Source organism: Lissotriton helveticus, chromosome 1_1 (assembly GCF_964261635.1).
Source record: "Lissotriton helveticus chromosome 1_1, aLisHel1.1, whole genome shotgun sequence".
NCBI lineage: Eukaryota > Metazoa > Chordata > Amphibia > Caudata > Salamandridae > Lissotriton > Lissotriton helveticus.
This window is the reverse complement of record NC_136057.1, coordinates 1,064,145,058-1,064,289,236: the sequence shown is the minus strand read 5'-3', so window position 1 is coordinate 1,064,289,236 and position 144,179 is coordinate 1,064,145,058. Positions and strand designations below refer to the sequence as shown.

At 45.8% G+C, this 144,179-nt stretch overlaps 2 long non-coding RNA genes across 3 annotated transcripts; both read right to left on the bottom strand.

The window, feature by feature from the left end:
* Positions 1–53,586: 53,586 nt before the first annotated feature.
* On the bottom strand, positions 53,587–135,201 carry LOC144772135 (uncharacterized). Of its 2 annotated transcripts, XR_013599669.1 has the most exons (4): positions 134,858–135,201; positions 134,408–134,523; positions 57,390–57,455; positions 53,587–57,292 (listed from the first exon to the last, which is right to left on the bottom strand). It is a non-coding gene; the product is annotated as an uncharacterized LOC144772135 (long non-coding RNA). The 2 variants fall into 2 exon arrangements; XR_013599665.1 differs by lacking the exons at positions 53,587–57,292; positions 57,390–57,455 and adding an exon at positions 112,719–112,993.
* On the bottom strand, positions 105,083–106,183 carry LOC144772125 (uncharacterized). The gene is made up of 4 exons (XR_013599661.1): positions 106,116–106,183; positions 105,966–106,025; positions 105,784–105,879; positions 105,083–105,357 (listed from the first exon to the last, which is right to left on the bottom strand). It is a non-coding gene; the product is annotated as an uncharacterized LOC144772125 (long non-coding RNA).
* Positions 135,202–144,179: the final 8,978 nt, after the last annotated feature.

Below are 144,179 nucleotides of genomic sequence, written 5' to 3'. Positions count from 1 at the left end.
GGGGACTCGATGATCTTTGGAGCCACCACAGGCCCTGCGACGCGCTTCTTCAGTGATGCGACAGCGACCTCTGAGGCGGCGTCCCACTTCTCCGGAGATGTGCTGCACTTCGGCGATGCGATGATGACAGCGGCGGCTCACTTCTTCGGCAATGCGACTACAGCTGCTGCGGCGGCGACACGTTTCTCGTCGTTGCGTCGCGCTTCCTGGTCCCAGCGACACGCAGTCTCTCACAAGGCCCAGCACAACAGCAGGCACTTCAATTCTCAGCAAGGGAATTCAGGGGGGAGCTGGTTGGTGAAGTCTTGTATCCCTGAGGCTTCAGGCAGGAGGCAAGCTCTAGTTCAAGCCCCTGGAGAGTCTTCTTCAAGTTGATAAAAAGCACACTCAGTCCTTTTCTCCTTTCCTTGGCAATGAAGCAACCACTGCAGGCCAACCCCCAAAAACACAGCATAGGGATAGTCTCCTCCTTCAGCTTCATGGTTATTCTCCTCAGCAAAGGTTTGTCTTGTTTCCCAGAAGTGATGTAAAGTTCCTGGGTCTAGGTCCCACTATTTATACTAATTTTACCTTTGTTCTCTGAAGGCAGAGAGGCCTTTGCCTAGTCCAAATCAGTTCTGGTCAGTCCTGGAGCACTTTGTTTACAGGACTCCTTCTCTTCCTTTCACGGTGTAGGCCAGGGACATCAGACACACCACAGGAGGTGGAGTCAGCATTGTGGAGGGAAGGCACAGTCCTATTCGGGTCCCAGGTGCAACTCCTCCCTCCCATCTGCATGCAGATCTCTCTATTCAGCCCTGTGCTGACTCACCCTGTCTCCTGGAATCCCCCAGTCCCTGTCACTCAAACCCCAGACAAGGAATACAGAACCTAGCAGAGGCAACCTTGAATAGTTAGGCAAGAAAATATCTACTTTCTAAGAGTGGTATTTTCAAACACAGAATTTTAAAACCAACTTCACTAAAACATGTATTTTATCATTCTGAGTTCAGGCATACTAAACTCTAATTTCTGTCTAGTTCCCATAGTCAGTTAGGATTATAAGATGTTACAATAAAACTGCCCACTCTGGCCTATGAGGAACAGGTAGCCTTACAATAGTGAAAAACGAAAATGGCTGTAATTCACTATTAGGACATGCCCACAATGCACCCTGCCCTTGGGCCTACCTTAAGGGTGAATAACATGTCTAAAAGGGAAGGTACAGGGACTGGCAAGTGGGTGCACTTGCCCAGTCAACATGGCAGTACCAGACTGCACACAGGCTCTGCAATGGCAGACCTAAGACACACTTTACAAGCTGCTCCGGTGGGGGCACAATCAGTGCTACAAGCCCACCAGCAGCATTTTATTTACAAGCCCTGGGCACACGAAGTGCACTGTACTCGGGTCTGACAAGTAAACCAAATAAGTCAATCATGGTGTCACTAATCCATACATCAATTTACCATAGGGAGCACTTGCAATGTGGCACTACAACCTTAGCAGGTCTACCAAAAATTTCCACGGCACCACTAAAAGCATGTCTCAATTCAGCTGCAAGGCTCATCACCGGATCGAGGAAATTCGATCATATCACGCCACACCTGAAATCATTAAACTGGCTACCATACGAAGCAAGAATCCAACTTAAAATGGCATGTATCACCCACAAAGCGCTTCACTACAAAACACCAAGATACCTGGCTCAAACGATAGAGCTATCTGGAGGAAACAGACCGGCCAGGAGTGCCAAGGAACTGCTGCTGAGACCACCCATCTTCCGGAAAAAGAAAACATACGACAGAGCTTTCTCAGGAGCAGCCCCTAGAATCTGGAACTCACTCCCTCCAAATGTTAGGAAAATTACTAACACGGCAACATTTAAGAGGGAAGCTAAGATTTTCCTAATGAGTAAATTCCTCACTTAGGCAAGAAGGGACATCACCGCCACCGCGACATAGTTGTGCCAAAGCAGAACAACAAATGGAAGTAAATAGAAAATCACTAATTGTACTGGGGATAACGTAGAGGCGCTATGCTTACCCAGAATCTGAATGAAAAATTCACAGATAAAGACAATTTGGATCTAATGTTATTGTACTACATTTTACAGTACAGTAGGCAAATAGAATTACAGGCAGACACTGCCTGAAAATTATATTGGAATATGGATGCACGATGCACATGCCGATGCCAAGCAGTAGCTTAATATACCTCGCCATTGTACATTTTTATGCTATAATGCTTTATAATCGTATACCTAACCTACCTTTTATCAGTATGATACGGTTTACTACATAACTTTATACCTACCTACCTCATTCTCTGAATGGTTATTCTATGCAAGATGTATCCCTACCTATTGTATTTGTATCTGTGGAGCGCTCTGATACCCCAGGGTCACGTTTGCGCTATACAAAACTGTCTAAATAAAATAAAATAAAATAAAATAAAATAAATTGCTAGGAGTGCAGTATGGAAGTGGCTTTTGGAGTGGACGGTGTTTTTGACCTCACCTACTGTTTTGAGGGTAAGCCTTGCCCACCATCCCCTGCACCAGACATGGATCGCACCCAGACAACAAGGTATGATGCCCTGGTGAGCGCCCATACCAAAGGGATCAAGCAGGGTGCTGGGGGTGGGGATGCAACCCACCTAGCTTCCAAGCTTGATAAGTTGCTGACTGTGATCAGTGGCAATGATGATCTCCTGGAGGGCAAGATTGACTCGACTTTTTTTGAGCTTGGTCTTATCCGTGAGGACTCTAAGAAGGTGGTGGGAAGGGTGTCACTCTAGGAAGTGTCAGTTTAAGCTTTGGTACCCAAGGACCAAACCATGGAACATCACCCAACGGAATTGAAAGGACATACAAAGTTACTGGTTGCCCGGTTGGACGATCAAGAAGGGAGTGTCCGCTCCAACAACGTCAGGATCACTGGGCTACCAGAGGAAATGGAGGTTCAACTCAATGTTTGATTTTCTGGAGGATTGGCTGCAGGAGGTTCTACACCATGGACTGGGCGCACAGATTGCTCGCTCTCCCTCCAAAACCGGAGTCCCGACCCCTTCTGGTGGTGACTCGGCCTCTTTCATTTCCATGACAGGGATTTCCTCCTTCAACAGGCCCGCAACTATTGCCCCTTTACAGTGGAGAATGATAAAGTCTCGCTATATCATGAAGTCCACCTCCAGGTGCATTGTCAGAGTTCCTCATTCCTTTCTGTCAAGAAGAGGGTCCGTGAGCTGGGGGGTGCTCTACTCCCTGCTCTTCCTGTCCCACATAAGAGTGCAGATGGAGGATCCTGCATTCTGCTGTGGTGTGGGGCTGGCTGGATAGTTAGGAAAAGGGAATGGTGTGCCCAGATTCAGCAGTGCCTCACCAGCCAGCAAGATAGAGACGTGGAAGATCTCAAAGTGTGGGAGTGAACCACCCACCAAAACAAAAAGTGGCTAAGGAACAGATCAGGGTGATGGAGACAGAAGCTTCCCTGCACTCTGGCAGAAGCTTCCCACAGCCTGAGACACGTTCACACAGGGGGTCCGCCTCGAGCTCGTAGAGCTCCACAGTGTTAGGAATGGAGGACACTCTTCAGAGGGGCTCTCAGGGTATGGCGGACAACCTCATTTGACTTCTATTAGGAAGGTGAGTTTCCCTTTCTCAGTATTGTGGTATGGCAGCTACTTTAGATACTTGTGAGTCTTATGGACTTTATTTACTTGACCCCTTTTCATTGATGGGGGAGCTGGGCAAGTGCAGGGGGCTTAGGGGCTCATATGCTTTCTATCATTGTATCACAAGCTATTTGGCTGGTGGAATGGCTGGACTCTTTCCTCTCTTGAGTGCTCTGACAGGACCGGATTGGCCCTTGTTGTTGGGCCCTGGTTTGTAGGCTACTTGCTTCTATTTGTTTAGCCAGAATGTATGCAAATCTCATTCTAGGAGAGGAGTTGCAGGTGGTTTCAGAGTTTCTTTTGATTGTTTTTGTTGTTGGGTTTACATGTAGTGTGTTAATGGCAGATGTTGGTGTATTTTGTAGTTGGCGATTGAGGCTCTGGTGGTGTGACGGGCCTGGGGGTTGTGAGCCCCTGGGTTGCATAAGTGCTTGCCTGCATGGCTGATAGACTATGTTTGATTACCTGGAATGTACTGGGACTATCCACACATCAATGCTATTTTGTATTGGGTTACTTAAAACTGAGGGGGGTGCAACTTGTGTTCCTTCAAGAGACACACTTGTCAGACACAGAGGACGTGGCACCCCACAGTAAGGGGGGCAACAGTTGTACTTCACTACTTACTCCACTACTTACTCTGCATTTGCAAGGGGGTCCTCCTCAGGATTAGACCATGGGTGCCTTTCCAGTTACATAAGGCAGATATTGATCCAGAAGGTCAATATGTCCTAGTAATGGGATGGTTTTATGGGGAAACATCCTTTACAACGCATCTTTTACCACGCAGTGCCTTTACGACGCACCTTTCACAACGCAAACCTTTACAACGCATTGCGCTGGGGGGCGCTCTAGGATAGGGAATAGATTTAATTTACTATCCAACACCTTCCCTAGTGTCCACGGGGACTGGAGTTGGAATAGTAAATTAAACTATTCACTATCCAGCGCCCCAAAGCACTATGCGTTGTAAAGGTATTCGTTGTAAATACCGCGTTTTAAAGGCATGCGTGGTAAAAGTATGCGTTGTAACGTCATACATCCGTTTTATGCCCCAAATACTGTCAACCATAATTTCTGGATAGCTTTGCGCTTCTATTGCCATCAATGCTGCCTTACACGCAAATAGTGTGTAGAGAATTTAACTGCTTGGCAGACGTCAATATGGACAGATCTTAATCCTCATTACGCTTGGCGCCTGCATCTAAATTAGTGGCGCTTTTGTCGCCTGGGTAAGGCATTGAGGCCTGGAGGATGCAAAACCCTGATGCCAATGTCTACTCATTTGTCAAAAAAGGGGGAGGGGGCACTAGGAGCCTGTTCAGGTCCAGTGTCCGTGCTCCAATACGTGACATATATCAAAAAAGGGGAGCACTGTTCCTAGAGTCAGCTGTAAGTTATCACCTACTCATCAAAGACAAAGAGAAAGGGTGGGCTTATGCTCCTCGTTGGGCCCGCGCTGCAATGCCCGATGGGACACCTAATGAAAGGGTCACTTTTGCAGAGATCTTTTAAGAGAAAAGCCGACAGGTGCGAACTAGAGCCTGGGATGGAGAGAGTGAGATACGTGCTGTGAACATGAGAAAAGAATGATTAAAATACTTAAGGGTATCTACTTGGAGACTTTTAATTGTGTGGTACCTATGGTAGAGTAAAAAATCAATCAGGTTAGTGGGTTACTGTGGGGCTCAATGTGCCCAAGTAACTGTTACAAGGTCGGCATGTTTCACGCCTGGTGTGTCCACTGTAGGATCAATGGCGTTTCTTCAGGACCTGGCGAAAGGTGGGGTGGTGCACGTGTGTGAAAGGTTCCCAGGAAAAGGTAACCAAATGAAAGTGTAAGTACTCTCTTAAGAACCATGTGGCTACAATTAGTGCTCAAATGGTTGGGTCCTAACTCGTAGAAATTCTAGCACAAGGAGAGACCTAGAGAGATGGGATGCCAAAAAGCGGGAGAGTTGGGGGGGAAACAAAGGAAAATATCAGCAACGCCTTCCGGTAGTCGTGAACACGTGACATATTAGTTCAATTACATAGATCATGTATCCACCACACAAGAACAGAGGTTGGACCTGGGCAGACCACAGTAGAATCTTCACGAGCCCTCTGGTGAGCCTGCGTCTCGCTAGCAAACAGGATCCTATAACCAAAGGTCTACTCATATCACTCCAGTTTGCATGATCTGGAAGTTCGGTACGATAAGGTGCTTGGATGTGATGCGACTTGTGAGAGGGTGATGGCTGCTGAATAATTGGCTCAAATATACTCTGATCATTGTCCCCTACTATGCACTATTTGGTGGATCATGCATCCTGACTTGGCAGTTAGATCTGGTTCTGCTTGAGGATCCGATGTTCCAGTCCACACTCAGTGAGCGAATCACTGATTTGTGGCTGGATTACGAGGGCTCAGTATCGTCTGTGGAGGTCAAATTGGAGGCTTTCAAGGTATTTGTACGCAGTTGCTACATCGCTAATAAAATTGGGGTTTGCACCTAATTGCACTCAGACATCCGCCACCAGGAATCGGTCCTCGCTGGGCTTCCTCTGGAGTTGTAGTGACACTGGCGGGCAAAGAGCAAGTGCTTGTGGAATCTGAGACATTGTTCACGATGGTGGAACGCCTGCAGCACTATGATTGTAGGATGTATGTTTCAAAAGGCCCATGTGGAGAGGAACAAATCGGGGAGCTTGCTAGCTTGGCTCCTTCAGGAAGAGTCAAGGGAGCACACCATCCTACAGATTAAAGATTATGTGGACCAAATAGTGTTCACACAGGAAGACATTAATGGGATATTCCTGCACTACTATCATGTACTGTACGCTGCGGGGGCAGAGACTAATGGACAGGAAGTACTGCATTATGGTTCAGATTATTCTCCTCCGATTCTGGACCCAGCCATAGCGAAATGGCAGGGACAGAGTTTACTGTGTATAAAGTTAGGGGAGCTATCAAAGAGATGGCCAGGGGCATGGTCGCCTGGTCAGATGGGTTGCCCATAAAATTCTACTTCACCTTCTCGGCCCCCATCGCCCCTAAGTTAGTGTTATAATAGAGCATGGCAGTGGGGCCTGCTTCCACCCTCTTTGCATAAGGCTTTGATAGTGTCACTCCGCCAAGAAAATGAGGATCCTTCTGCTTGTGGAGCCCTACTGCCCTTTAGCCATACTCAACATGGATTACAAAATTGTGAGTAAGATATTGGCACATCGGATCTTGTCGCATATGAGCAAACTAATACACCTCGACCAGATAGGCTTTATACCTGCCCGTAGCATGCTACCTAACATTTACCAGCTGATCCATATCTTGCCCAGGCAAGGGACCCTCTCGCCAGATGCCCTAACCCTATCTGTTGAAATACAGAAAGCGTTTGATTCCCTGCGATGGGAACTTTTTATAAACCACCCTACTTGGGATGGGATTTGGAGTACCATTTGTTAAATGGACGAAGCTATTGTACACCCTGCCGATGGAAGAATTTGGACTGGGTCAGTGCCTCAATGGTGCGGGTTGAGAATGTGCTGGTTTGTACAGCGCGCTATGTGTGGGCAAGAGCTCTGCAAAGTACAGAGTGGCAGCCCGTGCAGGTGGGTGAGCTCGATGGGACAAGGCGGGTAGAGGCAGGGGTGGTGGGGAAAGTGACAAAACACGGGATAGGGAAAGTAAAATAAATAAAACCACTTACCTTGCGCCCGCCGACTCGGCGATGCGGCCAGCACAAAGTAAGTCGAGTTATTTATTTTTTCTTTACCTATTCCGTTGTTTTCACTTTGAATAGTGGCAGTTTGTTTCCTGACTGCTTTGGAGCTGAGCATGATAGAGTTCCACTGCAGCTTTCCTTGGAGTCATGGTATTGATGCCGCACCCAAATGGATTTAGGCCCAGATCTCTCTACTGGGGTGAATGTATGACATTGTTCTGCATTCTGTCCATCAACTGTTGTTTTTGCATTTGTCACCCCGAGTGGGACGGGTATGCTCAGACGTGAGTCCTGTGCTCTACATGCCACTGGAATCAAGCCATCCTGGCTGATAAGGGCTGAAAGCCCGAAATCAGTCCTAGGATGCTTGTTTCCAGTCCAGGGAGGACCTGGCTTGGCAGTTCAGGCTGGACTGTGACCATGGGCACAGGGTCAAGACTAATTTGCATATGGCTGGGTCCAAACTTGAATGGCATGGTGAGCAAAATAAGATGGATTTAGGCCCAGATCTTTGTACTGGAGTGAATGTATGACATTGTTCTGCATTCTGTTCATCAACTGTTGTTTTTGCATTTGTCACCCCGAGTGGGACGGGTATGATCAGATGTGAGTCCCGTGCTCTCCATGCCACTCGAATCAAGCTATCCTGGCTGATGAGGACTGAAAGCCCGAAACCGGTCCCAGGATGCTTGTTTCTAGTCCAGGGAGGACCTGGCTTGGCAGTTCGGGCTGGGCTGGGCTGTTCTCATGGGGCACAGGGTCAAGACTGATTTACATATGGCTGGGTTCAAACTGGAATGGCATGGTGAGCAAAAAAACGATGGATTTAGGCCCAGATCTGTGTACTGGGGTGAATGTATGACATTGTTCTGCATTCTGTCCATCAACTGTTGTTTTTGCATTTGGCACCCTCGAGCCGGGGCAGCGCCGAGAGCTGCCACACTAATATTTTACTGAATGTTCTGATTCTGAGTTTTTTGTTTGAATAGCTTCTCTATTTTGCTAGTTGACCGTGCCTGGCAAATAAATGGACTTATGTTCTGTGGCCCACACAAGTCTGCCTTTCCTTTGTTTTGTCTCTTCATTTGTTTGTAGTTGTGAACTGTTTTCTTTGAAAATTACAATAAAAATATATCTTTTTTTTTTAAAGGAGAGATAACATTTTAGAGCTATCTGGACCATTAATTCACAGAGGATCTGCGGTATCTGGTTCATGGATTTCCACGGGTCAACATTTAAAAAAATACTCTGAACTGATTAGTCTAGGGCATGTTTACTTCCAAATCAACTTTTGCGAAATAACCTGCAACCACTTCAATATGGCTGCTTCTTTTTCTATGTATACAATATTATTAATTTTGAGTGTACAACAATAACCAATTTTTCCTGGAACTGTACTCTAAAACTGAATCATTTTTATTAGTGAGTATACCATGAAGACATGTTTGTAACTGACACATACAAATGCTTTGTACCTGTTAAGCCAGACAACCTAAGGGTGGTCTTTTTCCCAACTTTTTGCCTACCGCTACACTTTTCTGATCTTGTGTTTGCTGGCTTTAGGACTCTGTGCGCTTTACTACTGCTAACCTGTGGTAAAGTGCTTATACTCTCTCCCCTTAACATGGTAGTATTTGTTCATATCCAACTGGCACATTTAATTTACTTATAGGTCCCTAGGAAAGTGGTACACCATGTACTAGGGGCCTGCAAATTAAATGCTACTAGTGGGCTGCACCACTGATTGTGCCAACCCCTTACGAAGCCCTTTAACTATGTCCCAGACCTGCCACTGCAGAGCTGTGTCTGCAGTTTACACTGCCATGTCGGCCTTGCAAAAACAACTCTTTTGCCAGCCCAAACCTTCCTTTTTAATACATGTGTCTCCCCTAAGGTAAGCCCTATATAACTCACAGGGCAGGGTAAAATATATTTAAAAGGCAGGACATGTACTTTTAACTTTTACATGTAGTGGTAGTGAAAAACTCCCAAAGACCTTTTTCACTATTGTAAGACCTATCTCTTCCATAGGATAACAGTCATACATCGTAGAGGCTTTGCACCACAGAGGACGGGAAACAGCCAGGAGGACAGCCCTGGCACAGAGAATGCCAGATCCATGTAAGACTCCTTATTCTAAGGGTGGGCAGCAGGGGAAAACTCCGCCTTGTCTTGGAGTCGGAGTTTTTCCTGAACTCAGTGTTCCCAGTGGAGTTGACAAAAGTCTGCAAACTCCACTAGTGGAGTGGAGTTCCCCACCCACCTTTATATTTGACAAAAGACTACCAGACAAATAGCCTTGAATAAGCCTGCTCCTCTTTGAGCATGAGGCTCTTTTCTTTTTTCCTGCTTTATTCAAATTGATAAAGTACTTGAAGCTAGCTGAGACCAATTCAATGTAGAATCTAAACTACCAGCAGTAAGGTTTTACAATTGAAGCTGCATTAGAATATCACCACCATCTTAGCACATCCACATTTGGCCTTTGACATGCTAATTCACTTCCTCTACCCATTAAAAGAGACTATTCATCTGAAATCACTTTTTTGATTCAATTTTGACTGGATCGCAGGGACCGAAAAGACCGCTACGAATGAAAGGTAGATGTAATCTGCCCAATTCCAGGTACAGATGGTGTACTTGGTTTAAGAAGCAGGCTATACCACAATGAGACACTAGCAATTCATTTTCGAACCTGTCTCTTGGCTTTATTTTCCTCATGATTCTTACCCCCCTATCCATTCTCTTCCTCATGATTAATATTGAACACACTTACAAAGTATTGTGAAGGTCACTCCGCTATTAAATAAGCATGAATATCTACTACCTCAAGATATGATTAGGACCACATGGACAGGCAAGTGCATATCACTTAAAAAGCCCCATTAAATTCAGGTTAACTGTTGAAGCACATAAATAACATGAGCTTACTTATAAACCTTTTCTAAAAATGTTGAATATTTCAGACTAATGCGGCTTACCTACAATCCATGTGAGACCAGCAACGCTGTTTTTGATGTACAAACCATCTTAGATAAAAGCTTGCTTCTATCTACCATGCTGCCTGTAAACCATTTGAACAACTTCTGAGACCCCCCCCAACCCCCAAATCAGGATGCATGACCCTATCAAACATCTTTTTGACTCACTATCTAGGATCCCCACCTGAACCCCTGCCCTAAACACCCCGTCATTTATAACACAAGCACTAAGACACTGAATATGACAGTTTGCTACCCATTTTTAAAAATAAATCTCAATCAAATACATGGAGTTGCTTGTAAGCACGAACTGTCAGACATTAAACACACATATGCAAATGAATATAGTATTTCTTAATACATATTTATAATTATGTTTGTTTCTTTTTTTGTCTCTCCTTTTTGCTTGTATGTAATTTTCATCTACTTTTATCGTTTGCTTCTACTTGTATTTATTTCTATATGTATATGAATGGAAATCCTGTAACTGGCAGTACTTAAGCAACCTTGAAAAAGCACAGGCCTGGGTGCCTTTTATGGGTGAAACACGTGTTGGCTGGCCTAAGTTCTCTGCTGCCTCTCAATTAAATAGAGGCTTTCATTTGTTTTCAGCTGCACTAAAATAAAAGTATGTGACGATTAGTATGTCATCTCTAAGCAATATTTAACTCAATGAATATCAAACGACGTTTATTATTATTATTGATAATTGCTTACTCTACTTTATTAAATATGTGGGTAACAATAAGCATCTGTAGTATTAGCACCAAGAAACCCAAGGGTGAATGTGCGCTTAACAAATACACATTATGCTATTAACTGGGAAGGCGCAAGTGAGTGCTTACCAGAGTAGTATATTGATACACAGTCAAACTAAGAAAGTCAAGGAGATAACACACACTTTTAGAAACTACACCAAGGACCAGTAGTTCACCTACAATTAAGTACTTGGCCAACTGCTCATAAATGTACAAACGAAAGAAGCAACAGGTTGTTCACTTGATTGGTAGAATCCAAGGGTTTGTCCAAGTATCAGTGATGAATGAACGATTTAGTGTAGAGGGAAAACAGTGTTAACAGCCCATCACCATCAGAAACAGAGCAGACTGTCACAGGAATAAACAAACTTTAACAGCCCTAACAGAATAGACAAGGTTTCAGACATCGTTGGGATGCAGAACAGTTAGGTATTTGCTAAGGTTGAAGCTTGTTCCACACTTGGGTGCCAAGAACTCTAAAAGCCGTCCCGTCAATGCACACTTTTTTATAGCGCGGCACATTAAGTAGAAAGCATGTGCTAGATTTCAAGAGCCATGTCTGTGCACACGGGGTAAAAAGATATGACAGAAACTTTAGGACAGTTCCACATATGACCTCTGGCATGAAGAATAAAATTGTTGTATAAACATGTTGTTTTCATTGGAAGCCAACGCAAGGTGATACACGCATCAGACATGTAGTTGTATTTCCATAGACCAAAAATGAATCCCACTGCTATATGTTGAATACTTCCTCCGTTTTGCAGCCTGTAGGTGGAGATATATATATCTCAGCCGTTACCCAGTAGGGAGAGACCCACGGCGCTCACACTAGCGGAGTGAATTTCCTCAGAGGTAAGAGGTTTTTTTCAGGATAGAAAGAAGAAAACATGATGTTCAAAACATTTGGACCCGATATCAAAATTCATATAAAGGTGAGATTCAAACCCATATATCAGCATATATCAGTGGTTCCTAAGGTGACAGGTCAAACCTTTTTTGACAGATCCCTCACCTGAAGATCATGATTTCAATCATGCTTCCATTTAGCTTGAGAAAGCTGTCAACCATCCAAATCTGAACCACTGCTAACCACCTACTGAACTGCTGCATTGCACTAGTATTTACAACAAGGGGTGGTGAGGGACAGAGTCTCTGAATTAAGCAGAATACTCTCACCCAGTCAAGAGATCAGGGCTAGATCCAACACCGTTTTTTAGCTCATTGCACCATTCCAGTTTCAGAACCTGGCTGTATGCAAATTAGTCTGTCCCTGGCCCAGTGCATCATGGGAACAGGGCAGACCAGACTACAAAAGCCAATTCTTACACTGGGAAGGAAACAAGCTTCCGGGGACCGGTTTCTGGCATTACAGCCGTCTTCGGCCCGGCTTGCTTGAATCCTAATGGTGCAATGAGCAAGGGACTCATGTCTGAGTATACCCTTCCACGCTTAGGGTGGACAAAAATATTTACAACAAGGGGTGGTGAGGGACAGAGTCTCTGAATTAAGCAGAATACTCTCACCCAGTCAAGAGATCAGGGCTAGATCCAACACCGTTTTTTAGCTCATTGCACCATTCCAGTTTCAGAACCTGGCTGTATGCAAATTAGTCTGTCCCTGGCCCAGTGCATCATGGGAACAGGGCAGACCAGACTACAAAAGCCAATTCTTACACTGGGAAGGAAACAAGCTTCCGGGGACCGGTTTCTGGCATTACAGCCGTCTTCGGCCCGGCTTGCTTGAATCCTAATGGTGCAATGAGCAAGGGACTCATGTCTGAGTATACCCTTCCACGCTTAGGGTGGACAAAAATATTTACAACAAGGGGTGGTGAGGGACAGAGTGTCTGAATTAAGCAGAATACTCTCACCCAGTCAAGAGATCAGGGCTAGATCCAACACCGTTTTTTAGCTCATTGCACCATTCCAGTTTCAGAACCTGGCTGTATGCAAATTAGTCTGTCCCTGGCCCAGTGCATCATGGGAACAGGGCAGACCAGACTACAAAAGCCAATTCTTACACTGGGAAAGAAACAAGCTTCCGGGGACCGGTTTCTGGCATTACAGCCGTCTTCGGCCCGGCTTGCTTGAATCCTAATGGTGCAATGAGCAAGGGACTCATGTCTGAGTATACCCTTCCACGCTTAGGGTGGACAAAAATATTTACAACAAGGGGTGGTGAGGGACAGAGTCTCTGAATTAAGCAGAATACTCTCACCCAGTCAAGAGATCAGGGCTAGATCCAACACCGTTTTTTAGCTCATTGCACCATTCCAGTTTCAGAACCTGGCTGTATGCAAATTAGTCTGTCCCTGGCCCAGTGCATCATGGGAACAGGGCAGGCCAGACTACAAAAGCCAATTCTTACACTGGGAAGGAAACAAGCTTCCGGGGACCGGTTTCTGGCATTACAGCTGTCTTCGGCCCGGCTTGCTTGAATCCTAATGGTGCAATGAGCAAGGGACTCATGTCTGAGTATACCCTTCCACGCTTAGGGTGGACAAAAATATTTACAACAAGGGGTGGTGAGGGATAGAGTCTCTGAATTAAGCAGAATACTCTCACCCAGTCAAGAGATCAGAGCTAGATCCAACACCGTTTTTTAGCTCATTGCACCATTCCAGTTTCAGAACCTGGCTGTATGCAAATTAGTCTGTCCCTGGCCCAGTGCATCATGGGAACAGGGCAGACCAGACTACAAAAGCCAATTCTTACACTGGGAAGGAAACAAGCTTCCGGGGACCGGTTTCTGGCATTACAGCCGTCTTCGGCCCGGCTTGCTTGAATCCTAATGGTGCAATGAGCAAGGGACTCATGTCTGAGTATACCCTTCCACGCTTAGGGTGGACAAAAATATTTACAACAAGGGGTGGTGAGGGACAGAGTCTCTGAATTAAGCAGAATACTCTCACCCAGTCAAGAGATCAGGGCTAGATCCAACACCGTTTTTTAGCTCATTGCACCATTCCAGTTTCAGAACCTGGCTGTATGCAAATTAGTCTGTCCCTGGCCCAGTGTATCATGGGAACAGGGCAGACCAGACTACAAAAGCCAATTCTTACACTGGGAAGGAAACAAGCTTCCGGGGACCGGTTTCTGGCATTACAGCCGTCTTCGGCCCGACTTGCTTGAATCCTAATGGTGCAATGAGCAAGGGACTCATGTCTGAGTATACCCTTCCACGCTTAGGGTGGACACAAATATTTACAACAAGGGGTGGTGAGGGACAGAGTCTCTGAATTAAGCAGAATACTCTCACCCAGTCAAGAGATCAGGGCTAGATCCAACACCGTTTTTTAGCTCATTGCACCATTCCAGTTTCAGAACCTGGCTGTATGCAAATTAGTCTGTCCCTGGCCCAGTGCATCATGGGAACAGGGCAGACCAGACTACAAAAGCCAATTCTTACACTGGGAAGGAAACAAGCTTCCGGGGGCCGGTTTCTGGCATTACAGCCGTCTTCAGCCTGGCTTGCTTGAATCCTAATGGTGCAATGAGCAAGGGACTCATGTCTGAGTATACCCTTCCACGCTTAGGGTGGACAAAAATATTTACAACAAGGGGTGGTGAGGGACAGAGTCTCTGAATTAAGCAGAATACTCTCACCCAGTCAAGAGATCAGGGCTAGATCCAACACCGTTTTTTAGCTCATTGCACCATTCCAGTTTCAGAACCTGGCTGTATGCAAATTAGTCTGTCCCTGGCCCAGTGCATCATGGGAACAGGGCAGACCAGACTACAAAAGCCAATTCTTACACTGGGAAGGAAACAAGCTTCCGGGGACCGGTTTCTGGCATTACAGCCGTCTTCGGCCCGGCTTGCTTGAATCCTAATGGTGCAATGAGCAAGGGACTCATGTCTGAGTATACCCTTCCACGCTTAGGGTGGACAAAAATATTTACAACAAGGGGTGGTGAGGGACAGAGTCTCTGAATTAAGCAGAATACTCTCACCCAGTCAAGAGATCAGGGCTAGATCCAACACCGTTTTTTAGCTCATTGCACCATTCCAGTTTCAGAACCTGGCTGTATGCAAATTAGTCTGTCCCTGGCCCAGTGCATCATGGGAACAGGGCAGACCAGACTACAAAAGCCAATTCTTACACTGGGAAGGAAACAAGCTTCCGGGGCCCGGTTTCTGGCATTACAGCCGTCTTCGGCCCGGCTTGCTTGAATCCTAATGGTGCAATGAGCAAGGGACTCATGTCTGAGTATACCCTTCCACGCTTAGGGTGGACAAAAATATTTACAACAAGGGGTGGTGAGGGACAGAGTCTCTGAATTAAACAGAATACTCTCACCCAGTCAAGAGATCAGGGCTAGATCCAACACCGTTTTTTAGCTCATTGCACCATTCCAGTTTCAGAACCTGGCTGTATGCAAATTAGTCTGTCCCTGGCCCAGTGTATCATGGGAACAGGGCAGACCAGACTACAAAAGCCAATTCTTACACTGGGAAGATAACAAGCTTCCGGGGACCGGTTTCTGGCATTACAGCCGTCTTCGGCCCGACTTGCTTGAATCCTAATGGTGCAATGAGCAAGGGACTCATGTCTGAGTATACCCTTCCACGCTTAGGGTGGACAAAAATATTTACAACAAGGGGTGGTGAGGGACAGAGTCTCTGAATTAAGCAGAATACTCTCACCCAGTCAAGAGATCAGGGCTAGATCCAACACCGTTTTTTAGCTCATTGCACCATTCCAGTTTCAGAACCTGGCTGTATGCAAATTAGTCTGTCCCTGACCCAGTGCATCATGGGAACAGGGCAGACCAGACTACAAAAGCCAATTCTTACACTGGGAAGGAAACAAGCTTCCGGGGACCGGTTTCTGGCATTACAGCAGTCTTCGGCCTGGCTTGCTTGAATCCTAATGGTGCAATGAGCAAGGGACTCATGTCTGAGTATACCCTTCCACGCTTAGGGTGGACAAAAATATTTACAACAAGGGGTGGTGAGGGACAGAGTCTCTGAATTAAGCAGAATACTCTCACCCAGTCAAGAGATCAGGGCTAGATCCAACACCGTTTTTTAGCTCATTGCACCATTCCAGTTTCAGAACCTGGCTGTATGCAAATTAGTCTGTCCCTGGCCCAGTGCATCATCGGAACAGGGCAAACCAGACTACAAAAGCCAATTCTTACACTGGGAAGGAAACAAGCTTCCGGGGACCGGTTTCTGGCATTACAGCCGTCTTCGGCCCGGCTTGCTTGAATCCTAATGGTGCAATGAGCAAGGGACTCATGTCTGAGTATACCCTTCCACGCTTAGGGTGGACAAAAATATTTACAACAAGGGGTGGTGAGGGACAGAGTCTCTGAATTAAGCAGAATACTCTCACCCAGTCAAGAGATCAGGGCTAGATCCAACACCGTTTTTTAGCTCATTGCACCATTCCAGTTTCAGAACCTGGCTGTATGCAAATTAGTCTGTCCCTGGCCCAGTGCATCATGGGAACAGGGCAGACCAGACTACAAAAGCCAATTCTTACACTGGGAAGGAAACAAGCTTCCGGGGCCCGGTTTCTGGCATTACAGCCGTCTTCGGCCCGGCTTGCTTGAATCCTAATGGTGCAATGAGCAAGGGACTCATGTCTGAGTATACCCTTCCACGCTTAGGGTGGACAAAAATATTTACAACAAGGGGTGGTGAGGGACAGAGTCTCTGAATTAAGCAGAATACTCTCACCCAGTCAAGAGATCAGGGCTAGATCCAACACCGTTTTTTAGCTCATTGCACCATTCCAGTTTCAGAACCTGGCTGTATGCAAATTAGTCTGTCCCTGGCCCAGTGCATCATGGGAACAGGGCAGACCAGACTACAAAAGCCAATTCTTACACTGGGAAGGAAACAAGCTAGTGGGGGTACCTTAATCACCTGGTCGGTCCGGTCGCTCCTCCTGCCGCGTGGCCACCCCGAGGGTGCCGCTCTCCTCCCGCTGCCGCCGCCGCTGCTGGGTCAGGACTGCCCCTGTCTTGGTTTGGCCCCTGTCCCTGACTGTCCCTGTGCCTGCCTGTTGTAAGTTGTTTTATGTTGCTGCAGTTTTTTTCGTTTTGTAAATTGTATTTTCCTGCTGCCGTTCTCGTTTTCTCGTGTTGCCCTTAAGTTTGTTCCTTGTCCCTCGTTGTTCCTGGCCCCACCTCCGCTCTCTCCAGCATCCCCGCACGCTCCCCCCCACTCGCCACCCTGCTCCCACCTCCCAGCTGCTCCTCCCTCCCACTAACGTACATTAGGAGAGGCTCACGGGGCTAGGAGCTGTGACCTGACCTGACCTGGTCGGTCCGGTCGCTCCTCCTGCCGCGTGGCCACCCCGAGTGTGCCCGCTCTCCTCCCGCTGCCGCTACTGGGTCAAGACTGCCCCTGTCTTGGTTTGGCCCCTGTCCCTGACTGTGCCTGCCTGTTGTAAGTTGTTTTACGTTGCTGCCGTTTTTTTCGTTTTGTAAATTGTATTTTTCTGCTGCCGTTCTCGTTTTCTCGTGTTGCCCTTAAGTTTGTCCCTTGTCCCTCATTGTTCCCGGCCCCACCCCCGCTCCCTCCAGCATCCCCGCACGTTCCCCCCCACTCGCCACCCCGCTCCCGCCTCCCAGATGCTCCTCCCTCCCACTACAGTACATTAGGAGAGGCTCACGGGGCTAGGAGCTGTGACCGACCTGACCTGGTCGGTCCGGTCGCTCCTCCTGCTGCGTGTCCACCCCGAGTGTGCCCGCTCTCCTCCCGCTGCCGCCGCCGCTGCTGGGTCAAGACTGCCCCTGTCTTGGTTTGGCCCCTGTCCCTGACTGTCCCTGTGCCTGCCTGTTGTAAGTTGTTTTACGTTGCTGCCGTTTTTTTCGTTTTGTAAATTGTATTTTTCTGCTGCCGTTCTCGTTTTCTCGTGTTGCCCTTAAGTTTGTCCCTTGTCCCTCATTGTTCCAGGCTCCACCCCCGCTCCCTCCAGCATCCCCGCACGCTCCCCCCACTCGCCACCCCGCTCCCGCCTCCCAGCTGCTCCTCCCTCCCACTACAGTATATTAGGAGAGGCTCACGGGGCTAGGAGCTGTGACCTGACCTGACCTGGTCGGTCCGGTCGCTCCTCCTGCCGCGTGGCCACCCCGAGTGTGCCCGCTATCCTCCCGCTGCCGCCGCCGCTGCTGGGTCAAGACTGCCCCTGTCTTGGTTTGGCCCCTGTCCCTGACTGTCCCTGTGCCTGCCTGTTGTAAGTTGTTTTACGTTGCTGCCATTTTTTTCGTTTTGTAAATTGTATTTTTCTGCTGCCGTTCTCGTTTTCTCGTGTTGCCCTTAAGTTTGTCCTTTGTCCCTCGTTGTTTCCGGCCCCACCCCCACTCCCTCCAGCATCCCCGCACGCTCCCCCCCACTCGCCACCCCGCTCCCGCCTCCCAGCTGCTCCTCCCTCCCACTACAGTACATTAGGAGAGGCTCACGGGGCTAGGAGCTGTGACCTGACCTGACCTGGTCGGTCCGGTCGCTCCTCCTGCCACGTGGCCACCCCGAGTGTGCCCGCTCTCCTCCCGCTGCTGCCGCCGCTGCTGGTTCAAGACTGCCCCTGTCTTGGTTTGGCCCCCTGTCCCTGACTGTCCCTGTGCCTGCCTGTTGTAAGTTGTTTTACGTTGCTGCCGTTTTTTTCGTTTTGTAAATTGTATTTTTCTGCTGCCGTTCTCGTTTTCTCGTGTTGCCCTTAAGTTTGTCCCTTGTCCCTCGTTGTTCCCGGCCCCACCCCCGCTCCCTCCAGCATCCCCGCATGCTCCCCCCCACTCGCCACCCCGCTCCCGCCTCCCAGCTGCTCCACCCTCCCACTACAGTATATTAGGAGTGGCTCACGGGGCTAGGAGCTGTGACCTGACCTGACCTGGTCGGTCCGGTCGCTCCTCCTGCCGCGTGGCCACCCCAAGTGTGTCCGCTCTCCTCCCGCTGCCGCCACCGCTGCTGGGTCAATACTGCCCCTGTCTTGGTTTGGCCCCTGTCCCTGACTGTCCCTGACTGTCCCTGTGCCTGCCTGTTGTAAGTTGTTTTACGTTGCTGCCGTTTTTTTCGTTTTGTAAATTGTATTTTTCTGCTGCCGTTCTCGTTTTCTCGTGTTGCCCTTAAGTTTGTCCCTTGTCCCTCGTTGTTCCCGGCCCCACCCCTGCTCCCTCCAGCATCCCCGCACGCTCCCCCCCACTCGCCACCCCGCTCCCGCCTCCCAGCTGCTCCTCCCTCCCACTACAGTATATTAGGAGAGGCTCACGGGGCTAGGAGCTGTGACCTGACCTGACCTGGTCGGTCCGGTCGCTCCTCCTGCCGCGTGGCCACCCCGAGTGTGTCCGCTCTCCTCCCGCTGCCGCCACCGCTGCTGGGTCAATACTGCCCCTGTCTTGGTTTGGCCCCTGTCCCTGACTGTCCCTGTGCCTGCCTGTTGTAAGTTGTTTTACGTTGCTGACGTTTTTTTCGTTTTGTAAATTGTATTTTTCTGCTGCCGTTCTCGTTTTCTCGTGTTGCCCTTAAGTTTGTCCCTTGTCCCTCGTTGTTCCCGGCCCCACCCCTGCTCCCTCCAGCATCCCCGCACGCTCCCCCCCACTCGCCACCCCGCTCCCGCCTCCCAGCTGCTCCTCCCTCCCACTACAGTATATTAGGAGAGGCTCACGGGGCTAGGAGCTGTGACCTGACCTGACCTGGTCGGTCCGGTCGCTCCTCCTGCCGCGTGGCCACCCCGAGTGTGCCCGCTCTCCTCCCGCTGCCGCCGCCGCTGCTCGGTCAAGACTGCCCCTGTCTTGGTTTGGCCCCTGTCCCTGACTGTGCCTGCCTGTTGTAAGTTGTTTTACGTTGCTGCCGTTTTTTTCGTTTTGTAAATTGTATTTTTCTGCTGCCGTTCTCGTTTTCTCGTGTTGCCCTTAAGTTTGTCCCTTGTCCCTCATTGTTCCCGGCCCCACCCCCGCTCCCTCCAGCATCCCCGCACGTTCCCCCCCACTCGCCACCCCGCTCCCGCCTCCCAGATGCTCCTCCCTCCCACTACAGTACATTAGGAGAGGCTCACGGGGCTAGGAGCTGTGACCGACCTGACCTGGTCGGTCCGGTCGCTCCTCCTGCTGCGTGTCCACCCCGAGTGTGCCCGCTCTCCTCCCGCTGCCGCCGCCGCTGCTGGGTCAAGACTGCCCCTGTCTTGGTTTGGCCCCTGTCCCTGACTGTCCCTGTGCCTGCCTGTTGTAAGTTGTTTTACGTTGCTGCCGTTTTTTTCGTTTTGTAAATTGTATTTTTCTGCTGCCGTTCTCGTTTTCTCGTGTTGCCCTTAAGTTTGTCCCTTGTCCCTCATTGTTCCAGGCTCCACCCCCGCTCCCTCCAGCATCCCCGCACGCTCCCCCCACTCGCCACCCCGCTCCCGCCTCCCAGCTGCTCCTCCCTCCCACTACAGTATATTAGGAGAGGCTCACGGGGCTAGGAGCTGTGACCTGACCTGACCTGGTCGGTCCGGTCGCTCCTCCTGCCGCGTGGCCACCCCGAGTGTGCCCGCTATCCTCCCACTGCCGCCGCCGCTGCTGGGTCAAGACTGCCCCTGTCTTGGTTTGGCCCCTGTCCCTGACTGTCCCTGTGCCTGCCTGTTGTAAGTTGTTTTACGTTGCTGCCATTTTTTTCGTTTTGTAAATTGTATTTTTCTGCTGCCGTTCTCGTTTTCTCGTGTTGCCCTTAAGTTTGTCCTTTGTCCCTCGTTGTTTCCGGCCCCACCCCCACTCCCTCCAGCATCCCCGCACGCTCCCCCCCACTCGCCACCCCGCTCCCGCCTCCCAGCTGCTCCTCCCTCCCACTACAGTACATTAGGAGAGGCTCACGGGGCTAGGAGCTGTGACCTGACCTGACCTGGTCGGTCCGGTCGCTCCTCCTGCCACGTGGCCACCCCGAGTGTGCCCGCTCTCCTCCCGCTGCTGCCGCCGCTGCTGGTTCAAGACTGCCCCTGTCTTGGTTTGGCCCCCTGTCCCTGACTGTCCCTGTGCCTGCCTGTTGTAAGTTGTTTTACGTTGCTGCCGTTTTTTTCGTTTTGTAAATTGTATTTTTCTGCTGCCGTTCTCGTTTTCTCGTGTTGCCCTTAAGTTTGTCCCTTGTCCCTCGTTGTTCCCGGCCCCACCCCCGCTCCCTCCAGCATCCCCGCATGCTCCCCCCCACTCGCCACCCCGCTCCCGCCTCCCAGCTGCTCCACCCTCCCACTACAGTATATTAGGAGTGGCTCACGGGGCTAGGAGCTGTGACCTGACCTGACCTGGTCGGTCCGGTCGCTCCTCCTGCCGCGTGGCCACCCCGAGTGTGTCCGCTCTCCTCCCGCTGCCGCCACCGCTGCTGGGTCAATACTGCCCCTGTCTTGGTTTGGCCCCTGTCCCTGACTGTCCCTGTGCCTGCCTGTTGTAAGTTGTTTTACGTTGCTGCCGTTTTTTTCGTTTTGTAAATTGTATTTTTCTGCTGCCGTTCTCGTTTTCTCGTGTTGCCCTTAAGTTTGTCCCTTGTCCCTCGTTGTTCCCGGCCCCACCCCTGCTCCCTCCAGCATCCCCGCACGCTCCCCCCCACTCGCCACCCCGCTCCCGCCTCCCAGCTGCTCCTCCCTCCCACTACAGTATATTAGGAGAGGCTCACGGGGCTAGGAGCTGTGACCTGACCTGACCTGGTCGGTCCGGTCGCTCCTCCTGCCGCGTGGCCACCCCGAGTGTGCCCGCTCTCCTCCCGCTGCCGCCGCCGCTGCTCGGTCAAGACTGCCCCTGTCTTGGTTTGGCCCCTGTCCCTGACTGTCCCTGTGCCTGCCTGTTGTAAGTTGTTTTACGTTGCTGCAGTTTATTTCGTTTTGTAAATTGTATTTTTCTGCTGCCGTTCTCGTTTTCTCGTGTTGCCCTTAAGTTTGTCCCTTGTCCCTCGTTGTTCCCGGCCCCACCCATGCTCCCTCCAGCATCCCCGCACGCTCCCCCCCACTCGCCACCCCGCTCCCGCCTCCCAGCTGCTCCTCCCTCCCACTACAGTATATTAGGAGAGGCTCACGGGGCTAGGAGCTGTGACCTGACCTGACCTGGTCGGTCCGGTCGCTCCTCCTGCCGCGTGGCCACCCCGAGTGTGCCCGCTCTCCTCCCGCTGCCGCCGCCGCTGCTCGGTCAAGACTGCCCCTGTCTTGGTTTGGCCCCTGTCCCTGACTGTCCCTGTGCCTGCCTGTTGTAAGTTGTTTTACGTTGCTGCCGTTTATTTCGTTTTGTAAATTGTATTTTTCTGCTGCCGTTCTCGTTTTCTCGTGTTGCCCTTAAGTTTGTCCCTTGTCCCTCGTTGTTCCCGGCCCCACCCCCGCTCCCTCCAGCATCCCCGCACGCTCTCCCCCACTCGCCACCCCACTCCCGCCTCCCAGCTGCTCCTCCCTCGCCCCTCCCCCCACTCTCCATTTATGGCAGAGTGCACGCGTACGCGCAGTGTTCCCGCGCAGCGAGTGCGCCGAAGGCGCGCCAAAGGTAAGCCCGTCTGCGCCCGTCCGCGCCTGGACCGCGCCCAGTGCCAGGACCCCTGGTCCCCACTGATGCAAGACGACCCGACAGACCTACGACGCCGCTGCCCTCAACGCACTCAATGCCGGCCGGAACCCCACCTGCTGCCGGGCCGTCCCGAAACGCATCCACGGACCCTTCACCTGCAGAACCTGCAAGTTCACCTGCCTCCGAACCTGCACCGCGCCCGCCAAGCCAAGCTCCAGCAGCAACCTCAAGTGCATCCTGCTCAACGCCCGCTCCGTCCACAGACACGCCGTGGAACTCTAGAACCTGCTCGACACAACATCACCAGACATCGCCTTCCTCATGGAAACATGGATGAACGCCTCCTCAGCCCCCGACATCGCCATCGCCATCCCGGACAGGTACAAGATTATCAGGAGGGACCGCGTCAACCAGACCGGAGGGGGCATCGCCATCGTCCACAAGAACACCATCCGCATCACGACCGACTCCAACGACACCCTTGCCACCGCCGAGCACCTCCACTTCCAGATTCACACCGACCCAAAGACGACCCTCAGAGGCACCATCATCTACAGACCCCTGGGACCACGCACACAATTCAGCGAAGACATCACGGACTTCATCAGCCCACACGCCCTCCCCTCCGCCGACTACATCCTCCTAGGGGACCTCAACTTCCACCTGGAGAACAACAAGGACCGCAACACCGCCGCCCTGCTGGACAACCTCGGACTTAAGCAACTGGTCAACACCCCCACCCACTACGCCGGCCACACGCTTGATCCCGTCTTCTCATCCAGCAAGCACATCACCTTCAGCCACTCCACCGGACTCCACTGGACTGACCACAGCTGCGTCCACTTCAGCTTCAGAAGAACCACAACCCACCACCACCTGCAACAGGTTCCTCACAGGAGCTGGAGCAAGATCACCCCCGACCAGCTCACCACCTCCCTCAGCCAGAACCCACCTGCCAGCACAACGGACTCCAACGAAGCAGCCCGCAACTTCACGCAGTGGCTGACCACCTGCGCCGACGACCTCGCACCACTAAAGAACACTCCCAGCAGACCCAGAAGCAAGAAGGCCCCCTGGTTCACCGACGAACTCAAGGACTCCAAGAAGACCTGCCTCACCCTCGAGAAAGCCTGGCGCCTCGACCAGACCACTGACAACATGACCGCCCTCAAACACGCCACCCGCAAGCACCACCAGCTCATCCGCACCACCAAGAAGAAATCACTGAAGGAACGACTGAACAACAACGCCCACGACAGCAAGGAACTCTTCAGCATCGTCAAGGAGTTCTCCAACCCCAGCACCGGCAACAACAACATCACTCCTTCACAAGACCTCTGCGACGCCCTCGCCTCGTTCTTCCACCGCAAGATAGCCGACATCCACAACAGTTTCAGCGCACCATCCACGCACCCAACCGTCGAACCAACGCACCCCACCGCCACCCTTCGCACCTGGACCACTGTGACCACCGAAGACACAGCCCGCACGATGAACACCATCCACTCCGGATCTCCAACCGACCCCTGCCCCCACCACGTCTTCAACAAGGCCGACTCCACCATCGCACCCCAACTCCGAGACGTCATCAACACCTCCTTCAACACCGCCACCTTCCCGGAGAGCTGGAAGCATGCCGAGCTCAGCGCCCTACTGAAGAAACCAACAGCGGACCCCACTGACCTCAAGAACTTCCGCCCCATCTCGCTCCTCCCTTTTCCTGCCAAAGTCATCGAGAAGATCGTCAACAGACAGCTTGCCGCCTTCCTTGAGACGAACGGATCCCTCGACCCCTCGCAGTCCGGTTTCAGAGCCAACCACAGCACCGAGACCGCCCTCATCGCAGCCACCGACGACATCCGAGCCCTGCTCGACAACGGGGAAACAGCGGCACTCATCCTTCTGGACCTCTCTGCAGCATTCGACACTTTCTGCCACCGCACCCTAGTCCAACGCCTCAGCAACACCGGCATCCAAGAGAAGGCACTGGAGTGGATCATCTCGTTCCTCGCCGGAAGAACACAGAGAGTCCGCCTCCCCCCGTTTCGATCCGAGGCCACCGAAGTCATCTGCGGCGTCCCACAAGGATCATCACTCAGCCCCACCCTCTTCAACGTCTACATGAGACCTCTTGCTGCCATCGCACGCCAACACAACCTCAACATCATCTCCTACGCCGACGACACCCAGATGATCCTCTCCCTCACCAGAGACCCCGACACCGCCAGAACCAGCCTACACGAAGGGATGAAAGACGTCGCAGAGTGGATGAAGAACAGCCGCCTGAAACTGAACTCAGACAAGACGGAAGTCCTCATCCTGGGACCATCACCCTCCGCCTGGGATGACTCCTGGTGGCCCCCAGCCCTGGGCACCGCTCCCAAGCCAACAGACCACGCACGCAACCTGGGCTTCATCCACCATCCTCACCCTTCGCATGCTTCGCAAGATCTTCCGATGGATCCCGACTGAAACCAGGAAGACGGTCACCCAGGCCCTCGTCACCAGCCGACTGGACTACGGAAACATCCTCTATGCCGGAACCACAGCCAAGCTACAGAAAAGACTCCAACGCATCCAGAACGCCTCCGCCCGACTCATCCTGGACATCCCCCGACGCAGCCACATCTCCGGCCACCTGAGGGACCTGCACTGGCTCCCCGTTAACAAGAGGATCACGTTCAGGCTCCTCACCTACGCACACAAGTCTCTCCACGACCTGGGCCCCAAGTACCTCAACGACCGCCTGACCTTCTACACGCCCACCCGCCAGCTACGGTCTACTAGCCTCGCCCTCGCCGCCGTACCACGCATCCGAAGAGCCACCGCCGGAGGCAGATCCTTCTCCTACCTGGCGGCCAAGACATGGAACTCCCTCCCCACCCACCTTCGGCTGACCCAGGACCACCTCACCTTCAGGAGACAACTCAAGACCTGGCTATTCGAGCAGTCGCGGATCCCTTCCCCCAAGCACCTTGAGACCCTTCCGGGTGAGTAGTGCGCTATACAAGTGTTATGATTGATTGATTGATTGATTTTTCAGGAGCTAGTCACTGTTGTTGGCAAATGAGAAAATCTTAGACCCAGTGCTGTGGAGAAGTTTACCTAGAGGTTTTACTTAAATGTTAAACTGAATAGGTGAGATGACGAAGCTCTGTGGTACTCCTCTAGTCATGGTGATTTCTGCCAATCAAAATGGAGGTAGCAAAGTGCCCTGGGGACAGCTGCACTGAAAATACTTGGTCCAGTGCAGGGAAGCAGTGGCCATACAGATATTTTTTAAGCAGTATGGTATGTTCTTTCAACATAGGTGGTATGGTCAGCCGTAACAAAGGTTGCACAGATCCAACAGAACTAGACCTGCCGGCCACCCCAGCAAAAGAAAGGCTTATAGCAGATGGCCACAAGGGCTGTCTCAGTACTATAAGTTGGTCTGAAATCAGCCTGCAACAGTCTAGCGTACCTAAGACATCCAGAGTGGCTGATATGTCAGACACCACTGATGATTTTAGCGAGAGCAGAGAAATCGGTCTATAACTTTTTTAATCCTCAGGGTTCAAATCAGGATTTCCAGAAGAGGAGCAACATTCTTGCATGCATTTGGTACTCTCCCTTCAAAATATGAGGCATTAATGAATTTGCACAAAGTGGGAACAAAGTTGGTGGCCAGGAAATGCAACATGGCTATAAGAGGAAAAATTGTTAGGGAAGCCAGGTTTTAATTTCATTAAAGCCATACACATTTCTGCATCTGCCATCCTTGACAGAGAGCAAATCCACTGGGATCCAGCTTGTTTGGTAGTCTGTGGGGAACATTTAGCATGAATAGCAAGCTAGGAGGGTATGATGTCCTTATATTTGGCATTGTCCTGATCGATGAAGAATGAGCCTAGGTAATCAAAAAGAGCTTAAGCAGATGTAGTGCTTTTGTGTCCAGATTTCCAAAGGGAGGTTTCTCTGACATAAATAATGGCTTAGCTTCCTGCAAACAGATATTAAAATACAGCAGTTGTGCTCTAAAGGCCAGTCATGACAAATATGAATAACCCTTTAGCCATTTCCACTTGGCCTTTTTGTTTGCAGTTTAAAAGTTTTGAGTTCTAAGTTGCTTAAGTGATTCACAAATGTCCCAACCATCAATCATGCAGAGTGGGTGAAAATGAGGGTACAAATCTGGCGACTAGATTCTTTCCTTTTTGCTCAAATTAGATAAATAGTTCTGAGGCCTTTACATACACCTTTCTCCTCACCCAGTACCTTTCTTTTTTGTGCTGCAAATCTTTATTGAAAGCAAAATAAAAGAACTATACAGCATTAATATATCCTGGTCACCAATGTGGACAGTAGCTCGTTACTTTGACTGTACACATCAGAGGTCACAAAAACATCAGCACATCAAAATAGTATCAAAAGAGTATCAAACAGTATCAGCGTTCTGGGACCACAGGGTTCAGAACATTGAAACCCTGAACCCCAGGACTCAGTGAAATGCAGAAGTCCACAAGAAGAGGCTATGGCAGACACTGTGACTAGACTTGACCGCATATCAGGAACGTATAAATGGGATGCATAAAAAGGTAGATTTGCACCAGAGCCACAGGCACAGTAACTGCGGGGATAAAAGGAGTGAGGGTAGGAGGAGAGGGAGAGTCCATAGTGTGAGGGGTAAAATGATATGTGCTGCGTGACCTTCACAGGGGGCCGTGGTTTAAAGCCAGGGTTGGACAGGGGTTGTCTCCCTTCGGAGAATATTACTCGGGTGGAAGAGGAGGTGGAGGAAGAGAGAGAGAGAGGGGCAGTCAATGCAAAGGGTGAGGGTAAAGGGAGGAGGAACTTGGGGGGTGGGGGGGCAATTGGGCGATATACTTCGGTCCTGGGATTCGTCCGGTGGTTAGTTACCCGACACCCACTTGGTGGGGTGGGAGGGAGGGTTGTGATTGCAGCCAGGAATAGGGCCCAGACCTGTTTGATGTCTCCCTTCTGTCATGGAACCTATAAATACGGCATTCATAGGTCACGATTTCATACACTTCTGCCAGCCATTTCAAATGGGTCGGCTTTTGGGGCTATCGCCAGTAGTGCAGGAATTAGATCTTTGCAGATGTGAGGGCCATCAACAGTGTATGTATTCAAAGGGAGTGAGAAAGTGATCCGGAGGGATCGATTGGGGCGTAATTACCACTCACATGGAGTGGAACGTCCAGCCTCAGTCCGTGCCCTCAGTCGATATTATTTTCAAGAAAAGTGGACAAGGCTGTTCCTCGAGTAGAAGGAAAGAAGGGGGGGGGGTTGAGATGCACTGGTCAAAGAGGAAAGTGGTGGTTAAGGGGTGTTAGCCTCCCACTGGGTATCCATTGTGTTGGAAATGTTTGCCTCACACACCCTTGCAGGTGTCATGCTTCATCATAGGCGTTGCTCCTCGTCGGGTAGGCGGTGCAATTCCCAACTGGCTCACCTCGGAGAGGGGCTCTTTGGTGGAGATCTTTTGAATCCAACTGCCTATGGGTGAAGTGTGGGTATGGGGTCAGAGGGTTTGTAGACTTAAATGTGAGTTAAAATGTAGCGTAGGGTACCTGAGACTACTTCATTCGGGTGGTCCCTCGTTACAATTAAAAGGTGAAGCTAGACTAGACTGTCTGGAAAGTGATGTTTCCGTGTTCTAGACTAGATTAGGAAGTAAAAAGACGGTCGACATGTTTCTCGCTATGTGCAATGGCTTGCGATTCGTCAGGACCTATGTGGTGTTGTCTACAAAAGAAATAACTTGTGTCAACTAAGGATGCTCATTCATCAAAATTTGGGAAGAATTATTACCTCAATAATGGTGTTCCTTGCCTAAAGGCCAGGAATTATCTGCCCCATCAATACTCGGCGGGTTGTACAGCGTGAAAAGTGCCTCTAGGTTTGAGGCTATTACTTTCCGCGAAGCAGGCTTGTGTCCTACCCCTCATTCCGCCGAGATCGGGCTGGTCAATCAACAGCAAATGTCTGGCGGGGTTGGTCAGGTTGGATAGGTCAGTTGTTCCAGGCAGAAGGTCCAGCTTTTCAGAGAGAGAAATGGGCAGTTAACGTAGTTTGGAAGGTGGACCACAAAGTTCTCAATTCAGGACAGAGATAGAAAATGTGAAGAGTGTCACTCTCTGAGCTGTGGCATCTGCAGCAGTCTGCATGGTCCAGCAGGCCCATGGAGTCCACTACAAGGGCCTGCTGGACCATGCAGACTGCTGCAGATGCCACAGGCATCCAGTGCCAATCTTGTACTGTCAAGAAAAGGGTGAGCCTCATCCATGATTTCTGCACTCCCCTGTCCAGAACCCTGATAAGGTTCTTCCAATCCTCTTCTGTGTAATCTGTGTGAAGATCTTGCCACTTAGCACTTATGTGGGCCAAGAGAGGTTGGAAGTTCAGCTGATGAAATGTCAAAGTATAACACCCATAGACCACACCTTTAAAACGACCCCAGTGGTTTTGGTATTGAAAAATTGAGGAGTCAGGTATGTCTCACAGTGGGCCACCACTAGGCCACGCAGGGCATGTTTGAGCGGTAAGTGCCGCCATTCTTGCATCTGGGGGAGGAGGAACTTGTCACATGGAGACAAAAAGGACCTTCATTGTCCCCATTGAGAGAAGCTGGTCGATTGTCACTACCTGATTTGAACGCCATTGATCCCAGGCAATGGGCCAATCCCTGACTAGAATACTGGCTTTGTACCAAACCGGCGCACCTTTATGGTAGTGGACATTTGTACGGAACAGTGTATGGGAGCGCCACCAGGCCTGGGAAGTGATACTGAGTATCGGATTATGGATTTGAGGACGAGTCAAGCCCTGCCCATAGATCAGCTGGAAACCGAGGCCACAGCGCATCTGCTGGCATTCATAACCAGGAACTTATGGATGAGAGAGGTGATCACCTTTTTAAGGCAGGCGGCCAGAATTCCTGCCAGGATCTTAACATCCACATCATCAGCTTGCCACCCAGAAGGGCGGGTCTTGTATGTAGGTAAAAAGTAAACCAGTGTGACACGCCAAGGGGCACGTAATAGTGTTCAACACAAGGTACAATGAGCCCACCACTGCGTCTGTGAACAGTCAGCTGGGACATTTGCAGCCTCAGTTTAAGGGGTGTGGCTCACCGGTTAGAAGCGGCAGACCCTCAACCAGAGATGCGTCACGTTGTAAAGCCCTGCGCCAGAAGGAGGCGTTCCTGCGCAGGGAGGGGCGTTGCGGCGCAGGAACGCCTTCTAAAAGTGGCTGAGTGAAATCTACAAGATTTCACTCAGTCACTTTGGGGCCCATGCTGCGTCAAAACCCTGCGCCTGCTTGAAGCAGGCGTAAGGATTGACGCAGCATTAACAAGAAAGGGCCCCCCAGAGCATTGCTGGAGCTGCGTCGCGCTTGCGACGAAACTCCAGCAATGCGTCACTTTTACGGCACAGATGCGTCATGCATCTGTGCCGTTTTTGCCCCATGGTGCGACGCATTGTAAATGCGGCGCATCCATGGTGGCGGAGGCATGGCGCACAATAAGTGGCGCATCCCTGCTGATATGCAGGGATGCACCACTTATTGTAAATATGCCCTTATGTATTGTGGCAACATGAACACTAACAAGGCGCCCCCGACTCAATGTGTAGCCCTGGCTAAAATGAGCATTAGTTATCACCTCTGACGTCAGCATATTGGGCAGAACCCTGAATACTTGAACACGTTAATTGAATAATTAGACACACTGTGAGATACTTTATCAATTCCTATATATTTGTAGTAAACGGTCGTTTGATGGCATCACACGAGCATATCAAAGAATCATGCTTCTGGGAATGCTTGTAGAAATATGGGCCTAGGGTACAGTGTATCCGTCTCCCAATTGTCTCCTGGGATGGTATTGTGATATCCGTAAAGGAATTTGAAAAATTCTTATGAATTATAGTTTACTGTTGTGCGAAATGAAGGCGATGGTCACGTGACTTTGCTTTTGTTGTTTCGCTGATAAGACCTCAGTAAGAGATGAAAGATTTTACGGGAACACCACGAGCTTGTAAAAGTTCGACGTCTATGATTGTAGCATAGCTGAGTTGTGAAGTCCACCTTCTCCAGCGCCGGAACCTAAATCAGCACTAGAAAAAAGACTTTTAAGCAGCCCTGCACAGGAAAATACCATGAAAAGAAATTGCCATGTGATGATTCACAACAGGTTCACGGCATCTCACCGAGTCTAAAGCGCCTCCCTATCCCGAACCCTGAGTACCCCTTAACAACATCAGCAGTACAAAGGGGTTTCCGCGTAAAGCCCTTACCTTTTAGCAAAATGTTAAAATGAAAAAAATAGTAACGAAATCCTGTCTGGATAATAATGTTCATATCTCCGCAGCCGTGAAGAGGAAAGAGTCTGTTTTCCCATCTCTTTTCTTAGAATACATTGTCTGTTTTTGTAATGACATATGTTTAGATATGCAAATATGCACTTTCTGTGATTGGTAGGCCTCATTATTCTGATGGTAGACTCCTGGGCAAAGGGCGTATTACCTACTAGATCCACTTCCTCTTAGTACATTGGGTAACTACTGGCTTCAGTGATTGCTTTTCCGTTTTTAATGTATACTCTTACCTACTAACTCCTTCCATCACAGCCGGAAGAGAAGCAATCTTCTGTTGGTGGCCGTTTCTCTGGGAATCTTTGAGCTGAGACTGAGGTCGAGGAGAGATAGAGTTTGTCTCTAAGACATTGCCTTCCGCCTCCTTGTGTTGATTCTCCCTTGTGTTCGTTTTTATATTACATTCAAGTATGCTTGCAGTATTCTGGGCTCAGTGCAGTGTTTCATGTAGTGTCTCTAGGTCCAGTCTGTGGCGCTGTCTTGGAACACCCTCAGATGGAAGGAAGGAGATGAGTAGTTAGCCGACTACACAATACCACCAACACTTATCAGTAATCATTATTACCTCTGAGGTCAACTTTCTCGCCACATTCCTTGTACTCATTACTCTGCCTTGGTCTTGCCTTTCGACCGGAACAGTTGGTGTGCTAAACACAGGAAGTGGAATGGAAATTGTCTCATTGTATTGCCTCTAGCAGGGTTGAGGAAAGATGTTAGTAGGTACAGTTATCCTTGTTGATGGAGCAAGGTTTCATATGTAAAGAGACTTGCTCGGATTCAATCCTCTCGAAATAATATGTAACCTATTAATAAACATGTTTTGTCATACTAATAATTGCACTACACAACATTGCTAGTATCTAGGGGAAGCTTACCTATGTGCTTTTACTAACAGTAACTCGAATGCATTAAAATGGCGGTGAAAACGCGGGAACGTTACTGCGCATGCGTCCACCACATTCATGTGGTGTGACGTCCTTTCTGTTTTGGTAGGAATTCTTTGCAGCTGTGCACTAGTATTAAAGATGGCTGCTTCATGTTTTACATACTAATGCACTGGCTACTGTTTTAACTAAACCGTGTTTGTTTTGCTTAACTATTAATGCTAAAGTTAAAATTAAGTAATGGGAATAGTATAGAGATAAGTAGTATACACAGCATTCATTTAATCTTTGTTCTAAAATTGTTTCTCTTTGACTTTGCTGCTAGCTCGTGTTTGGGCCTGGAGAGTGAATGTAACTCCATATTGAAACCCTCAATACGCATGTGCCGGAAGTTCAAGAGTTCTCAAGCAGTGGCATTGAAACCATGCCAGTGACAGTTGATGGAGCGAGGTGATGAATAAAATTTTGTTCAAACTCGCAAAGTTAAACTTCCATAAAAATGTAACACTATTAACAAGCATGTGGTGAAAATTATTAATCAACTTAGTTTTAAAGTGCATTTATTCAGAAACACGAGGGACTAACTTATGTGCTCCATGTTGCAAGTGCGAAGAAAATAATAAACTAACCTTGTCTATTGTCTTTGTCAGTATTAAATGCGGCTGTTTAACTAATGGCATGCGCTTATTTGTGTGCTTATGTTATGTCTTTTCTGTGACAAAAGCTCGTGGAGAATCCTTGCAGTCTAAAAAGAAGAAGGTAGATATAAATGCTGCTTTGTGTGCTCAGCTAGGTAACATAAATTAACAGGATATTAATAAGCAAAGGGGGTGGGTAACTGTTGGACAGGCCCCACGAAGGGCTCGCTCCCTCCCCGCATGACAGGGCCCAGACATCGGCTCTCCGGGTGCTACCCGCAGAAGCAACCCGCAACCCGTCCCCCTCCGGGACGCCGGCTCCCGGATATCTCTGTGCCACGGGCCCAGGCCCCCGTCAACCCCATTGCCCGGCCCAGCCGCCATCTTGGACACTGCACCACGCGGCCGCGTGGCCTCGGCTCGACCCCAAACCTGGGCCTGGCCGGGCCCAGACATCCCGGCACCACCATCCATCCAGGAGGTGAACGGACCACTTGGCAGGTTAATGGGAGAAAGAAGTGTCGATGGCTCTCCCCCGCCAGGTGCCGATCGCCCCCAGCCTCCCCGGGTGCTGGCTCCACCCCCCTGCTGGGTGTCTGGACTCCCTCATCCCGGACCTCCCGACCTCCCAGTGCGAGGGTCCGGACATCAAAGGGCGCCAGACCTATAACTGAGGCAGCCCCAGAGCAGGAAGGCAGTTGTATCCTGGAGTCGAGAGACACCGAGAAGAACTCATCCTTGACGGACTGCTGGCGCTGCCGCAGCCCTGCCTTGTGAACTATCGTCCTGCCTGCTGGCGCTGCCGCGGCCCTGCCTTGTGAACTATTGTCCTGCCTGCTGGCGCTGCCGCGGCCTTCTGCACCGTTCATCCTCGTGGGACCTGCTGGCGCTGCCGCGGCCCGTTGTAACCGTCATCCTCGTTGGGACCTGCTGGCGCTGCCGCGGCCCGTTGCCACCTACGACCTCTTCGGGACCTGCTGGCGCAGCCGCGGTCTGACCCGTCCGAACGCCGAGCTCGAGGATTGTGAGCTACCACCGTTTCACCTCAGTACCTGTAGGTACCAAGACTGTCCCGCTACCCCCTTCCCCTAATAGAGACTAGAATTGAGAGGATCATCGTGTCCTGATCTCCTTGTATCGTACCACCTTACTCAAAGAATTGCCTATAAAAGGTATTAAGCTGACCTTCGTGTGGTGTCCATCTGTGGGGGGGAAGTTACTTGTCTGTACGATCGCTGGAGACAGCCCTCACCGGAGGCCTCTCCCCTTGTGCTCGGCCGACCCTCCAGGTCCCCGTCTAACATTGGTGGCAGCGGTGGGATCCGAACCAACGCGTACCGTACAGAGAGTAACTCACCCTACGACTAATCCACAATGACGACCATAGAGAGCGGATCTGCAGAGAAATTCCAGATGGAAAAACTGGAAGAGTACAACCACCGAGAGCTAAAACAATTTTGCATAGAACTAGGCATTGCTACCACCGGTCTGAGCACGAAAGAGGACTTCAAACACGCCCTAGAATCCTGGGCAGAGACAAATACCGCCGGACCCCGGGACCTCGAAGCCCCGGAAACAAACACCACCCTGACAGAAGAAAGGAGAACGGATCTCTCCCGGGAAGAGATCCGAGAACGAGAGAAAAATAGACTTCACGAGTTAGAGCTGGCACGGCTCAAATTAGACGGAGAATTGAAACTGGCAGAACAAAAGATGAACTTAGAACACTTACGGCTCCAAGAAGAGCGAGAGGAGAAGCAGAGACAGAGAGAACTCGAAGAAAAAAAACTGACATACGAACACGAGTGCAAGCTAGCGGAGATAGAGATGCGCAAACAGAACAAAGACCTAGGGGTGCCCGAGCAACCGCGCCCCCCAGGTACTACCGAACAGAAGGTCCACATCCCCAAAGATGTGGTCCGGGAATATGTCCGGAACGACGGCATACAGCAGTGGTTCAAGGCCTACGAGATCGCCATGACTGCCCACCGGATCGCTCGAAGTGACTGGGGAGCCGGTCTATGGGGGAGATTCGTCAATGAAGGCCGTGATGCCCTGCTGCAGCTTCCGGACCATCAAATGACGTCCTATGACCACATGAAGGCCGCCCTCCTCAGTCGATATGGGCTGACGTCCGAGATGTACCGCCAGAGGTTCCGCAACTGCACCCGCATCCCGGGTACAACCTGGATAGAATATGTGAACTATTTCAGCCGAGCTTTCGAGGGATGGATCAAGGGTAGCAACGTAACCACCTACGAACAGCTCTTCAACCTCATTGTGTGGGAGCACCTCTCCAACAACTGCTTCGTCGAGCTCAGGCAGCACCTCCCCGACAGTAAATTGACTGACCCACGGCAGCTCGCCGCCGAGGCTGACCGATGGGAGAGCACCCGAGTGGCCCGAAGTGGGCCCAATGAGCAGAACAGACCCAACCAAGGTCATCATCGTCCCCGAGGAGGAGGAGGAGGCCCGGGCCGGGGCAGAGACGCCGTCCCGGCCGCTCCCGCGAACTACACCCCGCCCCCGGCCGGCCGGGGCAACCCCCCGATGCACCCGGGGTTCCGAGCCAACATTACGTGTCATCGATGCCAGCGAGTCGGCCACTATGCCAGTGACCCGACCTGCCCAAAGAACCAGACCCCCGGGCCCCACCAGGTGGCTGCCGCCGCCCTAGGAGAAGAGCAAGTCTCCGAGGAGCCTGAAGATTACGAGCAGGAGCAGCCCAAGTGGTAACCTGCCGCCATGACCCTGGCCTGCCTAGGGGGGAGAGACCTGATCCCGCGGGCTCCCCTACCAGCCAACACCAGGAAGTACAGCCAGTGGGTGAACATAAATGGGCGTAAGGCCGAAGCCCTGCGTGACACAGGGGCCAGTGTGACGGCCGTCCGTTGTCACCTGGTGACCCCAGAACAAATCCTGCCAAATGTTCTTTGCCCCGTCCGATCGGCCGACAATTCGGAGAGCCTGTGTCGGATGGCCTGCGTCCCCTTCGAATGGGGAGGAGTGTCCGGGATGCTAAAAGTGACTGTCCGCGACGATGCCCCTGTGGACTGCCTCCTGGGGAACGATCTCGAGAGCTCCCCGTGGGCAGCCGTTGAAAGAAGAGAGCACCTGGGGATGTTAGGCCTCCCGGGCTGGGTGTGCGTAACAACCCGGTCCATGGCCACCGACACCATCCCTAGATCTGAAGAACCCGCATGGCCAGCACCTCCTCCCCCGATCGCTCCGGAGGAAGACTCCATCCCTACCGACACCCCGGAACAGACCCAAGAAGAGCCCGCTCAGCCCCAAGACCTTCCGGACCTGGCTCAGTGGCGTCAGGAAGGGGGGCCCACCCAAGAACAATTCCGGCAAGAGCAAAAGTCCTGTCCCTCCCTCGAGGGACTGCGACAGCAAGCGCTCGCCCAGAGCGCGGGAGACACCGCAGGGGCCCAATGGATCTATTGGGACAATGACCTGCTGTACAGCGAACAAAGAGTAGCGGAGCTGGGGACCAGTCGAGTGCTGGTGGTGCCCCTCCGCTTCAGAGACTTCCTTTTGAACCTGGCCCATGATGTCCCCCTGGCTGGACACTTGGGGCAAGACAAAACATACAACCGCCTGGTGACTCACTTTTACTGGCCTAGGATGAGAAATGACGTCTCCAACCACTGCCGGTCCTGCCCGACCTGCCAGGCCAGCGGGAAGAGCGGCCACAAACTCAATGCCCCCCTGCAACCATTCCCCGTGGTGACCACCCCGTTCGAAAGGGTGGGAATAGACATTGTGGGGCCCCTGGACCCCCGAACAGCACAAGGGCATCGCTTCATCCTGGTCCTGGTGGACCACGCCACCCGCTATCCTGAGGCGGTTCCCCTTCGAACTGTAACAGCACCAGTGGTAGGGCGAGCCTTAATGGGGATCTTCTCTCGCGTGGGCTTCCCCAGGGAGGTCGTCAGTGACAGGGGCACGAACTTTATTTCAAAATATATGAAATCCCTATGGCAACAGTGCGGAGTCACCTACCGATTCACAACCCCCTATCACCCGCAAGGAAACGGACTGGTCGAGCGATTCAACCGCACTCTCAAGGGGATGATCATGGGGCTGGAAGAACCCCTACGCCGCCAGTGGGACGGGCTACTACCGTGCCTCCTCTTCGCCTACCGAGAAGTCCCCCAGAAGTCCCTCGGCTTCAGCCCCTTCGAACTCCTGTACGGACACCCTGTTCGCGGGCCTCTCAGCCTAGTTAAGGAGGAGTGGGAAATGGCCCCCCTGAAGACCCCTCCAGACGTCTACAAGTACCTCCTGACCCTCCGTAATCAGACCCGGCGATTCAGAGAGCTCGCCAAAGCCAATCTTGAGGCCAGTCAGGAGGACATGAAGAAGTGGTACGATCAACATGCCTCCTCCATCGAATTCGAGCCTGGCCAGCAGGTGTGGGTGATGTCCCCCATCGAACCCTGTGCCTTACAGGACAAGTGGACGGGGCCCTTCAAGGTGATCGAGCGTAAGAGCCCCGTCACCTACCTCATCGACATGGAATCCCCCCGGAACCCCCTCCGGGTCCTCCACGCCAACAGACTCAAACCCCACTTCTTGCGCTCGGAGCTCAGCCTGCTGATGGCCACAGACAGTGGAGCTGAAGAGGACTCCAAACCCCTCCCTGACCTGCTGGGGACCGGGGAAAAAGATGGTTCAGTGGACGGGGTCCAACTCTCCGAGGCCCTGACCCCGGAGCAGCGCCAAGACTGTCGGGCCCTCCTGCTGCAATTTGCACGCCTATTCTCCCTCACACCCGGGGTCACCCCCTGGTGCCTGCACGACGTGGACACCGGCGACAGTCCCCCTATCCGACACCGGCCGTACCGAGTACCAGAGCGGGTGCGCACCTGCATCCAAGAAGAAGTCTCCAAGATGCTCGCCCTCGGAGTCATCGAACCCTCGGACAGCCCCTGGGCCAGCCCGGTTGTACTGGTCCCCAAAGCTGCGGCCCCGGGCACCACACCCGAGCTCCGGTTCTGCGTCGACTATCGGGGTCTGAACGCTGTCACTCGAACCGACGCTCACCCCATCCCCCGAGCCGACGAGTTAGTTGACCGCATGGGGGCGGCCCGCTACCTAAGCATCTTCGACCTGACGGCGGGCTACTGGCAGATCGGCCTCACCCCCAGGGCACAAGAACGATCTGCTTTCTCCACCCCGGATGGACACTACCATTTCAGAGTGATGCCCTTCGGCATGAAAAACGCTCCAGCCACGTTTCAACGACTTGTGAACCAGGTATTGGCGGGCCTCGAGGAGTTCAGCGCCGCCTACCTGGACGACATCGCGGTGTATAGCCGCCACTGGTCAGACCACCTCCGCCACCTCCGAGGGGTCCTGCAGGCCCTCCAACAGGCCGGCCTCACAATCAAGGCCAGCAAGTGCCAAATAGGCCAGGGGTCCGTGACCTACCTCGGACACCAAGTGGGGAGCGGTCTGGTGGCCCCCCTCCAGCTCAAGATCGCTGCCATCCAGTCCTGGCGGCCCCCCGTAACTCAAACCGAGGCCCGAGCCTTCTTGGGGCTCACCGGATACTATCGGCGGTTCGTGAAGGACTATGGCAGCATTGTTCGGCCCCTCACGGAACTCACATCCAAGACCAACCCAAAAACCGTCAACTGGACTCCCGACTGTCAAGCGGCCTTCGAGAGGCTGAAAGCCGCCATGTGCACCGCTCCTGTGCTCCAGGCCCCCGACTACAGCCGTGAGTTCATCGTCCAGACGGATGCCTCAGACCATGGCATCGGGGCCGTCCTCTCCCAACTGAACCCCGAGGGAGTCGACCAACCAGTGGCCTTCCTCAGCAGACGCCTCCTGCCCCGAGAACAGCGCTGGAGCACCATTGAGCGAGAGGCCTTCGCAGTAGTATGGGCCCTCAAGAAGCTCCGGCCTTACCTCTTCGGAACCCACTTCCGGGTACAAACAGATCATCGGCCCCTGCAATGGCTAATGCAAATGCGGGGAGAGAACCCCAAACTATTGCGATGGTCCATCTCCCTGCAGGGGATGGACTTCACTGTGGAGCATCGCCCTGGCCAAGACCACGCCAACGCGGACGGCCTGTCCCGCTTTTTCCGCCTCGACGAGGAGAGTCCCAGGCCCCCGTCAACCCCATTGCCCGGCCCAGCCGCCATCTTGGACACTGCACCACACGGCCGCGTGGCCTCGGCTCGACCCCAACCCTGGGCCTGGCCGGGCCCAGACATCCCGGCACCACCATCCATCCAGGAGGTGAACGGACCACTTGGCAGGTTAATGGGAGAAAGAAGTGTCGATGGCTCTCCCCCGCCAGGTGCCGATCGCCCCCAGCCTCCCCGGGTGCTGGCTCCACCCCCCTGCTGGGTGTCTGGACTCCCTCATCCCGGACCTCCCGACCTCCCAGTGCGAGGGTCTGGACATCAAAGGGCGCCAGACCTATAACTGAGGCAGCCCCAGAGCAGGAAGGCAGTTGTATCCTGGAGTCGAGAGACACCGAGAAGAACTCATCCTTGACGGACTGCTGGCGCTGCCGCAGCCCTGCCTTGTGAACTATCGTCCTGCCTGCTGGCGCTGCCGCGGCCCTGCCTTGTGAACTATTGTCCTGCCTGCTGGCGCTGCCGCGGCCTTCTGCACCGTTCATCCTCGTGGGACCTGCTGGCGCTGCCGCGGCCCGTTGTAACCGTCATCCTCGTTGGGACATGCTGGCGCTGCCGCGGCCCGTTGCCACCTACGACCTCTTCGGGACCTGCTGGCGCAGCCGCGGTCTGACCCGTCCGAACGCCGAGCTCGAGGATTGTGAGCTACCACCGTTTCACCTCAGTACCTGTAGGTACCAAGACTGTCCCGCTACCCCCTTCCCCTAATAGAGACTAGAATTGAGAGGATCATCGTGTCCTGATCTCCTTGTATCGTACCACCTTACTCAAAGAATTGCCTATAAAAGGTATTAAGCTGACCTTCGTGTGGTGTCCATCTGTGGGGGGGAAGTTACTTCACCGGAGGCCTCTCCCCTTGTGCTCGGCCGACCCTCCAGGTCCCCGTCTAACAGTACCAGAATGGGTCTCAATTCTCTAATTAATTAATGTTTTGTGTTTGTTTGAATAATAGTTTCCGAATGAGGCCTAAGGCCTGCAAAGAAATGGCGTTTTGAATCTTGTCCAGAGAGGAGTCTTGCACAGAAGTGGAAACTTTTACCAGGTTGACATCTTTGTCAGAAAAATGCTGTTTAATAAGTTGTGCTAAACGTGCTCTTGGAGAGAAAGGCTCAAGGACAGGAAACGGCAAGTTTGCCAAGGCAAGGAAGTTGTGAACTGTAACTCGAGTGAAAAGTATCACTTTTGAGGAAGCCAAATGATGCGAAAGCAAAGGACAATAGGGCTAAAGAAAAGCCTGATTTTGGTTTGGAAACGGTGATGACCTAACGTGGACTGACATAATACAGCCAATGGGAAACCCGAATTTTTGAGAAAGTATACAAATGAAGAAAAGATTAGCTAGTTATAAAGGTATAAAACCTGACTTCATGGGCAGGAGGGCGCTTCTCGTTTTCCGATTCCTGAATTACGTGACGTGCTGTTGGACTCTTTTGGCGCACGTAAGGATAGCAGACTTTTAAAGATTATTCTTTTTAGGTGGAGCGAGTTTTAGACAGGGAAATAGAATTAGGGAATGGAAACTGTTATTTTGCTTTAAATTCATGCTACTGATTTGCCTTAGAAATGTCAGTCTAATAAGTAATTTCCTTAATAAATGCTGCTTTCATATTGCTATTAAATAAAAGATTTATAATCGAAAATGTTCTTTCTTTGAATAATAAAGTCAATAAAAATTAGATTTGAAAAGACAAGCTGGTCTTGTTTATTCATGGTCTAGTTACCATCAGTTGATTCATTCGCCTTAGCGACTTAATTAAAATGATATATGTTTAAAACCATGGTAAGAAAAGTTATACTGCAGTTGTATATAAATATGTAAATAGTTTTGTGAATAGTTCTGATTAATTAGGTCACATGATTCAGTCGCTCAAAAATTGTCTCGTTGGTTTATGGGCCTTGGTAAGTGATTCATGATTAATGGTGAGTATTGTGGTGATAAGTAGCGTTGGTGAGACAGTTTTTCATTAGGAGCGCTGGATCAATTACTTGGTAGCAGAGTTACGGTTACTATGGTAACGGACATGCTACATGGCAAATTCATAGGATTGATGACTAAAACATGTTAAGTTTGTCTAGTTGTTATATGTAGTCGAAAGGTTTTTTCCAGCAGTGTGAAAATTCCTGGCTTGCCGGCAAACAAAAGTAAAAAGTGTAGTGTAACAGGTGAAGTTGCACAGTGCATTTGTTCTGTTTCAAAATAGTGGTATTGTCATATATCACTAGTGTTGTGGACGTACAGCACAAGTTTAGGGATTTTAGGTGTGTAGGGTAAAATGTATAGTGAGGATTGTCTATGAAATTGTAGCTTTCGAGTATAGGGACCGGTGTCCTGTTTTAAAACTTACTGTGAAAAGAGTAGTAGAATTTATCCAAGCTTGAGTGAAGGGTAAGGAAGCGTCGTCTATCTTACTGGCGAGTGAGGATTTCTATGGTGAGTTAAAGTCCTACCAAGATTGATGTATGCATGGTTAGGGATTTTTCCGTTTGAATGTGGGTAAATGATTTTGTAATATATGATCGAGTGAAACTTTGAATTGTCACTATATGTGCATTCAGAGAGAATCGAGTTCATTATTACTTGTTAGAATGGTAGAGTAGCCTTACTTTATCAACTAATTTAAATATTCTGTGAAAATAGTGTCTTCTATTTCACGCAAAAGAATACCTGAGTGACTGGGAAAGCTATCACTTTATTTTAGCGAAACAGGCAAATGGTTTGTTTTTGTGGAGTTACTAACTGAATTCCATTGAAAAGATCTGTAAAAAATGGCACTGTGCAAATATTTTGTAAAGGAGGTGTCAGTGTCAGAGCGGAGTGAGGACAGAGAAGCTGCAGCGGCAGTATACGTCACTAGTGTCGCGCTGTGATTGGCTAGTATACGTCACAGTATTCGCGCACTGATTGGCTCATGTGACTAGGCAGGCTTGCAGCTGATTGGCTCATCCTGAAAAGCAGTAATTCTATTGGTTGAGCAAAATAGTGACGAAGCTTAACCTGATTGGCTTGTTAGTGAGTTTCGTGCACGGATTGGTTGGTTTTGCGGAACAATAAGGAAATAGTTACGATCTATTCCAAAGTAAGCGAAATCGTTTAAAAACATGCATTATTATTACATGAAAGGGAAAAAGAAGCTTTCATGGTTTCAGAAATTGAAAAATATATTGAAACCTGACAAGAAAATTGAAACGCGAGGTGGAAGATTACTTCATAAGTACAAAACACCTGCAGCTTATATGTTAGGTGAATATGGTTATCATACTTGCCTTTGGATTGAGAATTGGATGGAATATACCAAAAATGATGGTGTATTAGCATGGCCAGAAGATGGATCATTTAACATTAAGGTTTTGAAAAACTTAAGAGAAAAAATTATGACTCTTGTACCAAAGCCTAGACCTACTCAATTTGAGGCTTTAGCTGAATGGGAGGATGACATGTTTGAATTAGAACGAGAAAGTAGAGGTTTAACAAAAGGTAATAGATTAGACATTAATAGGGAAACTCATGAGGATAGGAGACGTGTAGACATGTGTGATGGTTTGTATCCAGCGAGATTTGGTGAGGCAACTGGTCAAAAGGGTGCTCAAAGGAAAAATAATAATGGTGAAGATAGTGAATTAGAAGATGTGGTTTTAAAAGAGATTTATATTTCAAAACCGAAACCACCACCTTACCAACCAGTTTGTTCATGGTCTTCCCCGAGAATTCCACCAAGAATTTCCCCAAGTGCTCCTCCAAGAGAAATCATTGATGAGACTTCACCTAGATTAAATCTGAATAATGGAAAAACACCTGAAAGAGTAGAAACAAGAACTAATTCTAGTATATCAGGAGAAAATAGAAATTATGCTGAAACCCCAGTTCAGAGAAATGAAACCTCAAGAAATTTAATGAGAACAGAGAAATGTGAGGAAATACCAAATACCTCAGAATATTTTCGATCAAAAGATGAATTAATACAGCAGTTAACTAAAAGCATGGAAGCAGTAACAGTATCAGTAACGATTGGACCTTTTCTTCCAGTATTTGATCAAAGGGAAGCTAGACATTCAGCTTTGACTGTTCCATTAAATGCGGAAATTCAGAAACTGGCTGAAAATTTTTATTCAGATTTATCAGAAATTCACCGAGAGAAAACAACGATGCCCGATTTAACTTTTAATCAATGTTTGACAAGTAAAACTCCAACTGGTGAAGAATCTGATTATGGAACTCCAGAAAAGAGCATAAATAAAATAGATTTAACGCACACCCCACAAACCCCAGAATTTAAATTACTTGATGTTGCAAAATTGAAAAAGGATTTGGAGGAATTGATTATTGGCACAATTGGACCTGACAGTTTGAAGCTATATCAGGATGATGAATTATTATTTATTTGTAAAAGCATACAATGGAAAACGAAAACCAAGTATGATCAATTAGAGGAAATGGCTGCTGAATTAGAAGTAGATTTAAGTAGACAGAAAAATTTGCAGAAACATTATAGAGTGGATTTCTCTGAAAAAGACATTGAAAACATGAATACCACAGGAAGAATTATTCATATAAAAAATTTAATTGTGTTTCTAAAAAGATTGGGTGAATTAAGTAAATGGAGAGTAAAATGGACAAAGAAAAGAGAGGAAGACAGAAGAGAAAGAGGAGAAGTAGCAAATGAGTTTCCAATGAGAGAAATACCCGGAGGAGGGTATGTGCATGTTCCATGGACAAGACAGGATATTTTACTGTTTACAAATGATTTTCCTCGGCTGAGAGAAAAACCTGTGGAATGGTATCGTCTGGTGGACAGATTTGTTAAGGTTACAAAAGTTCTGTGGATTGATCTTGATGGATTCATTGACATAGTTGTCCCATCGGATCTTTGGACAGAATGTAAAATTTCTATAGATTGGCCCAAAGAAGAACCTGCTTGAGATAGAATATCAGGTGCTCCTTCATCAGATGTTATGAATCTGTATGATAAGGTAATTGTGTGGTTGAAAAACAATATACCCCAAAAGAAGTAGATTGGGTTAAAATAGATAGAACAAATCAAGAGCCAAAAGAATCAGTACATTCATTTTATGAAAGATTACTGCTGGTATTTAAACAATACAGAGGTTATGAAAAATTGAGCGAAAAGGATATGAGCCACTTCATATACAGATTTGTTTATGGCTTAAGACCTGAAATTGGTGAAATGATAAGATCTGGAATAGTTGGCTGGCAATCGCTCTCAGTAGATGACATTTTGAGAAAAGCAAAATACTGCAGTGATTAAATAGATGCTAAACAAAAGAAGCTGAAAGAAAAAGCTATGTGGGCACAGGTAAAAGTGGCTGAACAACAAATAGCAAATCTAGAAAACAAAAATGTTCATCAGAATCAAGGGAAATTTAAAGGTAATTTTGATAAACCAAAATTGATAGGAAATATTGAAGAGTTAAAGCAGAAACTCCCATGTTTTAATTGCGGCGAAATTGGACACTGGAAGCGCGAATGTAAGAATCCGCTCAGAAATTTTAAAAATGCATCATTAAATCCACAGATGCAGAATGAGATAAATCAGCAGCAACAGCTACAGCGACAGGTAGTAATTCAGCAAAGTCAGATTCCACAACCGCCACTTCCAAACTGTGTAAATGTGCAGAGATACAGTACAGAAACAGGATTCTGCGGAGGTGAACAGGTAAACAGACCGCCAAGAGTGAATGTGTCAAATGTTTCTCAACAATATTGGTTGAAAGATAATGGAGGGAGTGATTCTGGGGATTACTTATGACGGTGCCTGAGAGAGGAGGAAGAGTGTGTGCTTGGAGCCACTCTTGAGGTAGATCAGTCTGGTCCATTTGTAAATGGTAAAGTGAATGATGTAGAAATCACTTTTCTAGTGGACACAGGTGCTACCCGTTCTACTGTTAGATCAGTGGAAATAGAAAACCTACCTCTCTCTGGGGACAAAACCCAAGTAGTTGGTGTAGCTAATCAACAAATTAAAACAGATTTAACAGAACCAGTTAAAGTTGAAATTGGCAAATTTAAGGACAAGAATAGATTTGCAGTTTGTCACAGCAGTCCTGTAAACTTGTTAGGGAGGGACATCCTTTGCAAGATGAACTGTAAAATATATCGCTCACCGGATGGTATTGAGCTTCAAACCCAAGAAGAAGATGGGCTTTACAAGTTAACAATGTTAATGGTTGAAGTAGAAGAAAGTACATTATTTCCTGCATTTGATAAAAATAATCTACCTGAAGAATTAAAAGAGAGAGACAATGCTAAAAATTTGGGATTTGTCTGGAGACGAAATGGGTTTGATGAAAAATGTAGACCCAGTAAAAATATCAGTAAAACAAGGAGCAAATTATCCAAACATTCCTCAGTATAAAATGAAAGCAGAAGTTATTGAAGGTGTCACACCTGCAATTGATAAATTCATAAAACAAGGTGTTCTAAAAGAAATTGAAAGCAGTCCATGTAATTCACCGATTATGGGAATTAAAAAGCCAAATGGAACTTTCAGGATTGTTCAAGACCTGAGAAAGGTTAATCAAATAGTTGTTCCATGTTGCCCAGTCGTGCCAAACCCAGCGGTAATTTTATATCAGATTCTGCATGATGCAGAATGGTATACAGTTATAGACCTTTGTAATGCATTCTTTACTGTTCCATTGCATCCAGAAAGCCAACAAATTTTTGCGTTCAGGTTCAAAGAGCGTATCCTAGCATGGTGTTGTATCCCTCAAGGGTACACAGAGAGTCCATCTATTTTTAATCAGTTGCTAAAGAAATCCTTGGAAAATCTAGATTTACCTAGAAAATCAACATTAGTGCAGTATATTGATCATCTCCTTGTGGCTGCAAAAACACGAGATAAGTGTGTGACAGATACCATTACTCTTTTGAATCATCTGGCAGATGAAGGACATAAAGTGTCTCCTGCAAAATTACAGTTTTGCAAACAAGAAGTAAAATATCTTGGTCACAGGATTGCAAACGGAATCAGGCAAGTGACAATTGAGAGAATAAAAATGATTCAAGCAATGCAACCTCCAAAAACACAGAGAAAGGTCAGAATGTTTCTAGGAATGGTGGGTTATTGTCGTCAATGGATTAGTGGAGTTTCAGTAATTGCGAAACCATTGCAGAGACTGACAAAATAAGACATAAAAGACCCGATTACTCTAACAGAAACTGAGTTAGAAGCTTTTGAACTCACAACAGATAAGTACTACTCTTCAATCTTTTACTTTTGTTTCTTTACTTCTTAATTTAGTCCAATTTACCTATTGTATATTATATTCATATGGTGCCTACACTTTAACAATGTGCTTAATTGTTTTTGACAAACTATGACACCTTTCGGACTGAATTCGCGGTGTAACTCCCTTCCCGCCCCTCCCTCGATCGCTGTGACTCGCTGCGATCCCCCCCCACCCTCCCTCGACTTCCAATCTATGGTTGTCGATTTCTTGCCCCCCTGTTCCCCTTCCCTCGTTGAAGGTTTCCTTCGTATACTGCGCTTCGCGCGCACTCCTGCCCCCTACCTCCTTTGTAGGCTGTGCCTGTCTCGCCCTTTCGGGCCTCCCACGGGATACCGGTTGTACACCTCCCGGTCTCCCGAAGCCCGCCATCGCCTCTTCATCGTTTTTTTGGAACCAGAGGAATGGACCTTAGCGACAGCAATGCAACGCCATGTACCTGCTAGGGTCCATTCCTCCGTTTCAATCATTAAGCTGCTCGAGCGCATCGGTTGCCCTTTCAAGGCTTTACAGACTGCGCTCTTCCCTGAATCAGCTGTTTCCTGCCTTTCGAGCGCAACCTTTGACTCACTATCTTAAAAAACCAAAAAGACATAAATACAAGACTTTGAATAGGTTAGTTTAGGTTCTTAAAAAGACATAAATACAGGACTTTGGTTAGTTTAGGTTAGGTTCTTAAATTAAAAATATTTTAAAAAAGGGTGTTTTATAACTTTACTCTACCCATACATAAATTAATAATTACCATTAACCTCCCTTATTGTAATAATTATATAATTTTACTTACCTGCCATGTCTGATTTAGAATCAGACGACGCTGTGGCAACTTCGCCCAATCATAACAGCGATACCTTCAAGCCTTTCCTTCAAAGGGAAATAAGATCCTGCATGTTAGATACATTGCGTGAGGTTATGTCTAACAAAGGTCCCTTTTACTTGATGACAACACTTCCGATCCAGAAGTTGAACACTCTAAGGCTAATAAAAAGACTAAACATTGCCTAAGCAGTAAGCACTGATGGAGGTCGCGCTACCTCAAATGAGATGGGAGGTTCAAGCACCTCAAAAGGCATGGGAGGCCAAAGTGCCCCAAAAGGTAAGGTTGCCCCTCGCGGCACGCATGGTTTGGGTGTCCCTAGCGGCACAAATTTGGTGGGCGCCCTCAGCGGCGCAACTATTGTCAGTGCTAGTGTCGATCCCAGCTCTGAGGAAGACGAGTTCTTCGATGATCCCGACGACGAATTTGTCCTAGATCTTGATGAGCAAGCCACTGATGACTGGGACCTTAACACTTTCTCAGGGGCGGATTCCTCCCCCTCGTCGAAAGACGTGATCCTCGATCCTCTTGGTGAGGAAATGTTCTCCCCAAAAAGCATCTCCCACCCTCACAGTAAAAAGTGGTATCCACACGATCACGTAGCTAAATTCGTGACCAAGTGGCTGAGGAACTCTCTAGAAAGAGAATCGCGTAACACCACGAGGTCTGAGTGTCCTCGCCCATTCATAGAGGGTAAAGTCTGTCGAACACCTAACTTAGACCCCGACCTGATTAAGTTCTTGTTCAAGTTGGGCAAGGATCCAAGAAAAGGCCTGGAAAGGGCTCTTAAAGCCTGTCAAGATTGTCTTCTTGACCAACTAGGCCCCCTTACTAGGATCCTCGACCTTGCGGAGGAATCGCATATTTCCAACACACCCTTGGATATAAACCTAATAAAAGGTTGGAGCCAGAGAGCCATAGTACTCCTTGGTAATGCTAATTCCTCCCTCAATATTGTAAGGAGGAACTCTGTGCTTATTACAATCAACCTGAAACTCGGGGATCTTGCAGAAAAAGAGCCATTGTGTAAACCAAACGGCCTCCTCTTCGGAGAGGATATGATTAAAACTCTCGGCAAATACGTTGCAACATTTACAGCTTTGGACAAAGCCCAAAACAATATGAAACGTGTTTTTGGTCAGGCTGGTGGAAGAGGCCGTTCTTCCGGCCGAGGGAATTTCCGGCCCTTCACTTACGGAAGAGGACGAGGTTCATCCGGTAGAGGTAGAGGCTTCTACCCCTCCAACACCAGACAGTACTTCCCACAGAGAGGAAGGGGTTCAAGCGGAAGAGGCTTCCCCGCTCGTGGTGCTTCCAACAACACCACCCCAAGTAAATGCTTTTCTTTCTTCTCCCCCTCCAAAGGTCGGGGGCAGGCTCAAACATTTCATTCACGTCTGGGAATATTTGACTCAAGACCCGTGGGTTCTCGAAACAGTTCAGGGTTTCAAAATAGATTTCACAGAGATTCCTTTCCAATCTACCACTCCAAATCCTCTGGGTCTTTCTTCAGAACATCTAGAGATCGTCAAAGAAGAGGTTTCTTCTATGTTAAAGAAGGGCGCAATAATAGAGGTTCCTTGGTCTCAAAAGAATTTTGTAAGCACCCTTTTCCTAGTCGAAAAGAAAGACAAGGGTTGGCGCCCAGTAATAAACCTTCGGGAGGTAAACAAGTACCTCGTCTACCGTCATTTCAAGATGGAAGGCATCCATCTGCTCAGGGACCTTCTACTCAAAGGAGATTGGCTGGTCAAATTGGACTTAAAAGATGCCTATTTTACCATACCCATGGCAATAGAACATCAACCTTTTCTCCAATTTATTTAGGACAATCGCCTTTTTCAATTTCAGGCCCTCCCTTTCGGTCTTTCATCCGCCCCTTGGTGTTTCACCAAGATCATGAGAACGATAGTCTCCGTCCTAAGAGCCAGGGGTATTCGTCTCATCATCTATTTAGACGATATTCTGATAATGTCCCAATCTCACTCACAGATTCTAGAAGATCTGCAAACCTCCATGAACCTCATAGAGAGCCTTGGGTTCATTATAAACAGGGAAAAATCCATCCTTTTACCCTCCAAATCTCTGGAGTTCCTTGGCTTCACTGTGGACACGTCCAGGTGTCTCCTCTTACTCCCCAAAAAGAAGATTGCCAAAATTCGGAAGGAGATCAGATTTGTCCTCAAACATCAGTCTCTCTCCCTCAGAGAGTTGGCCAGACTTCTTGGTCTTCTTCCTTCCTCGATCCAAGCTATCTTCCCTGGTCCCCTGAACTACCGTGCTCTTCAGAGAGTGAAAGCCAAAGCTCTCAGATCCGGACTTTGGTACGGAGACCAGGTTTCTCTGGACGAAGAAGCCAGACTGGAACTTTCTTGGTGGCTGGACAATTTGGACGCCTGGAATGCTAGAGCTATCTTTGGTTCAACCCCAGATTTCCTTCTAGAGTCAGACGCCAGCCTTCATGGTTGGGGTGCTCGTCTCCTCGACCAGGACACTGGTGGTGTATGGACCCCTTCGGAGTCTTCCTACCATATAAATTTCTTAGAAATGACGGCCGGGCTCTATGCATTGATGAGCTTCAGACAATCTCTTCAGGGCAGATCCGTTCTCCCGAAGATGGACAACTTTTCCGTAGTCTCGTATATCAATCGTCTCGGCGGTACGAGATCTGCCGACCTATCAGATCTGGCCAAGAAACTCTGGATGTTCTATCTGGAACACAAGATCTCCCTGAGGGCAGAGTACCTCCCCGGGAAATCCAATCTCTCAGCGGATTGGAACTCGAGATTCCTAATAGATTTCAGCGACTGGAAACTCAATCCGACCGTTTTCAATTCTCTGGCTCACTATTTGGGTCCTTTCGATGTGGACCTTTTTGCAAGCCGTTTGTCTTTCCAACTTCCACAATATTTCAGCTGGATGCCAGACCCGGGTGCTCTCGCTGTCAACGTTTTCCTCCAACCTTGGGCTCCTCTCCGTCCCTACGCCTTTCCCTCCTTTGCTATGATCCAAAGGGTTCTGCAGAAAGTGAGACAGGAACAGTCCTCTCTGGTCCTGATAACACCTTTCTGGCCGTCTCAAGCATGGTTCCCCACAGCTCTGGAACTTTCTTGCGACGTTCCCCTCCTAATTCCGGGTTCTCAAGGACTCCTCCTAAATGCAAACGGAGAAGATCACCACCTGGTTCTTTCAGGGAACCTGAACCTTCTTGCCTGGAAAGTGTCAGGCAATCTAACCAATTGTCTGGACTTTTGTCATCTGCTCTCACACTCCTCGGAGAATCTTGGGCACTTGGAACACAATACAGATATAATAACATCTGGAAAAAATGGTCTAGTTGGTGCTTGGAAAGGGACTTGGATCCCGTGGAGGCTCCTATCGTTAATATAGTCAATTTCCTAGTAGAACTTTTCGACAGTGGTCTCTCCTATAGATCCATTGACTGCTATAGGTCTGCCATTTCCGCAGGACACTCTATTGTCAACGGTAAGACGGTAGGTAAGAATGTTATTATTTGTAGAGTCCTTAGAGTATCAGACTTAAAAGGCCCCCTAGGCCTAAATATCAATCTGTTTGGGATGTTAAACTATTGCTTGACCTTTTTTGCTCCTGGCCTGATAACTCCCTTCTTAACAGAAAATGTCTTTCAATTAAACTTGCCTCTCTCTTATGTCTGGTTTCTTGTCGCAGGGTATCCGACGTTAAGGCCCTAGATATCTCTTATAGGAGTTATGACATGTTTGGTGTTAAATTTGAAATTTATAGAAGAACTAAAACTATGTCTGATTTCATTTTCTACCCTCGTTTTGATCTCTGCAAAAAGCTTTGTGTAGTTGATTGCATGAAGGTATATGACTCAAGAATGAAAGACCTTCGTCCTCCTGGTGCAAATCAACTTCTGGTTTCCTATGTCAAACCCTTTAAACCCATCTCTTCCTGCTCTATTGCTAGGTAGGTTAAGTTGGCTATGAACTTCGCTGGTATTGATCTCTCTAAATTTCAAGCTCATTCTCTAAGAAGTGCTATGGCCAGCGAATCTTTCTGGTCTGGTGGTAAGTTGGATGTTATCCTTACGTGTGCAGATTGGTCTAATGCTTCTACCTTTGCGCATCACTACTGCAAACCAATTGAACATGTCTCTGATGCTGTTATTCATGGCTACCAACATGCATAATGTAGCCTCCTTGTCTTGTAATGAAATTGCGATTCTCCTATTAACATGACCAGAGAATCTGGATTTCATTAAAGACATGGAGGCTAACATTATCCCTCCCGTCCCTCCCTTGGACGGAGTATATATTTTGAGTTATATTCTTGATGTGTACTCATTTATCAATTTTAAGTATGCTTACATCGATTGTTACTGACTTTCTTCTGGTTTTCATCAGACACTTGACATTCTTCATTTTATTTTCAGATAATTTGAATTAACGGATCTCCAGCATTCTTCCTTCACTTCCTTCCATGGATTTCAACCTGGATTTCAACCCCTTCTCCTTCCTTGTACCAAGTTGCTATCCTGACTTCTCATCGTTCCTTCGCATTTAAAAGAGGCAGCTCTACTCCTGCTCATGCCTTATATTGTTGACGTGATGGCATCTAATTCTTTGTTTTACCTTTGTGATGTAAGCAGCTGTTGTGAGTGGCATTAAAGGATTAATGCATAATGTTAGCCTCCGTGTCTTTAATGAAATCCAGATTCTCTGGTCATGTTAATAGGAGAATCGCAATTTTCAGTAATTGCGAAACCATTGCAGAGACTGACAAAAGCAGACATAAAAGACCCGATTACCCTAACAGAAACTGAGTTAGAAGGTTTTGAACAGTTAAAAAGAAGTTTGTGTGAAGCTCCAGCATTAGGAATGCCAGACTATGAAAAGGAATTTGAGCTGTATTGCAGTGAAAGAGAAGGATGTGCATTATCAGTTTTGATTCAAAGACATGGAAGATTGAGAAAGCCAATAGCATATTTCTCAGCTGTTCTTGACCCTGTTGCAAAAGCATTACCAGGCTGCTTAAAAGCAGTAGCTGCAACAAGTGTAAGTTTGGAACAAAGTGAAGGGATAATAATGGGATTCCCTGTAAAAGTATATGTACCCCATTCAGTTGAAATTCTCCTCACTAGAAGCAAAACACAGCATTTGACAAGTAACAGGTTAACAAAATATGAAAAAGTTATTCTGGGATCAGATAACGTATCGATTGCAAGATGTGTGAATTTAAATCCTTCAACATTATTGCCTGAGGGTACTGTAACAGAAATCAGAAATGAAAATGATATTGATCATGAATGCTTGGATGTATTAGAATACTGCACCAAACCTAGGCAGGACATTAAAGATGTCCCATTAACTGAATCAGATTATGTTTTATTTGTTGATGGTTCATGTTTAAGAACAGATGAGGGTGTTCTAAGCGCACCAATCTCTGTGTGCACAGTTGCAGATGTAGTTGAAGCTTCCTGTCTCAAAGGACTTTGTTCAGCTCAAGTAGCAGAATTGATTGCTTTGATTCGTGCATGTGAAAGAGCAAAAGAGTTAAAAGTTACCATAGTGACTGATAGTCAGTATGGATATGACGTAGTCCATGACTATGGCCAGCTCTGGTCTCAAAGAGGTTATTTAACTTCTGCGGGAACTCTTATCAGGAATGCAAAATTGATCAAAAGGTTGATCGATGGTATTCAGCTACCAGAGAAAATTGCTGTTGTAAAGTGCACAGCGCACAAGAAGGGTGATGATTACATGACAAAAGGAAATGCATATGCTGACGAAATTGCAAAATTCGGTGCAAAGAATAATATGTCCATTAATCGGGAAAAAGACAATGAACATGTTTTGAACTCACTTATGCTAACATCTGTAGTTGAGACATGGCAAGGAGTAAAAGATCTACAAGATGAGGCAGATGATGAGGAAAAAGACACATGGTTAAAAGCAGGTTGCAGACAGAGGGAAGAAGATGAGATTTGGGTTTACAAAGATGACAGACCAGTAATGCCAGATAGCATGATTGATCACATGGCTCGAATGTATCATGGTCCAGGACATTTAGGAAGAGATTCAATGATCAAATTGTTTAGGCAGACATGGTACAATCCAAAATTTAGACTAATTGCAGAATCTTTTTGTCAGAGATGCTTGATCTGCCAGCAGATCAATCCAAACAGAAAAACAGTTGTGAGCATGGGAACCATAGGACGGGAGGGTGGTCCTTTTACCAGATTACAGCTTGATTTCATTGACATGCCACCCTATAACAAGTTGAGATACGTCTTGGTGATAATCTGTCTGTTTTCAAGATGGGTGGAAACATTCCCAACACGTCACAATGATTCAGTTACTGTGGCAAAATTGCTTTTGAGAGAAATCATACTGAGGTATGGATTTCCGGTGATGGTCGAGACTGATCGTGGCTCACATTTTGAAAACAGATTGTTACAATTGAGACAGTTTTTCATTAGGAGCGCTGGATCACAGTCTTGCCTGCGATGTGCCTGGGAACCTCACCCCATGAACTCTCCGGAGGAAGAGAATATTATAAAATGTTAATACATTGTATATCTTTTGCTACAATAATGCTGGGTGGAATAAATATGCATGGGAAAATAAAATTATGGGCGGGAACGAAAATTTGAATTATTGAATGAAAATGATTTCATACTGGTATGGCGTAATGACCTCTCCTCGCCTTTTGACCAATCAAATCAAGGGAATACACAAATTTGCAACACTGGGGGGTGGTACATTGCCCTGGAAAATGGTATAACTAAGGTAGGCTTAGCTAGTTAGATTGTCCGACTTGTCCGAATAGCTGACCTGTCAATGACCCAACGCCGTCTATAGGAGATCGAGAGCAGAGGTGCTGGCGGAGCACTCAGTGAGAAGAATCAATAAATTACTGTGGGAGAAGAATTGATAACCCAATCGGGGTCCGACTGTTAGCCGCAGAGAGGAGTGTGACGTTGGCGTTGCACTTAGCAGCGGTTACCTGTCCTGACCTGCATCTTTCCTGTCTTGGTCCTCTTCTGTCCTGATCTGCACCTGTCCTGTCCTGTTGGCACCTGAACTATCGGGAGTCCTGTTTCTTTGTCCCAGCCCGTGGCCAGGGTTGATCTTCACACCATTCTAGGTAAATATAAATCTGTGTGGGTATGTCATTGTACAGTTTCCCTTTTCCACCCTGCCTATGTTTCAATGCCTAAAAGAAGTCTCAAAATATTTCTACATATCATTGCTTTAATCATTATCTTTCTAATTGAAATAGATTTAATTGCTTCTGTATGGACTTTGACATTTAAGAATTTACATAGATAAAGAGTTTAAACTTTCCTGAGTCTCTGGTTATTAATAAAGGTAAATGTTATTATTTACCTTATGCTAACTCCCTTTTCGATCACTTAGGACTTTAAATACAGGTGACAAGGATTGTTAAGTCAATGTGTATAGGTATAAGTCCTAAAATAAAATAAAATCCCGATAGGCAAATGGTAAAAGCCGGATTACCTGTTCAAAGTGTGTATATTTATGGGCCCAGGTGAGTATGGTAATTGAGCAGGTACCTCCGCGCGCCATCAGTATTTCTTTGGTAGCAGAGTAGTGGTTAGGGTTTAGTTAAGATAGGTAGTTAGTTGTGTATTGATTATTGATTTTGCATTGATTTCATGTATTAACCAAAACCCGTTTATATTGTTTTACGTTGTCTGGAAACCCCGGGGGCATAGAATAGCGGGTGGTAAATGGAAGCCACACTGCAGTGAGGTCACTTGCTTAGATGAATAAGTACGTAAAGTTAGGTAGAACTTGAAGCACTAAATAGGGATTTCTGTATAAATGTGTGAATAAATGAAAGTGAAAAGGAGTTCGCTGGTAAAACTTTGGCCTTATATCACCTAGAAAGGGTAAGCCTGAAGGAGTAACAGGTTCTTTGATGCTTGAGTGAAGAGTAAGCGGAAGAGATTTACTTGCAGTGAGTGAAGGGTAAACGGAAGGGATTTACTCGCAGTAAAAGAAAATTGTCTTTCCTTTGAATTTAGTCAATCAAGGACAGTAGCTAATGTTTTTACGTTGTTAATGAATGAAATTTGCATTTAAAAGCGAAGAGAAATTAGTTTTCATAATACCTTGTAAAGGAGAGAGTCAGTCGCGGTGCTGCTCTGATGTCACAGAGAGCCACGCTGGTATTGGTTGAGACAGCGGGTGTGTAGCTGAGGTAATATTTATGGGCCCAGGTGAGTATGGTAATTGAGCAGGTAACTCCACGCACCATAAGTGTAAAAAAATAAATTACAGAGTAATGCCTGGGGGTAATGGCGATAACAGGGAAGTAATCAGGCATGAACAAGCACTCACTACACATGGAGCATTTTCCAATTACTTACCAGTAATTTTCATTGCTCCATGTACATGTCTTCCTCGTCAAAGTCCTTACATGAGTTTATCTCCATTTATGTAGAACATAATTACCAAACTTGACTTTTTCTTCTCAATCCAGGATGACCCCCATCTAAAGGAATACAAATACATTGTTTCCTGAAGAAGACTTCCTGAAATAACTAAGCCTACAAAGACATCAGTTGAACAACAGAGAGTGGCTGGTGGGAACCCAGGACTGTGACAAGGAATATATGGACTCAGAGTCATGAAAATTACAGCTAAGTATTTTCTTGTCCTTCTTCCTCTCGCAGTCCCTACGTATGAGTGTTAGATCTGGGGGTCTGTAGTTGGCAATGGTATTCACCTTTGTCCAAATAGGGACCCTTACTTCTAAGTCAGGATAAGGGGATTACACTCCTAAATAACCCCTGCTCACACCCTTGGTAGCTTGGCACGAGCAGACAGGCTTATCTCAGAGGCAGTGTGTTAAGCATTTGTGAATATACACAATAATACAGTGAAAACACTACAGATGGACACAACACAGGTTTTTATAAAGATGAGTATAGACTAGAGTATATAGACTTAACACAAGACCACAAACAACAAAAATCCACAATACTATACTTAAAGTTGACTTAAAGAAGACAAATACTGCTTAGTTCAAGTTGATGATAAATGAGTCACAGTTCTCAACAAAGTACTTGGATGCATAATGCAAAGTGAACAAAAGGCTCGCAAAAGGGGAGATGCGTCGGTTCCATGATCCGGGGGAAATGATGCGTCGTGCCTCAATGCTTGCGCAGAGGAGGGGATGAGTTGTGATCCTTACCGGTGCGATGTTGATGCGTAGATTCTCGGCCTGCGGGCCCGTTGCGATGTGCAAGATGGCACTTTGATGCGATGTGATGATCCAGTGTGATGCAAGAAGATGGCGCCCTTGACGCGGCGATGCGATGATGATGCGTAGGCGCCCTGGCAGCCTTGCGACGACTCTGTACTTTGGAGCCGCGACAGGCCCTGCAACACGCTTCTCCGGTGATGCGATGGCGACTCTCTCAATGGTGTCACACTTCTCCGGTGATGCGACAGCAGGCAGCTTTTGACAAAGACATGCTTTCTGGGAGATGCGGTGGTGGCATGCTTCTTCGGCAGTGCGACGATTTCAGCTGCGGCGGCGGCACGCTTCTTCTTAATGCGTCACGTTTCCAGCTCCCAGCGACACGGAAATATCTGTAGTTAGAATTCCCAGCAAGGAAATTCAGAGGGGAGCTGAAGATTAAGTCTTTTGTCCCTGAGACTTCAGCAGGAGGCAAGCACAGTTCAAGCCCTTGGAGACTATTCTGTAGATGAGGAAAGTCCTTAGAAAGTTCCTTCTCCTTTCCTTTGCAATGAAGAAGCCACTGCAGGACAACCAAACAAACAGCACACTGGCAGAGGGGCAGTCAAACTCCTGCAGCTTCCTTGGTTCTTTTCCTTGGCAAAAGGTTTCTTGTTCCAGAAGTGATCTAAAGGTCTTTGGACTGGGTCCCAATATTTATAGTATATACATTAAACAAACTTAGAGGTCTAAGCTAGAAACCCATTTGGGATCTCTTTCGAGCTACCTTAACGTCTAGTTGAGTACATTAAGATAAGGAAGTAACTACCATTTATAACCAACAGAGCAGATCACCAAAAAATGGGCCAGCTGTGATTGTTGATCAACCTCTTTGAGGATTCCCATCAATGACTTGTATGGATCAATATTCTCATCTGGTAATCCTGCCAGGGTATTGTGTCTCTTGATCATTGAGACAGCCGGCATACCCCCATAGTTGGCTTGGGGTAATGACACACAATCACTAGATTGAACCACATGATGCTGATCTGATGAGAAAGTGCAGTGCAAAAAAATATAATGATGAGTGTGGTGATTAAAATAGGATAGGGAGCTTATCAGAAAACTCTTTATTGGACGTAAGCCCCTTCCAATTTAAAAACAAGAACAGTGCAACAAAATAATCACAGTTTAAACAAATAGCTGCGAGAGGGCCAACATGTTTCAGCCTATCATGGAAAAGGACCATAGGCTTTCGTCAGGGCCTCTGTTCTATATAGATGCTACTGCCAAAATAGTGATTAAATGTGTGAAAAAATTATAAAAAACACACAAGTGAAATACCAACAGTAAAGGATATAATTCTCCTTCATCTATTTGAATTCCTCCTTAGCACCTGGTGTATTTTCAAAATCTGTAAAAACAAAGCACATACGTGGACCCCTATTAGGCTAACGTGATCTGTAGGATATTGAAATCTATTCAAAATTTGAAGAAATTTAAGTACTCACCCAGTGTGCCCGGGGAAAGGACCTCACCTCTTCCTGGACCTGGCTCAGGAACTAGGAGACCCCGCTCTGCAAGGACAAGACAACCCAGCACTTAACAAGGGTAGAGCGAGCTTGCTATACCCTGCTCTGTCCTATAGTAGTGCCTAGGGTACAGAAATGTCTTGCGCATAGAGCAAAACCTATTAGTATTAACCTATCTCCAAGTGAAGACTTTAACTCACATTCACAGCCATAGCTACAGCTTACAACAGTTGGTAACATACAATCCATTAAAACTAACGTTGGACAGCAAAGAACTATCCCATGTTCGTATCTGACCAAAGTGGATCTGCTAATGTTAAGTAAGATTGTAAACCGGTTGACTTATCTACCTCTGAAATTGTTGGCAAAGTGAGAATAGCAACCGGAAACAAAAACGAAAATAAGGTATAGCCCAACTGAACCCTGTGCCTACCTGTCCGTCGTTGTCTCAGTCTGTGACTGAGTCAGGGGGAGGCACTGGGCTATTCCTAAAAGCTTCTATTTGATTGGTTGTGGCGGCCTAGCATAAACCAATCGGCGTTCGATGTCACCTCAATTCACTCTCGATGGACAAATGAGACATTTGCTATTGTTTCAAAATGATATTGTTATGTGTTTATGTTTTAACCCAGACACGCATGATTAAAAACTCGAAAAGAATCGCATTAATCGAGGTGCAATATTCCAGCGTTCGGTTTAACAAACAGCCGCCTGGCTCGCGTAGTCTCGCGAGAGCGGGAGTTAAACTACAAAGTGATGTCATTCGCCTAATGTATGTAGTTTAGTGAACAAAGCATATTAGCGGTCTGCTTGCGTTATAGATATTGTTATACTCGAAGTTGGATTTGTATTGTTAAAGCCCAAATGAAACACTACTTGATCTATTTTGAATTTTCTAGGGTGAAATCAAATGCGGTGACAATATCAAAACGCGAGATCTCGTGAGGGAGTAGATGAACTACAGTATGATGTCACTCGTCTAGCGAGTGTAGTTTAATAAGCATGGCTGTCCAAGATACAGTCAACCAAGGTATATTACTTATAAAATCGTAAAGAAGGTGAGACAACATCTGATATGATGGTCTCTAAGAGGGTAGTTCAACACCAAAAAGTGATATGCATGTCTTTGAGTTTTTTTGTTTATTGTTACATCAACAGATTTACATGGGTTGAATTACAGAGACATTGGAACACAAATGTTCCACAGTTGGTGTACTCATTGTAACTTGAACCACGGAATGTCATCATTAAGCCCATGTCTATCTGTGCGTAATTTAAATACCCATTTCTGTTCTTTTTGAAATAGGAATTTTGAGATATCACTTATGTGTGAAGGAATAAAAGGTTTTTCAAGAACAGTCCACGTAAAATCTGTTTCACTGTGGTTGTTTTGCAAAAAAAAATGTTGTCAATTTTGAAACATCTTTTTTACATCGAAACGTGCTCTTGTGTTCTTGCATCCTCACTCGCACCTTCCTGGTGGTCATGCCTATGTAGCATGAATTGCATGGGCATGTTAGTTGGTAAATCAAGTTGGTGCTGTTACAGTTGGTGAAGTGCCTTAGTTGCCAAGGGCGATTAGTGCCTATGTCTATGCTCGTTGTCTTAGAAGTTTGAGGACAAACCGAGCATCCACCACATGAATGGTGCCCCATTACGGGTGGTAAGTCCCACAGGGTGCCCATCTCTCTTTTAGATGCCTCTTTCGTGCGGGTATGACTAGACGGTCCCTTAAGTTGCTGGACCTCTTAAAGTCAAATAGTGGAAATTCTATCTTGTCATTGCTGCTGTTTAATATGCGCCAGTGTCGCCTGATAATTTTCTGGATACAGTTAGATTTTGTGTTGTAAGTAGTAACCAGTGTAAGGCGATCCAATGGGGTCTTCTCTACTCTTGGCTCGAGAAGTGCCTCCCGATGGTTATTGGCAGCACGTTTCCAGGACCGTTTTATGAGTTTCCTAGGGTAATGTCTGGTAGTTAGCTGTTTGGACAAATCCTCTGTGTGATACGCAAATGTTTCTGGAGTAGAGCAATTCCGTCGGACTCGGAGGAATTGTCCGAAGGGCAGGTTATCACGCAGGGATTTGGGGTGCTGACTCTCATATAAGAGTAGCGAGTTTCTTGCCATCGGTTTTCTGTATAATTCGCTTTCAAGACCAGTATCCGTGGTATAAATGGAGAGGTCCAGAAAGGAAACCTTTTCTTTACTGATTTCCATGGTGAAACGCAAGAAGCTATTTTGGTTATTTAGCCATTGGTGGAAGTGGGCAACTGAGTCATTGTCACCTCTCCACACCAATAGGACATCATCTATATAGCGTTTCCACTACAGTATGGATGAAAAGAACGGGTTGGTTGGATTCAACACTGTTGTCTGTTCGAACATGTGGACATACAGGTTAGCTAGAGACGGGGCAAAAATACTGCCCATGCTCGTCCCAGAGACTTGATGGTATACCGTGTCTTCATACATAAAGAAGTTTTCTTTCATGGCTATAGTGGCTAAAGACATAATGAAGGGTACAGGAGTGATGGAATCAAGTTCTGTATCACCCAGGATGGATCTGATGGTCTCCAAAGTCTCATCCTGGGGAATAGAAGTGTACAGTGACTCTACATCTAGGGAGACTAGATAGTCTGTCTCCCGATTGAAAGGAATATCCGGAATCACACTCAGGACATTAGTGGTGTCCTTCAGGTAAGTAGGCATAGTATGCACTAAGGGTCTGAGGAAATGGTCAACGAAAGCCGAAAGGGGCTCTAAAACTGAGCCCTGGCCAGAAATTATTGGCCTCCCCGGTGGTGGTCTCTGGGGTTTGTGCACCTTAGGTAAGGTGTAGAAATAGGGCATAATGGGATGCTGTTCCTGTAGGAATTGTGAATCTAAAGGAGTTATCCAACCCTCTGTTAAAGCCTCTTCAACTAGGGCCTTGATCTCATTCATCAATCTTGGGGTGGGATCTGTAGTAAGTGGCCGGTATGCGTTGGTGTTGTTCAACTGTCGGAGGCATTCAGTCCTGTAGGTCTCCACATCTTCCATTACAATAGAGCCACCTTGGTCAGCAGGCTTGATGACTACTGAAGAATCTTCAGTTAATGTTTTCAATGCTTGTCTCTCCATTCTTGACAAATTATTATAGCCAGATTTAGGGGAGATCCAGATTTTATCTATGTCATCTTTGACCACCTGCTCAAAAGTGGGTACTTGAGATGGTATAGCATGTGTGGAAGGTAGAAAGGTAGATTTTGTCCATAGACCAGTGTTAACTTCTTTCTCTATAACAGACTCCTCATTAATTCTATTCTTAAAGAAGTAGTAAAGCCTCAATTTCCGAAAAAACTGGGCTGGTTCTATTTGGAGTAGAAATGGATCACCGTTATCTGTCGTCACAAAACCTAAGCCTTTAAGAACCGCTTCTTCAATGGTGGACAATGTTCTTTTACTCAAATTGACCACCAGACTCGTCTCAGGTTTTGAGCCTACTCTTGAGCACTCCGTCTCGTGTGACTCCGGGTTCCGGCATGGGGACTTTCCGTATCTTCCCACTGGACCTGTGGCTGTCCTTGCGTTTGTCTTTTTTTGCCCCGAGATCGTCGGGGGCCAAACGGTAAAAAAGGCTGATTATTGTATTGTGGATAGCCAGGAAAAGGGCCCATAGGTGGCTGAAACGGGTCCTGAAAATTACCCGGATGTCCCCATGGTGTTGGAGGCCACCATGGTTGTCCTGACATATTGTACTGTCCTCTGTAATTCTGATATCTGCCGGCCCTACCTCGGCCACCTCCTGCAGGCGGAGGTGGATTAGTAGCTCCTGGATGGCTGCCTGACTCAGAGCTGGATCCAGAATAGTTTGATCCGTACATCCGCCCGCTTCTACTGAAGTCCGGAGCTTTGTAGGTGTCGCTTGTGTACGGATATATACGTTCTAATTTGAACTTGGCCAGGTCCTTTTTAAATTTGTCTACCTTGGTCTGAAGTATAGAGTCAAGAAATTCCTTGTTGGTTTTATCTGACTCATCTTTCTGTTTTTTAAAAACAGCAGGGGTAACCGTTGCCCGGATTTGTCCTTCAAGGGTTTGTATTTCAACCAAGATACCGTCTGCCACCCGCTTGGCTGTACTGATGATTAATATCAGCCAATCACGGGTGCAGCGCCACGCAATCATTGACCAGTCTTTAAGAAAAGATTTGTCATTGAGAAAAAGGCGAGGAGCATTAGTCACTATAAGCCCCGGAGGGGCACAGCTCGCCCTCATATACTCTGCCATGGTGATCCCATGTGCCTGTGTGCGAGAGTGAGCTTTTTTGAGTGTCAGGACTTTGGTCAAATCATCAATCACATTTATAGTAGGTGCTGGGAGTATTTCAAGAACACTAGGCATGTTATCTAAAATGGATTGATACACTGAGTCGTCATAGGCTAGGTCACTGCGTTCGGCCATATTTGCAAACTGCTGGGGAATGCGAAGGGAGTAAAGATAAACCTGGGGCCAGTATAATACACGTAAGTCTTAAAACCAGTTCCAAACAGAATATGGTACAAAACTGCTTATACAAATGTGGTCACAAAACTAAAGCCCGCAGCTTGAGGCTGCTCAAATATACAAATAACAAAACGATAATGGAGGGCTAGAGGAACATTTAAAGACCAGCCTAAGTTATATCCCCTGAAGGAACAGTATATACATTAAACAAACTTAGAGGTCTAAGCTAGAAACCCATTTGGGATCTCTTTCGAGCTACCTTAACGTCTAGTTGAGTACATTAAGATAAGGAAGTGACTACCTTTTATAACCAACAAACCAGATCACCAAAAAATGGGCCACCTGTGATTGTTGATCAACCTCATTGAGGATTCCCATCAATGACTTGTATGGATCAATATTCTCATCTGGTAATCCTGCAAGGGTATTGTGTCTCTTGATCATTGAGACATCCAGCATACCCCCATAGTTGGCTTGGGGTAATGACCCACAATCACTAGATTGAACCACATGATGCTGATCTGATGAGAAAGTGCAGTGCAAAAAAATATAATGATGAGTGTGGTGATTAAAATAGGATAGGGAGCTTATCAGAAAACTCTTAATTGGACGTAAGCCCCTTCCAATTTAAAAACAAGAACAGTGCAACAAAATAATCGCAGTTTAAACAAATAGCTGCGAGAGGGCCAACATGTTTCAGCCTATCATGGAAAAGGACCATAGGCTTTCGTCAGGGCCTCTGTTCTATATAGATGCTACTGCCAAAATAGTGATTAAATGTGTGAAAAAATTATAAAAAACACACAAGTGAAATACCAACAGTAAAGGATATAATTCTCCTTCATCTATTTGAATTCCTCCTTAGCACCTGGTGTATTTTCAAAATCTGTAAAAACAAAGCACATACGTGGACCCCTATTAGGCTAACGTGGTCTGTAGGATATTGAAATCTATTCAAAATTTGAAGAAATTTAAGTACTCACCCAGTGTGCCCGGGGAAAGGACCTCACCTCTTCCTGGACCTGGCTCAGGAACTATGAGACCCCACTCTGCAAGGACAAGACAACCCAGCACTTAACAAGGGTAGAGCGAGCTTGCTTTACCCTGCTCTGTCCTATAGTTCAAGTTCAAGTTCAGAAATTTGTATAGCGCACTACTCACCCAGAGGGTCTCAAGGCGCTTGGGGGAGGGTGGGTGCAATTACTTATCGAATAGCCAGGTTTTTAGCTGCTTTCTAAAGGAGAGGTGGTTCTGTGTAAGGCGTAGGTGAGTGGGGAGAGAATTCCATGTTTTGGCCGCTAAGTAGGAGAAAGATCTTCCTCCCATGGTGGATCTATTGATGCGCGGAATTGCCGCGAGGGCTTGACTGGATGAACGTAGTTGGCGGGTGGGTGTGTAGAAGGACAGTCGTTTGTTGAGGCATTCGGGTCCTAGGTCGTAGAGGGCCTTGTGTGCGTGGGTGAGGAGACGGAACGGTACTCTCTTGTTGACTGGAAGCCAATGGAGATCTTTCAGGTGACCGGAAATGTGGGCTTGACGGGGGATGTCGAGTATGAGTCTGGCTGAGGCGTTTTGGATGCGTTGTAGTTTTTTCTGTAGTTTGGCTGTTGTTCCGGCGTAAAGGGTGTTTCCATAATCTAGTCGGCTAGTGACTAATGCGTGGGTGACTGTTTATCTTGTTTCGGTGGGGATCCAGCGGAAGATTTTTTTGAGCATGCGTAGGATGTTGAAGCATGATGATGTAACGGCGTTGACTTGTCTGGTCATCGAGAGGGAGGAGTCTAGGATGAAGCCCAGGTTCCGTGCGTGATCTGTAGGTATGGGTGCTGTACCTAAAGCCGGTGGCCACCAGGAGTCATCCCAAGCAGAGGGGGATGATCCTAAGATGAGGACTTCCGTTTTGTCTGAGTTTAGTTTTAAACGGCTCTTCTTCATCCATTCAGCTACTTCTTTCATTCCTTCGTGTAGATTTGTTTTGGCGGTGTTGGGGTCTTTGGTGAGGGAGAGGATTAGCTGGGTGTCGTCAGCGTATGAAATGATGTTGAGGTCGTGTTGGCGTGCGATGGTTGCGAGGGGACTCATGTACACGTTGAAGAGGGTTGGACTGAGTGATGATCCTTGTGGTACGCCGCAGATGACTTCGGTGGCCTCAGATTTGAATGGGGGGAGGCAGACTCTTTGTGTTCTTCCGGCGAGGAACGAGATGGTCCAGTCCAAGGCTTTTCCTTGTATTCCGACGTTGTAGAGGCGTTGTATGAGGGTGTTATGACAGACTGTGTCGAAGGCGGCGGAGAGGTCAAGTAGGATGAGGGCAACTGATTCTATAGTACTATAGTAACTATAGAACTATAGTAGTGGCTAGGGTACAGAAATGTCTTGCGCATAAACCTATTAGTATTAACCTATCTCCAAGTGAAGACTTTAACTCACATTCACAGCCGTAGCTACAGCTTACAACAGTTGGTAACATACAATCCATTAAAACTAATGTTGGACAGCAAAGAACTATCCCATGTTCGTATCTGACCAAAGTGGATCTGCTAATGTTAAGTAAGATTGTAAACCGGTTGACTTATCTATCTCTGAAATCGTTGGCAAAGTGAGAATAGCAACCGGAAACAAAAACGAAAATAAGGTATAGCCCAACTGAACCCTGTGCCTACCTGTCCGTCGTTGTCTCAGTCTGTGACTGAGTCAGGGGGAGGCACTGGGCTATTCCTAAAAGCTTCTATTTGATTGGTTGTGGCGGCCTAGCACGAACCAATCGGCGTTCGATGTCACCTCAATTCACTCTCGATGGACAAATGAGACATTTGCTATTGTTCCAAAATTATATTGTTATGTATTTATGTTTTAACCCAGACACGCATGATTAAAAACTCGAAAAGAATCGCATTAATCGAGGTGCAATATTCCAGCGTTCGGTTTAACAAACAGCCGCCTGGCTCGCGTAGTCTCGCGAGAGCGGGAGTTAAACTACAAAGTGATGTCATTCGCCCAATGTATGTAGTTTAGTGAACAAAGCATATTAGCGGTCTGCTTGCGTTATAGATATTGTTATACTCGAAGTTGGATTTGTATTGTTAAAGCCCAAATGAAACATCACTTGATCTATTTTGAATTTTCTAGAGTGCAATCAAATGCGGTGACAATATCAAAACGTGAGATCTCGCGAGGAAGTAGATGAACTACAGTATGATGTCACTCGTCTAGCGAGTGTAGTTTAATAAGCATGGCTGTCCAAGATACAGTCAACCAAGGTATATTACTTATAAAATCGCAAAGAAGGTGAGACAACATCTGATATGATGGTCTCTAAGAGGGTAGTTGAACACCAAAAAGTGATATGCATGTCTTCGAGTTTTTTTGTTTATTGTTACATCAACAGATTTACATGGGTTGAATTACAGAGACATTGGAACACAAATGTTCCACAGTTGGTGTACTCATTGTAAATTGAACCACGGAATGTCATAATTAAGCCCATGTCTATCTGTGCGTAATTTAAATACCCATTTCTGTTCTTTTTGAAATAGGAATTTTGAGATATCACTTATGTGTGAAGGAATAAAAGGTTTTTCGAGAACAGTCCACGTAAAATCTGTTTCACTGTGGTTGTTTTGCAGAAAATGTTTTGTCAATTTTGAAACATCTTTTTTACATCGAAACGTGCTCTTGTGTTCTTGCATCCTCACTCGCACCTTCCTGGTGGTCATGCCTATGTAGCGTGAATTGCATGGGCATGTTAGTTGGTAAATCAAGTTGGTGCTGTTACAGTTGGTGAAGTAACAAAGAATTGAAACAGAACTTGCACAGCAAAGGTAAATCCCAAATTCATCAACTGTTAATGGTCTGTGGTGTGCTACCAGAGATGACGCTGTCTGTGCCCCTCAGCGTGAAACAACAGAAGACTACTCCACAGCTTCCTCCTGTTGGAGGAAGACTCCCCGGTGCACAGCAAAATGGACTATAAAGTCTAAAAGGTCATGTATAGTTCATCATAAGGATAAATCCAGACGTTAGAGGCGTTCCTCATATTATTTTAATCCATATTCATTTTTTTCATGAATAGTTCTTCAATACGTGAAAATGCATGGTGCAAACATAATCCAAAATGAAAAGCAATCCAATCATTAATAGTCCCAATGCATTTCGGGCAGATCGCAAGCCCTTCCTCTGGGGACAACTCTACAAAAAGGAAATAACATCATGTCACTAAATGATACATATACCAAACTCTAATTGCACCAACGTTACAACCTCCATGCTGTGCAGATCACAACACGTGCTGTAGGTCGAAACCAATTCCTCATGCTCACAACGTAACACCAGTGTGAAGGAACATAACCGTGCTAAGCAACAACAAAAAACTGCAGTGTATTAATAAAAAAGGTGTTGAATGAAAAGGTCGGGTGAGATAAGGAACTCAAATGCGCTGTGTAATCAATGGGTAAAGTGACATTTAACTGCACCCCCGTGCCTAAAAAAGTAGGGCAGTGCTCTAGTTAGCCAGACGTCCCAAAGTTATACCGCCTCACTATGTGATACTCACAAGAAGTTTGCATCCATGACGTGAAGCGTTACGGCCTACAAAAAACATAAGCCCGTATTGAAACCACACACGGTGGATTAACCAGAATGTTTAACGCGAATGACAGCAGTCCTCAGTAGAGGTACTCACATTACTTGAAGTCCGTGGACTCCCTCTGTGAAAAACGAGCGCGAAGCCTCCGGTCAACAGGGTCTACGTGAGGTTAGTAAACGCGCGAGGTGTGTATTAAACATAAACATAGGACTGTGAGGTGAAGTGATAAAACGGCGCCATCTTGAAGAGGTGTGTGAAACTCCACATAACAAATAAACCTGAGAACGAAGGGAAATGCTCTGAGTCTGAAAAAGGTGTAAAACAGCAGTGATCAAAGAAAACTTGATCCCCACACATAAGCTCACATTACCATGAGAAAATAGTCATATTCAGAAACAGGTGGTTGTAAAAGAACATACAAAGTGAATGGTACAAATGAATCAATAGGATGACCATAAGATGCAATATTCAAAGGTAACATAGAAATTCCATCCGGTCATTTAGTCCGTGTGGCTGCATCGTCGCCATGAAGCGGATCCAGAAGTTTTCTCTTTTTAACAATGTGTTTTTGTTGTTGTGGGTAGGTGTCACTTGTTCCAATATGAGATATTTTAATTGAGCTACTGTATGTTTTTGTTCAGAGAAATGTGCAGCTACTGTGGGCTTGATGTTGCCAGTTCTTTTGTTGCTTTTGTGTTCCAGTAGTCGCGTTCTGATTTTTCTTTCAGTGTGACCGACATAGCACTTCCCGCAGGGACATTTCAACATGTAAATTACATTAGCAGAGTTACAAGTGGCGTTGACTCGCAGTCTGATAGGATGACCCTTCATGGGATGGTTGGTTACATTCCCTTGTATACAGTTGTTGCAATTGCTGCAATTATAGCAGGGTCTGAGTCCCTTGAAAGTTTCAGGTTTGTTTTGTGCCCTGGGTTTAGACAACATCTGTTTAAGATTGCGTCCTCGGGTGTAGGCAAACATCGGTGGCTGTGCAAAGGCTCCTTGAAAATCTGGTTCCAAACGTAGTAGTGACCAATGGTTAAGATGATTTTTCTGAATTGGTTGCTCAAAACAGTATACTTGGACACGACTACCATCCGGGAATTCTCATTTTTGGGTCGAACTTGCAACAGATCATCACGGTTCATATCTCCACATCTGGTAATAGCCTTGTCCAGTATCTGTTGAGGATAGCCACGTGCTTTAAACCTTTCCACCATGTTAGACATTTCTTGTTGACACAAATTTTCAGATGAAACAATGCGTTTCACACGCATAAGCTGAGAAAGTGGTAAGTTGTGTTTCAACCCAGGTCAATGGAAACTCTGGTAGTGTAAAAGTGAATTACGATCGGTGGGTTTACGAAATATGGTCGTGTTCATCTTTCCGGCATGTCGTTCGACCTTTACATCTAGAAAATGAATGCATTGTCTGTTAAGACTCCATGTGAACTGAACTCGATCATTGATGCCATTCCATGTTTTTAAAAAATCAATAAGAGCAATCTCTGTACCTGTCCATAGGATGAAAATATCGTCGATGAATCTCAAATAGAGTTTCCCACAATCTAGCCAAGCTTGTTAATTCAGTATGTGTGATTCCTCGAATGATTTCATGAAGATATTAGCGTATGACGGCGCCGCACAATTTCCCATGGCGGTTCCGCATAACTGGTGAAACCATTTATCAGACACTGTGAAGTAACTGTGGTATAGGGTAAATACCATCAGTTCCATGAGTAATACCTGCAAGTCAGCATCGAGGTCAGAGTTGAATAGTTCATGTTCAACCGCTGTTATCCCAAGGTCATGGGGTATCGATGTATACAGTGAACACACGTCCACTGTGCACAAGACCAAATCTAAGTCCTCCAACAGTTCAGAGGCTAGTTTCAATTTAATCAAAAAATCGGCAGTGTCTCTGACATGTGATCTGGTGTTCAAAAGAAAAGGTTGAAGATATCTGTCCAAAAATTTGCCAGTGGTTCCATGAATGCTTCCTTTTGTCGATACGATAGGTCTTAATGGTGGTCTGGTGGGGTGCTTGTGCACTTTCGGTAACATATATAACACAGGACGTCTCGGATTGTTAGGTGTGAGATAACGTCTAGCTCTATCATTGATAGTTCCATTGTCACAGGCCTGATTGATAATCCTGATAAGGATGGAAGCAAACTCATTGGTGGGATCAGTGGGTAAAAGTGCATAGATGTTCGGGTCAGAAGTATGGGCATGTACTTGTTCTTCATAGTACGTGGCATCCATGATCACAAGGGCGCCTCCCTTGTCAGCGTTTTGACACACAATGGAAGGATTACTAGCAATTTTCTGCAAGATGTTTTTCTCTCTTTTCGTCAAGTTATCCTGTTTGATCTTGGATTGAAAAGGAAGAGTGGCAATGTCTCTTTTGACTAGGTTTTCGAACATATCAATGATTTTATGGCTCACAGGAGCCATGAAGGTACTTTGGGGACGCAGTCCTCGTAGTGTATTGTCCTCTAGCATAGGAGTGGTTACTACATTTTGAAAATAATGCCGTAGCCTAATGTTGCGAACAAGCTTAAAGGTGCTGACCTCTAATTCCAAAGTGTTAGTTCTGGTGGTTGTTACGAAGGACTGACCTTTTTGTAAGATACATGTTTCTTCATCAGTCAGTTGGGTTGCCGAAATGTTAATCACCAAGTTATCCTGCCACATTATTTCCGACGATTGCCCTTCTTGGGCTTGGGTTGTTCTTTTTCTACCTCTGCGGGTTTTTCCCCACCTGGGTCGATGGGTTGATCCCGGTCCTGCTCTAAAAAATGAACCGCAGTATTGGAGGTGCTCGGTTGCTGTTGTTCTGCCTGGGCAGAGGGTCTAGTCGCTTTCTGTGTTCTAGTGTCACCATCGGATAAGGAAGTTTCATTTTCCGAATACGGATTGTAAGGGCGATTGGGGCGTCGGTGGGCGTACACTTCTGCCCAAGTGTACACCTCGCCGAGCTTGTAATCTATGGTGTCCCTTTTGTACTTTCGGAATTTGCGTTCTTGTGTCTCACGGGTGTGTTTTTCCAGTTGGACATTCACATCCTCTAACATTTTAGCCAGATCTGCAGGTTCCATGGCATTGTCCAGCTCCGTACGTACGCTTTTTATTTCCTGGGCTAAATCTTCAAGAGTTTTAGACAGCTCCTCCACAATTAGAAGAATCAAATCCAGTGAGCATTTGTTGAGGATGGCGTACCATCTCTCAACAAACCTCACATTGTTCTTACATAGTAGTGGTTTGAGGGGTACCCGTAGGCCCCTAGGGATCCACTGGGCTCGGTGATACCGCACGAGAGTGCAAGCATGAAGTTTTTTGGTTGCATTCCTTCTTCGGTAAGTAGAGCAATTGCTTGATGTTACTCTCAGGGCTGCGGGTGCTAGCCGCTGCAGCTACTTCTTCTTGGATCATTCCATAGATTTTATCCGCATCCCCCGCCGTGAAGGCGAAAGTGTCAGCTTTGAATTCAGTCATGTTGGACACCAAATCATAATTCATTGTTTAAACTAGGTAGCGTGCCAAGTCATAGGGTCAGAAAATAGTGAACTAACAAAGAATTGAAACAGAACTTGCACAGCAAAGGTAAATCCCAAATTCATCAACTGTTAATGGTCTGTGGTTTGCTACCAGAGATGACGCTGTCTGTGCCCCTCAGCGTGAAACAACAGAAGACTACTCCACAGCTTCCTCCTGTTGGAAGAAGACTCCCCGGCGCACAGCAAAATGGACTATAAAGTCTAAAAGGTCATGTATAGTTCATCATAAGGATAAATCCAGACGTTAGAGGCGTTCCTCATATTATTTGAATCCATATTCATTTTTTTCATGAATAGTTCATCAATACGTGAAAATGCATGGTGCAAACATAATCCAAAATGAAAAGCAATCCAATCATTAATAGTCCCAATGCATTTCGGGCAGATCGCAAGCCCTTCCTCAGGGGACAACTCTACAAACAAAAAGGAAATAACATCATGTCATTAAATGATACATATACCAAACTCTAATTGCACCAACGTTACAACCTCCATGCTGTGCAGATCACAACACGTGCTGTAGGTCAAAACCAATTCCTCATGCTCACAACGTAACACCAGTGTGAAGGAATCATAACCGTGCTAAGCAACAACAAAAAACTGCAGTGTGTTAATAAAAAAGGTGTTGAATGAAAAGGTCGGGTGAGATAAGGAACTCAAATGCGCTGTGTAATCAATGGGTAAAGTGACATTTAACTGCACCCCCGTGCCTAAAAAAGTAGGGCAGTGCTCTAGTTAGCCAGACTTCCCAAAGTTATACCGCCTCACTATGTGATACTCACAAGAAGTTTGCATCCATGACGTGAAGTCGTTACTGCCTACAAAAAACATAAGCCCGTATTGAAACCACACGCGGTGGATTAACCAGAATGTTTAACGCGAATGACAGCAGTCCTCAGTAGAGGTACTCACATTACTTGAAGTCCGTGGACTCCCTCTGTGAAAAATGAGCGCGAAGCCTCCGGTCAACAGGGTCTACGTGAGGTTAGTAAACGCGCGAGGTGTGTATTAAACATAAACATAGGACTGTGAGGTGAAGTGATAAAACGGCGCCATCTTGAAGAGGTGTGTGAAACTCCACATAACAAATAAACCTGAGAACGAAGGGAAATGCTCTGAGTCTGAAAAAGGTGTAAAACAGCAGTGATCAAAGAAAACTTGATCCCCACACATAAGCTCACATTACCATGAGAAAATAGTCATATTCAGAAACAGGTGGTTGTAAAAGAACATACAAAGTGAATGGTACAAATGAATCAATAGGATGACCATAAGATGCAATATTCAAAGGTAACATAGAAATTCCATCCGGTCATTTAGTCCGTGTGGCTGCATCGTCGCCATGAAGCGGATCCAGAAGTTCTCTCTTTTTAAAAATGTGTTTTTGTTGTTGTGGGTAGGTTTCACTTGCTCCAATATGAGATATTTTAATTGAGCTACTGTATGTTTTTGTTCAGAGAAATGTGCAGCTACTGTGGACTTGATGTTGCCAGTTCTTATGTTGCTTTTGTGTTCCAGTAGTCGCATTCTGATTTTTCTTTCAGTGTGACCGACATAGCACTTCCCGCAGGGACATTTCAACATGTAAATTACATTAGCAGAGTTACAAGTGGCGTTGACTCGCAGTCTGATAGGATGACCCTTCATGGGATGGTTGGTTACATTCCCTTGTATACAGTTGTTGCAATTGCTGCAATTATAGCAGGGTCTGAGTCCCTTGAAAGTTTCAGGTTTGTTTTGTGCCCTGGGTTTAGACAACATCTCTTTAAGATTGCGTCCTCGGGTGTAGGCAAACATCGGTGGCTGTGCAAAGGCTCCTTGAAAATCTGGTTCCAAACGTAGTAGTGACCAATGGTTAGAGATGATTTTTCTGAATTGATTGCTCAAAACAGTATACTTGGACATGACTACCATCCGGGAATTCTCATTTTTGGGTCGAACTTGCAACAGATCATCACGGTTCATATCTCCACATCTGGTAATAGCCTTGTCCAGTATCTGTTGAGGATAGCCACGTGCTTTAAACCTTTCCACCATGTTAGACATTTCTTGTTGACACAAATTTTCAGATGAAACAATGCGTTTCACACGCATAAGCTGAGAAAGTGGTAAGTTGTGTTTCAACCCAGGTCAATGGAAACTCTGGTAGTGTAAAAGTGAATTACGATCGGTGGGTTTACGAAATATGGTCGTGTTCATCTTTCCGGCATGTCGTTCGACCTTTACATCTAGAAAATGAATGCATTGTCTGTTAAGACTCCATGTGAACTGAACTCGATCATTGATTCCATTCCATGTTTTTAAAAAATCAATAAGAGCAATCTCTGTACCTGTCCATAGGATGAAAATATCGTCGATGAATCTCAAATAGAGTTTCCCACAATCTAGCCAAGCTTGTTGATTCAGTATGTGTGATTCCTCGAATGATTTCATGAAGATATTAGCGTATGACGGCGCCGCACAATTTCCCATGGCGGTTCCGCATAACTGGTAAAACCATTTATCAGACACTGTGAAGTAACTGTGGTATAGGGTAAATACCATCAGTTCCATGAGTAATACCTGCAAGTCAGCATCGAGGTCAGAGTTGAATAGTTCATGTTCAACCGCTGTTATCCCAAGGTCATGGGGTATCGATGTGTACAGTGAACACACGTCCACTGTGCACAAGACCAAATCTAAGTCCTCCAACAGTTCAGAGGCTAGTTTCAATTTAATCAAAAAATCGGCAGTGTCTCTGACATGTGATCTGGTGTTCAAAACAAAAGGTTGAAGATATCTGCCCAAAAATTTGCCAGTGGTTTCATGAATGCTTCCTTTTGTCGATACAATAGGTCTTAATGGTGGTCTGGTGGGGTGCTTGTGCACTTTCGGTAACATATATAACACAGGAGGTCTCCGATTGTTAGGTGAGAGATAACGTCTAGCTCTATCATTGATAGTTCCATTGTCACAGGCCTGATTGATAATCCTGATAAGGCTCGAGAAGTGCCTCCCGATGGTTATTGGCAGCACGTTTCCAGGACCGTTTGATGAGTTTCCTAGGGTAATGTCTGGTAATGTCGAGCCAAGAGTAGAGAAGGCCCCATTGGATCGCCTTACACTGGTTACTACTTACAACACAAAATCTAACTGTATCCAGAAAATTATCAGGCGACACTGGCGCTTATTAAACAGCAGCAATGACAAGATAGAATTTCCACTATTTGCCTTTAGGAGGTCCAGCAACTTAAGGGACCATCTAGTACATACCCGCCCGAAAGAGGCATCTAAAAGAGAGATGGGCACCCTGTGGGACTTACCACCCGCAATGGGGCACCATCCATGTGGTGGATGCTCGGTTTGTCCTCAAACTTCGAAGACAACGAGCATAGACATAGGCACTAATCGCCCTTGGCAACTAAGGCACTTCACCAACGGTAACAGCACCAACTTGATTTACCAACTAACATGCCCATGCAATTCACGCTACATAGGCATGACCACCAGGAAGGTGCGAGTGAGGATGCAAGAACACAAGAGCATGTTTCGATGTAAAAAAGATGTTTCAAAATTGACAAAACATTTTTTGCAAAACAACCACAGTGAAACAGATTTTACGTCGACTGTTCTTGAAAAACCTTTTATTCCTTCACACATAAGTGATACCTCAAAATTCCTATTTCAAAAAGAACAGAAATGGGTATTTAAATTACGCACAGATAGACATGGGCTTAATGATGAAATTCCGTGGTTCAATTTACAATGAGTACACCAACTGTGGAACATTTGTGTTCCAATGTCTCTGTAATTCAACCCATGTAAATCTGTTGATGTAACAATAAACAAAAAAACTCGAAGACATGCATATCACTTTTTGGTGTTGAACTACCCTCTTAGAGACCATCATATCAGATGTTGTCTCACCTTCTTTGCGATTTTATAAGTAATATACCTTGGTTGACTGTATCTTGGACTGCCCTGCTTATTAAACTACACTCGCTAGACGAGTGACATCTTACTGTAGTTCATCTACTCCCTCGCGAGATCTCGCATTTTGATATTGTCACCGCATTTGATTGCACCCTAGAAAATTCAAAATAGATCAAGTGGTGTTTCATTTGGGCTTTAACAATACAAATCCAACTTCGAGTATAACAATATCTATAACGCAAGCAGACCGCTAATATGCTTTGTTCACTAAACTACATACATTGGGCGAATGACATCACTTTGTAGTTTAACTCCCGCTCTCGCGAGACTACGCGAGCCAGGCGGCTGTTTGTTAAACCGAACGCTGGAATATTGCACCTCGATTAATGCGATTCTTTTTGAGTTTTTAATCATGCGTGTCTGGGTTAAAACATAAACACATAACAATATAATTTTGGAACAATAGCAAATGTCTCATTTGTCCATCGAGAGTGAATTGAGGTGACATCGAACGCCGATTGGTTTTTGCTAGGCTGCCACAACCAATCAAATAGAAGCTTTTAGGAATAGCCCAGTGCCTCCCCCTGACTCAGTCACAGACTGAGACAACGACGGACAGGTATGCACAGGGTTCAGTTGGGCTATACCTTATTTTCGTTTTTGTTTCCAGATGCTATTCTCACTTTGCCAACGATTTCAGAGGTAGATAAGTCAACCGGTTTACAATCTTACTTAACATTAGCAGATCCACTTTGGTCAGATGCGAACATGGGATAGTTCTTTGCTGTCCAACATTAGTTTTAATGGATTGTATGTTACCAACTGTTGTAAGCTGTAGCTACGGCTGTGAATGTGAGTTAAAGTCTTCACTTGGAGATAGGTTAATTCTAATAGGTTTTGCTCTATGTGCAAGACATTTCTGTACCCAAGGCACTACTATAGGACTGAGCAGGGTATAGCAAGCTCGCTCTACCCTTGTTAAGTGCTGGGTTGTCTTGTCCTTGCAGAGCGGGGTCTCATAGTTCCTGAGCCAGGTCCAGGAAGAGGTGAGGTCCTTTCCCCGGGCACACTGGGTGAGTACTTAAATTTCTTCAAATTTTGAATAGATTTCAATATCCTACAGACCACGTTAGCCTAATAGGGGTCCACGTATGTGCTTTGTTTTTACAGATTTTGAAAATACACCAGGTGCTAAGGAGGAATTCAAATAGATGAAGGAGAATTATATCCTTTACTGTTGGTATTTCACTTGTGTGTTTTTTATAATTTTTTCACACATTTAATCACTATTTTGGCAGTAGCATCTATATAGAACAGAGGCCCTGACGAAAGCCTATGGTCCTTTTCCATGATAGGCTGAAACATGTTGGCCCTCTCGCAGCTATTTGTTTAAACTGTGATTATTTTGTTGCACTGTTCTTGTTTTTAAATTGGAAGGGGCTTACGTCCAATAAAGAGTTTTCTGATAAGCTCCCTATCCTATTTTAATCACCACACTCATCATTATATTTTTTTGCACTGCACTTTCTCATCAGATCAGCATCATGTGGTTCAATCTAGTGATTGTGGGTCATTACCCCAAGCCAACTATGGGGGTATGCCGGATTTCTCAATGATCAAGATTCCCTCTTGAGCCATGGCAGACTTTGCAGGATTGGCATTTGATGATGAGATGCTACAAAAGATTCTAGATGAGAATCCTTACCTATTAGATTCATCTACAGAAACCCCTAGTATAGCTAAAGATGACTGGGTTACGTTGCTTAATTTAAAAAAATCACACACACGCACCTCCATCCATGGTACCATTATGGCACAATATCTCAGAGGCAAGTGTGCCCCTACGGGCCTTATTGTTACTAACACCCCTAGGCTGTTTTTAACTGACAAAATCTTTCTACGTGACTGGTCACTAATAGCATGGCGTTGCACACGCGACTGGCTAATTCTGATTATTAGCACGGCAAAGAGGATAGCTGATGCTATCCTTATTGATATTCAAATACTGGAGGGTCAGATAAAAGCCACGTGCAGCACCCTATTCAAGAAACACCTTGATGAAACGAACAAAGCCAACAAAGACTATAAAGACAACATCATCACCAGTAAAATGGATAAATTCAAGAAGGATCTAGATCGCTTTTCATTAGTGAAGATCTATCCATACACTAGTGATGATTATGTAGCACCTAACTTTAATAGCAAGGGTAGACAATATGGTTCTAACTATTCATCATCTGGTTCAGACACCAGTGATTCAGGGTCATTCAGCCACACTGGTGCTGGTCCCAGGGGTGGTCAACAACAACGACCATCCAAACGAGGCGGACGTCAGAGAGGTGGCTCATATAATCAGCATCCTGGCAACTACCAAAACCCGGGACCTTGGTGGCCACCTGGCCCATGGGGTTTCCAACCATTACCACCATTTGCACAACAACCTAACTCCTACCAATATCCCCAGTTCTACCCTGACCAGTCTTTTTTAGGGCGTGGCCGAGGCCATAACAGAGGCAGGAGAAGAGGACCCCAGACTGTACAGTGGGAGTCCGATCAGACATTTCCCAACACCAGGAGCAGGAGAGCTGCCCAACAGAGCACCAGCGGGGAGCCGAGCGGGACTTAATAGTGAACTTGAGCTCAAGAGACCTGACAGTTACTGAACAGTCAGTCCTTAGAAAGGGTCTAGGCTTTGTGCCGACCAATTTGGGCGATCCATTCCTGATGAGAACTGAACTTGAGAAGTTTTTTCGCAAAGTTCGTCTTTTCTTCTTCTTTAAGGACAAAACTACTGATTCTCAAGCAGATGACACTACGACAACCAACACAGGGCTATGCCCTGTATCTACTTTTACTCCTTTGAGTCATCAAGTCCCTTCTCACGTCATTACTTTTGAACATGCAGTCAGACATGGCGTTGCACTAATGCAGGACACGAATCAACGTGTATTTCACAATTTTTCCAAAGTTGAACAACAGGCCCTCAAGAGTTTATCTCAGGATCCATCTATCATTATAAAACCTGCAGATAAAGGGGGAGCCACAGTGATTATGGACTTGACCCAGTATCGACAGGAATGTCTTAGACAATTAGACAATGATAAATTTTATCAACGCCTTACTGAAGACCCTACCCCTCGTTTGCTTGCTGAAATTAGATCTTTAGTAGACGAGGGCAATATCGAAGGATGGATCACACCACAGGAAGCCAGATTCTTGGTGACAGAGAAACCAGTCACCCCTGGCTTTTATTGTCTGCCCAAAATTCACAAGGCCACTAGACCACCACCAGGACGTCCCATAATTTCTGGGATTGGCTCCCTTTTGGAGCCCCTCTCCACTTTTGTTGATTTCTTTCTCAGACCTTTGGTTAAGAAAATGCCCACTTATCTTGAGGACACGGCTGATGTCCTTAGGCTGTTACCAACTATAGAGTTCAATGTGGAGACTGACCTGCTTGTTAGTTTTGATGTAGAATCACTCTACACTTGTATACCACAGCAGGATACATTGGATACCATTAGGAGCTTGCTGTCGACAGAAGATCTCGATAGCATCACTCCGGTGAATTTCATTCTAGCATGCGCTGACCTGGCCATGAGAAAGAACTTTTTCAAATTCGAGGACCAACTGTTCCTTCAAATCTCTGGCACCTCGATGGGCAGCGTTTTTGCCCCGAGCCTCGCCAACCTATACATGCACCAATTTGAGCAACATCATGTCCTCGACCATAGCAACCCTCACCTTGACCATCTGGTGCTATGGAAGAGGTATATCGATGATGTGTTGGTGGTTTGGCGAGGCTCTGCCACTGAGGTCCAGGCTTTCCATCTATGGCTCAACGAACAAAATGAACACTTGAATTTCACACTAGAGTATAGTCACGAGAGACTCTCCTTTTTGGATCTTTACATCTTTCCAGAAGCTGGGGGACTACAGAGTGAGCTCTTCACGAAACCAATGGCGAGGAACTCCCTCTTGCTCTTTGAGAGTCACCACCCTCGCTCCCTTGTGGATAACCTCCCTGTGGGACAGTTTCTCCGACTCAGGAGGAACTGTTCCTCTAAAGAGCTGTTCAACAAACATGCCAATGTTTTGGCCAATCAATTGAAAGATCGACGATACCCTCGTAACCTTGTTAAAAGAGCATGGAAACGTGCATCTAATAATAATCGGGAGGCACTCATTGAGAAACTGCCTCCTAAACCACCTCTGGAACGATTAACGTTTGTCAGCACTTACAATGCACTATCTAACACCATGCAACGCACAGTCCGTAGACATTGGGATATCCTTAACACTACCAGTGCTAACATCCCAAAACCCCTCTTTTCATTTAAAAGAGCACCCAGTTTGAGGGACACCCTGGTCCACACCAGGCCTCGGACGGTCATCGGTGAGAGATCAACTAATCCGTGGGATCTTCCACCGGTTACCGGTCACTATCCGTGTGGATCTTGCAGTGCCTGTCCACAGACGGTCAAAACCAAAACAGTTGACATTGGTGCAGGCAAAGTATGGACTCTTAGGAAACATACGAATTGCAACACTGACAATGTCATTTACATGATCATGTGCCCCTGTTCTTTGCAATACGTTGGCTATACCACTCGCAAGATTAAACTGCGAATTGGTGAACATAAGAGCACCATCAGGTGTCGTAAACAGGCTACTAAACTGACGGCCCACTTCTTAGATGCAAGACACACAGCCGATGAGATGAAATGGCTAATCCTTGAGCAGCCGTTCGTCCCTCCTCACATCAATGATATATCTAAGTTTCTATTTAGGAAAGAACAAAAATGGATTTTCCTTCTTAAAAGTCACACCCAGGGACTTAACGACGATATTCCGTGGACATCATTATAATCATTTATGTTCGGATATCTGTCTGTGTACATCTGATAACTAGATCATCTAATTGTGAGTGAGAACATGCTCATTTTTCTGTTCATTGTCCAGTTCACTACAGTGCATTATCAGGCTATTGAATATTCGATAGGTCTGTATGAGCTCCTAAAGTGACTCTGTGTAGGACCTCTGTTAAGCAATTATGGTGCCCTAGCATATTGCTAAATAACACTAACCCCCCTTTGCCTCCTTGGGTGAACGATCTTGTGTATTTCAGGACAGAGACACTTGTACTCCATTATCTGATTTATTAGCACGAGCAGCAGACTATACTAGTACAACATCCATTTGACCATCAGCAAAAATTGTGTAAGACACACTTGTACTCCATTTTTTGATTTATTAGCACGAGCAGCAGACTATACTAGTACAACATACTGCTCCATTTGACCATCAGCAATAATTGTGTTGAACAAAATAGGAGTATAACGAGGTGTCACTACTTGCCAGATATTTTATTGTCCACCTTTTGGCAAGCCCGATATATGTAACACCCTTGCGCTATCCTTTGCGCATGTTGGTGTCTGAATTCGGGTTATAAACACATAGAGCAAGACCGCGCATGCGCTGCAGAGCTGTGTCTCTGCATTTCGCATGCGCAAAGCGCCGATCATACCTGAGGTAAGGAGTGACTACCGCGCATGCGTTGCGGGGGAGTGTCTCCGCATTTCGCAGGCGCCATACGCGAGGCCAGTAGTTGAATGGTTCTTCAGCCGGCACAGTATGTAGCGCGCATGGGCACAGTATGTAGCGCGCATGTGCAGGGTGTGTAGTGCATCCTAATAACGCGAGTTCTAGCGCGCCCAAACTCAGCTGTTTTCAATTGACGCTGCTATTTATAGACGAGCCTACATGCCAGTCTTTTCCCTCCACTCCCTCTCGGAAGCCTACATTGAGGTACCGACGGACAGGTCAGTTGCTTGGGTTGGGACTCTATGCTATGGCATTATATTTGTACCATTAATATTAGGCTTTGGGGTCATTCTAGACTTTTTGACCATAAGTATCCTTTTTAATAAAAATATCAATCCTACACTATGGTATTATAATTGTACTTGGTCAGAGGCGCCCCTGTGGATAAATCAATCATTTCCTTGGGTTACCTCTGACTCTGAGAGCAGAACTTTTCCATACAATAATGTTATTCTGCTTCTGAACTGTGCTAGAGATCTACTATCTCTTTTAGTTCATCATAACCACCCTGCATAGCCACTGCCAGGTTTTGTTGGGGTTGAATCCCTGTTTTTAATGACTAGGCTTGTCAGTACAATATAGGTGAATAGTGACTATTTGCACACAAGTACCCCTGATATTTTTCTGAGGTTTCTTGATTTTTCCTCTCTGACAGAGCGGGGCCTCCCTTTTCCCGAGTGGGTGACCGGGTGAGGTGAGGTGTCATTCCACATAATGCTGGGTGAGTTATTTTGCTAATTCATGGTGATTGTTCTACACCTTTCCAGTAGGACTTTAAATAACTACTGTGTTGCGGTGGGAAGTTCTCTACCGCACTGTGAGCTTGTCTGTTGTATGTCTTTTGTTCCTTGAGACTATTTTTACACTAATTGAGTTGTACAACTTTCTATCTTGTTGTAGGATAGACGTTATGTTTGGATTTCCACCAGTAGACATCTGGGCTCAGAACGACTGGTAGGAGTAATCCATTATTGTTGTACAAATTCAACACACCTTTTTTTGAATGTAATATGTAAATTCGCAGTCGCAGTATTTCACTAGGTCCTGAAGAAAGCTAGGACCATTTGTCCATCTAGCTGAAACATGTCGACCACCATGCACTATGCCTCGGGCTAGTTATTATTTAAAACTATTGAGGCACTGTTTTTAGTTTTGACCAAGAACACCATACTGAATAAAGTGAATTTTTGGTCCTTCTTGAGTCAATTTTACTACACACTTTTCACCTTTTTCACGCGCACTGCACCCCATTAGACATCACTAGTGAATCACTGTGGTCTCTTGAAATCCTCAAAATCCTTCTTTGCAGCAGTCACAGTTGCTTGAAGATTCGGATTTATGATACATCTCCCACGTGACGATATTCCACCAGATGGGTGGGCTGATGGGAATTTTTATAGCCCAGTGATATCACTATAGTGTCATCAATGGACTCATGGTCTCAGACTGTACACGGCACACTCACAGTGATCTTGACCAGGCTTCTTTTCTCTGTTTTGCTATTGTTGGGCTCAAGTAGCCTGGGTCATTAAATTATTGCCCTCCTTGACCCTCCCCTACCTCGTGTTTTTCAGTCAAGAGACACAATACCCTGGCAGGATTACCAGATGAGAATATTGATCCATACAAGTCATTGATGGGAATCCTCAATGAGGTTGATCAACAATCACAGGTGGCCCATTTTTTGGTGATCTGGTCTGTTGGTTATAAATGGTAGTCACTTCCTTATCTTAATGTACTCAACTAGACGTTAAGGTAGCTCGAAAGAGATCCCAAATGGGTTTCTAGCTTAGACCTCTAAGTTTGTTTAATGTATATACTGTTCCTTCAGGGGATATAACTTAGGCTGGTCTTTAAATGTCCCTCTAGCCCTCCATTATCGTTTTGTTATTTGTATATTTGAGCAGCCTCAAGCTGCGGGCTTTAATTTTGTGACCACATTTGTATAAGCGGTTTTGTACCATATTCTGTTTGGAACTGGTTTTAAGACTTACGCGTATTATACTGGTCCCAGGTTAATCTCTACTCCCTTCGCATTCCCCAGCAGTTTGCAAATATGGCCGAACGCAGTGGCCTAGCCTATGACGACTCAGTGTATCAATCCATTTTAGATAACATGCCTAGTATTCTTGAAATACTCCCAGCACCTACTATAAATGTGATTGATGATTGGACCAAAGTCCTGACACTCAAAAAAGCTCACTCTCGCACACAGGCACATGGGATCACCATGGCAGCGTATGTGAGGGCGAGCTGTGCCCCTCCGGGGCTTATAGTGACTAATGCTCCTCGCCTTTTTCTCAATGACAAATCTTTTCTTAAAGACTGGTCAATGATTGTGTGGCGCTGCACCCGCGATTGGCTGATATTAATCATCAGTACAGCCAAGCGGGTGGCAGACGGTATCTTGGTTGAAATACAAACCCTTGGAGGACAAATCCGGGCGACGGTTACCCCTGCTGTTTTTAAGAAACAGAAAGATGAGTCAGATAAAACCAACAAGGAATTTCTTGACTCTATACTTAAGACCAAGGTAGACAAATTTAAAAAGGACCTGGCCAAGTTCAAATTAGAACGTATATATCCGTACACAAGCGACACCTACAAAGCTCCGGACTTCAGTAGAAGAAGGCGGATGTACGGATCCAACTATTCTAGATCCAGCTCTGACTCAGGCAGTGATCCAGGAGCTACCAATCCACCTCTGCCTGCAGGAGGTGGCCGAGGTAGGGCCGGCAGATATCAGAATTACAGAGGACAGTACAATATGTCAGGACAACCATGGTGGCCTCCAACACCATGGGGACATCCGGGTAATTTTCAGCACCCGTTTCAGCCACCTATGGGCCCTTTTCCTGGCTATCCACAATACAATAACCAGCCTTTTTTACTGTTTGGCCCCCGACGATCTTTGGGCAAAAAAAGACAAACGCAAGGACAGCCACAGGTCCAGTGGGAAGATACGGCAGGTCCCCATGCCGGAACCCGGTGTCACACGAGACGGAGTGCTCAAGAGTAGGCTCAAAACTTGAGAAGAGTCTGGTGGTCAATTTGAGTAAAAGAACATTGTCCACCATTGAAGAAGCGGTTCTTAATAAAGGCTTAGGTTTTGTGACGACAGATAACAGTGATCCATTTCTACTCCAAATAGAACTAGCCCAGTTTTTTCGGAAATTTAGGCTTTACTACTTCTTTAAGAATAGAAGTAATGAGGAGTCTGTTATAGAGAAAGAAGTTAACACTGGTCTAAGGACAAAATCTACCTTTCTACCTCCCACACATGCTATACCATCTAAAGTACCCACTTTTGAGCAGGCGGTCAAAGATGACATAGATAAAATCTGGATCTCCCCTAAATCTGGCTATAATAATTTGTCAAGAATGGAGAGACAAGCATTGAAAACATTAACTGAAGATTCTTCAGTAGTCATCAAGCCTGCTGACAAAGGTGGCTCTATTGTAATGCAAGATGTGGAGACCTACAGGACTGAATGCCTCCGACAGTTGAACAACACCAACGCATACCGGCCACTTACTACAGATCCCACCCCAAGATTGATGAATGAGATCAAGGCCCTAGTTGAAGAGGCTTTAACAGAGGGTTGGATAACTCCTTTAGAGTCACAATTCCTACAGGCACAGCATCCCATTATGCCCTATTTCTACACCTTACCTAAGGTGCACAAACCCCAGAGACCACCACCGGGGAGGCCAATAATTTCTGGCCAGGGCTCAGTTTTAGAGCCCCTTTCGGCTTTCGTAGACCATTTCCTCAGACCCTTAATGCATACTATGCCTACTTACCTGAAGGACACCACTGATGTCCTGAGGGTGATTCCGGATATTCCTTTCAATCGGGAGACAGACTATCTAGTCTCCCTAGATGTAGAGTCACTGTACACTTCTATTCCCCAGGATGAGAATTTGGAGACCATCAGATCCATCCTGGGTGATACAGAACTTGATTCCATCACTCCTGTACCCTTCATTATGTCTTTAGCCACTATAGCCATGAAAGAAAACTTCTTTATGTATGAAGACACGGTATACCATCAAGTCTCTGGGACGAGCATGGGCAGTATTTTTGCCCCGTCTCTAGCTAACCTGTATGTCTACATGTTCGAACAGACAACAGTGTTGAATCCAACCAACCTGTTCTTTTCATCTATACTGTGGTGGAAACGCTATATAGATGATGTCCTATTGGTGTGGAGAGGTGACAATGACTCAGTTGCCCACTTCCACCAATGGCTAAATAACCAAAATAGCTTCTTGCGTTTCACCATGGAAATCAGTAAAGAAAAGGTTTCCTTTCTGGACCTCTCCATTTACACCACGGATACTGGTCTTGAAAGCGAATTATACAGAAAACCGATGGCAAGAAACTCGCTACTCTTATATGAGAGTCAGCACCCCAAATCCCTGCGTGATAACCTGCCCTTCGGACAATTCCTCCGAGTCCGACGGAATTGCTCTACTCTAGAAACTTTTGCGTATCACGCAGAGGATTTGTCCAAACACCTAACTACCAGACATTACCCTAGGAAACTCATCAAACGGTCCTGGAAACGTGCTGCCAATAACCATCGGGAGGCACTTCTCGAGCCAAGAGTAGAGAAGGCCCCATTGGATCGCCTTACACTGGTTACTACTTACAACACAAAATCTAACTGTATCCAGAAAATTATCAGGCGACACTGGCGCATATTAAACAGCAGCAATGACAAGATAGAATTTCCACGGGGAACATCGTTTATAACGCGGTGAAAACACCGCAATGCCTTTACAACTATGCCATTACAACGCAAGTCGTTACTACGACTTGCGCTGGATGGCACTGTTGTATAAGGAATATTGCAAGTTTATATTCCAACACCTTCCCTACTGTTACGTGGACTGGTGTTGGAATATAAAATTATAATATTCCACAATCCACGCCCTACAACGCAAATTGTTGTAACGACTTGCGTTGTAATGGCAGCGTTGTCATGTACCGCGATCTAAAAGATCGCGTTGTACTGACATACATCCAATTTCCACTATTTGCCTTTAAGAGGTCCAGCAACTTAAGGGACCATCTAGTACATACCCGCCCGAAAGAGGCATCTAAAAGAGAGATGGGCACCCTGTGGGACTTACCACCCATAATGGGGCACCATCCATGTGGTGGATGCTCGGTTTGTCCTCAAACTTCTAAGACAACGAGCATAAACATAGGCACTAATCGCCCTTGGCAACTAAGGCACTTCACCAACTGTAACAGCACCAACTTGATTTACCAACTAACATGCCCATGCAATTCACGCTACATAGGCATGACCACCAGGAAGGTGCGAGTGAGGATGCAAGAACACAAGAGCACGTTTCGATGTAAAAAAGATGTTTCAAAATTGACAAAACATTTTTTGCAAAACAACCACAGTGAAACAGATTTTACGTGGACTGTTCTTGAAAAACCTTTTATTCCTTCACACATAAGTGATATCTCAAAATTCCTATTTCAAAAAGAACAGAAATGGGTGTTTAAATTACGCACAGATAGACATGGGCTTAATGATGACATTCCGTGGTTCAATTTACAATGAGTACACCAACTGTGGAACATTTGTGTTCCAATGTCTCTGTAATTTAACCCATGTAAATCTGTTGATGTAACAATAAACAAAAAAACTCGAAGACATGCATATCACTTTTTGGTGTTGAACTACCCTTTTAGAGACCATCATATCAGATGTTGTCTCACCTTCTTTGCGATTTTATAAGTAATATACCTTGGTTGACTGTATCTTGGACAGCCATGCTTATTAAACTACACTCGCTAGACGAGTGACATCATACTGTAGTTCATCTACTCCCTCGCGAGATCTCGCGTTTTGATATTGTCACTGCATTTGATTGCACCCTAGAAAATTCAAAATAGATCAAGTGGTGTTTCATTTGGGCTTTAACAATACAAATCCAACTTCGAGTATAACAATATCTATAACGCAAGCAGACCGCTAATATGCTTTGTTCACTAAACTACATACATTGGGCGAATGACATCACTTTGTAGTTTAACTCTCACTCTCGCGAGACTACGCGAGCCAGGCGGCTGTTTGTTAAACCGAACGCTGGAATATTGCACCTCGATTAATGCGATTCTTTTCGAGTTTTTAATCATGCGTGTCTAGGTTAAAACATAAACACATAACAATATAATTTTGGAACAATAGCAAATGTCTCATTTGTCCATCGAGAGTGAATAGAGGTGACATCGAACGCCGATTGGTTTATGCTAGGCCGCCACAACCAATCAAATAGAAGCTTTTAGGAATAGCCCAGTGCCTCCCCCTGACTCAGTCACAGACTGAGACAACGACGGACAGGTAGGCACAGGGTTCAGTTGGGCTATACCTTATTTTCGTTTTTGTTTCCGGTTGCTATTCTCACTTTGCCAACGATTTCAGAGGTAGATAAGTCAACCGGTTTACAATCTTACTTAACATTAGCAGATCTACTTTGGTCAGATACGAACATGGGATAGTTCTTTGCTGTCCAACATTAGTTTTAATGGATTGTATGTTACCAATTGTTGTAAGCTGTAGCTATGCCTGTGAATGTGAGTTAAAGTCTTCACTTGGAGATAGGTTAATACTAATAGGTTTTGCTCTATGCGCAAGACATTTCTGTAACCTAGGCACTACTATAGGACAGAGCAGGGTATAGCAAGCTCGCTCTACCCTTGTTAAGTGCTGGGTTGTCTTGTCCTTGCAGAGCGGGGTCTCATAGTTCCTGAGCCAGGTCCAGGAAGAGGTGAGGTCCTTTCCCCGGGCACACTGGGTGAGAACTTAAATTTCTTCAAATTGTGAATAGATTTCAATATCCTACAGACCACGTTAGCCTAATAGGGGTCCACGTATGTGCTTTGTTTTTACAGATTTTGAAAATACACCAGGTGCTAAGGAGGAATTCAAATAGATGAAGGAGAATTATATCCTTTACTGTTGGAATTTCACTTGTGTGATTTTTATAATTTTTTTCACACATTTAATCACTATTTTGGCAGTGGCATCTATATAGAACAGAGGCCCTGACGAAAGCCTATGGTCCTTTTCCATGATAGGCTGAAACATGTTGGCCCTCTCGCAGCTATTTGTTTAAACTGCGATTATTTTGTTGCACTGTTCTTGTTTTTAAATTGGAAGGGGCTTACGTCCAATAAAGAGTTTTCTGATAAGCTCCCTATCCTATTTTAATCACCACACTCATCATTATATTTTTTTGCACTGCACTATCTCATCAGATCAGCATCATGTGGTTCAATCTAGTGATTGTGGGTCATTACCCCAAGCCAACAATGGGGGTATGCCGGATGTCTCAATGATCAAGAGACACAATACCCTGGCAGGATTACCAGATGAGAATATTGATCCATACAAGTCATTGATGGGAATCCTCAATGAGGTTGATCAACAATCACAGGTGGCCCATTTTTTGGTGATCTGGTCAGTTGGTTATAAATGGTAGTCACTTCCTTATCTTGATGTACTCAACTAGACGTTAAGGTAGCTCGAAAGAGATCCCAAATGGGTTTCTAGCTTAGACCTCTAAGTTTGTTTAATGTATATACTGTTCCTTCAGGGGATATAACTAAGGCTGGTCTTTAAATGTCCCTCTAGCCCTCCATTATCGTTTTGTTATTTGTGTATTCCCAATATTCATACCGAAAATCCTTTGATCTCTGAAGCCAGAGAGGCCTCTGCCTAGTCCAAACCAATTCCTGCGCACTTTGTTTACCTGACTCCTTCCTTCCTTTCACAGTGCAGGACAGAGACATCAGACGCCCCACAGGAGGTGGAGCCAGCACAGGGGAGGGAAGGCACAGCCCTGGAGCACTTTGTTGACAAGATTTCTTCTCTCCTTCCACAGTGCAGGGCGGAGACATCAGACACACCACAGGAGGTGGAGCTAGCATTGTGGAGGAAAGGCCCAGCCCTATTCAGGTCTCAGGTGCAACTCCTCCCTCCTATCTAGATGCAGATCTCTCTATTCACCACTGAGCTGCCTCAGCCTGTCTCCTGGAATCCCCCAGTCCTGTCACTCAAAACTCCAGACATGGAATACACAACCTAGCAGAGGGAGGCCTACTCTTAGACATCTTCAATGTCTATGCTAGAGGTACTAGGGGGGGAGTACAATCGGCCACCATTGCACTTCTGGAAGATCTGCTAAGACAACGGCCAAGGAACTCGAGCATTATGGTGGTGGGTGACTTAAACTGTACGTTCGAGCCCCTGGGCCTCGATGATATGTTAGGCATGGAGGAGGAGGATGCGAGAAGGGGAATTCCGGCCCTGGCTCTGCCCCCCATCAAGAAGTGGACGCAAGTGGCGCTACAGATTAATGCACTAAATCTGGAATTTGATCTGAGGGCGGTAAATGGCAGGGTGCACATACATACAATAGGCCCAATCATACATCGAGAATAGATTATATTCTTCTCGATGTATGTCTATGGAGCACCCTGAGCGACATGAAGATCATTGAGAGTATTGATAGCGATCATAATCTCCTGTCTCTCGGTCTGTCTCCAGGGTGGTTAAGGGACAAGGTCAGGTCTCAACAACCCTTGTTGGCACCTAATACCCAGAGGTTTAATATATCTAACTGTGGGAGGCGGTTAAAATGGCCCAGGATCGCCCTGTCCAGCGAGAAACTTTCTACCATAGGGGCCCTGCTGGCTGAGGCTCAGAGCAATTTGAGTCTATTGCCTAGCGTACCTAAGGAGGTCACGCAGGTTTTTGGTGCCCTAATTGGGGCACTGGGCAAACTCTTCGTTTTGCCCAGTGGTGCCCGGGGTATGTCCAACAGGAAAGATCCCTGGACAAAACAGGGTTGGCATACAACTAAATGCAGGTCCCAGAAAAAGGCCCTGATAGAGGCTGTTAAATCTAAGTCCCCAATAGCTGTTAGAATAGCCAGGAAGGACTACTCTCTGACCATAAAGGCGGCGAAAAAGGAGTGGGAGGAGAAGTTCTGGGAAGATCTTTTGGCTGCAAGTAAGGGGAAGGATGCAAGGGGCTTCTGGAGTTTGATTAGGAACAAGAATAGGCCAGACGGGTCGCTGGTCACTTGTAACATCCCCACCCAGCTCTGGTACACTCACTTGGAGGCCCTGTATTCTCATCCTGAAGGGACTCTTAGCGATTCCTTTTCCTTGGAGAACGACACAGTGGTCAGCGACATGGATGACTTCACTGAGAGGGAGGTGGAGGCTGTAATTAAGTCCCTGGTCCCCCTAAAGGCGGCGGGGCCGGACGGGATACCCGGTGATTTGCTGCGTGCCAATCCAAAGGCATGGGGTAAATTGGTCGCCACATTACTAAACGCAAACATGAGGGGCGCACTGGTACCTGATTCCTGGAAGGGGGCGGAGGTTGTCCCGATTTTCAAAAAGGGGTGTCGGAACAACCCCGCCAACTACAGGCCAATCAGCCTAATTGACTCTTCCCAAAAGGTGGCAGGGAAGGCGATTTTGGGGAGGGTCCTTCAGTGGGCTGAGGAGCACAAGATATTGTCAGACTTTCAGGCGGGTTTTCGCTCAGGCACGGGGACGATAGAACAAGCATTCAGGTTGACCCTCCTGTACTGGAAGGTGGTGGTGCTGGGCAAGGGCAGTCTTTATTTGGCCTTCATTGACCTGAAGACTGCCTTTGACCTAGTACCAAGGGAGGAACTATGGAGGGTTTTGCAGGGGCTGGGATTACCCGCCTACATCCTGTCGCTTCTTATTAAACTCCACTCAGATAACTATGCACAGGTGCGGTGGGGTAAGAATGGGGAGAAAACCAACAGAATCCCAGTGCAAAGGGGTGTCCGCCAGGGTTGTGTGCTGGCTCCCACACTATTTTCATTATATGTGAATGGTGTGGTTGAGCATCTGCTCAAGGAACCTGCAGATGCTCCGTCCCTGTTGGGCACCCGGATCCCCACCCTGCTCTTTGCTGACGACACCTTGCTCATTGCTAAAACACCGTAAGGCCTCCAAAAGCTCCTCACCCGCTTCCAGGAGTTCTGTTCCCTAAGGGGCCTTATAATTAACGAGGATAAGACCAAATTCCTGACTATGAACCCGCCCAAAAAGCTAGGGCCACCTCCGATTTTAAACACCGTTCCGCTGGAGAGGGTCCTTGAGTTTGACTACTTGGGGATTCGCCTCAGCAACTCCATGAGTTGGACCCCACACATCCACAAGATGTTGCTTAATCACAAAAGGGTGACTGGTGCCATTCTCAGGGAACATCGTTCTTCCCCCAAACATTGTATCTCCCCAGCTATAGATATTTACAAAGCCAGAGGGGTTGCAGCGACTTTGTATGGGGCAGAGCTGTGGGGTTCCACAAACCTGGAGGTATTAGGCAAAGCAGAAAATAAATTTCTGAAAGAGCTCTTGGCACTCCCTTCAAGCACACCCTCAGTCCCAGTGCTTCTTGACTTGGGTTGCAAATCAATCATGGACCAGGCGCGACTGTGGCCTCTGCTTTTGTGGGCCCGTCTGTGGAGGGTCCCGGAGCTAGCCTCCTGCGCAGCTGGTCTGTCTGAGGTAATTGCAATGGAGGGATGGCACCGAATCAAATGGCTAAGGGACATTAAGAGCCTTCTGGTGGAGCTGGGTTTGGAAGATTGCTGGGCTACTCGATCCGCCCCTCCGAAAGCCACCCTGAAGAAGATATATTGGGACTGGGTAGCCACCAAACTCATTCACAATCCTCGTCATTGCAACTCGACCGCAGCATTTCTGAGAATTAAAGACGTAGTTGCCTATGAGCACTACTTGGACTTAATCTCCATTCCCCTGGACAGGGCTCTTTATTTCAAACTTAGAGTGGGCACCTTACCTTTGGCCGATTTGGTGTCCAGGTGGAGATCTTCAACCTCCCAGCCCTCAGCATTCTGCGCGGTGTGTCTGACACGGGTTGAGACGGTGGCACACTTCTTTTTTGAATGTCCTGACTACCGTGCCCCAAGGAAACGCTGGTTACTACCTCTATGCAGGCTCCTTGGCACAAGACAGCATCTGGTGGCCCTCCACATTTTATTGACCGATACATCCCCTCCCATTGTCTGTGCTGTCTCCAAATTTTTAAAATGGGCTTGGATGATCGGAGCAAAAAGGCTTTCCTTTTCAATGTAATCCTATTTTAACTATTTATTGTATTTTTTATCTGAATGTTTTATGAATTATAACTGATTATCATTATAAGCCCTGGAATTGTATTTTGTAATGCATCGCTTTTAAGATATTTACTTATCGAAATAAAGCTTTTACAAACGAAACGAAAGCAACTCCTCCCTCCCATCTAGATGCAGATCTCTCTATTCACCACTGAGCTGCCTCAGCCTGTCTCCTGGAATCCCCCAGTCCTGTCACTCAAAACTCCAGACATGGAATACACAACCTAGCAGAGGGAGGCCTGGACAGTTAGGCAAGAAAATACCTACTTTCTAAAAGTGGTATTTTCAAACACTGAATGTTAAAACCAACTTTACTAAAAGATGTATTTTATCATTCTTAGTTCAGGCATATTAAATTCGAATTTCTACGATGTTCCCTGAGTCAGTTAGATTATAAGAATGTAATAATCTGACTGCCCATTCTAGCCTATGGAGAACAGGTAGTCTTGCAATAGTGAAGAACGAAAATGGCTTTAATTCACTATTAGGACATGCTACACACACCAGGGTATGTCCTACCTTATACCTCCAATGCACACTGCCCTTGGGCAGGGTGCATTGCCCTTCCCTGTCTGATATGATATGCATTGCCCTTCCCTGTCTGATATGAAGAAAAGGGAAGGTTTAGGGACTGGCAAGTGGGTGCACTGGGTACACATGGCAGTCACAGACTGCACCCAGGCCTTGCAATGGCAGGCCTGAGACACACTTTACAAGCTGCTTCTGTTGGTGGCACAACCAGTGCTGCAAGCCTAGCAGCAGCATTTGATGTACATGACCTGGGCACACATGGTGCACTGTTCTAGGGTCCGACAAGTAAATCAAATAACCCAATCATGGAGTCACTAATCAATACATCAATTTAACATTGGGGGGCACTTGCACTGTGGCACTGAATAGCAGTGGCACAGTGCCCAAAGCATATAACCAGCAAAAACATATCAAAACAGAGGAGGCAATCAGTAAAAATGGAAGGGAGACTCTTGCCAATGATGCCAGGTCTAACAATGAGAACTTTCCCAAGTCAAGAAACTGATTTCTAAACAAAACACACCACGAGTATAGCAAACACAATTTTTGTTTAATGCAATGACCCACAAACATTACACTGCAGGAGGAGACACATAACTCAAAACAGCAGAACCAAAATCAGAGGATACAACTCCACCCAATTGCAAACTGTAATGGGGCATAAACATGTGGGGCAAAGCCCAAGTGGCAGCAAAGCAAATATCACAAATAGAAGCCCCCGTAAATGCCATCCAGGAGTCAGAAACACCCCTAGTGGACTTCAAAGAGAAAAATGCCGGGGAAGGTTGGCCAGCCAAGTAACAGGAATGAGAAATGTCCAAAGTAATCCAACGGGACAAGGTAGAGGGAGAAGGCTTATCAGACCATGGGAAACAAACAAAGCATCAAACTTGTGAAATTAATCAGCGCGCTGCAAATACACAGAAAGTGTATGATGGTCACCAAGGGAATGCAAACACACCTCTTTCTCAGAGTCAGAAGAAGGACAAATGGTAAGCAAAGCAATATCAGAATCCTAATGAAATGAGGAAATCACTTTAGGGAGAAATGCCAGACTAGGACGCAACACCACCTTGTCCGGAAAAAAACTAAGGAATTGTGGGGAGGACAACAAAGCCCCAATATCCCCCACCCATCTCCTGGAAGAAATGGGCACCAGAAATCCAACTTAGGCGGACAGAAACTTGAAGTCAGTAGACTCCAAAGGCTCAAACAGAGTACCTTGCAAACCCAGCAGAAATAGAGGGAAGTCTCAAAAAGGCACCTAGGAATGAACATCAGGATGCCTACGAAAACAACGGCATCAGGCAAGCTGGTAGAGGGACAACAGACAAAACACCAGCCCCACAAAAAGCTTGAACCGCTGACCACTGATTACCGAGGGTAGACACAACCAAACTCAGCTGAAAGCCATCCTGAAGAAACTCCAATACTGCTGGTTGATCACAGGAGGAAGATAACAAACCTGTGTCCTCAAACCAGATGAAAAAATTCCACAAATGATGGTCATAAGCCTTAAAGGTAGACAAGGGCAGGACTGCTGGCTCAGTGCTACACCATCCAAAAAACACCCTTCCTCTAAGAGTGCCTGCTTTTCAAGTGCCAAACTGCAAGCCTTAACTTGCAAAGCGTGTTCAGAGGAAGAAGCGGCTGATGCAGCGGTGATGGATGGATCGCCATAACTCAAAGGGGCTGGACTAACAGATAAAGAAGACAAGGAAACCAAGGGCACTTGTCCAAGCCTGGGCAATCAACAGAAGCTCTGCTTAGCGCTGTATCACCTTCTGAACCACCTGAGAGAGAAGAGGGATGGGTGTGCCAGGGAACATTCAGGGCATCTATCGCCCATGCACTTGAGTATAAGACTAGGCTGCCAAATTGGGGAAGGAGGGCATTCGCCTCTGTTGAGAATGAATCCAGCAGAGAGCGACCAAACTGAAGCAAAATGGACTGACAAAAGATCAAATCCAAACACATTGTCACAGAGGATGGAAACCTCCAACTCAAAGCATCGGCAGGCCCATTCTCCCTCCCCGGAAGAAGGGCTGCAGAGAGAGCCAGCATTTTGCATTCGGTCCATAGGCAAATCCTCTGGGAAAGAAGAAACAGAGAGGGGCACATACAGCCCTGCCAATTCAGATAGGAGCAGACAATTTGGTTGTCTGTATGAACACACACCATGGTGCTAAAAAACAGGAGATGGAAAAACAAAAAGTCTTTCAGAACTGATGCCAGCTTTTTCCAAGTGGAAGACTGAAGGGTCTCCATCCGATTCAACTTCCTCTGTGTAGTGGAATACCCCCAGAGAGGCACTGAATCCCCTCCCACTGGCATCGGTCATCAAAACCAGCACATGAAGAGGAACCATGGTCCATGAGCATGGTTCAACCAGCACTGAGAGGTCTGTGGTTGGGAGGAGTCATTGGAACCAGAGCCTTGTACTCCTGAGACAACAGTTCCAATGCCTCTGGAGATGGCGAAGAAGGCGATACAGGTGCCACCATCCCCAAGGCTCAAGGGTGAATGTAAAGGACATCTCCGTCTGATTGCAGAGCCATATCTTCACAGATGCCAAGGGGCAACGATGGAGAGAGGACAAATGGGAGCAGAGACAAACACAATGCTCTCCTGGCACAAAGACCGCCCCCAAGTCCATCTTGAAGCTACAATGAAGAGAAGATCCTGAGATGGCTGGACATGGGATTTCTTCAAATTGATCAGGAAGCCGTAATCCTGCAACAGAGTGGTCACCTGGTGACCCTCCAACTGGGCATTGGAAAAAGAACAAGAGGCAATTAGCTTGTCATCCAAACAAGGGAAGAGTTGGACACCTTCGGAATGCGTGGCCTACAGTTTTGTGAACACCCTTGGTGCAGAAGCCAGACCAAATGACAGGACCTGGAGCTGGCAGTGGTTGCCCTGGACAGTGAACTGGAGGAATCATTGGTGAGACGGACATACCAGGACATGGAGGTAGGCATCCATGAGATTGATGGAGGCCAGGAACTTGTCTTGTCCCAAGAGAGGCAGAATCAGCTGTAGAGACATCATCTTGAAAGGCACATGACAAGTATACTGATTGACCCCCTTGATGTCCAGCACAGCACGGAACTCTCCTGACACCTTCTGCACCAGAGAAGCAGGGAATAGTAACCATGGAAAATCTCACCCAGGAGAAGCAACTGAATTCCTGGAGCAGCGCACGAGGAAAAAACTGCTTTTTGATGTCCTTCTACCCATTTGTAAGCACTGGACTAATGGAAGCATGCAAGAACAATGATTCTGGCTCTGCACGCTGATTTTGTGAGAAAAAGTCATCATCGGCCGGTGCCTGATCGAAAAAGCAAAGCCCAAATTGTCCTAAACATGCTGCATGATTTCAGCCAAAACTATGCTCTGCATAAAACTGCCCTTTAGATCCCCATCGTCCTCGTCCACTGAAAAATCCAACCTACGCACCTTAGCAGCAGGAGCCCCCTGCCTGGCCAGAAATGAAGCCTCCACAGCTGCTGCAGTAATGGATTTGAGATCGGGGCCACAATAACACCAGAGGAAGGCCTAGCCACCAAAGCACTGTTCTCAGAACTACGCATATCGTCCAGAAATTAGTGAATAATCAAGCAGACCCCAAGCATCAAAAATATGCAGCAAGCTCATAGCAACGATCTCCAGAAACTGAAAAGCTTCTTAGCGAGGCAGCGCGAATGCAGGGCTGCCCACGGCCCCACTTAGTGCCACAGGACGGCACACGACGGGTCAGTCTCCCAGTGTTCGGGATCGTCTGGGTCCCCTAGGCCGATGTCACTTCCGGGCAGGGGAGGGCGGGGGGAGGGGTACTTATACCTCCCCCGCCCTCGGAGCATCCTCTTTCTCTGCTACCCTGACGATGTTTCGACATGTGTCCTCTTGGAGATGTCTGTTTCGGCGGTGAGTGCATTTCTACCCCCCCACCTCCGGAAGAAATGCTGTTAAGCACGGCCATTGTCGTGGCTGCGGCCGCTCTGGCGGGGGATGGACAGCTCCAGGGGTGCTTAGGGCAGCAGCCCCTTCTCCTGGTTGTTCAGCTTTCAGGAGAAGGGGTATGGGTGGGTCGGAGGCTCCATGCCATCTAAAGCGGCTTCCCTGGCTCCGGCTCTCGCAAGCCAGCTGTAAAGGGGGGGAGGGAGCGCCGCGAGGCCCCCTCCTTGGCCTTTTCCTTCAAGGCAGCGGCATGGACCTGATGTGGTGCGGGTGGGGGGAAGCGCACGTTGCTTGGCTTCCCTCAACAGACCAACATCGGCAGTGCCGGTTTGAAGGCTCCAGGGGAGCAGCAGCGGGGGCGACTATCCCTGGCTATATTGAATCCTAGAGTGGGTAGGAGTGGCGCGGGGTGCTTTCTCATGCACACTAGGCCAGCCCTCGGCTGCTTTGCGGGCCGACAGACTTTTTAGTGCAGTCCGCATTTAATTTCGCTGGGGGGGCGGCGCCCGCCTGGCTGCTTTCCCCTCCCCCTTTGGAGCGTTCCTGGGCCCCCAGCGCTTGCTCCGCCTTCAGAGATGGGCAGGGGGGTCCGGGCTAGGCTCATGCACTTCGCTCCTCTTCCCCCCAAGGTTTGCATCCTTGCATGCCACCGGGTAAAGCAGTGGGCATCAGGGGTGAAGAGGCCCACGGATCGCGGGCTAGGACGTGAGCGTAGGGCTCCATGGTCCAGGTGCATTATGCCCCTGCCCCTGCCCTGCGCTCCAGGAAGTCTGTTTTCAACTGCTAACAAGCTCACTGTCCAATGTGCACGGCCCCTCTGTATGTTTGCAAGTGTGGAATTTTTGCTATGCTTTTAGCATTTGTCGTGTGGCATTTATTTGCACAAAGTGTGTCGAATGATATCCCTTTGCGCATGTGAAGTGAGCTTGAGGGGCCGAGTGCCTTATGTCTAGTTTTCTGTCCCTCCATTAGCACTTCTTAAAGAGACAAGCTTGTGGACTTTTTCTGAGCGTCAAGAAATAGAGAAGTGACCAATAGGCAGCGATGCAAACTGAGTGCTCTCCACTGAAGTATGTTTAGAAGTGTAATTTGTCATTTCTGATTGGCTGCTTTATTTAGGACAGAATGGGTCAAGGATCCATTGGCGCTCCTGCAGACTGAACTACTGTCATTCAGTGCGAGGGAGTCTGCCCCTGTCTAGCGCCCAGAGTCTGATCACAAGCTCACAGGGATCTGGCACACTTGTGAGACTGTCACGGGGTTAGCCCCCCCTCTTTCAATGCCCTCCTCATGCCCCACCCTTGTCCTAGGAGACCCCAGGAAGTCTTTCTGCCACCCGCTCTTGCCTTTCACCACCGGGGCTGTTTAATGAATTTCGGAGGCTATTGAGGGGATTGTTAGCTGCTCTGCGGCCATGCACCATGCAGCCCCAGGCCGAGCCTAACCACCCATAATGTAGTAACACCTGAACCGCGTGCGGCAGCTGGCCAACCACATAGTGGGCAGGTACCAGCGTTTTGCGAAGGTTAGTGCGTGGCATGAGTGCGAGGTTCGGGCAGACATTCCTTCTGGTCGGGCAGCCAGTATCTCAAGCCTGTGTGAGAAGGCGTTTGATATGACCTGGGTGTACAAGCGTGTGCAGGGGCCGTCGCAGTCACCTAGTCACGTGTACCCGAAATCGATGGCAGCCCTCGTCGGCATTGTGGCGGTGTCCTTTGTTTCCGTGGAACACGTTGTGCCTTTGGCAGTTATCATTTATGGGGGCGTGTGGCGGCGAGCAGATGTGCATCCGGCTTTGTTGTGTAGGCACTAGGGGCTAGATCTAGGTAAATGTTATTTACCGATTCATAAATACCAAATTTTACCGATTCGGTATTTATGAATCGGTAAATATGAAGGGGGGGAGATGTAGGTATTTCCAGATGTTGAAATACCGAATCGTTAATATTCGGTATTTACCGATTCGGTAAATACCGAATCGGTATTTCCTATTGATTCCTATGGGCTGTGAAGCCCATAGGAATCAGTGGGAAATACCGATTCGGTAATTACCGAATCGGTAAATACCGATTCCAGCAAGGGTGCAGGGGGTGTCACTTTGACACCCTCTGGCACCCCAAAAATAGGCTTGTGCGCCATGTGGCACACAGACATGCCCTAAGGGCATGTCTGTCTGTCACATGGCTAGGTGTGCATGCACACATGTGCATGCACACCTGGATTCGGTATTTTAACACCCAATTGGATTGGGTGGTAAAATACCGAATTTGTAGGGCCTTTGGGACTCAGAAGAGTCCCACCTACATCTGGGATTTACCGAATCAGTAAAAATACCGATTCGGTATTTTACAGAATCGGTAAATTTACCGAATCAGTAAATTTACCGATTCTGTAAAATTATGCGCCATCATGCAAATTCTTAAATACCGGTCGGTAACGGCCGAAATCGGCAGTTACCGACCGGTATTTTGGCTCCTACATCTGGCCCTAGGTTAGATTGGACATGGGTGTGCTGGAAGTGCGGGTCATTGCAGCTTGGAACCGCGCTAGGTCCCATTGGAAGCAGCGAGGTACTTACAGGCCTTCCGTTGTAAACGGACAATCTGGGGGCAAGTTTACGTGCATGACCATGTGGAGGGGTGTGTGTCTCCTCCCCTCCCCCCCTTTATTCCCGGTTGCGTCCTTCGCCGCTCAGGATGTAATCTCCCTCATCCTGACGCCGGCCACGGGAGCTTGTTGCGAGTCGTTGTAACCCCCCCAACCCGTCACCAACCAGCCATTGCTTTGGGAGACTGTTCATGTAGGGGGGAAGGCGATGTTCCTTTTGTTGGACTCCCTCCGCCCGGGGGGGGGCAGGTGCTAGGGTGGGGGGCGCAAACGGTCAGCAGTCGGTGTGAGTCTGGCCCCCCCTCGTGGTGGTTTGTGTTCTCTCCGACGCTCCCTTGGGGCGGGTGCCTCTGCCCATAGCCATCTATATCGGAGCCCACCGTTACCCTCCGCTCTTTTGTCTATGGGCCGATGGGGGACAACGGACGAGAGCAGCCACAGGTCACTGCCCTGTGCAATTGGGGGCTTATGAGCCTAGCACAGGAGACCCCGTGGCACGGATCATGGGTCCACGTTCTGGTTTGAGACGGACATTGTTAAACGGCCATTGTGGGGTCCATGGTTAGTTACCTGCCGGGGCTCGCGGGGTTGGCGGTCGACGGTGGTCGCGCAGTCCGGTCGTGGCTGTAGCCGCTTTGTATTTATGCCTGTTGTCCCTGTATGGGACATCTCGACCCCCTACCGACCACACTCGTGTCGGACGGCCCTGTTCGGGTACAAGGAGCTGCTCTATTCACTAGGCTTGCATCTCGCAGCTAACAGTGGCGGTGGCATTCCAGCACTCATGGGATGCCGTGGCTCGTGGGGGGGTTGTCGAGTGAGCCAAGCCGGCCGCTCCGGCCTTTTAGGCGGCAGAGCAGTAGTGACCCGCTTGTAGTTCCCCCGATGTGCACGATTTTCTGTTGATGCGGGGGAACCGGGTTTGAGTCTTGTATTGACGCTCCGCTTCCCGCTGCAGTTCACAATCATCTACTCACTCTTAATTATGCCTTTATATAGTGCAGACTTTATCCGAAGGGTCGTGAACACATTGCAAAAGCAAACACTAAGTTACATGAAGCATAGTGACAAACGCGAGCAAACAATACAAGAGGTAGCAAACGGTGCATTACAGGAGGAAAAAGTGACTTGTGCGCAAGTTACAAAAGCGTATAACGTACAAATAGAGGTAAAATACTGCAATACATGACAGACACTCAAACACAAGAACAAAGGCTACGGTTACATAGGCAATGGTGGCACTTGTGCAAGTAACGGAAGCAAACAAAATGTAAGAGATAGCAAACAGTGTGTTAGAAGAGAAAAGTGACGTGTGCATGTTACAAAAGAGTCCTAAACACAGGTAGAAGGATAATACTGCAATAAATGGCAGACTCTCAAACCACAAGAACACACTGGGAAGACACTTCCATAGTCAAGGAGAATAGAATTTTCTATAATAAGGTCTTCCTTCAGATAATAGAGAGGGCATTAATTAAATCTGGAAGTGTCTTTAAAGGAGGAGAACTTTGAGGTCAGTTTTGAAGGCCTGGGAGGAGGAGGTGTTTCTGGGAAGAATAGGAAGGGGACGAGTTAAGAAGTGAATCTAAATCACACACTCCAAAGTGCAATGGTCATTATCAGACTTTTGAATAATTGACTTAGGGCCAAATTCATCAAACCAAAATCCGCTCGCAAAGGGCCAGATTCTGAGAATCTGGCCCCTTGCGAGCGGTATTTTTGCATTTGGGATGCATCATCCCAAATGCAAAAATCGCAATTTTAGAAATCACTACATTGCGATTATTTGCATTTAAGGAATCTCAATTTGAGATTCCTTAAATGCAATGCATGAACCATTTCAAAATTGCGAATTCGCAATCTGGGGCTGCTATTTACAGCGAAGTCTAACTACGTGGTAAATAGCAAGTGCATTTTTCTAAGTTGTATGTTACACACACACATGTCCTTGGGACATGTGTGTGCGCAACACCAGTGTACATCACTATTTCAGGGGTGCAACAGGGTGTCCTTTGGACACCCTGGCACCCTTGAAATTGCTTCCTTATTTGCAATTCGCTAATTGCTAATTGCAAATAAGGAATGACTCCCCATTCATTCCTATGGGCCTTTAGGCCCATCGGAATGAATGGGAAAGCCATTCCTTATTTGCGATTAGCAATTAGCGAACTGCAAATAAGGAAGCAGTAGAAATTGCTAAAAATATTGCGATTTCTACATGCATCCCGTTTTGCGAGTCTTTAATAGTGAATCCTTAAAATTCGCTATTAAGGACTCGCAAAACAGGACTTTGATGAATCTGGGGGTTAGTTTCAAGACACTACACGACTTCATCAGGCGCTGGAGGTACGCAAGTATTTGCCACACCCAACTCCTTACGAGAATGTAATGTGGACAAACTAGTTCTCGTAACTGACAAACATGCTTGGCCTTGGTAGCGTGGGGGGAATTGATGGCCCCTGTCTCATTACAGAGAATCGATATTGGTATAAGGGGGGGCAGGGCTTCTAATGAATAAGCACCTCCACATTACTAAAAGTGAGAGTCGTAATACAACGCACATTAATGGTGCAGGTGTGCGGACAGACATTGGGAAGGCAATAGAAGTTTGTCTCGTAACCAGAAATAAAAACCTGCATGCACAGTTTCTGACCTTTATTCTGCCTCTTGCTGCTCGTTTCTGACCTCTACTCTGCCACCTTTTGCTCCATGCTGACCTTTATTCTGCCTCTTCCTGCTCCCTTCTGTCCTTTAGTCTGCCTCATGCTCCCCTTTTATGACCTCTATTTTGGCTCTTTCTGTTAGTTTCTCACCTTTATTTTGTCTCTTTCTGCTCGTTGCTGACCTTTATTTTGCCTCTTTCTGCTTGTTTCTCACCTATATTTTGCCTTTTTCTGCTAGTTTCTCATCTTCATTCTGCTCTTAGTGCTTATTTCTGACCTTTATTTTGCCTCTTGCTGCTCATTGCTGACCTTTATTCTTCTTTCTGCTCGTTTCTCACCTTTATTCTGCCTTTTTCTGCTTGTTTCTGACCTTTAATTTGCCTCTTTCTGCTAATTGATGTCCTTAATTCTGCCTCTTTCAGTTCATTTCTCCTTATTCTGCCTCTTTCTGCTCATTTATTACCCTTATCTTGGCTCTTTCTGCTCATTGCTAACCTTTATTCTGCTTGTTTCTGCACATTTCTCACCTATATTTTGCCTCTTTCTTTTCTTTTCCCCCTGGACCATGGGGGGGACCCTCAAGGCCCCAGTGGTCCCAGCCAGCTCCCTGCCTCCTGCAAGAGCTAGCATTGCTGCTGCATGGAGGAAGCTGCTGGAAAGCCATCTCCCTCCGTGCAGGAGAAATTGTTTCATCTCTTTTCCTGACCGCATGTCTGCGGGCAGGGAAAGAGATTAAACCTCCGCTTCCAGCAGGCGAGAGCACTTTGACAGCTCCTGCCCGCTGTAACTGGAGGGTTTCCCTTAGCTTGGAAAATCCAATCAGTAGATCCAGAGATATGCATTTTTAAAGATTTATGTGAGAATAGGGCCAAAAAGCACAAATCACAAACTAGGGGGATCTGGTTATTCCGGGGCGTAACAAAATCACAAGTTCAGCCAACTACAGCGACCCAGTTAGGCTCGCTGAACGAGAGTATCTTAAATCCTGGTTGTGGAGCATTGTGCGGTCCTGCGTCAAAGATGAACCGTGCAGTCCCAGCAATGCATCGGTTCCGGAGAGCCACGAGCCTGCAGTAAGAGGTCTTGCCTCATCATCAAAAAGGCCGTCAATGAGGAAAGCTTCCGATGTGAAGTGCTGTGCCGCAGATGTGTCGCACACTGGCTGGTTCCAAAGAGAGTGCAGGGCTTGCGAAGCAAAGTCCTGCATCTTCGTCAAGGCTGCATCAACGAGAGATTTGTGATGTGAGGGTCTACGTCTAGGATGAGTCAGGCAGCTGCAGGTCTGATGCAGACTGCGAGGTTAATGCGGAGTCCTTGCGCTAGAAGAATCCTTGCATCGGAGGTGCAGAGGTGAGGTGTTGATTCTGCTATAACAACAGATTGGCTGGCAGAGCACCTTCAGGCCCACTTCTAAGGGTCCAGGACCGGGCTGGCACCACTTGGCAGGGTAGGACACACAGTTGCAGAGTCCAGGTGCTCATTTCAAGGGCCTTTGGAGTCACTCTGGTGGTCCCTGGTCCAGGTTGCAGGTCCAGTCCTTCTCACCCAGGCAAGAGGGCAACAGGCAGCAGGTCAGCACAGCAGGCAGCAGTCCTTCAGGGCAGCATTTCAGCAGAGGGGAAGTTCTTCCAGAAGCACAGCAGTCCTTCACCCTGTCAGTGTCTTCCACAGGTTCAGAAGTGTACTGAAGAGTTGGAGTCTGAGGTCCACTATTTATACCAGGTGCCTCCTTTGAAGTGGGAGAACCTTCTAGAGGTTTCCCTTTGAGGTGCACAGGATTCTTGCCTCCCCTGGCTCCATATTGACTACAGGGGGGATGCAATCCTTTGTGTCAGGGCAGGCCACAACCTGTTCAAATGTAAGCAGGACAGTGCCCAGCTCCGTCCCCCCATCCTGCCAGTGATGACCCATCTAGGCATACCTAAGCTCTCTATTATCTGTGGCTGTCAAGGAGGAATACAAAAAGCCCAACTGCTAACTACACCCAGTCATGTGACCCAGAGACGAGCTACAGGCACTAAATGACTAAGGCAGGAAAATGCCAACTTTCTAAAAGTGTAATTTTCGAAATTGTAATTTAAAATCCAACTTTACCATAAAAGAAGATTTTTCATTACATCTCCAAAAACACCAAACATGAATTGTTTAGCGGCTCCCATTTTAGAGTTATAGCTTATTAAATATAGTAAGGTTACTCCAAAGTGAAAAACACATTTTTGAGATTTTACTATCAGGATATGAAAAACGTAAAAGTACATGTCCTGCGTCTTAAGTACATTGCACCCAGCCCTGTGGGTTGTTTAGGGCCTACCATAAAGGTGGCTTATATGTATTAAAAAGGAAGGTTTAGACCTGGGAAAAGGTTATTTTTGCCTGGTTAAAATGGCAGTTTAATACTGCAAAAATAGGCTGCAATGGTAAACCTGAGACATGTTTAAAAGGGCTACATAAGTGAGGGGGGCACAATAAGTACTACAGGCCCACTTGTAGCATTTATTTACAGACCCTGGATACATGTAGTACTACTTTACTATATTATAAGTAAATTAAATATGCCTACTGGGGACAAGTCAATATTATCATGTTGTAGAACTGACCACAGGCACCTTAGCACTGGATAACAGTCCTAAGGCAAAAAAAAACGACATCAGAAACATATGACTGAGTAAGGCATAAAGTTAGGGGGAAGACTACCATATGGCTAACAGATCTAACAGGCATGTTTTTTGGAGTTCCTTTCTGGATTTCCAATGTTATCCCCTAAAGAATTTGGGATTTTCTATACTTCTTCTTGCCTTATAAAAATGAAATTAGATTTTCTGGAGACCTGCCCTTGACACTAGAAAATTCTCTTGAGAGACCAGCGATATAATTTCATGAGATCAATGTGGCTAACAGAGATCTCTGCAGCAGTTGTGAATTGCCAGAGACCTCAATAGGCGTTTTGGGAGGTACCACATAAATATCACTCCCATTTCGCACACCACCCTTTGCAACAAGAATAGACACTTAAATTAAATCAGAGAGATGGCTGTTACAGTGCCAAGAAGCAAGAGAGCACTTAAGGTGTGCGCTGAACCGTATGAGCCTTTTTTTCAAACGTGAAATTGAGCAATGAAAACAGAGTAAATCCCTTTCAACATGAAATGGGGGAAATTACATTTGCTACAAAGTGAAGCTTTACAACAGGGCAAAGCATGGAACATGCATACAGTATTATTATTCAGCATTTAATATTCAGCATCTGTTGAGTGCATTGCTACCCGGAGGTGTCCCAGCGCTTGCAGCGTCAGGCAGAAGAGTAGGCAAGGTGGTTATCGGGCCGCATTCTGAAACAGTCTGTTTTTTTTTAGCTTCCGGAAGGAGAGATGGTGGGTAGTGACCAAAGATGTTGGGGAAGGGTGTTCCACAGTCTGGCAATATCATATGAGAAGGAGCGACCGCCACATCTAGCCCTTTTTGTTTTAGGGACTGAAGCTAAAAATAAGTTAGCTGAACGTAGGCAACGCCTAGGGCGATAGAAGGGGGTGAGAGAATTGATGATTAGGGGCCCTTTCCCCCAGAAGGTCTTGTGGGCTATACACAGAGATTTGAATTTCATTCTTTCGTTAATTGGCAACCAGTGTAGAAGCTTCAGAGCTGGCTTAGCAGACTGAGTTTTGGGAATATTAATCAGCAACCTGGCTGCATATTTCAGTATGACTTGACATTTTCGTATCGTAGACTTTGGGACCCTGAGAAAAATGGAATTCCCCTAGTCCAGGCGGAAAACAACCAGCACCTGGACCATGACTCTCCTTGCCGACATAAAAAGGAGCGGTAGGACTTTCCGAAGCAGTCTTAGAATGCCATAGCACCTTGCTGCCATTTCCACTGCTTGGTGATCAAATTTGAAGGACTTATCCTGCCAAACACCAAGACTTTTAATCTTAGAATTAGTGGCCGGAGGAGGGCTGAGACAGTTTGGCCAGGCCAGTCCCAGTCCAAAATCAGAGATAGAGGAGTTGCCCATAACCATTAGGTCTGTTTTAACTCCATTGACCTTAAGACAGGAGTGTTCCATCCATATGGACACCTTCTATAGGCAGGATTCCAGGTTAGAACGAAGGGTCTGGGAGTGGTTCAGGGCAACCACCAGTTGCGTGTCGTCAGCATATTTGACAATGTTAATCTCCTAAATGGCAGGACAATCTCCGTGAGAGGTCTCATGTATGCATAGAACAATGTGGGACTCAGTGAGGAGCCTTGGGGCACTCTGCAACTGATCGACAGGCTTTTTGAGTTGGTACCTCCTTCGAAAACCTGAAATGATCTGTCTTCTAAAAAAGACTGAACACAAGTGATGATGCCACCTGAGACTCAGATATTTCTAAGTCTGTTAAGAAGAATGTCATAGTTGACAGTATGCCTATCCCAACCGGGACGTTCACCTTAGTGAAAGAGATTTGCAATATTTGTCTGGGTTACCAAATTTCCAACTAAATATATCAGACCCAACAGTATCATGAAAAACTACATATGCACAAAAAACTTAATTAAAAATTGTCATTCATTTATTTGTAAAGTTTAAAATTCATAGTAACACAATTCTGTTATAAAAACAACAAGAAATATACATTCACTTGGTGCAAAAAGAATTCTTTAACACTCTCTAAAAGAATTTTTTAGATTAAAAATTGCTTATACAGCAATGTTTTCCACAAAAATATTAAAACATCATCATTGTAGAAAAATAGATTTATAGGAACAAACTGTCGACGCGGCGTTTCGGTGCCTCTTCTAATCTTGCACCTTCTTCAGGACTCGTTCCCTGATTTGTCACATCTATAAAAACATATATCATAATACATCTCATTAGGTCCCATTTTTCAACATCAATTACAATTTCATTGCTATACATAATCAATTATTCCCTAATATTTGGTAACCCCTACATTTCAAAATGCAACATTTACAAAATCTTTCATACGCATTACTCACTGTCTTTATTCCCATGTATTTTAGACAGATTACCTCCTGGGCAGGTCAGTACCATGGAGATGTGTTTTGTTAAATTAGCACTAGGGGCTGACTGAGTTTTCTTTACATTACTGTGCAGTTCCGCCCACAGAGATGCCTCAACTTCACCAGGTTATTCTCCCTGGCTCCATTTTCTCAATTTTTATGAGTCCATTTACATTGATACTAGGGACTAACTGAATTTTCTTCACTTTACTGTACAGTTCCGCCCACAGAGATTTCTCAACTTACCCAGGTTATTTTCCCTGGATCTATTTTCTCAATTTTTCTCAATTTTTATGAGTCCGTTTACATCTGCTCATGTTATTTTCTTTTTTATCTTCTGTTCTAAGAAAAAAGAACCTCATGTTTGGTTATATTCTCATATTCTATTGTCTTTAGTAGGAACTCCCGTTATGCCCCTAATTTGTTACCTTAGATATCGATATTCTTGGTCTTTCCCTCAGATTATATGAAAATAAACCACTTCAGTCCTAAAAGGCAAGAGACAAGTTTTTTCAGATTAGCCTTTCCCTCATCCCTCATCACTCAGCATTCTCATAGCTGAAGTACAGCTTCCTTACCGGTCCTGTTTCCATATTCACTTTCACAGTTTGGAGGACGCCTCTGGGAGCTACCTTTCACTTTTTGCTTTTCCCAGCTTGATCTAAGGATCAATATGTCTTATTAGTACATCTAATCCTTAATTGGCTTACTGAAATGTGTCCCATTTATATACAGATTCTTACCTTGCTATTTGTAGAGAGTTACTTTATGTTTAATTCACTCTTTTTGTATAGATCCACTCTGGAGTTGACAAACTTTTAGCTGAAGCCTTTGTGACTTGGCTGGCAACCAACCGGGTTTGAGTCTTGTATTGACGCTCCGCTTCCCGCTGCAGTTCACAATCATCTACTCACTCTTAATTATGCCTTTATATAGTGCAGACTTTATCCGAAGGGTCGTGAACACATTGCAAAAGCAAACACTAAGTTACATGAAGCATAGTGACAAACGCGAGCAAACAATACAAGAGGTAGCAAACGGTGCATTACAGGAGGAAAAAGTGACTTGTGCGCAAGTTACAAAAGCGTATAACGTACAAATAGAGGTAAAATACTGCAATACATGACAGACACTCAAACACAAGAACAAAGGCTACGGTTACATAGGCAATGGTGGCACTTGTGCAAGTAACGGAAGCAAACAAAATGTAAGAGATAGCAAACAGTGTGTTAGAAGAGAAAAGTGACGTGTGCATGTTACAAAAGAGTCCTAAACACAGGTAGAAGGATAATACTGCAATAAATGGCAGACTCTCAAACCACAAGAACACACTGGGAAGACACTTCCATAGTCAAGGAGAATAGAATTTTCTATAATAAGGTCTTCCTTCAGATAATAGAGAGGGCATTAATTAAATCTGGAAGTGTCTTTAAAGGAGGAGAACTTTGAGGTCAGTTTTGAAGGCCTGGGAGGAGGAGGTGTTTCTGGGAAGAATAGGAAGGGGACGAGTTAAGAAGTGAATCTAAATCACACACTCCAAAGTGCAATGGTCATTATCAGACTTTTGAATAATTGACTTAGGGCCAAATTCATCAAACCAAAATCCGCTCGCAAAGGGCCAGATTCTGAGAATCTGGCCCCTTGCGAGCGGTATTTTTGCATTTGGGATGCATCATCCCAAATGCAAAAATCGCAATTTTAGAAATCACTACATTGCGATTATTTGCATTTAAGGAATCTCAATTTGAGATTCCTTAAATGCAATGCATGAACCATTTCAAAATTGCGAATTCGCAATCTGGGGCTGCTATTTACAGCGAAGTCTAACTACGTGGTAAATAGCAAGTGCATTTTTCTAAGTTGTATGTTACACACACACATGTCCTTGGGACATGTGTGTGCGCAACACCAGTGTACATCACTATTTCAGGGGTGCAACAGGGTGTCCTTTGGACACCCTGGCACCCTTGAAATTGCTTCCTTATTTGCAATTCGCTAATTGCTAATTGCAAATAAGGAATGACTCCCCATTCATTCCTATGGGCCTTTAGGCCCATCGGAATGAATGGGAAAGCCATTCCTTATTTGCGATTAGCAATTAGCGAACTGCAAATAAGGAAGCAGTAGAAATTGCTAAAAATATTGCGATTTCTACATGCATCCCGTTTTGCGAGTCTTTAATAGTGAATCCTTAAAATTCGCTATTAAGGACTCGCAAAACAGGACTTTGATGAATCTGGGGGTTAGTTTCAAGACACTACACGACTTCATCAGGCGCTGGAGGTACGCAAGTATTTGCCACACCCAACTCCTTACGAGAATGTAATGTGGACAAACTAGTTCTCGTAACTGACAAACATGCTTGGCCTTGGTAGCGTGGGGGGAATTGATGGCCCCTGTCTCATTACAGAGAATCGATATTGGTATAAGGGGGGGCAGGGCTTCTAATGAATAAGCACCTCCACATTACTAAAAGTGAGAGTCGTAATACAACGCACATTAATGGTGCAGGTGTGCGGACAGACATGTGGAAGGCAATAGAAGTTTGTCTCGTAACCAGAAATAAAAACCTGCATGCACAGTTTCTGACCTTTATTCTGCCTCTTGCTGCTCGTTTCTGACCTCTACTCTGCCACCTTTTGCTCCATGCTGACCTTTATTCTGCCTCTTCCTGCTCCCTTCTGTCCTTTAGTCTGCCTCATGCTCCCCTTTTATGACCTCTATTTTGGCTCTTTCTGTTAGTTTCTCACCTTTATTTTGTCTCTTTCTGCTCGTTGCTGACCTTTATTTTGCCTCTTTCTGCTTGTTTCTCACCTATATTTTGCCTTTTTCTGCTAGTTTCTCATCTTCATTCTGCTCTTAGTGCTTATTTCTGACCTTTATTTTGCCTCTTGCTGCTCATTGCTGACCTTTATTCTTCTTTCTGCTCGTTTCTCACCTTTATTCTGCCTTTTTCTGCTTGTTTCTGACCTTTAATTTGCCTCTTTCTGCTCATTGCTGACCTTTGTTCTGCCTCTTTCTGCTAATTGATGTCCTTAATTCTGCCTCTTTCAGTTCATTTCTCCTTATTCTGCCTCTTTCTGCTCATTTATTACCCTTATCTTGGCTCTTTCTGCTCATTGCTAACCTTTATTCTGCTTGTTTCTGCACATTTCTCACCTATATTTTGCCTCTTTCTTTTCTTTTCCCCCTGGACCATGGGGGGGACCCTCAAGGCCCCAGTGGTCCCAGCCAGCTCCCTGCCTCCTGCAAGAGCTAGCATTGCTGCTGCATGGAGGAAGCTGCTGGAAAGCCATCTCCCTCCGTGCAGGAGAAATTGTTTCATCTCTTTTCCTGACCGCATGTCTGCGGGCAGGGAAAGAGATTAAACCTCCGCTTCCAGCAGGCGAGAGCACTTTGACAGCTCCTGCCCGCTGTAACTGGAGGGTTTCCCTTAGCTTGGAAAATCCAATCAGTAGATCCAGAGATATGCATTTTTAAAGATTTATGTGAGAATAGGGCCAAAAAGCACAAATCACAAACTAGGGGGATCTGGTTATTCCGGGGCGTAACAAAATCACAAGTTCAGCCAACTACAGCGACCCAGTTAGGCTCGCTGAACGAGAGTATCTTAAATCCTGGTTGTGGAGCATTGTGCGGTCCTGCGTCAAAGATGAACCGTGCAGTCCCAGCAATGCATCGGTTCCGGAGAGCCACGAGCCTGCAGTAAGAGGTCTTGCCTCATCATCAAAAAGGCCGTCAATGAGGAAAGCTTCCGATGTGAAGTGCTGTGCCGCAGATGTGTCGCACACTGGCTGGTTCCAAAGAGAGTGCAGGGCTTGCGAAGCAAAGTCCTGCATCTTCGTCAAGGCTGCATCAACGAGAGATTTGTGATGTGAGGGTCTACGTCTAGGATGAGTCAGGCAGCTGCAGGTCTGATGCAGACTGCGAGGTTAATGCGGAGTCCTTGCGCTAGAAGAATCCTTGCATCGGAGGTGCAGAGGTGAGGTGTTGATTCTGCTATAACAACAGATTGGCTGGCAGAGCACCTTCAGGCCCACTTCTAAGGGTCCAGGACCGGGCTGGCACCACTTGGCAGGGTAGGACACACAGTTGCAGAGTCCAGGTGCTCATTTCAAGGGCCTTTGGAGTCACTCTGGTGGTCCCTGGTCCAGGTTGCAGGTCCAGTCCTTCTCACCCAGGCAAGAGGGCAACAGGCAGCAGGTCAGCACAGCAGGCAGCAGTCCTTCAGGGCAGCATTTCAGCAGAGGGGAAGTTCTTCCAGAAGCACAGCAGTCCTTCACCCTGTCAGTGTCTTCCACAGGTTCAGAAGTGTACTGAAGAGTTGGAGTCTGAGGTCCACTATTTATACCAGGTGCCTCCTTTGAAGTGGGAGAACCTTCTAGAGGTTTCCCTTTGAGGTGCACAGGATTCTTGCCTCCCCTGGCTCCATATTGACTACAGGGGGGATGCAATCCTTTGTGTCAGGGCAGGCCACAACCTGTTCAAATGTAAGCAGGACAGTGCCCAGCTCCGTCCCCCCATCCTGCCAGTGATGACCCATCTAGGCATACCTAAGCTCTCTATTATCTGTGGCTGTCAAGGAGGAATACAAAAAGCCCAACTGCTAACTACACCCAGTCATGTGACCCAGAGACGAGCTACAGGCACTAAATGACTAAGGCAGGAAAATGCCAACTTTCTAAAAGTGTAATTTTCGAAATTGTAATTTAAAATCCAACTTTACCATAAAAGAAGATTTTTCATTACATCTCCAAAAACACCAAACATGAATTGTTTAGCGGCTCCCATTTTAGAGTTATAGCTTATTAAATATAGTAAGGTTACTCCAAAGTGAAAAACACATTTTTGAGATTTTACTATCAGGATATGAAAAACGTAAAAGTACATGTCCTGCGTCTTAAGTACATTGCACCCAGCCCTGTGGGTTGTTTAGGGCCTACCATAAAGGTGGCTTATATGTATTAAAAAGGAAGGTTTAGACCTGGGAAAAGGTTATTTTTGCCTGGTTAAAATGGCAGTTTAATACTGCAAAAATAGGCTGCAATGGTAAACCTGAGACATGTTTAAAAGGGCTACATAAGTGAGGGGGGCACAATAAGTACTACAGGCCCACTTGTAGCATTTATTTACAGACCCTGGATACATGTAGTACTACTTTACTATATTATAAGTAAATTAAATATGCCTACTGGGGACAAGTCAATATTATCATGTTGTAGAACTGACCACAGGCACCTTAGCACTGGATAACAGTCCTAAGGCAAAAAAAAACGACATCAGAAACATATGACTGAGTAAGGCATAAAGTTAGGGGGAAGACTACCATATGGCTAACAGATCTAACAGGCATGTTTTTTGGAGTTCCTTTCTGGATTTCCAATGTTATCCCCTAAAGAATTTGGGATTTTCTATACTTCTTCTTGCCTTATAAAAATGAAATTAGATTTTCTGGAGACCTGCCCTTGACACTAGAAAATTCTCTTGAGAGACCAGCGATATAATTTCATGAGATCAATGTGGCTAACAGAGATCTCTGCAGCAGTTGTGAATTGCCAGAGACCTCAATAGGCGTTTTGGGAGGTACCACATAAATATCACTCCCATTTCGCACACCACCCTTTGCAACAAGAATAGACACTTAAATTAAATCAGAGAGATGGCTGTTACAGTGCCAAGAAGCAAGAGAGCACTTAAGGTGTGCGCTGAACCGTATGAGCCTTTTTTTCAAACGTGAAATTGAGCAATGAAAACAGAGTAAATCCCTTTCAACATGAAATGGGGGAAATTACATTTGCTACAAAGTGAAGCTTTACAACAGGGCAAAGCATGGAACATGCATACAGTATTATTATTCAGCATTTAATATTCAGCATCTGTTGAGTGCATTGCTACCCGGAGGTGTCCCAGCGCTTGCAGCGTCAGGCAGAAGAGTAGGCAAGGTGGTTATCGGGCCGCATTCTGAAACAGTCTGTTTTTTTTTAGCTTCCGGAAGGAGAGATGGTGGGTAGTGACCAAAGATGTTGGGGAAGGGTGTTCCACAGTCTGGCAATATCATATGAGAAGGAGCGACCGCCACATCTAGCCCTTTTTGTTTTAGGGACTGAAGCTAAAAATAAGTTAGCTGAACGTAGGCAACGCCTAGGGCGATAGAAGGGGGTGAGAGAATTGATGATTAGGGGCCCTTTCCCCCAGAAGGTCTTGTGGGCTATACACAGAGATTTGAATTTCATTCTTTCGTTAATTGGCAACCAGTGTAGAAGCTTCAGAGCTGGCTTAGCAGACTGAGTTTTGGGAATATTAATCAGCAACCTGGCTGCATATTTCAGTATGACTTGACATTTTCGTATCGTAGACTTTGGGACCCTGAGAAAAATGGAATTCCCCTAGTCCAGGCGGAAAACAACCAGCACCTGGACCATGACTCTCCTTGCCGACATAAAAAGGAGCGGTAGGACTTTCCGAAGCAGTCTTAGAATGCCATAGCACCTTGCTGCCATTTCCACTGCTTGGTGATCAAATTTGAAGGACTTATCCTGCCAAACACCAAGACTTTTAATCTTAGAATTAGTGGCCGGAGGAGGGCTGAGACAGTTTGGCCAGGCCAGTCCCAGTCCAAAATCAGAGATAGAGGAGTTGCCCATAACCATTAGGTCTGTTTTAACTCCATTGACCTTAAGACAGGAGTGTTCCATCCATATGGACACCTTCTATAGGCAGGATTCCAGGTTAGAACGAAGGTTCTGGGAGTGGTTCAGGGCAACCACCAGTTGCGTGTCGTCAGCATATTTGACAATGTTAATCTCCTAAATGGCAGGACAATCTCCGTGAGAGGTCTCATGTATGCATAGAACAATGTGGGACTCAGTGAGGAGCCTTGGGGCACTCTGCAACTGATCGACAGGCTTTTTGAGTTGGTACCTCCTTCGAAAACCTGAAATGATCTGTCTTCTAAAAAAGACTGAACACAAGTGATGATGCCACCTGAGACTCAGATATTTCTAAGTCTGTTAAGAAGAATGTCATAGTTGACAGTATGCCTATCCCAACCGGGACGTTCACCTTAGTGAAAGAGATTTGCAATATTTGTCTGGGTTACCAAATTTCCAACTAAATATATCAGACCCAACAGTATCATGAAAAACTACATATGCACAAAAAACTTAATTAAAAATTGTCATTCATTTATTTGTAAAGTTTAAAATTCATAGTAACACAATTCTGTTATAAAAACAACAAGAAATATACATTCACTTGGTGCAAAAAGAATTCTTTAACACTCTCTAAAAGAATTTTTTAGATTAAAAATTGCTTATACAGCAATGTTTTCCACAAAAATATTAAAACATCATCATTGTAGAAAAATAGATTTATAGGAACAAACTGTCGACGCGGCGTTTCGGTGCCTCTTCTAATCTTGCACCTTCTTCAGGACTCGTTCCCTGATTTGTCACATCTATAAAAACATATATCATAATACATCTCATTAGGTCCCATTTTTCAACATCAATTACAATTTCATTGCTATACATAATCAATTATTCCCTAATATTTGGTAACCCCTACATTTCAAAATGCAACATTTACAAAATCTTTCATACGCATTACTCACTGTCTTTATTCCCATGTATTTTAGACAGATTACCTCCTGGGCAGGTCAGTACCATGGAGATGTGTTTTGTTAAATTAGCACTAGGGGCTGACTGAGTTTTCTTTACATTACTGTGCAGTTCCGCCCACAGAGATGCCTCAACTTCACCAGGTTATTCTCCCTGGCTCCATTTTCTCAATTTTTATGAGTCCATTTACATTGATACTAGGGACTAACTGAATTTTCTTCACTTTACTGTACAGTTCCGCCCACAGAGATTTCTCAACTTACCCAGGTTATTTTCCCTGGATCTATTTTCTCAATTTTTCTCAATTTTTATGAGTCCGTTTACATCTGCTCATGTTATTTTCTTTTTTATCTTCTGTTCTAAGAAAAAAGAACCTCATGTTTGGTTATATTCTCATATTCTATTGTCTTTAGTAGGAACTCCCGTTATGCCCCTAATTTGTTACCTTAGATATCGATATTCTTGGTCTTTCCCTCAGATTATATGAAAATAAACCACTTCAGTCCTAAAAGGCAAGAGACAAGTTTTTTCAGATTAGCCTTTCCCTCATCCCTCATCACTCAGCATTCTCATAGCTGAAGTACAGCTTCCTTACCGGTCCTGTTTCCATATTCACTTTCACAGTTTGGAGGACGCCTCTGGGAGCTACCTTTCACTTTTTGCTTTTCCCAGCTTGATCTAAGGATCAATATGTCTTATTAGTACATCTAATCCTTAATTGGCTTACTGAAATGTGTCCCATTTATATACAGATTCTTACCTTGCTATTTGTAGAGAGTTACTTTATGTTTAATTCACTCTTTTTGTATAGATCCACTCTGGAGTTGACAAACTTTTAGCTGAAGCCTTTGTGACTTGGCTGGCAACTCTAGAGAAACAAATATTATAATTGTGCGCACAATAAACAATAAGATCATCGAGATGAGACACATTAAGAATTACAAATAAAGGAAGTCGAATAGAACAGCAATTTGAATTAAGGGAATACAAACTATAAGGAAAGGAACCCACTACAAGATGTCGACCAGAGTGAGGACTCTCAATAAATGATTAGAAAATAAGTGTCAGGTGGAACTAATCAACCAATCATTGATGATATATATACCAGAGAGAGGAACAAGGTTGATTAGTTCGAAAAGACTCGGAGAGGAGGAGGACGCCACGCAGTTCAGCTACCACCATCAAGTAAGTAGGACAGTGGGCGGTTTCGCTTAGATAGTTAATAACTACCAAGAATAGACTCTTCTGATAAGGTACAATTATAATATTTGTTTCTCTAGAGTTGCCAGCCAAGTCACAAAGGCTTCAGCTAAAAGTTTGTCAACCCCAGAGTGGATCTATACAAAAAGAGTGAATTAAACATAAAGTAACTCTCTACAAATAGCAAGGTAAGAATCTGTATATAAATGGGACACATTTCAGTAAGCCAATTAAGGATTAGATGTACTAATAAGACATATTGATCCTTAGATCAAGCTGGGAAAAGCAAAAAGTGAAAGGTAGCTCCCAGAGGCGTCCTCCAAACTGTGAAAGTGAATATGGAAACAGGACCGGTAAGGAAGCTGTACTTCAGCTATGAGAATGCTGAGTGATGAGGGATGAGGGAAAGGCTAATCTGAAAAAACTTGTCTCTTGCCTTTTAGGACTGAAGTGGTTTATTTTCATATAATCTGAGGGAAAGACCAAGAATATCGATATCTAAGGTAACAAATTAGGGGCATAACGGGAGTTCCTACTAAAGACAATAGAATATGAGAATATAACCAAACATGAGGTTCTTTTTTCTTAGAACAGAAGATAAAAAAGAAAATAACATGAGCAGATGTAAACGGACTCATAAAAATTGAGAAAAATTGAGAAAATAGATCCAGGGAAAATAACCTGGGTAAGTTGAGAAATCTCTGTGGGCGGAACTGTACAGTAAAGTGAAGAAAATTCAGTTAGTCCCTAGTATCAATGTAAATGGACTCATAAAAATTGAGAAAATGGACCCAGGGAGAATAACCTGGTGAAGTTGAGGCATCTCTGTGGGCGGAACTGCACAGTAATGTAAAGAAAACTCAGTCAGCCCCTAGTGCTAATTTAACAAAACACATCTTCATGGTACTGACCTGCCCAGGAGGTAATCTGTCTAAAATACATGGGAATAAAGACAGTGAGTAATGCGTATGAAAGATTTTGTAAATGTTGCATTTTGAAATGTAGGGGTTACCAAATATTAGGGAATAATTGATTATGTATAGCAATGAAATTGTAATTGATGTTGAAAAATGGGACCTAATGAGATGTATTATGATATATGTTTTTATAGATGTGACAAATCAGGGAACGAGTCCTGAAGAAGGTGCAAGATTAAAAGAGGCACCGAAACGCCGCGTCGACAGTTTGTTCCTATAAATCTATTGTTCTACAATGATGATGTTTTAATATTTTTGTGGAAAACATTGCTGTATAAGCAATTTTTAATCTAAAAAATTCTTTTAGAGAGTGTTAAAGAATTCTTTTTGCACCAAGTGAATGTATATTTCTTGTTGTTTTTATAACAGAATTGTGTTACTATGAATTTTAAACTTTACAAATAAATGAATGACAATTTTTAATTAAGTTTTTTGTGCATATGTAGTTTTTCATGATACTGTTGGGTCTGATATATTTAGTTGGAAATTTGGTAACCCAGACAAATATTGCAAATCTCTTTCACTAAGGTGAACGTCCCGGTTGGGATAGGCACACCATCCATAAGGTATTAAATCAGGAGAAGGAGCTCTGTTTTTGTATGATTGTTGACCCAATCCTTTTCCTGACAGAAAGGGTAGCTCCCTACTCACAACTTTTTTTTTGATAGTTGACAGTATCCAAGGCGGAACTTAGGTCGAGGAGGATAATAGCAACTTCTCCTCCATGGTCTTATAATTTTCTTGGATTCCTTGACTACTGCAAGAAGAGCAGTTTCCGTATCATGTTGTGGTCGTAATCCAGTTTGGGAGGATTGCAATAGATTGTTGGTTTCTGAGAACTCAGAAAGAATCATATTGATGTATTTTTCTAAGATCTTACTTATCCCAGGAAGAAGCAAGATGGGACAATTGTTACCTAGGACCTCAGGATTTAAACTTGGCTTTTTAAGCAGTGCTCTCACCATGGCATGTTTCCAGAATGGAGGTTCTTGGCTAGTGGAGATAGACAGATTTATCACTTCCAGTATGGCTGGGAGTATTAGTTCCTTACCCTCAGGTAGAAAATGGGGGGGGGGGCCGGATCGAGAGGGGAGCCAGATTTTACCTAGGAGAACATTTTAGACAGAGTGTCTAAGTTTATGATTGGAAGTTTATCTAGTCTCTAGTTGGTGTTTGACATCAGATGAGGAGTTATCTCTTGAGTGAAGATTGCTGGAGCAGGGGGAGTGGGGAAATATATTGTATATATCTTGAATTTCTTTGTGGAAAAATTGTACGAGTTCATTGCAGTGGACTGGGGTGGAATCGGATGATATCCCGGGTGTGGGGGGGGGATCTCCAGACGATTTTTCACAATGCGGAAGATTTCTTAGGGGGCGTGGGCTGCTGAATAGATTTTCGCTTCGAAGTAAGATGCTTGTGTTTTTTTTATTTCAGTTTTTTAGATTTTTAGAGACTATCTGTATTTCAGTTTACTTAATTCATTGTAGCCTTCCCTACATTTCCTTTCCAGTCTTTTACAGGTTTGTTTAAGTCACGAAGCTTACATTTGTTGTGTTTGCAGACTAAAAAAATAAAAGAAAATACGCTTTCTCTAACTATCAAATGTGTTTAAGGTAACATCAGTTTGTTCTACTTTTATTTAGTGTCATAGTGACAAACAACCATCCACTGCTGTCTAAGTTGATAAAATACTGCTCCTCCAGCTCTTCAACTATTTAAGAAGTTAGTCAACCCAAAACTGTGACAATGACCTGTATTTTGAGACAGGTCATATGTTTGCTTGTCACAGAACCTTTGAAGGCATTTGGTGCTCTTAGCTGGACATGTATGACCACTTGTTAACATTTCTAAAGTAAACAACTGACACAACCCAATAACATATACAAAGCAACTTATCAATACAAGTATAACTGTGAACAGCACAACCTAACTGTCAAACAATGACCACAGTTCAAGACAACAAAATCACTTTGGACTAATGCAGCAGAAAAACAGCCCAGGAAAAAGATTATATCACACCACTACCACAACAAAATGCTACACAAAGATATCATCAAATTACACAATTATGCTAGCTTGAGTAATTAATAGTAATTTGGGGCAAACATCCTACAATGGGAGCATAAGAACAACTAAATAAAGGCAGGATTTACCAAGGCGACACAAGGCAACACAAGCCCTTAAGGCAGAATTAATATGCTATGTAGAGTCACCTGTCATGGCTCTGTGTTCCGTATTAAATCTGGAGTAATGCAATGCAGCACAAGTCACTGCCTTGCGTTAAACTGCATAGGGAAGGAGCTCCTTGGGTGGAGCATGAGTGTTCCCATGCATTCACCCATGATTTTTGGCACATTCCCAGATTTACTTAGACTAGTAAGTCGGGAATGTGTCAAAATACAACACCATCCTAGAATATCTTTTTTCTTAGTTTTTTCTTCTTTCTACATGTGCTGCATTCTGCAGTGCACATACAAAGAGGAATATGCATCTGGGAAATGCTTTTGTGCAGGAAAGTGTCCCGTCCTGCACAAAAACAATCCTGGCTGTAACGCATGATTGCACCCTGAAGGAAGGGTGCAATGCATTGGCACTTGGCAGCCACAAGTGCACCGGCACAGAGAGCTGGAATACTCCATATCTTAGTAGTTCTGGTGCATTCTTGCTTTCCCCCCTATTTGACACAGTGTGGCACAGCAAGTTGTCTTGCTGCTTTGTGCTGCATCAAATGTTGGTAAATCCGGACCTCCCAGATAGTGAGCAGTTGCTGGGTGGTTGATCGCGTCCTGTAGCATTTTTGTGCTATTTCCTTGGCACAAAACATATCCTTGGGCTCATTTTGAACACAAGGGTCTATTTTGCACTAAGATAATATCGGTAAATGCTGGATTAAGCTTCTCACACAATTATGCATAAGTACGAGTAATTCTGAGGTAATTATGAGTAATGACACTAGACACGAATTATGCCAGCTGTGCTTCCTCCTAATCTTGTCCCACCTCCAAAAACCTGATTTGTCATCTCCAGAACCCTGAATTCATATTCCAGAGGTAAAAGCAGTTTGCAGCAGGAAATGCTTTACTTACCACCAAGGACATACAATAGCACCCTATTAAAATATTTAGTGATCCTGTTCTCTGTCTTGAAATTAGCATTTCCAGGGCCCACTTTATGTGGTAATGCTCATGGTCTCATCGGAGTTCTTAAATGGTTGAAGGTCAAGATCGGCGGACTACTAAAGATAGTGGTATATGGCAGTTACATTTTGAACGAATACTGCTTCGGACTGGGAATTTAGCCGCATTCCTTCCTGTTTGTACTGGAACAACAGAGCACAAAACAGGACACTAAAATAATTCAAAGCAAAGTAACAATACCAAAAAAACAGACAACACAATGAAACGATCAAAACAGAATGAACACAACAACACAATGCAACACAGCATCATACAAAAATAACCACACAAACAGAACATCACACTACCAACACCTCAAAATGCAACACAATAATACAAAAGAACACCACATTTCCAAAACTACACAGTAATACAACCTAAAAAGACAGGACAACACAAAAGCACACCATGATAGCGCAGCACAAAATCAACAGAATTGCAAAGCACTAAATAAGACAGGAACGTGATGAAACAACACAAAATACTTTAGTGAGACAACAGCTACACCAACACAACATGATAGCGAGCGCAATACACTAGGGTAACACAAGAGAATAATTTAAAATAGAAGAACAATGTGCCTCAAACCAATATTCACAAAACAGAACAAAAGCACACCAACAAAAAAATAAAATAAAACCACAATACCCGAACACAATAGCACAGCACAGCTTAATATGCACACAGTTACAAATCTGTCCTGTTGTATTGTTTTGTGTTGGTGTATTGTTATGTTGTGTTGATGAGTTATGTTGTTATGCTGTTTTGTGCTGATGTATTGTTCTTTAGTTAACTTGTATTTGTATGTTGTCTTCGTATTGTTTTTGTGTTGTTTAATTGTTTGGTGCACTGCAATATGCTCATGTGGTGTCAATTAGTTGTCTCATTATTGAATGTTTGCGTTTTTATGTTGTGTTATGTTGAGTTGTGCTGAACTGCTTTTATTAGGCCTAGTTATTATAACATGGTGTTGTGTTGCTCTGCTTTAGCAGTGCCACAGCTACAGTCCGTCTGCATAAATGTGCACATATATTTTTCTCACACATTACCAGGCCACAAATCTACTTTCATAATAAAGTGTAAAGGTGTGTATTTACACCAATCACTGCCTTACTGACCACCAAGGAATGTAATATCACCAGCCGAAATTGTATGCAATCTAGCCCTACATTTTTAATTTAGATGCATTCACAGAACTGCAGAATCGCAAAAATAGTTAACCACAATAAGAACACCACATAATAGTGAAGGGTAGCCAGGAATCTAACAGTATGTTACAGCCAAGAAGCCAGATAAATCTGTCACCTAACCCAGCAGCTTTCCCATGTCTGGAGCTTTTCACCTCTCTTTCAGTTAATCAGTAGAGTTAGTTTGGAGCTGTGCAGATTTTAGGGGCTCAACTACTCCTCCAGAACCAGTGCCGCGGAGAATTGAAACTGCTGGGTCAGCTCAGCAATAACCCTTGTAGCACCATGAAACTATGAAATGTCGTAGGAACCAACCCTCAGCCCCCTGTTACTCTGCGGAACTTAGAAATATAAAGTCTAAATGCAGAAGGTTAGAACATACCTGGAGGCAGGACTATTGTGAAAATGTCAAACATAACTATAGGTTATCCCTAGAAGAATATAAAGCGGTGATCACAGCCGCTAAACACCATCTACTCCTCAATGAAAATAGGGGAGCAAAAAACTCGACCAGAGAACCTTTCAAAACTCTTTCAACTCTGTCTAAGTTCCAACATGGTAAGCAATTATCACCCGATCAAGCTTTCTGTGACAAAGTTGCCAATGTTTTTCAATCCAAAGTGCATGCAGTTTACCAGGAGCTTCTGGGGCACACAATCGCCTAAGTCACAGGTCTGACAAAAATTAATGCTGCCCTTCACACATTAGCAGACAATGAACTGACAAACTTTTCCTCTCTATCCTGTAAGAGAGTAAGTGAAATACTTTGATCCATCAAGTCAGGCTCCCTAATATATCCAGGCAAACCCTTTGTCTGACACATGGCATCAGACACTGTCAGGTCATACTTAGCCCCGCTTTTAAATGATATACTCACTTCTGGGATCTTTCCTACATCTTGGAAGAAAGTTTGTATACACCCTATACTAAACAAGCATTTGCAATGCAATAGGTCTCGCATTTGCAAGAGTTTGAGCTGTTGGCATTGTAAATGACAATGCCTGTAATTTATGTGTTTTCAAAACCTGCAAGAGGTGCAAAAACACACACTTTGTACTTATAGTCCTTGCTAACGAGAAGCCTGGCTGGCAGTAACTATGCCTCTTTAACTGTCAGCCTTGGATCTCGTAAGCAACAACCCTCCTAGAAACAGTGCTTCTATATCAGGATAATGGGGATGCGATTCGGCCTAGTGCACGAAGTCAGGGCATTAATATGGATCCAGGACAACAACATGAATTGCAGAAGAGAGGGCAGAGGTCTTCAATCTGTGGGGCGTGACCCTCAGGGGGGCCCCGGAGTCTTGGTAAGGGGGTCACGCATTTCCAGGCCTAACTTCTGCCTGGAAAACAAAAGCTGCTCTTCCTGTTGGGCAGAGGTCAAACGCAATCCTTAAAATGCTCCAGCTGAAGTTAATGGAGTGTCATATGCTGTAAAACCAAGATAGCCTCCAGACAGGTAAAACGATACTTCAAATCAGCCTTCATGCCAGGGTGCCAACTTGCCTGAATGAAATTTAAATATGTTCAAATGTAAAGGATGCTTGGGAGTGGTTCTGGCTTTAATCGCTCGAATCACTTCAAGCATTGTGATGGCAAAGATGTGTTTTTTTGGTGTGGTGGTTAGCAACTGGGCTGTAAAGTGTGTGCTTTTAATGATAACTCTATTTACACAGCGCTTAGTACCACTGAGGAGGTGTTGAAGGGACAGTTATGTAAAAAAACAACGCTTTACTTATGGTTTGATATTACTCAAAGCAACATTTTGGAAGCTTCATTTTATCCTAAAACTCTTAGCACGTTTTGTAGCAGTCTATCTTATAATGTGTGTAATGCCAGTACAAAATAATGACTTACACATTCACTGTGCTTTCTGTCACAGGCTGTGACCTCATAGCACTAAAAATACACAAATCACTATTTTCTACTGCATCAACCAAATTTAATTCTGTGGCTCTCTGGTTACACACAGACCTATGCAGTGCATTACATAATAGAGGTTTTATAATGTACTATATAGTATTAACTTTTTAAATTTATTTTTCATTTAAGCTACCCATTATTTTATATGTAGTAACCTGACAGTGAAAGACCTAAAAAACAAACAAAATATTTTTGGGCTGATTTATGCAAAGCTTGCGCTGCTGGAGCGTCAGTTTTTTTGAAGCTTTGGCGGCACAAGCATCTCAATCATATCTATGAAGTGAGGCAAAGTCACCCTGCGTGGCTTTGAATGGCCTCATTGATATGGAGTAAGACAAAAAAGCACAAGTCACTGTGTTTCCTTACTCTATGTGAAGTAGGAGTCCCATAGGCATTGTGGTGGGTGTTCCCACACAACGCTCATGGATTTTGATGCTGCCCCAGATTTACAAAACCATGTAAACCTGGGTCAGTGCCTAAACCTTACGTCTCCCCACACCAGGCGTAACAAGGAGAAATGTTTTCATTTCTCCTCATTTTTTCCTCTTTCCATGTGCACTGCATTCTCCAGCGCACTTAGAAAGAGGAAAACCGCAAACCCCTCTCGGGATTGTTTTTGTGCAGGAAGGTGCCCTCTCCTGCACAAAAACCTATCTGCCTATGTTGGCGCTAGGCAGCAATTTGTGTGCCAACATAGGGGGAAAAGGACAAGAATGCACCATATTTCATACATAGTTTACATTCCTGCCCTTTCACATTGGCGTAGGGCAGTGCAGTAATAAGACTTGTGGTGCTGCCCTACGCCAGTGCCTCATAAATGAGGCCCTTTGTTTGTAGCCACACCATGGACCACGCCCCCAACCACTGACCTTTAGTTTGCTGAACACAGTTTAATTTACTTCCCCTATGTATAAATTATTTGCTGTGGGAATTGGGGGCGTTTATGGTTGTCGATAGTTGGCAATGATGAGGAGGCCCAAATTCTAGAAGTCTTTGTCAGGAAGGGGTCCTCACACCTAAAAGTTTTTGACAGGGGGGTCTCGTCATCAAAAAGTTTGAAGACCTCTGCTCTAGGGCAAGGTGGATGGTTAGGGCACCGCCAGCAGGACGGCACAAATTGCAACTCCAACAAGAGAATGTGGGCTCAGTGGCTGTAAGGGGGCAACGAAATCCAGCTTTGCTCAGGGGGCAAATAGTCTTGAATAAGCCCTGCTGATGCCACACACTACTGCTGGTGATTAAGCACCAAGAGGCCAACTAAAGGATGTGCGCTTAATGGCTGAAATAGGGTAGCAAAGTCTAACGCTGCCCAAAGGGGAGCAAATATCCCTGAATAAGTTCCTTTGATGCCACACACACATGCAAGTGATTAAGCGCCAAGAGGCAAGTAATTGGCAAATGCCGCTCTATACAGATACACAGTAACATAACACAGCACTAGATTCGGCTAGGCCAATCCCTTGGCCAACGTACTTGCAGCATGCATGATAAGGTGCAGTCTGCCCGAGAGACCGTGTGTTACTGCCAATATGAATCTACATTTTCAGAGTCTGTGTGCATTCATTGCCAAGCTTCCTTTGCTTAGTGTAAGCAACAACAAGAGATTCCAGCTGACAAATTTGTGACAAACGTTTGAGGGTTGGTAGTTTGTGAAACCTCTATATGGGAGAAACAGACATTTTAAAGTGGGGGAAAAAAATGTAAAAAAGCTGAACACAAACTCCCCACCGAGAGCAATAGCTGACTTTCATGCTAGAGCTCAAGTTCCAGGTGCCTTAAGCTTAATTTGAAGTGAATTTAACAATTCAGATAAAGTACTGTAAAATCTAAATATTAGGAAAACTTACCTCCAAAAGCGTAATTGGAGACATGTTCGCATTAGGTGTCTGCAGGCACTGTCATTAGAGACTCAAACTGCAGCTTCTCTCTACAAATTTACCGCTGCTCTTACGGAACCCCAAAAAGCATGCAATTAATCATGGCGTCTGGGACACAAGAATGTAGGAGTCAAGCTGAATCATTTAAATGTATTTTCTGCTTTTACAGAAGCTTAATTAAAGCTTGAAATATCCCTACAACAAGAAGTGATAGTAAAACTTTGTGGATACCTGGAGTAAACAGGAAGCAGGATGGGCATTTTAAATGGATTTGCCTTAACTGCACATCTCGCTTCACAAAGAAAAAAATAGTGATTGGAGAGCAATAGCCAGGTGAGAGGGGCGTCTGCTGATTAGATCCTGTTACTTTGTTTTCACGCAGTTAAATAAGCTAGAAATACAAGATTGTAAAATACAACTGCCATTTCTGGTAAAAGAGCTGATAAAGCTGTAAAATTGCTTTGGAGGAGACCAGCTACTGATTAAGCGAACAGCGCTGCCAGTTTGCACAGAGTAAACCATGCACCACTCCCACATGATAGAGGTGTTCTTCAGTAAAGGGGAGGTGAAGAGAGACTAAAGGAGATGCTTTGAAATTGTAAAGATTTCTCCTAGATTGCCAACAATCTCCTTGTGTAAGGGTCAAAGGTTGGACCAAAAGGACGCTCCAAAATAGAACGACAATCCCATAATGTACCTTCCTTGTCCTGCATGCTTTGGATGTAAATCAGTCCAACTGTATACATCGCGTTTCCTTGTGAGTGACCCCAAATCGCAGAGAAAGCACGCTACAGTGCTTGGGCAACAAACAAACAGTCCTGGTTTATTTATTTATCAGCGCACGTTTGAACTTTTCTGCCTGGCTGCAGGCAGGCGGTATTTACTGAAACGTAATCGCCGCTCTGCAGGAAACACCACAAAGCGGACAACACGTCAGGGAGAAATAAAAGCCATTAGGGCATGGATGGGGGAGGGAGAGAGAACAATGCCTCATAGACGCAGTGTCTGTACAGTGGAAGGGGGAACAAACTCGGAGCATATTTAAAAGTTACAGCACGTCGCCAATAAAGCGGTGCCGCGTTGAGTTAGTAAAGCAAAACAGAAGGGAGCGGAAAAGAGTTGCAGAACCCGAGCAGCCTAAAGAAATGTAAACAAATATTAACAAGCATTGGCTGCATGTGTGTGGGTGCACGCGCAGTCTGATCTTTTTCAAAGCACACACTCATGCTTGTGGTGCGCCGCTGCAAACTCCTGTAAGCTGTATACCGCCACAAGCACGAGTGTGTGCTTGGAAAAAGAGCTGTACGACGGCGAAAGGTCTCCTATACAGTGCATGTGCACTGCGTAGGCGAGACCTAAAAAGCCCTCTTCAGATCCCACTGAGGCAAAAAACTATTGACTTATATCATGCCTACGACTCCCCACAAAATATTGGAAAGGACCATGAAACAGGACCTGGTGAGCTATCTGGAATCTAATAATCTCCTTGACACCGGGCCATCACGGTTTCAGAATCTGCATTAGTTATGGCCACAGAGGAAATCCGTAAGCTGCTTGACAGTGGGGGGAAATCTGTACTTATCCTACTTGATCTCTCTGCTGCTTTTGACACCGTTAACCATCGGGTGCTAACACAGAGGCTAGAGACAGTAGGAATAAAAGAGGCTGCTTTAATTCTGCTCACTTCTTTCCTCTCCCACAGAAAGAAGCTGTGTTGGGGAAATCTTACTTCTGACACGTTTTCTCTCCCCTGCAGAGTTCCTCAGGGCACAGAGTTGTCCCCCACCTTATTCAACATCTATATCACCCCGTTAGCTAAATTCATTTGAGCTCATGGTTTCTCAGTGGTATCCTATGCAGATGATACGAAGATAGTTATATCCATAACATCTAACGCAGACTCGGGGGCAAGTCAGTTCTATAATTGTCTGACACACATCATTAGGTGGATAAATGAAAACTACCTCAAGCTAAATACAGACAAAACTGAGGTGAGTGAGTTTGGAAATGGCTTTCCTCTTTGGAATGACTCTTGGGTGGCCTGCGGATGAGGGTCCATGTCCTGACCCGGTTAATAAAACTAGAAATCTAGGAGTACTGTTTGATGATCAGCTCTGTTGTTCAGAATAGATTAATCATGCTACAGCCTCTTATTTTTTCATTTTAAAAACTATGACAAAGATCTTTCCCTTCCTCCCACAAGAGTTGCAAAAAACCGTGATAGCTGCGTTGATCCTCTCTAGAGTACACTATTGCAATGCCCTATTCTTGGGTATTGACAAATGCTTATAAGGAAAACTACAGTCTTTAAAAAACTGCTGATGCCCAGGTGCTGTTGAATATTACCAAATTTGATCCCATATCCAACAGCATCAGGGACCTCCACTGGCTTACTGTCCAGGAAAGGATTAGGTTTAAAGCACTTACCCCCCAGATGCATCAAGCATCCATTTTGCGATTCCTTATTAGCGAAAAATAAGGAATAGCAAAATGCTATGCAAGAAGAAATTGCTTAAAAAATTGCGATTTCTTAAAATTCCTTAATTGCGACTCGCAAATTGCGAGTCGCAATTAAGGAATACCTCCCCATTCATTCCTATGGACCTAGAGGCCCATAGGAATGAATGGGAAGACATTCTCAATTTGCGAATCGCAGTTAGCGAATCGCAAATTGAGAATGCGATTTCAAGGGTGCAGGGGTGTCCAAAGGACACCCTGTTGCACCCCTGAAATTGATATTTGCACATATGTTGCGCACACACATGCCCTTAGGGCATGTGTGTGCGCAACATGAAACTTTGAAAAATGCACTTTAGTGCATTTTTCAAAGTTTTTGCAAATTACCATGAAGTTCAACTTCATGGTAATTTGCAAGCCCTATTAGCGAAATCGCTATTTTTTAAACTTTAATGTATTGCATTTAAGGAATCTCAATTTGAGATTCCTTAAATGCAAGTAATCGCAAATTTGCGATTTCTTATTTTGCGATTTTTGCATTTGTGATGATGCATCCCAAATGCAAAAATACCGGTCGCAAAGAGCAGATTCTGAGAATCTGCCCCTTTGCGAGCGGATTTTACCTTCATGGATCTATGCCATTGTTTGGTGCATAAAGCATTGTACGGGGTGGGGGCCTCATGGTCTGCAGAAACCCTTTGCTTGATACATCCAGCGGCGGGACCTAAAGTCTGCCAATGCTTGGCTTGTCATTGTTCCTAGGATTAGAAGGGCCCCGTGGGGTGGGCAGAAGTCTATCCTACCGGGTAGCAAAACTTTGGAATGCACTGCCTCCCTCAATCAGACTACAATCTAATAGATCCTCCTTCAGGAAGCTGCTCAAAACGTGGCTCCCCCCAGGTAAAAAATAACATTTTCCCTCTATCCTAGATAAAGTACGTGTCTCCTCCAGCGCCAAAACGCCTCAGCATTAGCTGCGCTTTAGAAATGTTTTACTTGTTTACTTACTATGCAAATAAATGAAGTTATCTATTTGTGCACTCTTTAATTACATGTTTGACTCATCATGGAATTTAGATGAAACAAGCATTGCAAAGGCATCAAAACCTATCGAATTTGGCGATGCAGTGCGCGCAACAAAATTAGTTTTATTCATGTATATGTTTACATACCTGTATTTGGCCGTATTCCGTAGTTTACTACCCCCCACCCTGCCCCTTCCCCGCCCCACGTCACTGCCCGGCAGCACTTCTACCACCGACCGCTACTGCAACCCTCCGCCCCCATTTCTAGGCTCCAGCTTGTCAGTTCACCCAAACTTTCTAAGAGGAAGCTGAGTTGGATGTGCATTTTTGGAAAGATTTATGAAGATTCGTCAAACTATGCCAAATTTATAAGCAAACCAAAAGTTAAATTTCCAGTTGTGACCTTTGTTATAACCCCACCAGCTTCATCTGTGTCATGCCACTGCAATCAATGAGAATATATACTTATATATTACACTGGTGGTGCTATCACCAGTATAGTTCAGGTTAAGTCATAATTGTCATAGGAAAGTCATATCTTTAATAACTTTAACGCCGTTTAACAAATCTGCATGTAACTTTCCCCAAAAAGTTAATCCAATTTGATTTATTCATGGAAAGTTTTGCACTGATCCATTAAGCAGGGACCAAGAAAAAGTGTGATATCCCATTTAATACCTATAGGAAAGTTTGCTCTCTAGTACAGACAAGCATTTGCAATGGAATAGGTCTCGCATTCACACAAGTTTAAGCTGTTGGCATTGTAAATGACAAATGTCTTTTATTTATGTTTTGGGTTTTAAAACATAAATAAAAGACATTGTCATTTACAAAACTAATAGCTTAAACTCTCGCAAATCTGAGACCTATTGCATTGCAATAAAGGGCCTTCTCGACCTCTTGTTAGATTGTAAATATCAGAGGAAGAGACCGGCCTGAGATGTCTTCAAAGTAGTGATAAATAGTGCAGTGAAGAAGATGCGTAAGTGTTGTAAATTACACAGACAAAAAGTGTGTAGTGAGAGTTACATATGATCCAACCTATAAACACTAACAAAGTGCTCCAACACCTTTATGCTCTTTGATTACACTGTTGCTGCTCAGGAGGAAGAGAGGGAAGCAGAGTTATTTCCTACCCTCTCCGTGATTTGAGTGTGCAGTGTGACATTGCATGATGTCATTGCTTCCTTTGGGCTACTAAAAACACACCAGCTGTAGTAGGGCCCTGGCTTCACTTCCTGGTGCAGGGGGGCTGTGCTTTATGGCAGGCATGGAAGGAGGGATGGTCTCGGCTGCAGCTCCAGTCTCATACAGTGCCCATGCTATTACTAGTGAGCGAGAGGTTCTGAGGTGGTGGTATTGGTATTGGTGGAATTGGTGGTGCTGGTATTGGTGGTGCTGGTATTGGTGGCGGTATTGGTATTGGTGGTGGTGGGATTTGTGGTGGTATTGGTGGTACTGCTATTGGTGGTGGTGGTATTGGAGGAATTGGTGGTGGTAGTTTCGGTGGTGTTGGCATTTGGAGGTGGTTTTGGTGGTGGTGGTATTGGTATTGGTGGTGGTATTGGTGGTGGTGGTATTAGTGGTGGTGGGGGTATTGGTGGTGGTAGTATTGGTGGTGGAGGTGGTATTGGTGGTGGTGGTTGTATTGGTGGTGGTATTGGTGGCGGCGTTATTGGTATTGGTGGTGGTGGCATTGATGGGGTGTTGGTGGTGGCATTGGTGGTGGTGATATTGGTGGTGGTGGCTGTATTGTTGGTGGTGGGGGTATTGGTGGTGATATTGGTGGTGGTGATGGTATTGGTGGTGGTGGTATTGATGGTGGTGGTGGTGATATTGGTGGTGGTGGTATTGGAGATGGTGGTGGTATTGGTTGTGGTATTGGAGGTGGTATTGGTATTCATTGTGGTATTGGTATAGGTGGTGGTGGTATTGGTGGTAGTGGTATTGGCTTTTGGTTGGTGTTGGTATTGGTGGTGGTGGTAGTGGTACTATTGGTGGTGGTGGTATTGGTTGTGGTGATATTGGTGGTGGTGGTATTGCTGGTGGTATTAGTGGTGGTACTGGTTGTGGTATTGGTGGTGGTGGTGGTATTGGTTATGCTATCGGTATTTTGGGTGGTTGTATGGTATTGGTGGTGCTATTGGTGTTGGTGGTTTCTGTACAGGTATTGGTGGTGGTGTTATTGGTGGTGGTGGCTGTGGTATTCAATCAATCAATCAATCAATCAATCAATGTACTTGTATTGGTGGTGGTGGTATTGGTAGTGGGGTTATTGGTGGTGGTGGTATTGATGATGGTATTGGTATTTGTGGTGGTGGTATAGGTATCGGTGGTATTGGTGGTGGTGGTATTGGTGGTGGTGGTATTGGTGGCGGTGGTGGTGGTGCTGATATTGGTGGTGGTATTGAGGTTGTGGTGGTATTGGTGTTGGTATTGGTGGTGGTATTGGTTGTGGTATTGGTAGTGGTATTGGTAGTGATGGTGGTATTGGTGGTGGTGGTATTAATATTGGTGTTGGTGGTATTGGTGGTATTGGTAGTGGTGGTGGTATTGATGGTGGTGAGGTTGGTGTTGGTGGTGGTATTGGTGGTGGTGGTATTGGTGGTGGTATTTGTATTTGTGGTAGTGGTATTGGTGATGCTATTGGTGTTGGTGATTGTGGTACTGAATTTGGTGCTGATGGTAATGGTGGAAGTGGTATTGGTGGTGGTGGTATTGATGGTAGTGGTGGTCGTATTGATGGTGGTGGCATTGGTGGTGGTGGTATTGGTGGTGGTTGCATTAGTGGTGGTGGTATTGGTATTAGTGGTGATGATACTGGTATTGATGGCATTTGTGGTGGTGGTATTGGTGGTGGTTGTTTTGGGGGTGATGTTGGTGGTATTAGTGGTGGTATTGGTGGTGGTGGTGGTGGTGGTATTGGTGGTGGTGGTGGTATTAGTGATGGTATTGGTGGTGGTGGTGCTGGTATTGGTAATGGTGGTATTGGTAATGGTGGTGGTGGTATTGGCATTGATGGTTTTGCTACTGGTTGTGGTGGTATTAGTGGTGGTGGTGGTGGTATTGGAATTGGTGTTGGTATTGGTATTGGTATTGGTGGTGGTGGTATTGGTATTGATGGTGCTGTTGGTGGTGGTTGAATTGGTGGTGGTGGTATTGGTGGTATTAGTGGTAGTGGTGGTGGTGGTGATGGTATTGGTGTTGGTATTGTGTTATTGGTGATGGTTTTGGCTGTGGTATTGGTGGAGGTGGTGGTATTCGTTGTGGTATTGGTATCGGTGGTGGTGGTATTGGTGGTGGTATTGCTGGTGGTGATATTGGTGGTGGTATTAGTGGTGGTGGTGGTATTGGTGGTTTTATGGGTGAATTGGTGGTGGCATTTGTGGTGGTATTGGTGGAGGTGGTGGTGGTATTGGTGGTGGGGGGGTGGTATTGGTGGTGGTGGTATTGGTGGTGGTATTGATATTGGTGGTGGTGGTATTGGTATCGGTGGTGGTATTGGTGGTGGTGGTATTGGTGGTACAGATATTGGTGGTGGTGGTGGTATTGGTGGTGGTATTGGTAGTGGTGGGGGTATTGGTGGTGGTATTGGTGATATTGGTGATGGTATTGGTGGTGGTGGTATTGTTGCTGGTATTGGTGGGGGATTTGTGGTTGTGGCGGTATTGATAGTGGTGGTAGTGGTGGTATTAGTGGTGGTATTGGTGGTGCTATTGGTAGTGGTGGTGGTGGCATTGGCAATGGTATTGGTGTTGGTATTGTGTTATTGGTGATGGTATTGGCGGTGGTATTGGTGGAGGTGGTGGTATTGGTTGTGGTATTGGTATCGGTGGTGGTGGTATTGGTGGTGGTATTGCTGGTGGTGGTATTGGTGATATTGGTGGTGGTATTAGTGGTGGTGGTGGTATTGGTGGTTTTATGGGTGAATTGGTGGTGGCATTTGTGGCGGTATTGGTGGAGGTGGTGGTGGTATTGGTGGTGGGGTGGTGGTATTGGTGGAGGTGGTATTGGTGGTGGTATTGATATTGGTGGTGGTGGTATTGGTATCGGTGGTGGTATTGGTTATGGTGGTATTGGTGGTACAGATATTGGTGGTGGTGGTGGTATTGGTGGTGGTATTGGTAGTGGTGGGGGTATTGGTGGTGGTATTGGTGATATTGGTGATGGTATTGGTGGTGGTGGTATTGTTGATGGTATTGGTGTATTGGTGGGGGGATTTGTGGTTGTGGCGGTATTGATGGTGGTGGTAGTGGCGTTATTGGCGATGGTGTTATTGGTGGTGATATTGGTGGTGGTGGTATTGGATTGGTGGTTGCGGTATTGGTGGTGGTGGTGGTGGTGGTGGTATTGTCAGTGGTGGTGGTATTGGTGGTGGTGGTGGTATTGGTGGTGATGGTATTGGTGGTGGTGGTAGAGTTGGTGGTGGTGGTTGTATTGGTGGTGGTATTGGTGGTGGTATTGGTGGTGGTGGTATTGGTGGTGGTGGTGGATGTGGTGGTATTGGTGGGGGTGGTATTGATAATGGTGGTGATGATATTGGTAATGGTGGTAGTGGTACTGGTGGTGGTAGTGGTATTGGTGGTGGTATTGGTATTGATGGTGAAGGTATTGGATTGGTGGTGGTATTGGTGGTATTGGTTGTGGTGATGGTATTGTCAGTGGTGGTGGTATTGGTGCTGGTGGCGGTGGTATTTGTGGTGATGGTATTGGTGGTGGTATTGGTGGTGGTAGAATTGGTGGTTGTGGTTGTATTGGTGGTGATATTGGTGATGGTGGTATTGGTGGTGGTGGAGGTGGTGGTGGTATTTGTAATGGTGGTGATGGTATTGGTGGTGGTAGTGGTATTGGTGGTAGTGGTACTGGTGTTGGTATTGGTGGTTATGTTATTGTTGGTAATAATAGAGGCTTTTGAAAACAACCATGTCAGGTGGCTTTAGTGTAGATGACATGAAACACAGCTGTGATGTTGTCAGCTTCAGCCCATTAGCACGCGATTATGACCTACCTGGAATTCACTTGACTTAATTTGCTAATCATTTCTAAATCCATTTTACTTGGGGGGGCGGGGGGGGGGGGTTGAAACAGATACGAGATAATGCCGGGTTAGAGTCATTGAAAGCGGGCGCCCGTGTTACGGGGCAGCTGTTCTGCTTAGAAAACACACAAGTGGTTTCAGCTGAAGCAGCACATGTCCGGCTTGCAGTAAGAGAAACTCAATCAAGCAAAACGTGCTTACAGACTAAATAACAGGTCCCATGTATCAACCAAAGTAAAGGGGCCTGTAGCCATGGGAGGTTGCAAATGAAGGCAAATCTGTACTAAGGAGGGACTAACAAGCCTATTAACAAATCGGAAGGCAGCATTTATGAAAGACAATGACACAAGCCAATGAATAATATGGCGGAGAGTGGGCGCTGGCTTCTCTCTCATACTCAACTACAGCTGTCTCGCTGAACGATATGACACAAAATTTGGCAAAATGTTGGTACTTTACTCCTAAAGTCTGCTTTTTGGGATTTGGTATAAATCTGTTCAGCTGTTTTCTAGTTGAGCATGAAGGAGTCAGCCCTCAGAGAAAGTTAGAGATGTCTGGACAGCTGCGTCACAAAAAATTAAAAAGCTAGCCATATCTGATTGGCTGCTTGCACTTTCACTCCCATTGGTCATCATGGTTCTGCAGATCCTAATAAGGAACAACAGTACCAAATGATGTGATAGTCTGGCTGCAGTAGGAAAGACATGTTGTGGCCATCATTACAGGACTTGGGAACATGGTCCCAGAGTCCTAGAAAAAACTTTAAAAAGGCACATATGAGGGCCAGGTGAGCCCACTCTGACCCTCATGCCAGTGGGTGGAGCGGGGTCCCAAAGAGACCCCCATTAGGTTAAAATGTTTTTAAAATATATATTTCTTGTCTTTTGAATCATGTGTTTCGTGGTTGGATCTGATGTACCCAGTGAGACCCTCCTGTATTGTACAGCAGTTCCAACACTGTGTCACAGTACCAAAAAATGCAACAGAAAGGTTTGAGTAAGTTGTGAGCAACCGCCATTTTGCAGGAAGTAGGTCATGTTCATTGGGGTTGGTCACATACAGTGGATTGGGCACAGGGCCAACCACCTGCTTGGACATGGCAAGATGGGTGCACAAGTTATAGTTAGTTCATTGAATTATAACTGGCACATTTGAGTACATTTTTGGTTTTTAAATGTATATTAGTATCGCTTTTTAATAACTAACTATAACGTCTCTTTAATCGAAGCACAGTGTGTTTTGTGCGTTTTATTTCCTGTCCAATCATAATGAAACCATGTTTTGCATATTCCTATGTTTGATGATGTTGCAGATTTTGGAATTATTATTTCTATGTCATATATCCAGTAGCCCATCCATTTTGAGCGATTCTGCGTGGCAGAATGATGCACGCATGGAAGGCAGCAATGGTCCTTCATAGGGTTTCTTCCTCCCTTCCTCTTGGCTGGCCCCACCCTTCCTCTTGAATAGGCTTAAACTGTACGAATCAGCACCATATAATCTAATTTAAACTCCATCTTTTTCACTTAGGTCTAAAATGCAATCTTTGACAAATCCAATCTTCCCTATCACTCATTTTTCCTATTCTTCGAGTATAATTGCTCCTAAAAGCTCATTTAAGTGGTTATAAATGTATATGTTTGGTGTTAAAGAGCAAAAATAATAATAAATATATTTGATAAATACTACGTTTCTCTTACTTTACCACAGCTGACCAGTTATTTGCAAGATGATTTTCTAGAGCTAGACACCACCAACAATGCAATTCTCAGGTGGTTGATGCACAGCAACCTGACAATAACAGGACCCCTTTATTTATTTGTATTTATTTAGAAGCTTATATAGTGCAGGAATCATTCCCCAGAGAGTCTCTCCGCGCTGCGTTCAGGCAGTACTAGGGCTGCAGACAGATAGGCCACAAAAAGTTAAGTTTTCAGGAGTTTCCTGAAGCACAAGTGATCACCACAGCTATGCGGTAATGAGTTCCACAGCCCTGGGGCCCTATAAGAGAAGGCTTTGCCTCCTGAATGCGATTTGTTCCCACGGGGAATAGTAAGAAGATCTTTCATACCCGAGTGTAGTCCCTTGCTGGGCCGTTAGGGAATAGGTTTCTGAGCTATATAGCTAGGTCCTTTGCCATTTAATGCTTTGTGGACAGTTCAGAACTCTTCGAATATAATTCTCTGGCAGATGGGTAACCAATGGAGGTGCTGTTGGAGGGGAAGAGTGGCTGTTCTAGGAGGGATATTAGTAACCAAGCGTGCCGCTGTGTTCGGTACAACCTTCCTTTCTAGGGGAAATGGGCTCAGAGAGGGTAAGAGCAAGAGTTCTGAGAGTAGATGAATAAACATATGGTGGCATCAGGAAGAATATATGTACAGGAACCCACCTTACTATGTATCAGTGTCAATTCTGCTTCATCCGTTGTTCACAGATCATCCTGAGTGAGACGGGATGGCCCACATACAATGGATTTTGTGCTGTTCTTGCCAATTAAAACGTTTACTGTGAAATGCAACAAAAAAAAACAACTAATTTCTCCATCTGCTGTGGAAAACCAATGTTAGTAAAACGTACACAATATGATTGAACTTTTGAGGTAGTAAAAGTATGAAACACTTGCTCAAATAAAAAGAGTTCCTGGTGATACTTCCAAGCCCTACCCACAGGATGTGTGTTATGATGTGTGCCTCGTGAGGGTCTCGTGTGGTCTCGTGAATGTCTGTGTGTGTATTCTGAGTTCTTTAGAATGTTAGGCTGATGGCACTCGGTCAGTGTCAGTTGCACTGGACTGTCGAGGTGGTCGGATGCCAGGTTGTGCTTTCTGAATAAAGCTTACCTGAAACTACGTTCGTCTCTGCTGTTTCCTGCACAATTCCTCTCAACATTTTTGGCGATGATGCTTGTGGTGATATTGTGAACCTCTCCTGCAATTTCACGTTTTTCCATCGAGGTCAAGCACAGCCTGGTGATCCTTGACATCCCTCTTCGTTTGTTTGGATGTTCGGTGAGGTCTTCACGTCTTTCTGATTCCCGGGACTCGTAGAGGTACATTTTTTTCTGCTAATTTCAGCATTTCCGCTGTTTTCCTCTCCAATTGGTCTCGAGCGTGACCAACGGCTGTCTTTGCCTTCATCACGTCATCGTTGACTTCGTTTGTGATACGTCACTGGAACGCACGTACTTTCTTGAAATCCAGCGCTACATTAAGCCATTTTCTGTGATCTTAAAGCCTTGGCATGCGTGCGTGACGTCTTGCATCAGCGACGTGCCTCCATTTTGTTTAATCAGCTGTTTCCTCACACGACATCCGGATTGCTCCGTGATGTTTGGTTGACTTTCCAGGAGTTGTTTGCCGATATCAGGTACTGTATCTTGAGCGATAAGACAGTGGAGCAGCTGTAACGCCGTGGTGTCTCTTCTGGTTATTTTCACTGTTTTAAATTTATTTTACAAAATAGACTTTGACTTTGAACAAAATTCCGTTTGTGCATTTCATATCTTCAAGTTTCTTTAATTACGATGATTTGCACACCTACATCTGGTCTCTTCAAGTTTTGTGCAAATTTTATACGGTGATTTGCACACCTGGTCTACATTTGTTATCTTTATCTCTACGGTGATTTGCACACCTTGATTTTGGGTTTTTTGTGCAGATTTTGAAATTTTCACTGACACGTATTTACAAGGTAATTTGCACACCTTTGTTTTGCTTTGTGCAGATATTGATATTTTAACACTGTTTAATTTTATCACATATTTATTTACCATTGTTTCTATCTTATAAGAAATGAATACCAACGTTGTCACGCCTCTTATGTTTTTATCTCTTCCTGGTACTCCTGTTATTGATTGGGAAGATTGGGTTGAGGTGTTAGAAAATTACATAGTGGCTCTGGATGGGAAAAATGTTCATCCTGAGAGGAAGAAGGCATTATTACTTAGCACCTTAGGCAATGAGGGCCAACGCATTTTCAAGTATTTACCTGTAGCAATGGGTCCAAATGGTCAACCGATGGATGATGTTTTTAAAGAAGCCCTTAGAAGGCTTGAGATAAGATTTGCCAAGGAAGTTAATTTAGTGATGGCAACATATAGATTCTATACACAACCACAAGCGGAACACGAAACCACAGATGAGTTTGTCTCTAGGTTACGTGAACTATTTATTAAGTGTTGTTTTGGTATTATGACTGACGAACTTATTCGTGACCAGCTCATTGTTCAATGTCGCCATAGGAAGATCCAAGAGAGACTTTGGGCGGCTAAAGACCCTTCGTTAAAAGATGCCATAGATATGGCTAAAGTCATAGAGGAATCCCAGAAATGTATCAAAGAACTTGAGCGGCGTGATAGAAGCTTTTCAAGTTCTTCTTCGCAGATTGGTAATGTTGATTTTTCCTCTTCAGAGGATAATTCCGATGTAAGTGTGGTTTCAAAACGTGTACACAAACCTAATTCCACTGTGAATTTTTCTTCTAAACCTAAAGGGAAAGAGTGTTGGCGTTGTGGCAGTCAGTTTCATTTGGGGGATTTCAAAAAGTGTTATGCAATCGAACAAATTTGTAGGAAATATGGGAAAAAAGGGCATTATTCAAGGATGTGCAAGCAAGGTGATAATGCTGAAAAGAGCAAATCTAAAATGAATGTCTTACAATCTCCTGACAATTCCCAGAGTTCCAATAGAGTATTGGTTATACAACATGAGAGTTATGATTTTGTTGGTGATGTTTGTGACATTAATACTCGGAGAGTAACACGTCCCTCTGTGGAATTTACTGTTTGCGGGCAAAAAGTGTTTTTGATGGTGGATTCAGGTTCTCTTTTCACTATCATCCCAGAGTCCTTATTCACTAGACTTTGGAAAGGGGTGCTCCTTTCCGAAAAGGACATCAGTCCAGTAGGATATCAGGGTCAGATTATTGATATTCTGGGCTATATGTTGTGGGTTATCACCTTTGGCTCCAGGAGTGTAGAAGGGAAAGTGTATATTGCCAAAGATGACCCACCAATTTAAGGTTGGATGCACCAATTTGACTTACACATTGTAATTAATCCGAGGTCTACCAATTGTGTTATGGTTGTGGATGACGAAATGTCAATTGGTAATGTCTTGAATGATGCTAATGGTGTATTTGCAAACAGGTTGGGTTGTGTCAAGAATTACGTTCACAAAATTGTCTTGAAACCCGATGCTACACCAGTGCAGCATAAACTTAGGAAAGTGCCTTTGTCAGTCAGGCAAGGTTTGAGAACCTGTGGAGGTTTCCCCTTGGATTTCGCAGGTGGTTTTGACGCTCAAATCGGATGGCCGCCTTAGATTTTGCATCGATTTGAGATCACTCAATAGGGATATAAATGTTGACACCTTCCCTCTGCCTAATATTAGTGAACTTTTGCAGTTAGTGGGGGGTGGTAAGTACTTTTCTAAAATTGACCTTAGAAGTGCCTACCACCAGATCAGGTTACATCCTGATTCTAAACCACTTACGGCATTTATTACAACTGAAGGCACATTTCAATTTACTCGCATGCCGTTTGGCTTGGCTTCGGCTGCGAGTGTATTTCAGCGTATGATGTCTGTTAGAACCGGGGGTCTCTAGTTGGTAGAGGTAAGTACCTTAGACCAAGTAGGGACCCTTGCTTCTAGTCAGGGTGAAGGACTAACCCTCTGAGATAACCCCTGCTCACCCTCTAGGTAGCATGGCGCGAGCAGTCTAGGCTAAACAGAGGCAATGTGGATAACATTTGCACTTAACACAACAATAATCCCCAATCCACCACAAACTGAGACCACACAGGTAAGTATATTTTATAAAAATATATAACTTTATCTAGTTTCAGCAAGTAATTAAAGCAGTTGCATGATAAACACTTCTTTAGAAAAATGGTGCATGTTATCTTAAGGGTTGCACTTAATCTTTATGATGGTACTTGTAAATAGTCAGTTCTCAGAACCAAAACAGTCTCAAGTCTCTCAAATCAGTCGTTAAAAATAATGCCACTGATTTCTACTCAATTAGCTCTAAAAACGAGCAAGGAAAACAATGCCCAACGATAGAATTATCCGAGGGAATCAACCCCTATAGCCAGGGGCCCTTCGCGCTATTGGCGCGTCTCACCCGAATGCTGGGACTCCTTTCCTTCCACACGGCACGTCTTTCCAGCCTCAGGCGTGCCTCGCCCCACAGCGCTCACTTACGCTCAGGGCCGGCCGCCTCAGCCAGCTCTCCGCTCCGCTCTCAGTCTTCCAGGGAGCGGCGGGGAGCAGAGACGGCAGGCCGGGGGCTGGGGCACTTCCGCAATCCCTCGGCGAGGTCGGGTCTGTCTTTCCCGGTCCCGCCGGGTATCGCACGGTAATTCCGGGCTCCCTGCAGCAGCTCCTCCGCTGGGCCAATCAGGTCGCGGCACCGAGGACGAGCCTCCACACACGCCCGGGAGTCAGTCAACGGCAGAGCGGCTCCCGGGACAGGCAAATGATGATGCTCCGCTCCTTCGGCCAATCACGGCCCACCACCACCAATGACGCTGCGCCGCACGGGCCAATCCCGTCGCGGCGTTAGTGAGGGGGCTCGGCTCCCTCAGCCAATGGGAGCGCGGCGGCTTCGTTCTTCGCCGCTTCAGCTCCCCAACGATCGGCGATCTTGGGGAGGTATTCCTGGCCCCCGGGCAGCGGCGGTGACACGGCTGGCAGTTGTTTTTAGTGCGCCTTGCACTGGGAAGGCCCACAGGTCTCCGGTCTGCCCCACACACACGTGTCGATGAACACGTCGATCTTGGCCACGCAGCAGGCTGGGTCAGCGCGGCGCTCTCAAGCAGATTAGAGAGCCGCCCGTGCGCTAAGCAGGCAAACCACAGGGTTTCACGATCTCCTCGCCACACAGCAGCCTCAGGGGGCACAGCAGGGTCTTGTAGTCCTTGGGCAACCTTTATGTCCCTGGGTTGCAGACAGGGGGCCAGCTCTTCTCAGGCCCTTGGAGATTCAAGTTGCAGACACAGCACACAGCAAAGTCTTGGCAGTTTCAAGCAGGCAGGGTCACAGCACACAGCAAAGTCCCTTTCTCCTCCTCAGCTTCCAGTTAGACAGCAGAACAGGTCAGCCCTTAGAGCACACAGCAAGGCAATCGTCCTTTAGTTCTCCAGCCGTCCTCCTTCCCGCCGAGGTTCCTTCTTGCTTGTAGAATTTCAGAATCTAAACTTCTGTAGTCAGGGGTCCTTTCCTTATACCCCTCAATGTCTTTGAAGTCCTTTGAAGTCTTTGTGCAAGGGGGCCCTGGGTCCAGTCTAAACCAGTTCTGGGGGGTTGCGGAGCACTGAGGTGTCTCTGGTTTTCTTCTTCCTGTCAGCTTCAGGGTCAGAGGTGTCAGTTGACCGGCAGGAGGGAGCTAGCATGGGGAGGCAGGCAGGCACAGCCCAGCACTAATCAGGCCTTTCTTCCTCCCACCTCCCGGGCAGCAGATGTGCCCTTTCATCCCCGGGCTGGCTCCGACCCTCTCCTCCGGGGGCTCTGCAGCCCCCCTGTCACACCCAGGCATTCCACAAACCCAGGCATGCAGAAAGGTTTAGACAAGAGAACAGCCACTTTCTAAAAGTGCTATTCTCCATTACAGGATTTAAAAACACCCTTCACTAAAAGATGTGTCATTAAATTCTGAGTTCAGGGATATCTTTCATTTATGTCCCATCTTGTTCCTATGGGAAGATAGGCTGGTATCACATGGGCCCAGCCTCCTCCATGTTACTCTATGGAGCAAGATAGCCTTACAGCAGTGAGCACATAAAATGGCTGCAGCCCACTACCAGAGCATGTGACCTGCACTAGTACATGCTCTACCTTATCCATACACTGCACCCTGCCCAGGGGGGTACCTTGAGCCTTCCATAGGGGTGACTGATGTGCACAGACAGGGAAGGGTTAGGCCCAGCCAGTGGAGACACTGGCCAGAGGGACAGGCAGTCTCTGACTGCACACAGGCCCCGCGCTGGCAGGCCTGAGTCACCATTTTAAAGCTACTCATGTGGGTGGCGCAATCTGCGCTGCAGGCCCACTAGTAGCATCTGTCATCACCAGCCCTGGCACACACAGTGCACTTTACTAGGGACTCCATGGTGATACAAATATGCCAATCAGGTATATTCAATTAATATGGCAATTTACAGAGGGAGCACTTACACTCTGACACTGATCAGCAGTGGCAGAGTGTCCAAAGCATCTAAATCAGCAAAAACGAAATCCAGCACAGCATCAAAACACATGAGTCAGAGGCAAAAAGATGGGGGAAGAACCACGCCAAAAGGTGTCAGGTCTAACAATGTCCAACATGTTTGAGGGGTTGGTGGGTTTAGTGTATTTTCAAGACGACATTTTGGTCTCAGGGGAGTCTGTGAGGGAACACAACACCATTTTACGTCAAGTTTTATCCAGATTGGAAAATACTGGTTTGACTGTCAACAAAAGCAAGTGCACCTTCCTGGTTGAGGAAATTGAGTATTTGGGTTACATCATTTCTAGGGGTGTGTTTCTCCAAAGAACAATTTATTGATGGCTATTGAAAATGCTCTGCGGCCTAAAGACAAGGATCAACTCAGGTCCTTTTTAGGACTAGTTGAATACTATTCAAAATTTGTTCCAAGGTTTGCGGATATTTCGGAACCGTTAAGGGTTTTTTTACGGAAAGGTGCTAGATTTACGTGGGACCAGCAACAAGCTGATTCTTTCTGTCGCATCAAAAATGAGATTTGTAATGCAGGGATTCTATCTCCTTTTAATCCCTCTTGTAAATCGTTCATAACAGTAGATGCTAGTCTTACTGGTGTTGGAGTGGTATTTTCTCAGTTACAAGCAGGCACCGAAAAAACTATTGCCTTTGCGTCTAGAACGTTAACTCTGGCTGAGAGAAACTATTCAGTGATTGAGGCTCTCGCTGCAGCATGGGGTGTGGAACACTTTAGGGTGTATTTTTGGGGTGTAAAATTTGTCATACGTACTGACCACAAACCTTTGGTGAACATTTTATCAGCTGGGGGTGCAGGGAAGGGTTCTGCACGTTTAGCCAGATTTGCAGCCAGGTTACAGGAGTTTCTTTACGAGGTGGTCTTTATTCATGGATGGCGTAACGTTCAGGCGGATTGCTTGTCCCGTTTAGCTGTTGATTGGGAGTGTGTTGATGAAATATTAAGCGGTTGCTTCTGTTGGTGATGTTTGTGGGGGTTCGTTGGGGGTTTTCTCAAAGGTCCAGTGGGTGTCAGAAATGGAGAAAGATTCCACTTTGCAGGGTCTCATGGTTTTGATAAAGAATGGGGCTTCACGTGAAAGTTCAGTCCCAGTCTCTATCAGGCCTTATTGGAAGATTCTGGATGAATTTTCTTTGTCTTGTTCAAATGTCATCATGAGGGGTGATCGTTTTGTACCACCTTCTGGTCTCAGATTACACATTTTCAATCTTGCGCATGAGGGTCATTTGGGCCAAAGCTTGACAACTAGAAGGATCAAACAAGAGTTTTGGTGGCCAGGCATGGATGAGCAGGTTAAAGGTTGGGTACAAGCTTGTGGTGCTTGCAAAGAGAGTGAAAAATGACTGAAGATTGGCAGTCAGAGTGTTATGGGACAGATCAATGATCCAGGCAAACCTTGGTGCAATATTTGTTTGGACTTTATAGGTCCTTTTTAGGGCTCGGCCTCCGCCCACGTAAGTGGGAGGAGTTTCGAGATCCTAATGTTAAAGAAAAAAAAAAGTATCTCCTAGGGCTTTGGCGAGACAAATTCCACACATTCCTTAGTGTGTTATGTCATCTGGCCAGTGATTCGTCTTCGTTGTGGTGTCGTTTTAATAGCCTTGAAGTGATAGGGTAAATGTAGTTTTCGTCCGCCATGTTGGGCATTTTTCGTTCGTGTGCGCACAAAGAAGTACATTAATTATAATTAGGAGCTGTCAGGGTGCCTCCGTAAGTGAATCCAGATGGCCGGGCGCGTTCACCATTCAGCAGCGCTCAGCGCGCAGCTGCTCCATGCCAGGCCGGGAAAGGGCTTCATTAGTTCAAGAACAAGAGTCTGACGTTCTGTCATGGGCTGTTCTTTTAATCTCAGTTTCATTTTTTTTCTGGAATGGTCCGTGGCCGGTGTGAATGGAATTGTTCTCTCGAGTTTATAATGTGTTTCTTTGCAGCAGCTTTTGTTTTCGGAGCTGAGGTAATGAATAGCAAGCTGGCAGGCAGCGCCTTTTAGAACTGTTTGCTTTCTGGGCAGAGTCCTGCAGTGGTGTTGAACTTCAGCATAGTCTGACAGGCTGCTGTATTGTTTGTATTTTCCCATACCGCCTGCGTCAACTTTTTTCCACACACGAATTTCCAACAGTTTTGTTCTCTCTGAATAATGCGCCTTGTTACTTCCTTCAGACAGCAAGCAGAGTTTTAAAGGAATGATTCAAGGAGCCCGTCAGTTGTTGACACAACGAAAGGTGAGGTAACTGTTTGCTTGCAGTTACGGACCTTCGTTTGGGGTTTTTATTGGTATTGTTTTTCCTAATGGGATTGGTGTTTGCGAGAAAATTGACTGCCCACAGCTGCGCTTGTAAGACGCGCCTGGCAAAGCATGTCACGAGGGCTGCGTGGGGCTGATACAGATGCTCGCGCCCTATCAACATTGGGGACTGTATATTGACCGTCGTGCTGAAAGGCGGAGCAGCAGAAGTAGATTTCCGTTCTTGACTTAAATTCTATTCTTCCGAGCTCTGGGAGAAACCCTGAATGGAATCTAGGTATCCTGCTAGTTGCAGCGTTTGCGCGATGGCAAAAGAGGAAGTGTGCTAAGTTTTATTGGTTTTATTTTTTATAAAGTAAAGAACATTGGTAGGAAAGTTTGTAGAACTCCCCAAGTCTAGCAACTCGGAACACATACTTTGATTATGTCGTTTTTAGAACAGTCTGCCAAAGAATTCATTTCACAACTTGTAAATGCAGTTTGAGAGTTGAGACTGCAGTTTGAGAGTGCAGTTTGAGAGTTGAGAGTGCAGATTGAGAGTGCAGAGTGCAGTTTGAGAGTGCAGAATCAGAGTGCAGTTTGAGAGTGCAGTTTGAGAGTGCAGTTTGAGAGTGCAGTTTGAGAGTGCAGTTTGAGAGCAGTTTGAGAGTGCAGTTTGAGCGCAGTTTGAGAGTGCAGAGTGCAGATTGAGAGTGCAGTTTGAGAGTGCAGATTGAGAGTGCAGTTTGCAGATTGGGAGTTGAGAGTGCACGTTGAGAGTGCACATTGAGAGTTGAGAGTGCAGTTTGAGAGTTGAGAGTGCAGTTTGAGAGTTGAGAGTGCAGTTTCAGAGTTGAGAGTGCAGTTTCAGAGTTGAGAGTGCAGTTTCAGAGTTGAGAGTGCAGTTACAGAGTGCAGCATGAGAGTTGTGAGTGCAGTTTGAGAGTTGAGAGTGCAGTTTGAGAGTGCAGTTTGAGAGTGCAGTTTGAGAGTGGTGTTTGAGAGTGCAGAGTGCAGTTTGAGAGTGCAGAGTGCAGTTTGAGAGTGCAGAGTGCAGTTTGAGAGTTGAGAGTGCAGTTTGAGAGTGCAGTTTGAGAGTGCAGTTTGAGAGTGCAGTTTGAGAGTGCAGTTTGAGAGTGGTGTTTGAGAGTGCAGAGTGCAGTTTGAGAGTCCAGAGTGGAGATTGAGAGTTGAGAGTGCAGTTTGAGAGTGCAGTTTGAGAGTGCAGTTTGAGAGTGCAGATTGAGAGTGCAGTTTGAGAGTGCAGTTTGAGAGTGCAGTTTGAGAGTGCAGTGTGGGAGTGCAGTGTGGGAGTGCAGTGTGAGAGTGCAGTGTGAGAGTGCAGTTTGAGAGTTGAGAGTGCAGTTTGAGAGTTGAGAGTGCAGATTGAGAGTGCAGATTGAGAGTGCAGTTTGAGTGTGCAGTTTGAGAGTGCAGTTTGAGAGTGCAGTTTGAGAGTGCAGTTTGAGAGTGCAGTATGAGAGTGCAGTATGAGAGTGCAGATTGAGAGTGCAGGTTGAGAGTGCAGTTTGAGAGTGCAGAATCAGAGTGCAGAATCAGAGTGCAGAGTGCAGATTGCAGTTTGAGAGTGCAGTTTGAGAGTGCAGTTTGAGAGTGCAGAGTGCAGATTGAGAGTGCAGATTGAGAGTGCAGATTGAGAGTGCATTTTTAGAGTGCAGTTTGAGAGTGCAGAGTGGCAGTG